This window comes from Rhineura floridana, chromosome 11 (genome assembly GCF_030035675.1).
Source record: "Rhineura floridana isolate rRhiFlo1 chromosome 11, rRhiFlo1.hap2, whole genome shotgun sequence".
In the NCBI taxonomy this organism is placed as follows: domain Eukaryota; kingdom Metazoa; phylum Chordata; class Lepidosauria; order Squamata; family Rhineuridae; genus Rhineura; species Rhineura floridana.
Genome location: NC_084490.1, coordinates 36,176,189 through 36,320,367, shown reverse-complemented (window position 1 = coordinate 36,320,367; position 144,179 = coordinate 36,176,189). Strand labels below are relative to the sequence as shown.

The 144,179-nt window shown below is 40.9% G+C and overlaps 10 protein-coding genes and 1 pseudogene across 13 annotated transcripts; 9 read left to right on the top strand and 2 right to left on the bottom strand.

Annotated features, from left to right (window-relative positions):
* The first annotated feature begins 4,406 nt into the window (after positions 1–4,406).
* On the top strand, positions 4,407–5,347 carry LOC133367971 (olfactory receptor 2AP1-like; annotated as a pseudogene).
* A 15,685-nt stretch (positions 5,348–21,032) lies between these two features.
* LOC133367970 (olfactory receptor 14A16-like) lies at positions 21,033–22,034 on the top strand. Its single transcript, XM_061592057.1, has one exon. It carries the CDS (start codon positions 21,033–21,035, stop codon positions 22,032–22,034), a length of 1,002 nt encoding a protein of 333 aa, XP_061448041.1.
* Positions 22,035–42,816: 20,782 nt separating this feature from the next.
* On the top strand, positions 42,817–96,888 carry LOC133365829 (olfactory receptor 6Y1-like). 4 transcript variants are annotated; one of them, XM_061588135.1, is made up of 4 exons: positions 42,817–42,874; positions 83,743–83,940; positions 89,940–90,004; positions 95,843–96,888. In XM_061588135.1, exons 3-4 carry the CDS (start codon positions 89,945–89,947, stop codon positions 96,806–96,808), a joined length of 1,026 nt encoding a protein of 341 aa, XP_061444119.1. In that variant the 5' UTR covers positions 42,817–42,874; positions 83,743–83,940; positions 89,940–89,944; the 3' UTR covers positions 96,809–96,888. The 4 variants fall into 4 exon arrangements, with proteins under 4 accessions (XP_061444119.1, XP_061444122.1, XP_061444120.1 ...); XM_061588138.1 differs by lacking the exon at positions 95,843–96,888 and adding an exon at positions 91,786–92,737; XM_061588136.1 differs by lacking the exon at positions 89,940–90,004.
* On the bottom strand, positions 47,809–48,786 carry LOC133367969 (olfactory receptor 6B1-like). Its single transcript, XM_061592056.1, has one exon. It carries the CDS (start codon positions 48,784–48,786, stop codon positions 47,809–47,811), a length of 978 nt encoding a protein of 325 aa, XP_061448040.1.
* On the bottom strand, positions 62,479–76,299 carry LOC133367968 (olfactory receptor 1L6-like). The gene is made up of 4 exons (XM_061592055.1): positions 75,386–76,299; positions 73,205–73,217; positions 63,615–63,673; positions 62,479–63,460 (listed from the first exon to the last, which is right to left on the bottom strand). The coding sequence occupies exons 1-4, from the start codon at positions 76,297–76,299 to the stop codon at positions 62,479–62,481; spliced, it is 1,968 nt and encodes a 655-aa protein (XP_061448039.1).
* LOC133367967 (olfactory receptor 10A2-like) lies at positions 85,099–86,058 on the top strand. The gene has a single exon (XM_061592054.1). It carries the CDS (start codon positions 85,099–85,101, stop codon positions 86,056–86,058), a length of 960 nt encoding a protein of 319 aa, XP_061448038.1.
* Positions 96,889–98,401: 1,513 nt separating the features above from the next.
* Positions 98,402–106,476, top strand: LOC133367966 (olfactory receptor 9S13-like). Its single transcript, XM_061592053.1, has 2 exons — positions 98,402–98,406; positions 105,537–106,476. The coding sequence occupies exons 1-2, from the start codon at positions 98,402–98,404 to the stop codon at positions 106,474–106,476; spliced, it is 945 nt and encodes a 314-aa protein (XP_061448037.1).
* Positions 106,477–109,525: 3,049 nt separating this feature from the next.
* LOC133367965 (olfactory receptor 9S13-like) lies at positions 109,526–110,458 on the top strand. Its single transcript, XM_061592051.1, has one exon. It carries the CDS (start codon positions 109,526–109,528, stop codon positions 110,456–110,458), a length of 933 nt encoding a protein of 310 aa, XP_061448035.1.
* Positions 110,459–120,231: 9,773 nt separating this feature from the next.
* On the top strand, positions 120,232–121,164 carry LOC133367964 (olfactory receptor 9S13-like). Its single transcript, XM_061592050.1, has one exon. The coding sequence runs from the start codon at positions 120,232–120,234 to the stop codon at positions 121,162–121,164; it is 933 nt and encodes a 310-aa protein (XP_061448034.1).
* An 11,347-nt stretch (positions 121,165–132,511) lies between these two features.
* LOC133367963 (olfactory receptor 9S13-like) lies at positions 132,512–133,459 on the top strand. The gene has a single exon (XM_061592049.1). The coding sequence runs from the start codon at positions 132,512–132,514 to the stop codon at positions 133,457–133,459; it is 948 nt and encodes a 315-aa protein (XP_061448033.1).
* Positions 133,460–142,588: 9,129 nt separating this feature from the next.
* Positions 142,589–143,555, top strand: LOC133367962 (olfactory receptor 226-like). The gene is given in 2 exon segments (XM_061592048.1): positions 142,589–143,505; positions 143,507–143,555. Coding segments are annotated over 2 exon segments (966 nt in total).
* Positions 143,556–144,179: the final 624 nt, after the last annotated feature.

The window sequence follows — 144,179 nt, the reverse complement described above, 5'->3', positions numbered from 1 at the left end:
CATTTATTCCTACTCTCTGCTTTCTGCTTCTTAACCAATTCCTTATCCACAAGAGGACCTCTCCTCTTATTCCATGACTGCTAAGCTTCCTCAGAAGCCTTTGGTGAGGTACCTTGTCAAACGCTTTTTGAAAGTCTAAGTACACTATGTCCACTGGATCACCTCTATCTATATGCTTGTTGACACTCTCAAAGAATTCTAATAGGTTACTGAGACAGGACTTTCCCTTGCAGAAGCCATGCTGGCTCTGCTTCAGCAAGGCTTGTTCTTCTATGTGCTTAGTTAATCTAGCTTTAATAATACTTTCTACCAGTTTTCCAGGGACAGAAGTTAAGCTAACTGGCCTGTAATTTCCGGGATCCCCTCTGGATCCCTTTTTGAAGATTGGCGTTACATTTGCCACTTTCCAGTCCTCAGGCACGGAGGAGGACCCAAGGGACAAGTTACATATTTTAGTTAGCAGATCAGCAATTTCACATTTGAGTTCTTTGAGAACTCTCGGGTGGATGCCATCCGGGCCCGGTGATTTGTCAGTTTTTATATTGTCCATTAAGCTTAGAACTTCCTCTCTCGTTACCACTAATTGTCTCAGTTCCTCAGAATCCCTTCCTGCAAATGTTAGTTCAGGTTCAGGGATCTGCCCTATATCTTCCACTGTGAAGACAGATGCAAAGAATTCATTTAGCTTCTCTGCAATCTCCTTATCGTTCTTTAGTACACGTTTGACTCCCTTATCATCCAAGGGTCCAATCGCCTCTCTAGATGGTCTCCTGCTTTGAATGTATTTATAGAAATTTTTGTTGTTGGTTTTTATGTTCTTAGCAATGTGCTCCTCAAATTCTTTTTTAGCATCCCTTATTGTCTTCTTGCATTTCTTTTGCCAAGTCCTAGTATGTTTCTGTATATCAGTTACTTGTAATCACAAAGTGGGAGTAGTGCTATTGTAATACTTCCCAAAGGCATGTGGTTGGCCATTGTGAGAATAGAATGCTGGACCAGATGGGCTTTTGGCTTGATTAAGCAGGGTTTTCTTATGTTTGTATGTACTGTAGCATAGTATGAAGGGGTACCACCTTCCACCTCCCACCAGCCATGAACCTGCTATTTACTTTTGAACTTTTGTGATTGGTGTCAAATCTAGTTTTTGGTCCTTGGATGAGTTGGGAAAGCAAGACATAATGGTTTGTATATTTGTTTAAAAACCTTTTCCTACAACTGATCTGAAAGGACAATAACTGAAGCACCCAGGGAGGTATTCTCCTCTGATTCTGAACAGGAGCAATAGTATCTAAAGAACAGGAGCAATAGTAACCTCTAGGGTGATTCATGCCCTGCAAAACATATAGGACAGAATGCCACATCTCAAATATCTTATCAGGAATACACAAACATCTACATTGCAGAAATAAAGGGGGGGAGATGTGTCTTAATAAAGTGAGAATAAGAAGAGAGAAAGTATGGCACATTAACTTTGAATAATAAAAAGGATTCTAGCTTTCATGCCATAGAGGTAAGCAACTTCCTCTCTCACAAATCCTTCCACACAGTTAAGGATAGAAGGATCTGACAATTTCAGTTCTCTCAATTTATTTTTTTTAAAAATCTTCAATTTAGTTCTCCATATTTTGGCACCCTGGGCTCCTACTGGGAGGAAGGGTGGAATATAAATTAAATAATAAATAAATAAATAAATAAATAGATAAATATATAGATAAATATTTTTTTAAAAGAAGCTTCATGAAAATTCTTCAGGATTTAATGTGAATTTATTCTAATAATTTTGCATGCATTTTTGATTAATATACACAATTTTGCAAGAAATTTCTCCTAATGTAATGCATTTTTGTATGTTTATTTTCACTGAACTAGCTGAGACAACTTCATGCATACACATCCCTTTTCTCCACCAAGCACTCTCTCTCTACTCTGTGAAAATATTGGAATTAATATTTAAATTATCATCATGTTAATACTGTTGGGTTAAAATGAATCTTGAAAGAAATAAAGTTGATTTTGGTTTATTTGCCCCTAACCTGACCCCCATCCCAGGAAGCTTTGCAGAAAGAACTTTAGTTCAGAATGCAAGCTGAATCCACCTTTCAATATTCTCAGTGTGCTTTAACAGATATGTGCCGAAGGACGAAAACCTTTGTCCCCTCAAGGATATGTTTTGCATTTGTTTTGTGGTATGTCTGTGTTTTAAAATCCTCTTCCTGGTTGTTTTGAGCTCTCTGGCTCCAGCCTTTATCTCAAGGCTGTAGCAGTCTGCAAAATCTGATTTACAAAGGGGCAATTTCTCCCATCTCCCCTTCCTCTCCTTCTCCCCCTTGTCATGACCTTTATGCCACCATGTAATTTCTTTATGCTTTATGGAGTTCATTCCCCTGACCTGTAGCCCCTCCTCGAGGGTATATAATCTGAACCCCTTTCAATAAACGGGGTTCCCATTTCTTGAAGGCACCTTGTTGTACAGGTTTGGGTCCCCTTTGTCAAAGGTTCTTTGCTGTCGTTATTTCCTGGGTCTCTAGCAGTGGGTTCAAGTGACTCAGCTCCGCACTCTTCCTGGGGTCAACGTGAGGTGAGTAAGGTTAAGAGGACAGCTCAGAATTTTAGTTTTGACCTAACAATACCAATGGGTAGCAAATCATCTTTTCATATACTTGTAGACATTTTACAGTACAATAAGTTATGATGTTAAGGTTGTATAGCAGTCATGAGGAAGCTTAGCAGTCATGGAATAAGAGGAGAGGTCCTCTTGTGGATAAGGAATTGGTTAAGAAGCAGAAAGCAGAGAGTAGGAATAAACGGACAGTTCTCCCAATGGAGGGCTGTAGAAAGTGGAGTCCCTCAAGGATCGGTATTGGGACCTGTACTTTTCAACTTATTCATTAATGACCTAGAATTAGGAGTGAGCAGTGAAGTGGCCAAGTTTGCTGATGACACTAAATTGTTCAGGGATGTTAAAACAAAAAGGGATTGCGAAGAGCTCCAAAAAGACCTCTCCAAACTGAGTGAATGGGCAGAAAAATGGCAAATGCAATTCAATATAAACAAGTGTAAAATTATGCATATTGGAGGAAAAAATCTTCATTTCACATATACGCTCATGGGGTCTGAACTGGCGGTGACCGACCAGGAGAGAGACCTCGGGGTTGTAGTGGACAGCACGATGAAAATGTCGACCCAGTGTGCGGCAGCTGTGAAAAAGGCAAATTCCATGCTAGCAATAATTAGGAAAGGTATTGAAAATAAAACAGCCAATATCATAATGCCATTGTATAAATCTATGGTGCGGCCGCATTTGGAATACTGTGTACAGTTCTGGTCGCCTCATCTCAAAAAGGATATTCTAGAGTTGGAAAAGGTTCAGAAGAGGGCAACCAGAATGATCAAGGGGATGGAGCGACTCCCTTACAAGGAAAGATTGCAGCATTTGGGGCTTTTTAGTTTAGAGAAAAGGCGGGTCAGAGGAGACATGATAGAAGTGTATAAAATTATGCATGGCATTGAGAGAGTGGATAGAGAAAAGTTCTTCTCCCTCTCTCATAATACTAGAACTCGTGGACATTCAAAGAAGCTGAATGTTGGAAGATTCAGGACAGACAAAAGGAAGTACTTCTTTACTCAGCGCATAGTTAAACTATGGAATTTGCTCCCACAAGATGCAGTAATGGCCACCAGCTTGGACGGCTTTAAAAGAAGATTAGACAAATTCATGGAGGGCAGGGCTATCAATGGCTACTAGCCATGATGGCTGTGCTGTGCCTCCCTAGTCAGAGGCAGCATGCTTCTGAAAACCAGTTGCCGGAAGCCTCAGGAGGGGAGAGTGTTCTTGCACTCGGGTCCTGCTTGCGGGCTTCCCCCAGGCACCTGGTTGGCCACTGTGAGAACAGGATGCTGGACTAGATGGGCCACTGGCCTGATCCAGCAGGCTCTTCTTATGTTCTTATGTTCTTATTAGTTCTGTTTGCATAAACTTTATTCTGTCAACTTTCCGTATGTTGTGAATGCAGCCTTATGCACTCAGCAATGAGAGAAACTGCTGTCTGGATGCAATCTTTCTAATTGTGTTCCATGCTGCTTTCTTGGGAGCCTAAGAAATATCTGACGAGAAGAGTAAATGTCATCTTCCTCTCTGGATTACCACAGGCAAAGAAGATGGCCAGGTGAACAGAGCGTAATACTTAATACTTGGTGGAGTTATGGTAGAAGATAGCCAGTTTGCAAAACCAACCTTGAAGCTCTTAAAATTACCAGATCCAGCCGAAGAAAACCTATTAGTATACATGCAATAATCTATTAACCTTCATGTTATCTCCCCCACCCCCTGGATGGTTTGAAAGACCTATTTGATCTCTGCTGAATGCATACCACAAACTACGAAACAGACTGGATGAGGAAAGCAGATGAATGTCACAGAATTTATCCTCTTGGGTTTTGGAAAATCCAGTGAATGGCAATATATTCTCTTTTTTGTTTTCCTAATGATCTATATTGTAGCCATGACTGGGAATGTTATCATTGTAATTTTAGTTATAGTTGATCAACATCTTCATACACCCATGTATTTTTTCCTGGGAAACTTGTCATGCCTAGAGACTTTCTATATCTCAAATATCATGCCTAAAATGATGGCAGGTTTGTTGACTAATGAAAAAGCAATCTCATTCACTGGCTGCTTTATACAATTCTTTTTCTTTGGCTATCTAATGGCAACAGAGTTTTATCTTCTCTCAGTTATGCCATATGATTAGTATTTAGCAATATGCAAACCACTGCATTATGCATCAAGCATGAACACACGGATGTGCATTCAGCTAGCAGCTTCCTCATGGGTAAATGGGCTTATAGCTACTTTAATCCTTTTAAGTTTCATGTTAGAGTTAACATACTGTGACCCCAAGGAAATTGATCATTATTTTTGTGATTCTGTTCCACTTATAAAACTTTCCTGTAGTGACACCAACCTGGTGGAACGTATGAGTTTTATCCTTGCATTCATATTTACCCTACCACCTTTTCTCCTTACCTAGACATCTTATATATACATCATAACTACTATCTTGAGAATTCCTTGTGCAACTGGAAGAAGGCCTTTTCCACTTGCTCCTCTCACCTTATTGTGGTTTCTACCTTCTATGGAGCCATCATGATAGTGTACATGTTACCAAAAACTGAAGCACTCAGTGATCTCAACAAAGTGTTCTCTCTCTTGTATACCATCTTGCCCCCTGTTGCAAATCCTCTTATATACAGCTTGAGAAACAAGGAGGTAAAGGATGCTGTAAGAAAAGTAGTGAGGAAGTTTCTTATCCCCCCAAGAAGTCAGAGAGACTTGTTGAAATGATTAATTAAATCAGGATGGTGAAGCAACTTCAGTATCAGAATTTCAGCTATGATTTCCTTGAACTGTTTTACCTTCTTTCTTTTTTAAATGAAAAAGATGTTTTTAAAGATGTCGTTTTAATGTTTTTAAAGATGTTTTGTTTTAATATATTTTAATGTCTGTTTTTATGTTTTATAGTGTTTTTAGTGTTTTTGGTTGCCGCCCTGGGTTTCTACCGGAAGGAAGGGCGCGATATAAATTTAATTAACAACAATAACAATAATAGGAAGCAATTGATGTTGATCTAAGAAGCATCCATGTCTTTGTTGGATGTACTTTCTGTGCTGTGGGAGTGGACTAGTTCATCATTAAGCCAATCTCACATTGTGATAAGAGCCACATATTAACTCCTTGATTTGCCTTGGTTTTACTTAGAAACGAGACGATTCCCCTGCTCCATTATTTCATCTGCCCTGTGTTCCACTACTTTTAAATCCTGGATTTACTCTGGTAATTTCTAAAATCAGTTCTAGAATAGGAGCATGTAGTTTGACTCAGATTTCAGCTCCTTGAATTAATTTACATCTCTCTTCCAATTTTCTCCATTACTCACACACTTTAAAAAGCCATCTTCTTATGTGTGTATATTTGAATTAACCAAGATTCTCTTTTTAAAATAATAATAATAATTTTAGTCTGTATATAACAATCAAAACACAACATCAAATAAAACAGTTCTAAACAGCAAAAAAGTTTGTGTTTTAAATATAATACACAAATAAGACCCAGAGATAAGTATAATTAGATAAATCAATACAAGGAGAAGATACAAAACACCTAGGCCAATAACAACATATACATCGGAAATGAGTCAGGCCAGAAGGATTTCTGGGAGGTTGGTGTAAGGTATTTCTTTTTAGTTTGATTATTCCCATCATGGTCAGCCCCAAGGGCTCTGGTGATGGTGGGCCTTTGCAGCCATGCCAGGGAAGACCTGGCATGGCTTCAAAAAAACCCCTTACATTCGGCATGACGTGGCTACACGTGCCTGTTGCGTAGTGGGCAGAGCAGGGTGGCTATTTAAGCCCTGCTCCATCTCCCCTTGGCCTCTTTTGGGCCTCATGCAACACCAGAGGAGCAGGTCCCCACTTACCTTTGGCTGGGGGCTTTTTGGTGTGTGTGGGGGCAGAAGGAGGCTGGGTGATCAGCTGTAGCATGCTATTTCTGTAGCACACAATCAGCTGTGGCATGGGGAGCAGAGGCTGATCAGCTGAGCGGCAGCACAACAGCAGGGGTGGCAATTGGAGGAGCATGGTGATCGGGGACTGAGGCTGCCATGTGGGGTGTGCATGTGGGCACCAGTGTGGCAGAGGCAGCGGCAGCAATGAATCCAGTTGGTGAAGGACTCCTTGTGGTTTGGAGTCAGTGGTTGGGCCGGCCCGGGGTAGCTGAAGGTGGTCAGGGCCTGGACGCATTTCTGAGGGGCTTAAGGGTAGCATTTTTCCCTTATTAAGTGGGTCTTTTGCTTGTCTTCTGTGGTTCAGGGGGGTAGCGGGTGGCTATTTAGGCCATTCAGCTATTTCCCACCAATTTTGTCCTTTCCTAGGGGGTGGCGGCCACTTTGGGGCACAATCTGTTCCTTTGTGTAGGCAGCCATTTTGAACACATTTTGTGTGGCCATTTTGGAGCACATTTTGCTTCTTCATGTGGGCAGCCATTTTGAACACATTTTATGTGGTGGCCATTTTGCGACACATTTTGCTCCTTTGTGCGGGCAGTGATTTTTGAGTACATTTTATGTGGTGGCCATTTTGCAGCACATTCTGTCTCCTTCGGGGGGCAGCATTTCAAATAATTGTTTGCCTTGTCTGAGGCAGCCATTTTGGGATGCATTTGTTTAACCATTATGCCTCCCAGGAAGGGTGCGAGGGGTTCAAAAGGGAAGGGGAAGGCCATGAAGCAGCCAGCTCTGAGGCTGCCCAAGCCACCTCAGGAATTGTCCCGTCCAGAGCTGAAAGAATGAGGCTGGAGTGTGTGTGCAAGTAAATATCATTTTATTAGAGTAATGGATACATCAAAGGCATTGCGCTTCATAGGAAACCCTACGCTAACTCACTAGAGTCCCTAAGTATACTCTAGACATGTTCTGCAGCGTGTGAAGGAAGTTGACTCAATGACCCCCCACTGGGAGTGGCAGGCTTATATAGGAAATGTTTTCGAATGTAATCTCTGACTCCATCGTAATTCCTGTTTTTGCCCTGTCCGTTTCTCGCGGCGACAGGAACGAGGAGACAGGGGACGCGCATCCAACAGCTCATCTGAAGACACCTGCTCCCGAGCAACAGGCTCGAGGTCAGGGGGCGGTGCCACACTGGAATCCTCCTGGGAACTGCTTGGTAAAGGAGGAGCTGGCACTGACTCTGAAGCTTCCCCCCACAAGTCCTCTGCATCAACTGGAGGCGGTGTGCTTGGCTCCTCGGAAAGGGCGTTACTCATGGGAACTGGCTGGAGAGCAGGCTGCCCCCCTCCCGCACGATCCTGCTCAGACACAACAATCCCCAACTCTGCTTCTTCTGGCTGCGGAGGTGCCTGAAACTCATGCCTCCCCCCTTCCTGTCCCTTCTGAGTTGGCTGCAGCGCAACATCATCCCCCCCTCCATGCTTTAACCCTTCCCACCCCTGAGGTCTAGGTTTCTCTGGATAAGCCTCATGGAATTCTCTCACCAAAGTTGGAGCGCGCACATTCTCCTCTGTTTCCCAGGAACGTTCAGTTGGATCATACCCCTTCCAATGAATCAGGTACTGAAGACGCCCTCGGCGTTTTCTCGAGTCCAAAATCTGTTCTACTTCGTATTCCTCCTCCTCCTCTACCAACAATGGCGGCGTGGGCTCCACTTGCGGACGATGAGGGTCGGGGGCAGTGTCCTTGGTCAACAATGCCCTGTGGAAGACTGGGTGCATCTTGAAGGTGGGTGGCAATTTTAGCCTGTAAGCCACGGGGTTAATGTGAGCCTCCACCTCAAAGGGCCCTACACGCTGATCCTGCAGTTTACGACACCGGCCAGGCATAGCTAGGAAACATGTAGAGATCCAGACCTGGTCTCCCACTCATATGAGGTCCCCCTCTCTCCAATGCTGGTCAGCTGTGCGTTTGTAATCCACTTTGGCCTGTTCTAGTTGCTCTTAGAGTAGCTGTTGCATAGTGTGAAGTTCCTGCAAGTAATCCTCAGCGGCTGGGACTGAGAGACTGTCTTTTGGGGCAGGGAAGGCTCGGGGGTGGTAGCCAAAATTGGCGAAGAAAGGAGTCTATTGCGTGTGTGAATGCACATCATTATTATAGGCAAATTCTGCTAAATGCAGGTAGGACATCCAGTTGTCCTGCTGATACCCCACAAAACAACGTAAATATTGTTGCAACACTGGGTTGACCCTCTCGGACTGCCCATCTGTTTGGGGATGATGGGCAGATGACAGTCTCAGCTCACTTTGCAGCAACTTCCACAATGCTTGCCAAAAACGCGAGGTGAATTGTGTGCCCCGATTGGAAACCAGGCTGTCTGGCAGACTGTGCAGCCGATACACATTTTGCATTTACAACTTGGCAGTGTCTTGAGCACTTGGGAGCCCTGCGCATGGAATGAAGTGAGCCATTTTCAAGAAGGCATCAACGACCACCAAAACTGTCGTTTTCCCCTGCAAAGGTGGAAGGTCTGTTATAAAATCCATAGTAATCATTCGCCAAGGTCCTCCTGGAGTAGGGAGGGGTTCCAGTAGCCCCGGTAGCTTCCCAGTGGCATGTTTAGCCCTCATGCAAGTGGGGCAAGAGTGAACGTAATGCTCTACATCCTTCTTCACCTTGGGCCACCAGAACTCCCGAGTGACAGCTTGAATGGTCTTAAAAACCCCAAAGTGGCCTGCCGTGGGGGCGTCATGGCACTGACGTAGTACCCTCACTCGCAGTTCTCCAGGGGGCACATAAACAGCTTCCTGATGGTGCAGTATGCCATCCTTCCATATAAGTTCCTTCTGTTCTGCCTGGGGTGATGCACCCTCTTCGACCAGCTGCTCCTACACAAAAGGGTCCTGTTGTTGTGCTTCATGCACTTCAGCTTCCCAAGAATCTTGGCAGGCCCCTACTACTCCCCACTCGGGAGGGATTATGTACTGTAATGGTCTTGGGGTGGGATCCCTCAGAAATTCTGGCTTCCTTGAGAGGGCATCAGCCTGCTTATTCTGTGCTTGGGAGATATAATGAATTTTGAAATTGAACCGTGCGAAGAACTGAGCCCAGCGTACTTGCCTCTGATTGAGTTTACGGGCAGTATGAAGACTCTCTAGATTACAATGGTCCGTGCACACCTCAATTTCATGCTGCACCCCTCCCAGATGGTGTCTCCAGGCTTCAAAGACATCTCTAATGGCTAATAGCTCCTTTTCCCACACAGTGTAGTTTTGTTCAGAGTCGGTTAACTTTCTGGAAAAGTAGGCACAAGGCATCAGTTCTCCCCCTTTCTGGGCCGGTTGCAAAAGAACCCCTCCAATCGTGACGTCTGACTCATCCATCTCTACCACAAAAGAGAGCACTGGGTCGGCATGCTGTAGTATGGGTTTGGTAGCAAACCTTCGCTTCAGGCTCTCGAAAGCCTCTTGTGCAGCTTCTGTCCATTGGAAAGGTCCTGAGCCCTTCAGGCAATCCGTGAGTGGTGCAGTCTGATGGGAGTAGTTGGCTATGAAACGATGGTAGTAATTCACAAAGCCCAAGAAGCATTGCAAATCCTTCTTGGTCTTGGGGGGTTGCCACGTGAGTACACAACGAACATTTTCTGGGTCCATTTCTACTCCTGCTGGAGAGATCCGATACCCCAGAAAGTCTAACGTGGTTAGGTCAAACCCACACTTTTCCAGCTTCGCGTAAAGACGGTGTTCCCGTAACTTCTGCAGCACTGCACGCACATGCGAGTCATGTTCCTCAGGAGTATTCGAATAAATCAGGATATCATCCAAATACACTATCATAAAGTGGTCCACAAAGTCCTGAAAGATGTCATTCATAAAATTTTGGAAGACTCCAGGTGCTCCCAACAACCTGTATGGCATCACCAAATACTCAAACTGACCGTAACGGGTCTTAAACGCAGTCTTCCATTCATGACCTGCCTTAATCCTCACCAAATTGTAAGCTCCTCTCAAGTCCAGTTTCATGAAAATTTTGGCGGAACGCAACCTCTCCAACGTTTCCCTAATGAACGGCAGTGGGTAACTATTGGGGATAGTGAGCTGGTTTAGGGCTCGATAATCATTACAGGGACAGAGCTCCCCCCCTTTTTTCTTCACAAACAGCAGGGGTGCACCAGCTGGGGACTGTGAAGGGCGAATGAAGCCTTTCTTCAAACTGGCGTCCAGAAACTCCCTTAATGCTGCCAACTCTGGTTCAGATAGAGAGTAGATCCGCCCAGCGGGGATGCGTGCTCCAGGCACCAAATCAACAGCACAATCATAGGGCCGGTGAGGAGGGAGTTGCTCCGCTTCCTTTTTATCGAAGATGTCCCGAAAACTCCCATACTTGGTGGGCAAAGTTATCTCCCTTGGGGGAGACACCCCTGCCAACACCTGTGGCTCCTCTTCAGGCTGGCAATGTTGATGGCAGTACTTGGAGGTAAAAACCACCACAGCTTCATCCCGAAAGATTGTGGGGTTGTGCATAACCAGCCAAGGCATACCCAACACCACCGGGAAACGCAGCAAGGATGCCACATAGAACGACAGGTCTTCCTGATGCCCAGGGACCTTCACTTCCATGGACTCAGTCACCCGAGTCACCCCCCCAGACTTCAGAGGCCGGCCATCTACAGTTTCCACTGCCAACGGCTGACTCAGTTCTCTTGTGGGAATAGCATGGTGTAGCGCCAACTCTCGGTCTATGAAACAAGAGGATGCTCCGCTGTCGATCATGGCCTTGACTGAGAAGCTCTTGCCTGAGGATAGGGTGATGCAAATGGGCAACAGAAGGGCCCCTTGGGAGGGAAGGGGTCATAATGGAGGCTCAGTGTCTGTAGCACCCCCAACTCTCTAGTCTCTATGAGAGCTGGGATGTGAAGTTTTCCGGCGGCTGGGATCTTCCAGTTTTGGCTGCACAATTTCTGGTGAGGTGTCCAGACTTTCCGCAATAGAGACACAGTCCTTCCCTCTGGCATCTTTCCCTCTCCTCCTCTGTCAATCACAGTCTAGCCCCCCCAATCTGCATGGGCTCCTCTCCCGAGACAGTAGGGATGCCAGGATTGGGCATGGGGCATGCACGGGGCAGCGGAGCAGCAACCTGACTCCATGAAGGCTACATTCTTCGCTCCAACTTTCTTCCTTCTAAGCGGCTGTCTATCTGCAAACTCAGTTGAATCAAACCCCTCAGTGAGTCGGGGTGTGTGGAGCGCGCCAGTTCATCCAACACTTTTGGACTCAGTCCATTTCTGTAGAAGTACATCAAGGCTGGGTCATTGTACTCCATCTCCTGAGACAAAACACGAAAAGCATTTGTGTATTGCCCTACAGACCCCCTTCCCTGTCTCAGGGTACCTAACTGGTGGGCAACCGTCTCCTTCCTCTGGGGGTCTCGGAACATGTCCCCCATCGCATTCTTGAAGGCGTCAAACTGGTGCAATATCTGGTCATTGCGAATCAAATACGGGGTGGCCCATTTTGCTGCGTCCCCTTCAAATAAACTGATGATGAACACCACCTTTGCATCATCAGTTGGGAACTCAGCTCTGCGCACTTGAATGTACAACTCACATTGGGCTAGAAATGTGGCAAACTGTTTACTCTGGCCCCCGTATCGCACAGGGAGCCCCACTGGAGACTTTACAGGGGCTGCCGCCCCAGGAGGCACAACCTGGACTTGGGCGACCAAGGCATGGAGATTCTGGTTATCCACTTGCAAGGCTTGCATTGCGGCTCTGAGGTTTTGGTTCTCGGCTTGTAGGGCTTTTGTAGTCACTTGGAGGTTCTGGATCTCGGCATACAAAGCTTCCATGGTGATAGGTACTTCCCCTCTTGCTCCGTTCTGGTCCATGTCATCCGGCATGGGAACAGGTTCGAGTAGGGATGGTGGCTGAGTCAATCTGTCCCATCCAGAGCCGAAAGAATGAGGCTGGAGTGTGTGTGCAAGTAAATCTCATTTTATTAGAGTAATGGATACATCAAAGGCATTGCGCTTCATAGGAAACTCTATGCTAACTCACTAGAGTCCCTAACTATACTCTAGACATGCTCTGCAGCGTGTGAAGGAAGTTGACTCAATGACCCCCCACTGGGAGCGGCAGGCTTATATAGGAAATGTTTTCAAACATAATCTCTGACTCGTTCGTAATTCCTGTCTTTGCCCTGTCCGTTTCTCGTGGCGACGGGAATGAGGAGAGAGGAGATGCGCATCCAACAGCTCATCTGAAGACACCTGCTCCCGAGCAACAGGCTCAAGGTCAGGGGGCAGTACCACACTGGAATCCTCCTGGGAACTGCTTGGTAAAGGAGGAGCTGGCACTGACTCTGAAGCTTCCCCCCACAAGTCCTCTGCATCAACTGGGGGCGGTGTGCTCGGCTCCTCAGAAAGGGTGTTACTCGTGGGAACTGGCTGGAGAGCAGGCTGCCCCCCTCCCGCACGATCCTGCTCAGACACAACAATCCCCAACTCTGCTTCTTCTGGCTGCGGAGGTGCCTGAAACTCATGCCTCCCCCCTTCCTGTCCCTTCTGAGTTGGCTGCAGCGCAACAGGAATCCTCATCCTCAGAGGATGAGGGCCCTGATATGGCTTCTGCATTGGCTCAGATTGAGACATTGGAGAGGTGGGATAGGTGGCTTCTGTAAGTTGGTGGGGCAAGTGTTAACACAGCTAAGGGGCCGCAGAATAAGAAAAGTCAGTATGGCACTGATTGGGATTCTGTTTTAGGCCAATTGGCGGCTTTGGAGGGCTCCTCAGGTCGGTTTGCACCTCCTTGTTCGATGCCTAAGATGAAGGCAGTGGCTCGTGAGAGTCCTGCGGTGGAGAAGGCTGCGGTTCATCCAGGTTATGGTGAGTCAACACTTGCAGGTAATGTGTGGCAAATGCCTGAGTGCCCTGGGATGGGGCCTGGGGGCATGCCTTGCGGATCACATCAGGGGTGGCCTTATTCTCCTTATGCAGGTGCAGTGCCTTCTGGGTATGGTACGGGGATGTCTCATCCAGTCCAACAGCAGCCTGTAAGTGAGGCTTGTAGGCAGGTCTAGACTTCTGTGGGCGGCCCTACCATGGGGCCGCCTCAGGTGACTGCTGATCCTTTGGCTTATGTTCAGGCTGGTGCTTTGCCACTTGGGGAGACATCCTCTTCCCTGGGGGCTCATTTGTTGCTTGCAACGAAGGAGCATATATGGGAAGGGGAATACGTACATGTGTTCTTATTGTACCGAGAGCCTGAACAGAAGAAGGATAGGCAGGAAGAGAAGGAAAATGAGAAATTTAAAAGGAAGAAGGTAGATAGGACCTGGGGCAATTGGTTGGCAGGGTTTTTTATCTATATGGGGGTAGTGATCCAGCGCCAGCCCATGGGAGCGGCGGTCTTGGTGAAGTACCTTGATACAGTTTTTAGAGCACATATGGAATTCATGGGGTCAGCGTAGCTGGCCTATGATGAATCGTTTAGGATGTGGGCAGCAGTGGATTGTTACCTGCATTGGGACAGGAAGGACCATGAGTTGTGGTTGCAGTTTATGACTGCAGCTTGACCCATGCAGGGTGACAGGGCAGATAGTGGGCATTTGCTTGGTAAGTCTGCCAGTGTGGATCCTACCTGTGGGTTCACGGGGCAGGGGGTTCAACCCCACCTGCTCTGTTGGGAGTTTAGCTCCAAGGGCTTTTGTAACAGGAATCTGTGTAAATTTAGGCATGAGTGTTCCATTTGTGCTGGCTCCCACCCTTTCACCACTTGCCCTAGGGCTCGAGGATTTAAGGATTTTCAAAGGGGGAAAAACCAGGGGCTGGAGGACAGCCTTCTGGAAAGGGGCCCCACGCCGATTAAAATTCCCCAGCTTATGTGTTTGTTGTGGTATTATCCGAGAAGGGCAGATGCAGCCTATTTGGGGGAAGGTTTTCATTGTGGTTTTAGAATTCCAGTTGTTGGAGAGCATAGGCCTTATATGTCAGGGAATCTTAGGTCTGTAGTGGGTATGGAGTTAGTGGTGCAGGAGAAAATTAATAAGGAAGTGTCTGAGGGACGGGTCTTAGGCCAATTTGATCATCCTCCCATGCCCACGCTAAGGGTTTCCCCCTTGGGCATCTTTCCTAAAAAAGATCCTGGACAGTTCAGGCTCATTCATCACCTGTCTTATGCGAGGAGGTAATCGGTGAATGATGCTATTCCCAAACATTTGTGTTTGGTGCGTTATGCTTCCTTTGACAGTGCAGTTTTGATGGTCCAGTGTTTTGGCCAGGGCGCTCTCATGGGTAAGTGTGATATTAAGTCAGTATTTCACCTCTTACCAGTCCACCCTTTGGACTTTGATCTGTTGGGATTTTCTTTTATGGGTTTGTTTTATGTGGATCAAGTTTTGCCCATGGGGTGTTCTATTTCATGTTCAGCTATTCAATGCTTTAGGACATTCCTTGAGTAGGCTCGCAGGAAGCGAGCTGGCAGTGATGTAGTAGTGCATTATTTAGATGATTTTCTCTTTGCTGGTCCTGCTGGTTCACAGCAGTGCAGCCAGCTGATGGGGACATTTGGGCAGTTGGCAGAGGAGTTAGGTGTGCCTTTGACCAAGGAGAAAACCGAGGGCCCATCTCCTGTGCTCACCTTTTTGGGTATTTAACTTGACTCGGTGGCACAGGTGTGTCGTTTACCAGCAGTCAAACTAGGGCTTTGAAGTGCAGGGTTGATAGCATGTGGGAAGCAAGGAAGGTTACATTCATGGAGCTTCAGGAGTTAGTAGGGCATTTGAACTTGCATGCAGAAGCATTGCACCTGGCAGAGCGATTCTGTGCAGGATTTGTGACCTGATGAAGGGCCTAAGCAGGCCTCATCATTGAGTTAGAGTTACTAGGGACATGAGGGTGGATTTGCTAGTTTGGTTGCATTTTTTGGAGCAGTTACTTTTGGCATAGGGATTTGCTTTGGAGGCAAGTTGCAAGTTCACTCGGACACCTCTGGGGCTTTAAACTTTGGGGTTGTTTTCTGGGATAGATGGTGTGCTGAGGCATGGCCTGTGGCATGGGCAGAAACTGGCATCACTAGGGATTTGACAGGGATGGCCATTTTCCAGACTGGTATCAGGAGTAGCAAACACGACTGAGAAGTACAACGGGTGGACTTCACACAAGGTGCCTTGTCTCCAAGACTGTGGTGGCCATGCTTTCTTAGTGATCATTTCATCATTTTAAGAAAGGCTTAATCCTGAAGGCACAGGGAGCCTATGATTTTCATGACATGGAATGCGTTACATTGCCATGGAATGCAAAATCTGGAAACTTTTCTCAACTTGTTGTCATGAGAAAGTGTTTGTGTGTGTGTGTGTAAAATTATGCATGGTGTGGAGAAACTCATACAACCAGAATTTGTCACACTCATATAGCTAGAATTTGGGGCCATCCAATGAAACTGAATGTTGGAAGATTTAGGACAGATAAAAGAAACTACTCTTTATACAGCACATAGTTAAAGTGAAGAATTTGCTTGCAGAAGATGTAGTGGCAGCCAGCAACTGGATGAGTTTAAGAAAGGATTGGACAAATTTATGGAGGATAAGGCTATCCATGGCTACTAGCCACAGTGGTTGTATTCCAGCTACATTGCCATAGGAAGCATGCCTTTAAAGACCAATTGCTGTGTATCACAAGTTGGGATCTGTTGCATTCAGATCGTCTTGTAGGCTTCCCATCTGGTTGGGCACTGTGGGAACAGGATGCTGGAACAGATGGGACTTAGGCCGTATGCAGCAAGGCTCTTATATCCTTTTGTTCTTATGAATATAGTAATATGTTTATTAATTACTTCAGTAAATTGTTTTCCATTCCCCGTCTCAACAGCCAACCAGAATCCCATGGCTACTGAGCATGCTCAGTCCTTATTGGTCAGGGGTTTTGTTTGTTTATTTGTTTCCCTTCTTTTATTTCTTAAGATTTTTTCCTTCTTTCGGGCCTGCCAATATCTCTGTCTTGCATGTGGATGGTGCCATGTCATCTGCATAGGGATCCATGCTCAGATAACTGAGATCACAAGCACTATGTATCTGGGATAGGGAACCTTTTCTGTGTTGAATAACATATTCCCTTGGGTGTGGTCTGTTGGCCAAATGCTGCCAGTCAAGTCATGAGGACATCGGTGATGGCAGAGTCAGAACTGAATGTGGCAGGGCCACTGAGAAGTTTTCTCTTTCTGTTCCTTTCCTCTCCCTCTTTCTGACATGCTCCCATTCTTTCTCTATTGGGCTTCATATGCACTATACATTTAAATCAATATTGGACCAAGTTTCAAGAGGTTGATGTCACTGCAAGAGAGTTTTACCACCATGGATACCACTCAATCTCAGAAGGACTTTAATATGGGCCACATCTGCACCATGCAATTAAAGAGCTATTATTCCACTTTAACATTCATGGCTTCACTCAGAGAATCCTGGGAACTGTAGTTTGTTAAGGGTGCTAAAGGTTGTTAGAAGACCCCTATTCCCTTCAGAGAGCTACAGTTCTCAGTATGGTTTAATGGTCAATCCCTCTTTTCAAGGAACTCTGAGAATTGTAGCTCAGTTAAAGGAATAGGGGTCTCCTAACAACTCTCAGGACCCTTAAAAAGTAAGTCTTCTCAGGATTTTTTTGTGGGGAACCACGGCTGCCTAAGTGGTATGATACTTCTTTAAATGGTGCTATATGTATTCAATGAGGATGGCAAAATGATAATAGAACACAAAGAAAAGGCAGCAGTGCTCAGTTCCTACTTTGGGTTAGTCTTCTCCCAAAAGAATGTCTATGGCCCTCCTGGCAAACATGAAGGGGCAGGATTGCAGTTTGAGAGTGATAGACAAATGGTCATGGAATACCTAACCACTTTAAACAAATTCACATCTCCAGGGCCTGATGAACTGCATCGTAGAGTATTAAAGGAAATGACGGAAGAACTCTCACAACCACTGTCTATTTTCTTTGTGAAACCATGGAGGATGGGTAAAATGCCAGATGACTTTAGGGGGGCAGTATTGTCCCTATCTTTAAAAAGGGCAAAATGGAGGAACCTGGGAACGACAGACCAGTCAGCCTGACATCAATCCCTGGGAAAATTCTGGAGCAGATTATAAAGCGGTCAGTCTCTAAGCACCGTGAAAACAATGCAGTGATTACTAGAAGCCAACATGGATTTATCAAGAACAAATCCTGCCAGATTAATCTTATCTCATTTTTTGATCTGGTAACCTTCCTGGGAGACTCTGGAAATGCTCTGGACATAATACATCTTGACTTCAACAAAGCTTTTGATAAGTTCTCCATGATATTCTTATTAGCAAGCTAGCTAAATGTGGGCTGGATGGAACAACTCTCAAACTGGAGGGAGGTAATGAGTGGGGTACTGCAGGGCTCGGTCCTGGGCCCTGTGCTCTTCAAATTTTTATTAATGACTTGAATGAGGAAGTGTAGGGAATGCTTATCAAATCTGCAGATTATACCAATTGGGTGGGATAGCTAATATCTTGGAACACAGAAACAAAATTCAAAGTGACCTTGATAGGTTGAATCATTGCACTAAAAAGAACAGAATGAAATTTAACAAGGATAAGTGCAAAGTTCTACACCTAGGAGAAAAACTAAGTGCACAGTTATAAGATGGGGAATACATGTGGTGTAGTGGTTATGGTGTTGGACTAAGACCTGGGAGACAAGGGTTCAAATCCCTACACAGCCATGAAGTTAATTGGGTGACTTTGGGACAGTCACTGCCTCTCAGCCTCAGAGGAAGGCAATGGTAAACCCCTTCTGAATACCGCTTACCATGAAAACCCTATTCATAGGGTTGCCATAAGTCAGAATTGACTTGAAGGCAGTCCATTTCCATTTTACTTGGCTCAGCAATGCTACATGTGAGAAGGATCTTGGAATTGTCATTGATCACTGAATATGAGCCAACAGTGTGATGTGGCTGCAAAAAAAGGCAAATTCTATTTCAGGATGCATTAACAGAAGTATAATTTCCAAATCATATCAAGTACTAGTTCCCCTCTATTTGGCACTGGTTAGGCCTCATCTTGAGTACTGCATCCACTTCTGTACACCACACTTTAAGAAGGATGCAAACAAAGTGGAACAGGTTCAGAGGATGGCGACAAGAATGATCAGGGGCCTGGAAACAAAGGAGGAAAGACTGAAAGAATTGGGCATGTTTAGCCTTGAGAAGAGAAGACTGAAGGGAGATAGCACTCTTCAAGTACTTGAAAGGTTGCCACTCAGAGGAGGGCCAAGATCTCTTCTTGATCATCCCAGAGTGTAGGACATAGAATAATGGGCTCAAGTTGCAGGAAGTCAGATTTTGGCTGAACATCAGGAAAAAAAATCTATTAGAGCAATACAATAATGGAACCAACTACCTAGAGAGGTAGAGATATTCAAGAGGCAGCTGGACAGTCTTTTGGGGTATGCTTTGAGTTGGATTCCTGCATTAAGCAGAGGGTTGGTCTTGATGACCTTAGACCCCTTCCAAATTTTCTATTCTATGATTTTCTGATTCTCTGAAATGTAGGGATGGGGGAGAAATTTGATTCTGTTTGCATAGCCTTCCTTTGAAATGTGCACTTATCCAAATTTTGCAAAGCAAAATATTTACGTAACTATATATTAGGGGGAAGTATGCATAAATATATTAATGAAAATAACATAAAAATGCATTGCATTGGGCGAAATTGCTTGCAAAAATGTACATTAGTCAAAATTGCATACAAAAATTATTAAGAGAAATTTGCACTAAAATGGTAAAGAATTTTCATGTGGATTTAAAAAAAATGCTGCAGAAATATGGAGAGCCAAATTTCAGTTTGGAGAAATGAGAAATGGAGAGAACCGAAATTTAAATGTGTAGTGCAAATGGGGCCTTTGCCCCCTGCAAAAAGCTAGAGGTTATAGGTTGCTCACTCCTGCTATATATGCTAAATATTCAAGATTCTAAAAGAGAAGAACATTAAACCTCAGGGATAAAGTGCCAGTGAGACATATGGGAATCTGGTTCATGTTAGCCTGGGAATTAGGCTTCCTATGGGGAAAACATAATTTCACTAGAGCCCAGTTAAGGACTCTGATTTTTATCATCACAATATTATGTGTTGTCCTTTTGGGGGCCAGTCTTTATTCTCGGCCTGCTTGAAGATCTTCAGCTCTGGCATAAAAGTGGGTAATTTTGTGCATTTTGTAGCTGATTGTTGGTGCATTATTTAGTATCTACATATCCATGCACATGAAAGGTAAAATTACATTACACATAAAATGGTTTTGCCTGTGTCTACATGCTGCTCTTTCTCCTATGGCATCATCATTTAAGACCTGGCTATACTCCCAGGCATTTTAATGTTCAATGTGTTTCATTTAATTTTTTTTTTCCGTTTAACTTGTTGCTGATTTTATTGTAATTTTATTGTAATATTGTATTTTAATCTTGTTTTGTTCACCACCCAGAGAGCTATTCGCTATGGGCGGTTTAAAAATGAAATAAATGAAAAATGAAATGAAATGAAATCATTTTAAATCATTTCAATTAATCTAGCACTACTTTTAAGGCAACCCAATGCAAGTTATACTTGTAAAAAATATTTAAATAGCTTGCATAGGTTTACTTTACAATACATTGCTGATATGGTGGGAGATGAACTGATGTAGGACCAGCAGCAATAAAGCTGCTACTCTATTATTAACACAAAGATATCTACAAGTTTGGGATCCACTGTGGTCAGAAAAGCTGGTAAGATCCTTGGGAACACTACTGCATATGGTATTTTAAGGAGAAGCTATTTTCAACCAGCTCTAAGGACCTTTATCCTCCTGGAGGAATCTAGCCAGTCTCATGAAGACTGTTTCTGTTTCAGTCAAAAGCTCAGACGTTTGCACAAGGGGAAACTTAGAAATGTCATTCCAAATTTTGCCCTAGATGAAATTCAGCAGCCACACTGATGTTTTCCATTATTTCTTTTGTGTATCTTCAAACATCATTATTATGTTACTTGAAGGAATGCTTCATCCCATATGTGCCCACTTGACTGCTTCGATCTGTGTAACTGGCACTTTACAAGTGCCATAGAATGTTTGTTCTGCCAGAAATCTTGCAAGAAATCATTCTTTTCATGTGGCAGCACCTAACACTTTGAACTCCCTGCCCATTGATGCTTTGATTGTCTTGATTTCAGTGCCTACGAAAACTTACCCAGGCATGTATTGTAATGTTAGCATGCAAATTTGACTTGTGACTTTAGTAAGTTGAAGTGCTTTAAAATTACTGGTTTATATATATATATATATATATATATATATATATATGAATATTTTAGGCTGTCATTCAGAGGTCTTTTGTTCTAGTAAGCAGAACATAAATGTTGTTAAATAAATAAATAAAATGTTACCATCCAGTTTTTACTTCAACAATAACCAACAATATCTAGTATTTTGTTTTGTTTGTTCGCTGTTTGTTTGCTTTAACAGGAGAGTGCATCTGCAGCAGCAATGCCCAATCAAACGTCTGTGACTGAATTCCTGCTTCTGGAATTTTCGAACACTCGGGAGCTGCAGCTCCTTCATTTTGCCACATTTCTTCTAATATACCTGACAGCTCTGGTAGGAAATATTCTCATCATTACAACTGTAGCCCTTGATCACCACCTTCACTCCCCTATGTACTTCTTCCTTGCAAACCTTTCCTTTCTTGACATTTCCTACATCTCTGTCACCATCCCCAAATCTATGGTGAATGCCTTGATCAACTCCAGACTGATCTCTTACTCAGGGTGCGTTGCCCAGGTCTACTTGGTCATCACTTTTGCAGATGCAGAATTGTTCTTACTCACAGCAATGGCTTATGATCGCTATGCTGCCATCTGCTACCCATTGCATTACAGGGTGGTCATGAACTGGAATGTGTGTGGCGAAATGGCAGCTGGTTGCTGGGTTGGTAGCATGCTCTATTCTGTTGTGCATACGACTAATACATTCAGGTTATCCTTCTGTCAGTCCAACATCATTGGCCAGTTTTTCTGTGATGTCCCACAACTATTGAAGATATCTTGTTCAGATACACGTGTCAATGATACCTTAATGTTTGTCCTGGGTTATTCATTGGCATCTATATGCTTTTCTATAATATTTGTTTCCTATGTGTACATCTTTTCCACTGTGCTAAAGATCCCTTCTTTCAAAGGAAGATACAAAGCCTTTTCTACCTGCCTTCCACACCTGGTGATTGTCTGTTTATTTCTGGGCACTGGAGCTTTTACTTATACAAGGCCAAGATCAGCATCCTCAGTTGGTCGAGATCTTGTAGCTGCTGTCATCTATTCTGTGGTGCCTCCATTGATAAATCCAATCATTTACAGTCTACGGAACAAAGAACTAAAAGGGGGCTTGAGAAAATTAATTAAAAACCTTAAAGTCCCTACATCAAAACTTATTTCTCACAGTGTGCTATCTGGTAGCTTAAAAAAAATATCTCTGCAATCTCCTGCCCAGTGAAATGGTCTGCATCATCTAGTATCTAAATAAATAAGAGGACATTAATATAACAGCAGGCATTTTTTTCTCACACATGCATACTATCCCACTGACCTTGCCCTTATAACATCCTATCTCTTGCCTGACAACAGGGCTTACACAGATGTTTTAGGTATTGAATTGAAGAAGTTCCTTAATCTCTCTCTGTGTGTGTGTGTGAGAGAGAGAGAGACAGAGAGAGAGGCAGAGGCAGAGACAGAGGACTACCAGTTTCTGCTTGCCTTCTTGCGGTAGTGCTTTATTTTCAGAGTTTCACAACTCATGATTTTCATACATATGTCTTCTGGCCCTAGGGGTCACACTTGTTTTACTTAGTTTTGCATTAAGGATTAACAGACGATAGAGGCAAATGTGTATATTTGTGGATATTTTAGATCTTATATGGCCAAAGATAGCTACTTCACTTTTCCTGACAAGAACTCCTACATGGTAAAAACTAAAAAATATCCAAGTGTCTACAGGGGAAAGATCAGATACATAGTAACATCCCGTCACAGGGGATCAGTATTTGAAGAAGATATCTAGATATTTAATCCAGATTTTTTTTCTTTTGATACCTATAATCCATCTATTTTCTTAAAGTTTAATTCCCTAAAAATTGATTGGTGCTATTTTAGGGCATGCACCTTTCCTACTACAAAGGGGATCATTATGCATTGTAAGAACTCTGCCTCCCACCCTCCAGTCCTGGTTTCCCTGCATAGATACACCACTGCTGAGTTACAACATACCTGGCAATTTACACCAAAGCAAGTCTTCCTTTGTTTATCTTGCTACAGCTAGCAAACTATGAGAGGCCAATTATAGTCCTCTTTGGAGTAACCTGTGTGCTAAAAACTTGGAGGTACATAGGAAGCAGTCAGATCTGAGTGGCAGTGGCTCTCCAGGATTCAGACAGGGGTTTGGAGATGCCAGGATTGAATTTGGGACATTCTACATGCAAAACAGATGCTCTACCACTTAGCTATGGGCAACCCCAACCAGAATATGCTGCTGGATGTGGAAAGATGAAGAATGGAAGGGCCTAAGGTTTGCAATGAATGGGCAGGGCTAGTGTAATAGCAGCAGCCTGCAGAGTGGGGCAAGGATTGCAACCCAATATTTTTAACATGGCAGGTACATTTTTTTAATTGTGCAAGAGATCAATTAAGTGGCACATTAAAGGAAATAAACATTTTTAGTGGGCTGAGAATCATGTAATAAATGGTTACCATAGCCTCTATAACTAGGATTGTATGTCTGCATAATTGCTTTGTAAGAAATCTGGTGCTTAATACGTAGCAAACACTTAGGTATCCTCAGAAATCCTATGGAGACCCCCACCCTCATCTTCAGCAGTGGGGAACCTGCTCTACATGGGTAGGCTCCCTATGAGATTAAGAACCCCTCTGATCATGGTCTTCCAATGGGTGGCAAAGCTGAGTGATGAGGATGTGACACAAGGGAGGGCTAGTGAAACCAGTCCTCTTCTCCCCCTCATGCAATTTTATGGGGGGGGTAACTACACACATAAGGCTACAGTTTTTAGTTTTATCTATACTAAAAACAAGCTTCAAGCATACTTTGAGCTGGATCATGATGAAGAAATTTAAAGCAGGGAACATCTAACACTGATCATGACAGGTCTACAGTGATTGCCTACTTTCTCATGCATTGAATTTAAGGTGCTGGTGTTGACCTATCTGTAAATAATTTGGAGCCCAGGTATCTGAAGGAGTGGCTCACTCTTTATCAGCATCCCTAGGTCTTTAGACAAAGGGGCGAGGCCCTTCTCATTGTCCCCAACAGGAGAAAAATACTAGGGCCTCTTTTTTTGGGGGGGGGATGCCGAAATCATGGAATGCCATCCACTTGAAAGTAAGGCTGGTGCCAATATTTTGATATGTCTTTCTCAGATAATAACCTGTTTTTGCCTATGCATTGATGGAATGTTACCTTCCCCTGCAATTGGAAGGCAAGGATGACTACATAGGTGTTTCTATGAGTAGAGTTTATTCTATTTGTGATTGTATTTGCTCTTATTTTTTTAATTGTTGTTTTCAGCTATGTTGTAACCCACCCTGGGATCATGTGATGAAGGAGGGGTAATATATATATATATATATATATATATATATATATAATAAAATAACATATCTTGCCATGGAGTAGCATGAGTTATATATTTCAATGGGCCATGGTTACATGGGGACAGATGATGGCTCCACAGCATGGATAAGAGCAATTAAGCATCAATGGTCAATTATGCTATCAAGTATTAATAACTGGCTGAAGAAAATGAACAGAACCCATTTTTCACTCCTCACAACCAAATCCATCATGTGCAGCAGGGAAGGAGCCAGAAACCATGAACTAAGTTAGCTATTCTTAGAGATAAATGTTATCTTTAAGTATTTCAATGTGTAACTGTTATTAGTCTTCAAGGTGCCACAAGATGCAAGAGACTAACATGGCTACATGTCATATGTTCTGTGTTGGGAAAGCCTGAATACTTACAAATCCCTAAATAAGGTTGCACTGAACTGATCTGAATTAATAATAGAACAGCTACTCTTCATAGCAGACACAAGAGGGTGGCAGAGGACAACAGATGACAGCATTCAAGATTGTGCTGCAAACAGACAGGATGGATGTTTCCTTATTCTTTATAATAGACACCAGGATGCAGAAAGCCATATACTGATGACGGTGTATGTTCTCCACTTCATGTATCTGATCATTTAGGTCCTGAAAAAAATATGCCTAAGCCATGCAGTTAAATGTTTGTTTGTGCGTGTGTGTGTTTCATATGCAACAACCATTGCTCTCAGAAGTTTGCTGGAGTGGTGGTCTGAGAGAGGGTGTTCTTTGTGATAGCTCCTAGGTTGTGGATATCCCTCCCCACAGAGGTATATCTGATATTCTCATTATATTGTTTCTGTCATATGCTGAATTTACACTTCTTTACCCTGGCTTTTGACACCTCAGATATATGTTTTCAGGGCCCACCCTATTACTGTGACTGTGTTTTGTTTTAAACACAAAATTTTACTATTTTACCACAGGTGGTAAAAGGCACTCTTAGCCACTGAGGCTGAGATTCCAGCAACAAAAAGTGATCCAGAGCACTCCCAAATTCTGAACCTGTTCTTTCAAAGGAAGTGCAACACTGTCCAGAACAGGTGACTGGCCAATCTCCAGGTTCCATGGGTACCACTCACCCACAGTGCCTCCATCGTCCTAAAGTTCACACTCAGTTTATTGGCCCTCATCCAGTCCAGTACAATGTCCAGACAATGGTCCAGATTATGCACTGCCTCTCCTAACGCAGACGTTATGGAGAAATAGAGCTGTATGTCATCAGCATACTGAAAATACTTTGCCATGAAAGTCCTAATGACTTCTCACAAACTGGCAACCAATGCAGCTGTTCTAAAACAGGGGTTCTATGAGATCTAAAAGGAGCTTCAGCCAGTAATCTGGCTGCTGCATTTTAGACCAGGTGAAGTTTCCAAGTGATCTTCAAGAGCAGTCCCACATAGATCACATTGAAATCATCCAATCTGGAAGTTACCAGAGAATGGAGTACTGTGGCCAAGTCATCTCTGACCCAAAGGGGCTAAAGTAGTGAACCAGCCAGAACTAGAATTTTAAAAAGGCGCTTCTAGACACTGAGGCCACCTGAGCCTCCAATGATAATGTTGAATCCAGGAATACTCCATAGCTGCAGATCTACTCCAAGGGGAGTCCAACCTCATCCAGAACAGGCTGTCTCCTCACCTCCTAAATATAAGAACTCTGGACACATAACACCTCTGTCTTTTTAGGATTTAACTTCAATGTATTGGCCCACATCCAGCCCATCACCACCTCCAAGCACCAGTCTAGCACCTCAACTGCATCTCCTGATTCAGACGGAACAGAGAGACAGGGTTGGGTGTTATCTGCATATTGATGACACCTCACTCCAAATCTCCTGATGACAGCTACCAGTGGCTTCATATAGATGTTAAATAGCATTGGGGGGGATGGAATCCTGTAGAACACCACAGGACAGCTCCTATGATGCCAAACAGTAGCCTCCCATGACTGCTTTTTTGAAGTGCCCCTGATGATATGATCAGAACCACTGAAGCACAGTATCCCAACCCCCACCTCCCAGAGACTCCCAAAAGGATACCATGTCAACAGTATCAAAAGCCAATGAGAGATCAAGGAGAATGAGCAGGGTCACACTCTCCCTATCTTTCTCCCAACATATGTCATCAGCCAAGGTGACCAAGGCAGTTTCAGTGCCATGGCCAGGCCTGAAGCCAGACAGGAATGTATCCTGACAAGATCAAGGGCCTTCTCAGTGGTGGCCCCCGAACTGTGGAATAGTCTCCCTGAGGAGGTCCGCCTGGCACCGACACTGTCATCCTTTCGGCGCCAGGTTAAAACCTTCCTTTATTCCCAGGCATTTTAATTTTAATTTTTGTTAATGTATTGTAATGTCTGAAACTTGATTCTGAGCCTTTGCTGTTTTAGACTGTGATATTTGATTTTAGACTGTGATTTTTTTTGTATTATATTGTATTTTATTGTATCTATGTTCACCGCCCAGAGAACTATTGCTAGTCTGGCGGTATATAAGTTTTAAAAATAAATAAATAAATAAATAAATCCAAGTAATCAGTTTCCTCCAAGCTTGCTTGAAGCTGGACTGCCACCACCTTCTCGAGAACCTTGCCCAAAAAGGAGATATTTGCCACTGGGGAATAGTTGTTTAACACTTCTGGGTCCAGGGAGGTTTTCTTAAGGAGGGTATGCACCACATCTTCAAGGGAGATGGTACCTCCCCTTCCTTCAGTGAAGCATCAGTCACTCCTTGGACCCACCCAGTCAACCCCCTACAGCCAGTTCTAAGAAGCTAAGATAGGCAAGGGTCATGGGGGCATGTGGTCAGCCTCACTTCTTCAAACAGCTTGTCCACATCCTCAGGCTGCAAACCTTCAAACTGATCCAGTACTGTTCTAATTGTGGTCCAAATCTGAGGGAATTTGTCTCTAAAGTGCCTTGTAAAGTTGTTACAGCAGGCCTCTGAGGGTGTGAGAGCAATGCTCTCTTGACCTGATGACAAAAGCCCATCCACCACTCGGAAAACCTCCAGCTACTTGTGGACACAGTGGTGGTGGAGAAGTTGGCTTTCTTTGCCACCACCACTGCCACATGGTAGGCACGACGGTGGAAACTTACCTAAGTTTGGTCAGGTTCAGACTGTGATTTATGCCACCTGAGCTGACCCTCCCATTTCATTGCACACAGGTCACTACGCATCTCACCATTCCACAATGAGACAAGAGTCTCAACAGGAGCACCAGCCATATTAGCAGGAAAATCTCCAAGAGTATTCAGGAATCCATCAGATTCCATAAGTTCCCTCAGAAGATGGACCATGTTAATGAGTCCCCCACCCTTGCAGATTGGAGTAGCTACATTCATTCCAAAACTTACCAGGGAATGATCCATTAATGAAAATGGATTCACAGAGAGTCCCCCAATCAATGTATTACCAATCTGCTCTGTGGAAAAGACCAGGTTGAGGGTATGCCCATCCACATGTGTTGGGCCATTGATGTATTGAGGCACCCCATGATTATCATAAAGGCCATGAAGTCCCGAGCTGGCCCATTTGAGGCAGCCTCAGCATGGATATTGCAGTCCCACAACACTACCATGAAAAGGTTCTCCATCACCACATCCAAGATTAACTTTGCCAACTCAGTTAGGGAGGTTGTAGAGCAGTGGGGTGGATGGGGTGGATGATATCCCCATTCTGTCTTTCTGGCCTAAGAACACAAACACTCCCTTGAACCCAGCCAGACACCTGAATGCATGTTCCCCATGTCATATAGAATACTGAGTGATTCTGCTGCGGAGGTGGAGCTAAATCTTTTGCAGTCCCTATCAGCACTCTGAACATCTTCACAAAAGCAGCATGTGAGAGGACTCTAAAATAACACCTCCAACACTCATATATGACAAGTAATAACAGCAAGAAAGCTATCTTCCCAAGAAATATCTTTTTTCACCATTACTGATTCCTTTAAGAGACCTAATGCAAGAGAAACACCAGAGGTCCCCATAACAAAATCAGAAAATCTCTAGTGTATAGCATCAGGCTATAGCAGAAATAGTTAACCTGGTGCCTTCCAAATGTTGTGGACTACACCTTCCATAAACCTCAGCCAACAAGGGCTGCTTTCACACATGGGGCTGATTGCGTTAGCTGAATGAATTTAAAAGGTAGAACTTCTGTCCCAATTTCTAAAATCTAACACTGCAGTACCTTTTGTGTTAAGGAGCAGCAGTTTTTTCAGCCAGTATACTGGCATTTCGCGCAACTGTCTTTCACACAGATTGTTTTCATCCCTCACCCATTATACACATGTGCACTGTCCCCTACTGTGTAGGAGATGTAAGACCTTGTCCTGTCACCACACAAGCCCTCTCCCTTTAGGATCTGACTTTTAAAATTATTTTAATTGCACTGACACGGGTGTGTGTAGGAAATGCTGCTGCTATCTACACTGATTTCAGAATACCAGTACAATTTTGTCAGACAACAATCCCCTGCATGACTAAAGGTCAGGAATGCACTGTATGCTGGGATGCCTGTCATGTGAGCGGCTGCAGCTAGCAAAAAACTCCTGCAATCTTCCAGTTTCCCAGCCTTGCTAACGGATTATTCCTGGTATCATTTATCACGGAAATTTGCTAAACGTGCACTACATTCCACTAGAATTCCAGAGCTAGTTTGTACATCATGTGAAAGATCAAATATAATGTGCAAATTACCAGGTAAGAAATTGTCAGAATAACAGAATAAAGTGCAGTGTGAAAGCCACCAAGGTCAATGGTCAGGGATGGTAGGGGTTATAATCCCCAACATCTGGAGGACACCAAGTTAGCTATCCTTGGTCTATAGTACAGTCTCTATTCCATTCACCATGTTACTGTTGCATGAAAGTCTTTCAAGGTTGAGCCAAACATCCTTTAGTTAAAGGGCTAACATGATGCCCTCGAGATGCTGGGCTAAAACACCTATTATCCTTTGACTATTGGCCATGCTGGCAGGGTTCAATGAGAGTTTCAGTCCAATAATTTCTGGAGGGCTACCCCTGCTCTAGTGAGAACTGTTAGATCAAAATGGGAGTTGGGTAAAGGGAAGTCACTGCAAATCTCCCTCAGAGATTTACTTCCCACCCCCAATTGCCACCATTGGAAATTGGGGGGGGTGCATACACACATTGCAGATAGGAACAGAGGCTAAGTGATTGTTGATTGCTATTTTAGCCAAAACTGTAGCTCTCATGCACATACATGGACTGTGGATGATGATAGTATGTATAAAAATGAAGAGACAGAACTGAAATTAGAGCACTGGAAGGCCATTGGAACTAAGGAATTTATTGACAGATGCTGGTGCCTGTGGCAACGTAGTACAAATAGAACTGTCTAGGCCTAGCAGGAAGTAGAGGGGATCTCATATTTAAGGCAAGTCTTGATAGCTTTTGATCCATAAATGCAGTCTATTATGTGGTCTGTCACATGCATGACTATCTGATTGTTTTTGTAGTCTTGGGCAGATGCTAAAATCAAAGGTTTTATTGAGCCCTGATGGATTGTCACCATACATATCTGACACATGTTGGTTGGCTTAAGTTGTATGGTTAACAAGGCCTAGGACATATTGGGATAAACACAGTAAAATGTCAGTAAGATGGGCTTAGCACGATTTGAAAAGGAAAACATAGCACCGTTAGGGTTGCCAGGTTCAGGGCCTGAGACTGATCCTGTATCTTTAGGAGAAGAGAAAGTCAGCCGAGTGCAGGTGTTCTTGCAACACTGTAATAGGAAAAACCACAAGGTGGAATTCTTCCTTCCCCCTGCACAACTTTTAAAGATACAGTAGACCTCTTGGTTGCCAGACCCGGCCTCCAAGAGGTCTTCTGTATTTTTAAAAGTTGTGCAGGGGAAGGGAGATTCCACCTTGTGGTTTTTCCCATTGCAGTGTTGCAAGAACACCTGCACTTTGTTGACTTTCTCTTCTCCTAAAGATACAGGATCAGTCTCAGGCCCTGAACCTGGCAACCCTACTCCAGACTAATTTAGTTGAACTGAGGTTCACCTGAAATCCATTGGACAAGTTAGTCAATACTTGTTTGCTGCCCTGGCTCCTTCTGGGAGGAAGGGTGAGATATAAATTCATTCATTAAATGAATAAATAATAGGCAGTGTCCTCTTTATTAGGCAGTGTCCTCTTTATTATAGAGCCTGATCACCCATGAAGCAGTTTAGTTATGTGGCAACACATATTTCTGATCCTTAGGCAGCTGTTCACAAAGTTGGCCATCACTGCTTTACAGTAAATTCCATGTCATAAGGTTAAGGCTATCAATGGTTACCAGCCACACTAGCTATGTAGTGTTCTGTAATCACTGTCAAGAACCAGTATGCCTCTAAAGAACAGTTACTGGGAATCACAAGTGGGGAGAGTGTGTTGTTACACCCAAGTTCTGCTTGTGGACTTCCCAGAGATCTCTTGTTGGCTACTGTGAGAAGAAGATGCTGAACTAGATGGACCTTTGGCCTAACCCAGAAGGGCCCTTATGTTCTTTGAACCATTGCTTGATCCCAGCTTGATAACAAGGCAAACAACAGCATTAGGCCTCAGGCTTTTGTTTTGTATGTTAAAAATCCTACAGCATAACCTTTGTCCCTCTCTCCTTCTCCCGCCTGTCTATCACACAACTCCTCATTACACGTCAGGGACTCCTATGCACAGTTCATTTCCAAAGTTTGGTGCCAGGTGGCTTTGTTCCCTCATCAACAAGGCCTCAGAGTTTTGCCAAGGTTTAATTAGGCCTTTTGTGCTTGCTCAAAGCCCTCACAGAAAGTGACAAACTCTCTTTCCCTGGGGGAGAAGGCTGAGAGATGTTCACTGCTATAATTACTTCACGTAAAACTTTTTAATTATTTGGGCTGCCGCTAATTACAATGTATGAAGCACCTTGTTAGCCAGGCTGCACACTAATGACATAAGGTTGCCAAGAGAAACAAGAGCAAAAGGTTAAAAAAAAGTTCCTTAACAGAAAATACCTGTGTCAAGCTCTGCTTTAGGAAACGGCCTAGTTGTTCCATTCTGAATGATATCTGAAAACAGATGTACAGTTTAACACTATTAATTCCAGTGCAACCATCCCTATCTGATTCCAAGATATCCAAGGAGACAGGCCTACTGAATTCAATTGTTAATCTCTTATTGCCTCACATACACCATCATTATTTGACAGGATCATTAAATATTTTCTGTTGCCTTCTACCTACACACACAAGCACACTCACTTTTGGAGAGAGATTGGGATGCCTGTAAAATTGTACTATGCACTAACAGTTTCCTTCTGATTTCTGTGTCCTACTTTGTATGCTCTACATTACATTTCTGGGCAGATGGGTGGATGTATTTTTTTATACAGTGAAAACTCAAGCACATTCAACAGTAGCCTTTGCTATCCAGATTATGAGTATGCGAGTAAGGTTGCCAGGTCTCCACTTTTCACCAGGATACTCTGGATTTTGGGGGTCTTCTCTGGGTCTCTGGGTGAGTCACCTTAATCTCCGGACTCTCAGCTTTCATTTTTTTAAAAAAGTTTCTAGGTGGTCTGGCTCACGAGATATACACCAAAACGTCACACACACCCCACAACTTCTGTGAAATGATCTCTTAGCTGTCTGCTCTAACCCCACCCTTTCAGGTTTGTAGCCAAAAAGTGAAGTCAGGGTTGTGATTGACAAGGGATTTCTTGGCCTCCAGGAAGTACCTTGATCCCGTTGCAAAGGTAGAAAACTGTTATTTTTCCTGTTTAATCCCATAAACTGAGTAAGTATACAGCTTTCAGAAGTACCAAAGTCTTTGTTTCTTTTGTGTGTAGGAGTCAAACAAATTTAGATTTTGCTCAGGCTGTTGAAGAGGGCACTGTTTTGAAAACTTTCCCAATATGAAGCTTTCATCTATTATTGCTTTTCTGGGAGTAAAGCTGCAATGCTAATCACACATACCCGGAGTAAACCTCATTACATTCAATAGGACTTACTTTTGAGTAGACATGGTTAGCATTGTACTGTAAATTAATGGGTCTTTTGAGTGAACATAGCCAGCAATTGTGTTTGTGTTGTAAATCTTTCTCTCCCAATCCTATTTTTGCAAGCAATTAGGCAGAGGTTAAATAGATATCACTGCTTTTATTATGTAGGAAACTAATACTGATATTATTTTTTTTAAAAAGTTCTGCAGTGACCAACTGGTTTTAAAATAAACTAATATATGGGGTCTATGCATTTTATATCTCCAGTGTGTGTATATATGGAGTCTCCCCAACAACCCTGTGAGGTAGGATTGCTGACTGGAAATCAAGGCAGCTCACAACAATAAATAAATCCCTTTAAAATCCAATAACCATAAAACAAGTATAAAACAGTTGCAAAACAGTTTAAAGTGGCATGATTCTGAATTTTGGATTGGGTGAGTGAAGTTCCTTATCACTTGAATCTGCAGTTCTGTGCACACTTCTCTGTTTGAGTAAGCCCCATTGAATACATTGGGACTTGCTTCTGAGTAAACAATCATAGGATTGCACTACAAATAGCTTCACAGGTTGTGTAAATAATAAATATATTTGACAATGATGCTTATATAAATATTTCTTCATACTATGTCCCGATAAGTATCTGATTTCACACTATGGTTGTACTTTATTATGTACTCCACATTTTAAGTGTGCCCATCTTCCATGGGGTGGTCATGGTTCCCCTCTGTTGTTTTCTTCCTGAGGAGCAGATTAGGCAGAGAGATGGTGAGTAGCCCATGGCCACCCAGGAAATATTATAGCTCATTTCCATTTTTAAAAAATGATTTTATTTATTTAGTTATTTAGACTATTTCTATACCACTTAATATATAAAAATATCTCTAAGCGGTGTACAAAAAAGGAAAAACCACAAGAAGTATTATAAAAAGTACACAATAAAGCCATAATACAAATAAATCATACATAATACAAATTATTAACAAATAAATATACCAACATAACATATTCCATCACACTTCCCCACTTATCCCTTGCCCCGCTCTGTTCCAACAACTTGAAAGAGAGTCCTGTTGTAAGCCATGGTGCATTCAGAAAGGTTGTCCTTCTGCTTCTATTGTTTCAGTCTGCAAGTCGGCTTTGCAGTACTCCACCTCCTTGAGAAAAAGGCCGTCTGGTGATGCAATGGTGTTCTGGGGGTAAGCCATCAGGTCTCTGGTCTCTAGGAGCTCCTCTACATGGTGAGGTTGCAGCCGGTTCTGGGCTTCTGGGCATTAAAATGATTTTCATGCAGTCAAAGTTTGGGTAGATCCACACAATACATTTAAAGCACATCCAACTCGCATTTAAAGTGCATGACTTCCCCTAAAGAATCTTGGGAAGTGTAGTTTCTGCCTCACGGTTACTGTTCCCACCACCCTTAAAAAACTACAATTCCCATGATTCTGTGGTGGGATTCTTCAAATGTGTGTTCAATGTGCTTTAAATGAATGATGTGGATTTGCCCTAGGTATGCTGTACATTCATTAGTGAATTGAAAACAACAGTTTTAAAAGATACTTTTTTAAACAGGGAAAGGGTTGTAGCTCAGTGGCAGAGCATATGCTTTGCATGCAAAGGTCCAAAATTAAATTTCTGGAAAATACTATTGCCTGGAATCCTGGAGAGCCAATGCTAGTCCATGTCATCAGTACTGAGCTACATGGTATCAAATACCCCAAGTCAGTATAAGGTAGATTCCTTTGTTCCTACAAGTGGAAAGAGACCCAAGTTTTGACTCCAAAATTTATTTATGTATTTTATTTACAACATTTATATACTGCTTTATGGTAAAAGAAAATCTCAAAGCAGTTTACAGAAGGATTTTAAACAATAAAATCATTGGCAAAAAGAGTTAGACAGGTATTTTTAAAAAATCAAAATAATAAAACCAACAATGGGTTAAAAACAGATAAAAACACAATAGCTTTTACTTGCCTGGGTAGGCTTGCCTAAAGAAAAATCTTTTTAGCAGGTGCTGAAATGAGTACAGTGAAGGTGTCTGTTGAATGTCTATAGACAGCAGGGTTGCCAGGTTCATGGCCTGAGACTGATCCTGTATCTTTAGGAGAAGAGAAAGTCAGCCAAGTGCAAGTATTCTTACAACACTGTAATGAAAAAAACCACAAGGTGGAATTCTCCCTTCCCCCTGCACAACTTTTAAAGATACAGAAGACTGCTTGGAGGCCGGGCCTGGTAACCCTAATAGACAGGAAGTTCCAAAGCGCAGGTGCTGCCACACTAAAAAATCGGTTTCTTACAAGAACAGAACAAGTACTATGTGGCACCCATAACATGGAAAGCACACCTTGAACTTGGCCTGGTAGCAAATGGGCAACCAGTGAAGATTTCAGAGCAGAGGTATTACATGCTGTTGGCGACTCGCTGTTGTCAGCAATCATGCCATAGCATTCTGTGCTAACTGCAGCCTCCAAGTCAGTTTGTGCTCCATGGGGATTTCTATGACCTTGGCTGACTGGCTGCCAAGATTTTTTTAGTTTTAGTTAGGAATCCTTCCTGGTTGTGGGGTGCTAAATTTTCTGCCTTACTCATAGGAATTTTGTTGTTGTTGGTATAGTATTGCATTTAGGAAAGCATCACTGTCTTTTCTTTTTCTGTTTGCATTTCAATTACCGTTTAACCTCACTCCCTTACATTCATAGAAGCAACATCAGTGGTTCCATGCGCTTAGCTCAATCCCTTAAACTCACTGATGATGCATCTTGTTGGTTGCATGATGGTTTGTTTCTTGCCCAATAGTGGTAAAAGAGAATTCACGTACTGGGAAATTGTTGTTGTTCCCAAGCTGCTGTCTGTGAAGATAGATCAAACCATGTGTGTTTTCTCTCTGTCAATTATTAATCACTGGAATTGGGTTGGCTGTCAAAGTGAGTTTATAGCAGCCCACAAGGTAGACAGAAAAGGGCAGAGAAACTTCTTACTCTTATTAATTTCTCAGACATCTTTCTGAAGAGAAGGATCAAATTTATAAAGATGTTCGGAGCAGCCATGTTAAAAGGTACAGGCAGGGCATTCCAGGCAGGGTGTTGCCAATACTGCTTGGATATGGATATCTTTGCAGAGGTTCCCTAGTCAAGCTTTACCAACAGCACAATCCAAACCATATCTACTCAGAAGTAAGTCCTATTAAGTTCTATGGGGTTAGTAAGTGTGTTTAGAATTGCAGCCTTCAGGGGCATCCATCTTTACTCCTGAGTACTCCTATCTAACATCTCCACAACACTAGGCTCCTTTCTTCCTATAATGACCTTCTGGTGACTGGGCTAGCCTGAGGGCACTTAAATCCTTCTTGTCAGAAGCAAGTAGCCTAGATTAAGTGTTCCCTACCCAAGTTCTATCTTTTAGCTAAGATTTCTATCTTAATTTCTATCTTAATTTCTAATCAGAGAAATGTTTTTGCAGGAGGGGAGGAAAATGGTATGGGGTATTAACTCCCCATATAACAAACTCTGGTGCACCAGCCCTGCCAAGGGTAAGGGGCAATGTTTTGTTTAACCCTTCCCTTAAGCCCTACCTTTTGAGATTATTAGAGAGGCCTCCAAGCTTCACCCCCAGGGTCCCACAACTCCAGGCAGGTGTTACAGGTTTACCCCAGAGCTTGGAAAAGTTACTTTTTTGAACTACAACTCCCATCAGTCCCAGCCAGCATGGCCACTGGACTGGGCTGATGGGAGTTGTAGTTTAAAAAAGTAACTTTTCCAAGCTCTGGTTTACCCCAGATGTGCTTCCTACCCTGCCAACAAGTCCCACAGTCCAGAAAGTTTCAGGAATTAAACCTTTCACCCTTAAAGGTACCTTAAAGGGTGCTCCCCAAATCTTAACTACCTGAAAACATCCTGCACCTCCTTCCCTATGTGGCTAGTTAGTCTATTTAATGTCAGCCCCTCAATCCAGCATATCTTGAAGGTGGAGTGCACCCCTAAATGGTTGTAATTTAACTTGGCTAAATAACAGAGAATCGTAGGGATAGAAGCAACTAACAACAAATAAATGTAACACAATTTCATTGGTTGGTAAGGATAGACATTAATAATTAGTTGAAAAAGAAATGAAAAAGGTGATAATTATTTCAATTTTAATTTTAAATCAATAACAAGCAATCCAAAATTGTAGTTACATAAAGAATATATCAATTTAATATAACTAACTCCTTTATCTTCCTTTTTTACAGATACTTTTTTCAGAGTTCCAGAAACAGCAATTCACAGGTCCTCCAGTTAATTATACCAAACCAAAGTATATAACTAATGGATCCTTGCTTCTGAATCATTTACATACTCAATAAATTTAAACCACTTGGGGAAAAATATGTCTCATTTCTTCTGTCCCCTCATCACTCTGACTTTATGGGTCAGTTTGCCAGGCCCTTTGCTACCATTGTGTCAGATCTGAAATTTTTTGCACGCCTAACAAGTAAAAAATAGGTTCCTTAAACTTCAGGTCGCCTCTGAATCCCACTTCTGTCTTTCTAGCTGGCTCAGTCAGGCAGAGAGATGGGTTAGATTGACCTAAACTATTGTTATTTAACTTGTGCTAAGATACAATGGAGGGTCCCTGAAACAGTGCCCTACAGGTTCTTCTGGCCTTTGCAGAATGTGATTTCTGCCAGAGCTCATTGAAAAACTACAATTTGGCTTAATTATAGGTTGTAATCCTCTACTATAATAGTCTATCCAGCATCAGGTTTTAAAGGTGATTTTGCCTTAGGGTGTTTTCACACTGTACTTTATTCCGTTATTCTGATGATTTCTTAGCTGGTCATTTGCACATTATATTTGAGCTTTCACACGACATACCGGGTAGCTCCGGAATTCTGGTGGAATGTAGTGTAAGTGTAGGGCTAATTTCCTCAATAAATGATACCAGAAGTAATCCATTAGCAAGGCTGGGAACCCAGAAGATCACGGGAGTGTTTCACTAGCTGCTGCCGCTCATATGATAGGCATCCCAGCATGCTGTGCGTCCCCGCCCTTTAGTTGCGCAAATTTTGGGGGGGTTTTGCCTGACAAATGTTATACCAGTATTCCGGCATCGGCGCAGATAGCAGCAGCATTTCACACACATACCCATCTTGATACAACTAAAACAATTTAAAAGGTCAGATCCTAAAGGGAGAGAGCTTGCATGGCAATGGGACAAGATCTTAGACCTCCTACACAGTGAGGAACAGTGTGCATGGGTGAGGGACAAAAAACAAGCTGTGTGAAAGGCAGTTGTGTGAAATGCCGCTATATAAGGCTGAAAAAGTACTGAAAAAGTCTTCTTTGGTGAGTGTGGGGGCAAAGGGGCTTTCCCTTTGCCCAGCGCCCACCCACCCAATCTCCTTCCTTCCCTCCCCTCCTCCTCACCCTCTCCCCTCCACCTTCCTCCATATTCCTCCCCTTCCCCCTCCTCCCCTCCCTGCCCCTTCCTCAGGTCAGTTTCACCTATCCTAAATATGATTGCACAGGAGTAAATCCCATTGAACTCAATGAGCATGAAAATGATCAAACCTTCCCTACTCTTCTCCTCCCTCCTATTCCCACCATCCTGCCCCTTCTCTCCCCCTTCCAATCCCCTTCCTCTCATCCCTCTCTCCCCTCTCATCCCTCTCTCCCCTCTCCTCCCCCTCCCCCTTCTCCTCCACATAGTCAGTTTCACTTATCCTAAGCATGACTGGATGGGAGTAAATCCCATAAGCATGCAAATGATCAGGCCTGCCTTTCCTCTCCTTCTCCTACTCCCCTGCCCCTTTCCTCTCCCCTCCTCCACTCACCATATTCTCAGAGGCACATGTTACTAAATTCTTCCAAGGTACACAGCAAGTGGATTGGACTGTGAAAGACCAACCCAAATTGTGTGTGCATTTTTACAAATTTGTTGGGCAGTATAATATCTCAGAGAGGAGGTCAGGTCCCCTGGTCTCCTGGTGCATTCACTATAGCTGCCCAATTTCCCTGCTTTTTAAAATTTGATAGAAATATATGTTGGCTATAGGTATATTCTTAAACCTCAGGGTTTTTTTTTTGTCTCTTAGTGAATTAATCTTATTATTGTTACAATTTTGAAGCCTGATACATGGCAACATGGTATATTTTAGGGAATGGATACCAATGGATAGAATTTACATTTTATTGGAATTCATTTAATGATCAGGATTTACATCCATTTTCTTTTCTGTTTATAAAATTTGAGATCCACATACCAGAGCTGTATTATTATTATTATTATTATTATTATTATTATTATTATTATTATTATTATTATTATTATTATTATTAAACTTCAATTGGAATATGTGTTTTTGTGTGCTGGGGAACCAGCTAGTTTGTAGGACATTTCTCTGATGTGCTGGACTTTATCAAGAGCATTGGTGGGGTCTCATTATCACCAAGAGGTTCCAGGAAATACACCTTTCTGAGTGGTACAAATCAGACTCTTCCTGATGCTCATGTCTAGGGCTGGGCTACTTTCATCCAGATTCAGGGTTCTCTTGAACTGGAGGCAGCTATTTCAGCACCTGAAGTGGAGAATGTGAGTTTGGGTTGAGCTCCAAAATATTTGGAGGGAGGGTAGAGAGAGATGGCACTGTGAGGTAAGTGGCAGCATTATTTCCCCCAAAATGTTCCCTGGGATGACACTAACTGTATTCAAGATTTAAGGAGCATTTAAGGGGGCAAGCTCTTCACTCAGCACCACCATATCTAGTGCATGTTTGTAAGGTTAAAAAGGAAAAGAAAAGGAAAAACCTGGTGGTAACAACAACACATATTAAATGGTAAAATGGGGGGGGGGGGAGGAAGCTGCCAGTCATGACAGTAAATATCCTTAAAACAATACAAAACATTTTGGTCCCCACATGAAAAACAATGAAATGGCCAATTCAATTTGTCACATGTGAATAGGAGTGGCAAACTGGGGAGGCCATTTTGGGTAAGCCCTATGGAGTCTGCTGTTGTATATTTCCGGATGACTCAGTAGCAATAGCCACAACTGTCTGTGGAGGTGGGCATGTGGTATTCCATCCAGCCCACTGATTGGGAGAGGCCGATAGTGTTGGTGTAAAAGGCCACATGTCTAGAAACAGAAGCTCTAGCAATGGGTTGTTGGTGCCTTACTTTCTGTACTGCCATATTATCTTGCCGGAAGAAATAGCAGATATCTAGCTAGCTCTCTGATGCTATTTAGCACTACCAGAAAGCAGAGGTTCAGCTACCAGCTCAGCAGGGTTGCAGAAGCATAAGTGGCCAACAGGATTCCACTTAACTCCATAAAACTGCTGACTTTGGTCTGGATCCTCATTGTGATCAAACTGTCATGCCGAACCAGTGCTTTGTGCCCCTACAGTGAAGTTACCAATCTATGTGTCTCCAGTTTTTCTAGTGTCCTGGATACTGCCTTAGCAGTGTCCTTTCTAGAGGATGAGAATAGGAAGAGAAGGATGAGTCACATGGGCACAGATGGAGCTTCTTCCAGATTGCCGTTCCCCATATCCTAGGTTCCTGGCTCAACCACCATCTCATTTCCAGACTGTCAGTTCAACAAAACTTCTTGATGATGGTAAAACTCATATGAACAGTGAAAAATTGCACCTGTAATTGACCTACCTGTTGCAGAAATAAAACTGTTAACAATTGTGCACACTGAAAAACTGCAAGCAAGAAATGTCCATGTGATTTAACAAAAAACACAAACCTGCTTTGCAGATATTCATGCCATCCTGATTTTTAGATGCTATAACCCTGAGACACTGTTTCTCTTAGGGCCCGTCCATACAACTGTATAATCTGCAATGTAATCGCTTTGTGTCCTGATTAATTCACCATTGTCCATATGACCATGCATAGGTCCATAAACTTGGAATTTACAGTTAGGTATGGATAGGCCCTCACACTACACAGTTTTAGGGAAGAGCTTTAAATGCAAACTCAACCCACTTGAGAAGTCTGGCCCCATCTTGATTCAGGTCTGGTCCCCTTTGAGCTAGGTCTGACACCAAGTTGGGCATACACACCTATTCTGACTTTCTGTCTTGCCTTTCTGCTAGTTGCCTCCTGGTTTTTTGTTTTTTTAAATAAGACTTTGGGGCACTGGTAAACAGAAGGCTCACTTCCACACAGCAGAGGCCCAACAAAGCCTCTCCTTAGCTGGAAATGGCACACGAAGAATAATTTCCTGACATGGATCATAGGGTTTGTAGTTTAGTCCTTATGGGCTCTCCCCTTTGTGGGAGTCTGCCCTCTTCAGAGATGTTGAAGAAATGCTCATATAATCAACCATAACACTGTAAAGGATAAAACAAACCCTGTTATCCCAAAAGCAGAAGCAATGCATTGAAATCATACATTAAAATCAAAATCAAATCAACGTTCAAATCAATTTCTGTCTGAATGCAACAATCTTTCCTACAAAGGCCCTTTGGTGGCCAAGTCAACATCTGCCTCAGAGAGCATTAGCTTCCAAGGTGTGCTTCTCTGCAAAGAGTTAGTAAATATTTAAAGGTCTTTTCCTACCAGTGGTGGGCAGCATCTGACTTCCCAGTAGGTGAGTTGCTGCTGCTTACCAGGAGAGGGAGCGCCTCACTCCTGAGTGGGGTTACGATCTGGTATACTTTACACCAGCCTAACTGGTACTAGTTTCCCATAGTTTAGGACTGGGGCTACTGCTGGCTGAGCCAGCCCAAGCCTGGCAGAGAGAAAACAAGCCTTTAAAATAGAGTTTGACTTACACCACCCTTTGTGCAGGTGTCAGTTCGACTGGGTTTCCAGGCCACGTGACTGACCTGAACAGAGTTAGGATCTAGCATAAATCCCCACCCCCACCCAGTCCTGCTCCCACTACATCCTGGAACACCATTTTTTTTTGGGGGGGGGAATTAGGCTGGCTTCAGCTGAGTTGGGATGATGGACTTACATTGGTGCATCTCTGATTGAACCTTGATTGGAGACTTACCCCGGTGTAGTTCTGGCTAAGCCAGGGTTCAGCCAGCTGAACTGGACATCTGCTAGATCCCAATTTGCTCATCCCAGTGGATTCTGAGTTCGGATTATCCCCTAAACCATCACATATGAAGCCCGCCAAAGACCTGTACAACTTCCCACTCAACCATTCTGTATGAAACCCACTAGATATGTATGGTAGTGCAATAAACCTCCAGCTTTCATGCCTGCTCAGGATTCCAGAAATGACAGGAATGCCAAAATTTTGCAGGCTGTCATAGAATAATCACTGGCTGCATTTGGCTGGTTGGGATCATAAATGGTGCAGGTTTGTGTAAAGGAAACTCACAAAGAATAACCAACTGATTGTGTGCATTTGTGAACCACCTATACAAGCAGGCACAAACTGGGTTTAAGTGCTTTGATAGTCTGTGAGGTGCATTTGGCTCTGAGCATGGATAGGGGCATAGCTCAGTGACACAGCACATGGTTTTCATGCAAAAAAAGGCCCAGGCTCAATCCCTGGTATCTCTAGGTAGGGCTGGAAAAATACCTCTTTCTGAAGCCCTGTTGGGCTGCTACTACTAGTTTATTGAGATAAATGTACCAGCAGTCTAACAGTGCAATCCAATACATGTCCACTCAGAAGAAAGCAGCCATAGACAGTATGGATGAATCTCTCCATTTCAGTTGCTACTTTTACATTAGGGCCTCTGCATTTCCACATCAATTTGTGATTTTTTGTAAGTCTTGAAAATTCAGCAGCATTTTATGTGTCAATTTCTTCCAATATACATATTTTTGTAAAGCATTTTCACCTTATACAATGCATTTTTGCATGCTATTTTGGCTAATAAACTATTTTTATGCACAGTTTGCCCTAGCATGTGCATATTGGTACACATTAATTGACTGACCCATATTTCAAAATTCTGAAAATCGTGAATTTCAGACAATGGATGTACATCAGTTCTCACATAGTTTTGGAAAGTGTACATTAGGTAGGTTTGCCTAAAAATGTGATCTAAAACAAAGGTGCTTGTGTAACCAAGTAACAGTCATTGTTAGATCCACTACAATATATGAACTATCAACCTGACCGCTGGATCACAGCTTCTTCTCACTGTATCCCTCCCTGCCCCTAAATAATGATTCAGCATACAACTTCTAAGTACTTGGCTGCAGATGCTGCCTATGAAACTTTCACATCCTTTTCCTTAAAAGAGCTTTTTCTGCAAACACACTTCTTCGATTATTTCTTATATTTTGCTGCCATCTAGTGGACATTTATAATAAAAATAATAATGTAAATGCTATCACAGAGAATAAGAATTAGGCACACTTAGGTTAGATGAAGTTTTGTTCACAACTCAGTATGGGGAAAATCCCCCCCAGCCCTCATGAATCTCAGCCCAGTGAACTCAAAAGCCATCCACCCGTAGTGTTGTTTTAATTCAGATTGACCATGGGTTACATTTGGGGAAAACAATATGCAGATTTAAATGCTGTACATGTTATCCTCTAGCTCTTGTGATTTAGAAGTTATCATCATGTTTGTTTCAAGCAACACCTCTGCCTAAGTAACCCGTATGGCTTAATCAGACCTGTTACTTTAAAGATTCAAGGTCTTGTGTGTAGACTTGGGCAATGAGGCACATGGGAGAAGAAGGCTCTTTGGAAGCTGTTTTGACTGAGAGCTGCAGGAGCGGAATTCAGGGTAGGCCCAGCTTATCCAGTTATTTTAAAGGGTGACCTAGTTGTTATTTTGGGGTCTCTGAAATCTATATGGAGGGAGGAGCATGCTTAAAAATATTGTGAGTCTCTTTAATTACTGCTGTTTCTAGAATATAATAGAACTGTGAGTCAGGCAGCCCTGCTAAAACTCTTCCCTTTTTGCAACAATCTTTCCACATATAATACAGAATATTTAGTTGTAAATGTTGTTGGCTGTTTTGCCAACTGGCAATACAGATTTGGAATTTCAGAAGGCAATGAATTACACTGGTGGAAGAAGATTGCCTGTTTTATTTGAGATAGTGGTTTAGCATTGAGTTGCAGGCAAAGCACTAAAACAATAAAACAGATCAAAGCAGCTAATGGGCTCCCCCTGGTCTTACATTCACCTTCAGTTGCTAGAAGCCCCAAAAGCAGCAACAGCGAGATCCTTGTTGCCAATCTGTTACAGACACACCACTGTGCACCCTCAGTCTGAGTCTGTGTTGAGGCTCCCTGATCAAGAGCTTGGGGGCTTTATTTATACCCAAATGATTGCCTGGACATGGGCACACATTTGCACCTGTGACTTTAACTAGCTATACCTTTGGAGATGTTGCTTTTAACCTGGGTATCGCAGTTCTGTGTTTTATTAATTCTGCTGGCCAGTGTCCTTGAGCTCTGTGGCAGCCTGTCTTATAACCTGGCTTTTAAGGCTGCGTTCTCAGCCCTTGGCAGCGTATGTGAAAACATCTTTCTCAATCAGCTCATTGGCATCCACTGTCTATTTTGGCTAATTAAAGGTCTTTTTCCAGCTTTTTGTACTGTTATATTCAACATAAACAGAGTAAGAAAGCCTGAAAGAGCTACTGGCCTAAGCAGAGCTTCTCAGACTACACAAGAAGACTGAGAAGGCAATCCACCTGTGTGAGAAGCAGGGGTGTGAGACAGGAGAATGGGACAGGGGAATGGAGCATGCCACACTACACCTCCTCAGCCCTTACATTGAGATGTCTTCTGGAAATATGTTCCAATACATTAGCTTGAAATGAGTTGAAAATCAGTTTCAGAACCCTAAGAACTCTTCAGTGATAACCTAATCTGGATGTAAATTAGGCATGAATTACAATGTCCTGGTCATTCCTATCCAGGAAATTGTGCTGTTGGCATACCACTTCAAAGGCCCAATCCAAACCTCAGTCATGCCAGCACCTGGTGGCTTCCACCAGTACAGAGCTTCCCATTCTGCCCATTGAATGAGTGGGCAGATGGAAGTGTCACTGGTGAGATCCCTGCTAGTGGCAGCCAGTGGAAGGCCCTCAAACAGGGCACTGCAGGGAGAAAGAAGGACTGAACCAGCTGTGATAGTACTGGGCCACTTGTTGTACCAGCTCCAGGTCTCCACCATTGCCACCATGCACACAGCAGGGATACAGATGCAGAGGTGGCCCCATTGCCCACCAGGCAGTGTCTAGGGTTTGAATTGCACCCTAAGCTAGTAGAAAGTGCTCTTGGCATCACCACCAATTGGCATCTAGGAGTACTAGAACACATAGGCTGCATACTTCAATATTCAGGTGGTGTCCAACCCTTTCTAAACCAATAATAAAATATTTAATAACATACTTAAATATTTATTTATTTAGCTTATACCCCACCCTTCCAAACATTTCTGTGTGCAAATATTTCCCATTAAATGTTTTTAAAAAATCCTAAAAGACTAACTGCTGCTGGTGTTAGTGTAAAGTTCAGGGCAACCTTTATGCCAGGGATGAGGAAACTGTGAACCTCCAGATGTTGTTGGATCAACTTTGTATGTAGGTTATCTTGGATAATTGGCAGCAAATAAGCAAAGAGGGAGGCACCCAATGACGTTCCAGCCAAAGAGGGAGACTATCAAGGTGCCAAAACAGCAAACTGTAGAGAGTGAAAAATGCGGAATTTTTACTGCAGCCCAACGCATTTCGGGTGTTGACACAACCCTTTGTCAAGGGCAATCTGCAAAAATATATATATGAAATGAAATGAATTTTTATTGCTCAGTGCCAATTAAACACATGTAAAAGGAAAATACAAAATACATATTAAAATAGAAGTCATATTTCAACAAAACACAGTTCAACAACATACAGTAAAAGGACAATACATTTTAAATAAAATTTCCTCTCCCGAGTGAAATATACCCTGACCCATCCCATGCCTTAGTGTATAAATACTACAGTCATAATAGCGCTGGGGCACATCCCACTCACCCCACAAGGTGTTTTTGGTATCTAACTCTTACTTTTCCCTCAGCTAGAGCAATTTTTTCCACCTGAGTAGTTATAAATATATTATTGCCTGCTAGCAGAATGCATAAGTATATATAAAAAATCATTAAAATCAATTACAGAGTAAATTCTAAAATATGGAAAGAACTACAAACATTTATCTACTCAAAATAAGCAAAACAACACACTGCATGATGCTGACAAATGCTAGAATATAAAGTAAAGAACAACCAAAATGAAACATAGTAAGAAATGGAAACTAAAAAGCCTTTAACAACTTGGATTGGTTACACATAAACTCCACAAGAAAAATATAAAAATGTAAACAAAGCTGTTCGCAAAGTAGGATTGACTATAACAGAGAATATGGAAGAAAGAATTAAAATAGAAAACTCAGAATACCTTGTGCAGATAGCAAGCTGGTATCTCATCAGTATAGCACATTAAATCCTTAAAAACAGCTGGCTCTTAAAGGAAAAAAAGATAAAGAGCACACCCACTCACAGAGCTTGGAAGATTACTTTTAAAAAGTAATAAATTACAATTACAGTTACATGCCCCCCAAAAGGGGTAATTACCATTACAATTACAATTGCTCTGAAAGTAACTGATTACGTTTATTCAAAAGTAATTGCTACAATTACATTTTAGTTACTTTAAAAAAATGCTTACAAGGTGCTGGCCTTGGCTGCTGCACATATAAGTAGCCTAAAACATTAAAAATAAGCACACACACAGAGAGAGTAGTAGAATAATTTTTTATCCATAAGATTAACAGAACAGCATAACAGAATCTCACATTCCCTCATCCCAACCCCAGCAATGATACTCCAACACACACATTTTTTGTATATATATATATTGCCTCCAGCTCTTTTCTCCTTCCACTCCTGTCAATTTTTAAACAATTGTTTTCTCCACCCCGTCTCACTCTCCACCTCCTCCCTTGTCACCTCCTAAGCACCCATAGAGCATGAAAAAAGAACAACGCTGCACAGAAGCCCAATTTGAAGCACATGATTTTTATTCACAAATCAGAGAAGCAGAAGACTTCCCTTGCTCCCCCCCAAGTAATGCACAAAAGTAATGCTGGAAACATTACAATTACTCCTCAAAAGTAATGAAGTTGCTACTCGTTCTATTACCAGCAAAATGTAATGAAGTTACCCACTCGTTACTCAAAAAAAGTAATAAATTACAAGTAATTCGTTACTTGTAACTAGTTACTTCCAAGCTCTGCCCACTCATGTGGGTAAAGCCACTTACTGCAAACAGGTGGTTTCTGAATTCTAAAAGGCATATGATGCTGATTTCATATAGGGCTGACTTTATATATGACAAACTAAAAGACCCCTTGAAATGCATTGGCGAGCATCTCAGTAATATTCACAACAGAGTGGGTTCTCCATTGGTAACCCATTTTCAGATGCAGAGACAGGCTCCTAGTGATTTGGTTTTTTTGGGTCATAGAAAAAGTACAGTGTGCCAATAATAATTGTATTTCATTGAAAAGGGAACTTTTTTTGGATCCTCCAGCTTAGGTGTGTATCCCCCACAGGTCTAAATGAAGATTTAGGAATAGCTTCCTTGCTATAGCCAGTCCTAATACATGTGTTTTAATTAGAGTTGCCAGGTTCTTGGCCTGAGACTGATCCTGTATCTTTAGGAGAAGAGAAAGTCAGCCAAATGCAGGTGTTCTTGTAACGCTGTAATGAAAAAAACCACAAGGTGGAATTCTCCCTTCCCCCTGCACAACTTTTAAAGATACAGACGATCTCTTGGAGGCCGAGCCTGGCAATTACAAGTTTGATGTAATTGGTTGTACCAATATTCTTTCTGTGCCAATGCACATAGTTACATATTTGCATCATTAAACACTGCATATTCAGATACATGTTCACACCAAAACCCCTCCCTCAGTGATGGCAGCAATGAAGTCATTTCTCCTTAGGGATGGACTGATCAAGCTATTTCTGTTCAATGTCATTTTCACATGTGCTCCCTCAGCCATAGGTCTGTCTGTCCCAGTTTTGTTGTTCAATGCATTTCACCCAAAATACGCATTTTTGTACGCTTAAAGAACACTCTTGAGACTATATTGCTAAATTCAGAATTCAGCAGGAGAGGAACACAGGGCAGAACATACCCATTAAAAAAAAGGACCTAAATGAAGGAGATATGCTCCCCTCTAAAATGCAGTAGAACCACACCAAATATAAAGTGAGTGAAGTTCCTGAACTGATGGGAGAGCTAGCTATAGGAATTGTATATTTTTTATACAAAAATAAAACAGCGACTGTCTGTGCTGAGTTACTCAAGACTGGTGGACTGACAAAAGGTTAATATTTGTCATTTTCACACCACTTGTGACATGAGCATGCAGTGTGAGTTCATTGTCATTAAATTTTGAATATTCATTAGCTTCTTATCCAAATGAAAATGACTGAATCTCTATTACAGGATCTCTCTCTCTCTCTCTCTCTCTCTCTCTCTCTCTCTCTCTCACACACACACACACACACACACACACACACACACACACACACACACACACACACACACACACACACACACACACACACACACACACACCTTGAATGAATGAAAATGAAAATGAAAGAAAAGTTGAAAAGGTCCAGGGATATTTCTCAGGAAAAACAAAAACAAACTATCTGACCCATTCAGCATTAGTGAGTGGCACTGAGATTTTGGGGAGGGCACTTCTGCTACAGAAAGCTTTCTTTAAAGCTCCCTTGACTTCTTGATTTCTCAGACAGTAGATGAAAGGGTTCAGCATTGGAGTGACAATGGTGTATATAACAGAAACCAATTTGTTGAGATTGTAAGGCTGGATCCTCTTTGGTCGTGCATACATGAAGAGAGTGGCTGAGAAGAAGATGGTGACCACAGTGAGGTGAGCAGCACAAGTAGAGAAGGCTTTCTTCCGGCCCTGGACAGTGGGAATACGCATAATGGTGCCTATGATACACACATAGGAAACTATAGTAACTGAGAGTGGGACCAACAGAATTATCAAGGCCAATACAAAGTCCACTATTTCAGCCACTGTCATATCCTCACAAGCCATGTTTAGCAAGGGTGAAATGTCACAGAAGAAGTGGTTGATGATGTTAGGGCCACAGAAAGGTAGGCGAGATATAAAGACAACCTTCAGCATTGAGGCCGAGAAGCCAATTAGCCATGAGCCTACTGCTAGCTGCATACAGAGGTGCTGGGTCATAATGGTCGGATAGCGCAGTGGATTACAGATGGCCACATATCTATCATATGCCATTACAGCCAGAAGAACACATTCTGTACATATGAGGGAGCTGAAAAAGTAGAGCTGTGTCATGCACCCTTCAAATGAGATGGTCTTCTTTTCCACCAGGAAGTTGACCAACAGCTTTGGGATGATAACACAGATGTACCATGTCTCCAGGAAGGAGAGGTTGCTGAGGAAGAAATACATGGGTTTGTTAAGCAGAGGGTTGATTTTGATCACAGTAATGATAATTGTGTTCTCCAGGAGTGTCAGGATGTAGGCTATAAGGAACACCACAAATAGAAGGACTTGTAGTTCCATGGTGGTTGGAAAGCCAAGTAAGATGAATTCCCGGACCTCACTCTTATTCTTATAGTCCATAGATCTACAGCAATAGGAAAAAAAAGAGGAGGGATAAGGATAGAAAAAAGAAAACGGGCATGTTGCAAACTGTGTGACGTACAACCTCAGCATCTTCCTCAGTTTGGCATTCACAGAGATCAGATGCTCCTTTTCACAATTTAATTATTATATATTTTACTCTGAAGCATTGTAGCTTAGTCTGAGGTGAATGTTTATGCAACAAAATTATGTTGGGCTTTAGAAAGGAAAAAAAAAGACTAGATTATTCTTCAGTTTCCTAGTATGCTTATTTTTAATTTCAGCACCATGTGATTTTCTAAGAGTTGGAAAATGTACATAAAATCTCTTACATCCCTTTCAATTATTTTGGACTAAATTTTAGTGCCAAAAATCCCTCACATGCTTTCTACTAAGTCACCAGCCCCTATGCTCATTTGGTGAAAATACATTTTATTGGTCAGACATTACTATTAGAATATAATTTATCAGTAGAGAAGGTGAGGGGATGGTATCAAAGAACTGATTCTGATCAAGATTAAAATTCCTGATACAGGAATCATTCGGAATGCTGGCTGCTTGTAATGGTCTTAATCTGAGATGGGCCATCAGCACAGATGTCATATGCCACACTTCAAGGACGGTTTTTACCACATTATATTTCACACAAACCCTAAGATGCTTTTGGAAAGCAAATACTGCAAAAAACAGTGATTTTAAAAGCATATGTCAATGTAAGAGTAACACCTCATGTAGTTCTTTGAGATGTGAATTCTACCTCTGCTTTCATTGCACTATATATGTGTCATGTGGAAAGCAGAGGAGAAATTGAACTTTAATGCCGCAACCCTACTGAAGGACCACACTTATCTGGAAGTCCCAGTGAATTCAAGAGGACTTATTTCTGTGTAGTCAGGATCCCTTATGCATGTTTGTTCTTATTATTCAGTCTTAGATGAGTCTTCTAAGTCTCTGATCATGGAAGTTTAAAATTACATTTGAATTGTATATCACATAAATTATTAGGTCACTAAAAACTGCAATGAAAAAATAAATCTGAAAGGAGGTTGTTCTCCAGAATTTTGATATGGATACCTTTAATGCCATGAGGGTAGTTTTCCAAGAAGAGAATATCAATAATAATAATAATAATAATAATAATAATAATAATAATAATAATAATAATAATAATAATAATAATAATAATAATAATAATAATGTTACCTCTGTCAATAAATTTGGATTAAATATTATGAGTACCAATTGATCATGTTTATTTTGCTGTAATCATCCAAATGCGATTTAAGTCCTATCCTATCATTTTGTCTCAGATTTGTGTGTATTCAAGTTTGAATCTCTGTCTTTCCCCATTGTAAAATGTGGGACAAATAATGATTTCTTGAAATCTAGGGGCATATCACAATTGTTGGGGAAAGTTTTTTTTAAAATCTTTCATATCTATAAAAGTTGGAACTAAGAAATGTAATGAAATTCAGTAGAACAGCTATTTTCTGAAATGTGAGGCTCCTTCCCCCACCTCACTGCATAACTTTTTCTGTGTTATTACTTGCAGTTACAGTATTTCTGCCACATTCCAGCAACATAACCATTTATCATCATACAAGAGTAGAAGAAGTTAGGTAGAGAACAAACCATTTTCATAAGTAGAGGGTAAGAAGGCCTTAATTTCTGCAGTGCCTTCCAGAGATGTGAGAAGTCACATTTGAAGACATACTGATAATGATTCAGACAGAGATAGATATTGACTCGAATCGAGAGTACTGAAGGATCAGCACACATTTTCCTCCAGACAGTAACCTTGCTTTGTATACTGCCTCACATTTGCAACTGTATTTACCACTGATTTTTTTAAAAGTAGGTTCTGATGACAAGGTGGAATCAGTGCTATTTGGGGGATGCTTTCAAAACCTTCACTCTGCATGCAAAAACACTTGCATGGAGATTAAGTACCTAACTGGATTGCATCTAATTTGTGAGTTTCCCATTTCATTGTTACTTCAATATGCCTTTATATCCTCCCCTCTTTCCCTCCAACATTTATTCTTAATCTTATCCTTATTGAATGTATATAAAGTGGTTTGCAAAATACAAAAAAACCCACACAAATTCCACAGACATTTATAAACTGCCATAATTAAAATGCATCTGTCCTTAATCATTTTTTTAACTGCCAGAACTGATGTAGGATAGTATTTTAAATTTTCTAAAGTAGAATAAACAAAATAAGACAAAGAAAAAACAAACAGCTATGCCCTTTACCTGATTTGCAGATGAACCCCAATGGATATTTCATTATCTGCTGGGATAGTAACTTTTTTGGGATAAACTTTGAACAAGTCTTGCATAAAAATGAAGTGAAGACAGTTCAGCTTGATTTCCCCCAACTTGGGAACTGCATCTGATAGAAAACTGGCAACTCCAATATGGAGTTGTGATGAGAAATCCGTATGACCTTACTACAACCAATAGCGTTCTCAGGAAGAGCAATGTGCCTGCTTGAACTGCCTAGCTGTATAAGTATGAGTTATCATGCCCACAAAATTATCAAGGGAGCTAAAAAAATTCTCTCTTATTCAGGGACTGCTTGGCAGAATGCCTCTGTAAATGCAACTGACAGGATCACAAAAGGGAGTTATGTTTTATTATTTGATCTTCTCAGATCATGGAATTTATAGACTATTGCAATTTAGATTCTTCTAAAGCATAATTTTACTTTCAGAAATTCAGGTCAGTGCCCATTTACATGGTCAACATCGTGTAAGTTAAGAATTCAAGATTCTTATCCCTGATCTACAGCTCTTTTTGCACTCAATGTGCATGTGGTAAGTGGCCAGGAGTTAATAACCCACTGGAGATAGATTTAGGAAAAACAAGGTCACAACTTTATTGTCTCTTGGTTACAGTCATATGCGGGGTTAGTATGGCATAGTGCATTGACCACGTGATCAACCAGCCCACCTGCTGGCTGATGTTCCCTCCCCAGTTCACCAGCTGGTAGAACCACAAGGGGTTCATCAGGGGCCCACACTGGCATGGGATGTTGTGGTTAGGCCCCAATTCAATCTGTGTGGGTGATGGCCAGCCTTGGTCCCCTGAGTTGGGGTTGTGGCCTTATGTGCGGTGCTCACCCCAAATCGCTTTTGGGAGTTCCACTAGATGACTATTAATCCTGCCCAATGCCCTTCACAGGAGGTTAAATGGAAGTAAAGCAGGGGTGGTGATTCTGTTACATCCAAGCTATTTTTGGACTCTAGCTCCCATCACCCCTGACCATTGGCCATGCTGGTTGAGGCTGATGGGAGCTGGAGTCCAGTAACATTTGGAGGGCCACAGGTTCCCCATCTCTGAAGTAAATAATTTTAATGATGCTCATTTGCTCTGTCATATTCAAATCCTTTCCACTGTCAGTTATATGGCAAGTTGGCGGAGTGATCCGAATGTTGACCTCAAGCCAGAGACATGGACTCAAATCCCTGCTCAGACATGAAACCCACTGGCGGACCTGTGCAGATAGTCACAAGCCTATATCTGTGCCAGCAGCTTGTCTACAGGGCTAGCAGGCACAATCCTGTCCAACCCTTCATTTAGATTGCATAGTCTATATACAACCAGATCTTGATCCAGTCACTATTTTTCAACCTGCCCTACATTATGAGGTTGTTGTGAGTCTGAAAGGTTGGGGGAGGGATAATCAAACCTAGAGCTCCTCTGTGGAAGTATAAGAAGCTGTGATTGCAGTCCAAAGCCAATAGCTATTCTGGGCTGAGTGGAGTCTCTGGCAGCTCCAGTCTGGCTTAAATGAGTGTAGCAGCATTGTCCTACATTGGATAACAATCCTGTGCCTTTCTCCTTCAGATTCATTTATTAATTTCATTTAATTACATCTGAAGGACCACAAGTTCCCCATACCTGAAGTAAATAATTTTAATGATGCTCATTTGCTCTGTCATATCCAAATTCTTTCCACTGCAAGTTATATGACAAGTTGGTGGAGTAGTCAGAGTGTATCCTATTTTCCTGGCTCAACCACCATCTCATTTTCAGGCTGTCAGTTCAACAAAACTTCTTGATGATTGTGAAACCCATATCAACAGTATGAAAAATTGCACCTGTAATTTACCTACTTGTTGCAGAAATAAAACTGTTAACAGTTGTGCACATTCAAAAACTGCAAGCAAGAAATCTCCATGTGATTTACAAAAACAAACTGTCTTGCAGATATGCCATCATGTGTTTTAGATGCTATAACTCTGAGACACTGTTTCTCTTAGGGCCTATCTATACAACTGTATAATCTGCAGTGTAATTGCTTTGTGTCCTTATTAGTTCACCATTGTCCATATGACGTCGCAAGCTAGTACGGATTTTTGTCTTAACAAATCTGCATTAGAAATACCCCTGAAAAACCAATATGCTTTCCTAAACTGATAATCAGTCTCATTAACCTCCATGGGCTTGGACACAATGCCATGGACTTTTCTGCAACAGGCAGTCCACGGGTGTTCCTCCGTCATATGCCAAGCCCCTTTTCTCTTTCCCACCCAATTGCACATCCACAAACCTGTGCATGTGTGAAATTTTTTTTAAAAGATATATGTTTCTGCGCTGTTCCATAAAAGCACCGTTATGGACCAAACACTGAAAAGAGATGGACTTAGGGGAGAGACCAATGGTAAAGCAAAAACAAGAAAGGCAACACGTATGGACACTTGATAAATGGGCTTTCACAATAATAGGGCCACAAACAACATGTATGGTTCTCAAGACCACCAAACCGAATATGGAAAACACAGAGTTTGCAGTTACGTATGGATGGGCCCTCACACTACACAGTTTTAGGGAAGAGCTTGAAACGCAAACCCACTTGAAAAAGTCTGGCCCCATCTTAATCAGGTCCAGTCCCCTTTGAGCTAGGCCTGAAACAAACTTGGGTATGCACACCACTTCTGACACTTTCAATCTTACATTTCTGCTAGTTGCCTCCTGTTCGTTTGTTTTTTAATAAGACTTTGGGGCACTGGTAAACAGAAGGCTCACTTCCACATAGCAGAGGCCCAACAAAGCCTCTCCTTAGCTGGAAATGGCACACGAAGAATAATTTCCTGACATGGATCATAGGGTTTGTAGTTTAGTCCTTATGGGCTCTCCCCTTTGTGGGAGTCTGCCCTCTTCAGAGATGTTGAAGAAATGCTCATATAATCAACCATAACACTGTAAAGGATAAAACAAACCCTGTTATCCCAAAAGCAGAAGCAATGCATTGAAATCATACATTAAAATCAAAATCAAATCAACGTTCAAATCCATTTCTGTCTGAATGCAATAATCTTTCCTACAAAGGCCCTTTGGTGGCCAAGTCAACATCTGCCTCAGAGAGCATTAGCTTCCAAGGTGTGCTTCTCTGCAAAGAGTTAGTAAATATTTAAAGGTCCTTTCCTACCAGTGGTGGGCAGCATCTGACTTCCCAGTAGGTGAGTTGCTGCTGCTTACCAGGAGAGGGAGTGCCTCACTCCTGAGTGGGGTTACGATCTGGTATACTTTACACCAGCCTAACTGGTACTAGTTTCCCATAGTTTAGGACTGGGGTTACTGCTGGCTGAGCCAGCCCAAGCCTGGCAGAGAGAAAACAAGCCTTTAAAATAGAGTTTGACTTACACCACCCTTTGTGCAGGTGTCAGTTCGACTGGGTTTCCAGGCCACGTGACTGACCTGAACAGAGTTAGGATCTAGCATAAATCCCCACCCCCACCCAGTCCTGCTCCCACTACATCCTGGAACACCATTTTTTGGGGGGGGGGGAATTAGGCTGGCTTCAGCTGAGTTGGGATGATGGACTTACATTGGTGCATCTCTGATTGAACCTTGATTGGAGACTTACCCCGGTGTAGTTCTGGCTAAGCCAGGGTTCAGCCAGCTGAACTGGACATCTGCTAGATCCCAATTTGCTCATCCCAGTGGATTCTGAGTTCGGATTATCCCCTAAACCATCATTTATGAAGCACACAGAAGACCTGTACAACTTCTCACTCAACCATTCCGTATGAAACCTACTAGATATGCATGGTAGTGCAATAAACCTCCGGCTTTTATGCCTGCCTAGGATTCCAGGAATGACAGGAATGTTAAACTTTTGCAGGCTGTCATAGAATAATCACTGGCTGCATTTGGCTGGTTGGGATCATAAATGGTGCAGGCCTGGTATAAAGGAATCTCACACAATAGCTAGCTGATTGTGTGCATTTGTGAACCACCTATACAAGCAGGCACGAACTGGGTTAAGTGCTTTGATAGTCTGTGGGGTGCATCTGGCTCTGAGCACAGCTCAGTGGCACAAAATATATTTTTCATGCATATTTTTCATGTTTTTGGCTGAAGTTAAGATAGTAGGCTTGCTTAAATGGCATGCTCCAACATTTGCTAACCAAATGAATGAGGAGCAGCATATTTTGTCTTCTAGCTGTAGTCCAATAGTACAGAATATTTTTTGCATGCAGACGTTTTCTGACATCATCAGGTACAGCTGGAAGAGATTTCTGCCTAGAACCCTGAAGAGCCACTACCAGTCAGTGTAGACAATACTGAACTGCAGTAGATGGACCAATGGTTGGACTTCATATAAGACAGCCTCCTAAGTTTCCCTCACCTGATGCTAACACATCCACTGGTCATGGCCCTGATGATGGATAGTAAAGTCCCCTAACCATTGAGAAACTGTCTGATTACAAAATTCTTCCAAGCTACACAGCAAGTGGATTTGATTGTGAAAGACCAATCCAAATTGTGTTTGCATTTTGACAAATTTGTAGGGCAGTACAATATCTCAGAGAGGAGGTCAGGTCTCCTGCTCCCTGGTGCATTTACTATAGCTGCCCAATTTCCCTGCTTTTTTCAAGTTTGATAGAAACATTTGTGGGCTATAGGTACGTTCTTAAACCGCAAGTTTTTTTTCCTATTAGTGAATCTGAATAGTATTGTTCTTTACTGAGTTGCATTTTTAGTGTTGTAAACCATTCTGGAATTCATATCAAGGGTGATATAAAAATATTTTACATAAATAAATGTGTGCATCTTGCCCTACATTCTGACACAGAATGTGCAGCCACGAATGCCATGGTGAACTTGAACATTAGCATGAAGTAGGGGTGGGTGGGAATTTTGATTCAGTTCGCATTTCAAGCCAAATTTGCCAAATTCACACTTTCTGGAACAATATGAGAACCAAAACAGAGCCATACTTTGAAATTCACATTTATTAGAATTTTGAGATGCGGATCGCCGACTAAACAATATTTATAAAAATGCATATATTAGGGGAAAGTGTGCATAAAAATGAATATATGAGTGAAAATAACATGCAAAAAGGCATGATATGATGAGAAATTGCTTTCATAAATGTGTACCTTTGTCAAAATTGCCTACAGAAATGAGTTTATTTGGAAAATTAGCTAAAATGGTGGGGAATTTCCTGAGGATTATTCTAAAAAACAAATTCACAGATTGCTGCAGAAATGTAGAGAACTGAATTTAACATTAGAAAAATGAGAAACTGAGAGAACTGAAATTGACAAATCTTTCCAACCCTAGCATGAAGGGGTTGAGTAGCTAGAGGATGTGATCCTGCTTCTTGTTACATGTGGGCTGGAAAGCATAGTTCTGTTGCTCCTTCCACAGGTAAAAGCAATGGGGAAGGGGCTCTAATGAACTACATTCTGGCATTACACAGGGTGATGGTTTTATATTTATTAGGGTTGTACAGAATGATCACATGTAAATGTTGGGTTGAAATGAGTTGAAAATGAGTTGCAGAACTCTTTAGTGATAACCTAATCTGGATGTAAACCAAGCATGAATTACAATGCCTTGGTCATTCCTATCCAGGATATGGCGCTAAGGGCACAATCCAAACCTGAGTCAAGCCAGCACCTGGTGGCTTCCACCAGTACAGAGCTTCCCATTCTGCCCATTGAATGTGTGGGCAGATGGAAGTGTCACTGGTGAGATCACTGCTAGTGGCAACCAGTGGAAGGCCCTCAAACAGGGCACTGCTGGGAGAAATGTGACATGCAGGGAAAAATGCAGAGCTTGGAAAAGTTACGTTTTTTTAACTACAACTCCCATCAGCCCCAGCCATCATGGCCACTGGATTGGGCTGATGGGAGCTGTAGTTCAAAAAAGTAACTTTTCCAAGCTCTGGAAAAATGTGATAGCACTGGGCCTGATGCAGGGCCAATTGTTGAACCAGCTACAGACTTCCACCATAGCCGCCACACACAAAGCAGGAGTGTAGTTGCATAGGTGGCTCCATTGCCCACCAGGCAGTGTCTAGGGCTTGAATTGCATCCTAAGGTGGTAGAAAGTGCTCTTGGCATCACCACCGACTGGGCATCTAGGAGCATTAGAACACACAGGGTGCATACTTGAATATTCAGGTGGTGTCCAACCCTTTCCAAACCAATAATAAAATATTTAATAACATACTTAAATATTTGTTTGTTTGTTACATTTTTACCGCACCCTTCCTCTCAAACATTTTTGTGTGCAAATATTTCCCATTAAAAGTTTAAAAAATTCTAAAAGACTAACTGCTGCTAGTGTTAGTATAAAGTTCAGGGCAACTTTTGTGCCAGGGATGCAGAAACTGTGGGCCTCCAGATATTGTTGGACCAACTCTGTAAGTAGATTATCTTTGATATTGGCCATGGTGGGGGTGATGAAAGTTGGAGTCCAGGAACATCTAGAGGAAAATAGCTTTCCACCACTGCTTTATACATTAATTGGGATCAGTAACCATGTTAGTCTGTTATATTGCATGTAACTTATAAAATTGATTCCAGTCCACAATACTCATTCCCCAATAAATCTGGTAGACCAGTGGTTCCCAACCTGGGGTCGTGACCTCCAAGGTGGCTGCGAAGTAATCCAAGGGGGCAGCAAACAGTAAAGAAATTATTTATTTATTTATTAAAAAAACCCCTTCATTTCCTGGATGCTGTCTGCTCGTCACTGTTGCTGCAGACAACACCTCCCCCTTGCTCCAAACAAGACAGAGGACTTTTGCTGAAGTGGCAGAGTGTCTTCCAGGCATGCTGAGGGCAGGTGTCTGCCTATAAAACACATGGCAATCACCAAAGTAGACTGAGGATGGAGCTACCAGGAAGAGAGAATTACTATCACCAGCTCCTGTCTCCTTGCACTACCACTGCTGATGACGCCCTCGCTCAGAATGAGAGGAGAGGCTTTTTGTGAAGCAAAAAGAAGCAAGGCTACAAGGAAAAGCTGCTTTCCCCCTTCCTTCTTGGCAACCAGCATGCCTGCCTTTCTTGGCTCCTGCTTCGCTGCCACCTCCTTTTAAAAAATAGTCTTATTTGCGAGGCCATCCAGATCTCACCTTCGGCACAGACGGAGCCAAGGAGTAATGAGAAAGCCCAGGACTTGCTTGCACCCCCATCTCTGAGGCTAAGTGCATGTGCTAGCATCCCCCCTTTCTTCCACCTACACACTCTACCCCCCAATCTCTCTCTCCAAGATGCAGTGGCAGTTGAGGGCTTCCCCCCCACATGCCCGAATGCATGTACGCCTGCAGTTGTTTGCAGGAGGGACAGATGTGTCTCTGTGCATGCCCTACTCTGTCTTCTGCTCCTCTCTCATCCCCCAAATGCATGCTAACCAAGTCATCAGTGCTGATGACCATTCCAAGGCTTAAAAGCAATAACCAACAACTTAATCCATCCACCCTGTTGTCTGCAATGCACAGTCTAACATCCCTATCTCCACCACATTGCTGTTTCTTTTTTTCTTTTTTCTTTTTTTAAGCTCAGCAGCTCAATACTGTCACCCCCTGGTGTTGGGAGACAGGACTGTACATCTTCAAACTGTGTGTGGCTGGGGAGGGAGATACCAGTTTGTTTGGACCCTTACATTAAAAAAAGAAAGCAACACCTCCCTGCAGATAGAATATTAGCACATCAGCGAGTTTCCAATACAATTCATGATTCTGGGTTTCTGTCTACAGGGAGCTTTTAAAGGAAAGGGACATTTGGAAATGTGATTTTGCCACACACCATCTGAAGGACTAAACTCCCATTTCTACCACTTCAGAACTGAACATAAAAACAAAATCAAAGTAGTAAACATAAGAAAGTCTAAAGAAGGAGGCTCAATGAATGTAGGATGAATCAGGAAAGGGCAAAACTGAAAATCAAAAGTGCTAGGAAGTCATAAAGAGGGAAGATAGTTTCAGAGGTGAAAGCACTGACTCCTCAATCTATCCACCCTTTTGTCTTCACATTCTAGCATCCCCACCACTATCAATGGCTACTAGCCATGATGGCTGTGCTCTGCCACCCTAGTCAGAGGCAGCATGCTTCTGAAAACCAGTTGCCGGAAGCCTCAGGAGAGGAGAGTGTTCTTGCACTCGGGTCCTGCTTGCGGGCTTCCCCCAGGCACCTGGTTGGCCACTGTGAGAACAGGATGCTGGACTAGATGGGCCACTGGCCTGATCCAGCAGGCTCTTCTTATGTTCTTATGTTCTTATCACATTGCTGCTTCTTGATAAATAATAATTTGTTTAAAGCCCAGCAGGTTGGCTGAGGCTGGGGTCCGCATACTGCAGCTGAAATGTTTTTATTTAATTAATTATTGTTGCATTTATATCTCACCTTTCATCCAAGTTTCTCGAGGTGGTGCATATGGTCCCCCCCATTTCCATTTTATCCTTACACCAACCCTGTGAGAAAGGTCAGGCTGAGAGACTGTGTCTTGTCCAAGGCCATCCAGTGGGCTTCATGGCTAGATGGGGATTTAAACCTGGATTTTAGTCCAACGCTGTCACCCAGTGGTGTTGGGAGACACGACTATACATCTTCAGACAGTGAGGGGGGAGGGGGATACCAATTTCATTGGACCTTTGCATTAAGAAAAGAAAGCAACACCTCCCTGTCTGCAGGGAGCTTTTAATGGAAAGGTTTATTTGGAGATGTGATTTTGCTGCACACTATTTTTTCAATTAACAGAGACTAAAATTACAATGGGGGTGTCACAATTTTTTTTGAGCTTACAAAGGGAGGTCCCATAATCATAAAGGTTGGGAAACACTGTGGTAGACTTTATGGTGACTCTCTTTTTTTAATCTTTAAACTATCTTTCCTCTGGAAGAAAGAGCAGTGGATAATTTTCCCCCCCTTTAAGTCCCGTAAAATAGGATGGGGAAAAATTTGATTCAATTCATTTTTAAAGGTGAACCGAGCCAAGTAACGTGTACAAAAATGCACATATTAGGGGAAATTCTTTTGCAAAAAAGGTGTATATTAGGAAAAATTGCATAAAAATATGTTTGTTAGGAGAAATGTGACAAAAATGCTGATAAATTTTCATGAGGATTTTTAAAAATAGAAATCACAAATTGCTGCACAAATGTGGAGAACTGAATTTAACATTAGCAAAATGAGAAAGTGAGACAAACCAAACTTGACAGATCCACCCATCTCTAATGTAAACAGCTATTTGTTTGCACATGTACAAATCAAATATGCATTTATATAACTTCAAACCTTCAGGTAGTACTAGTTCCAAAGCACTATCTGGGCATGCTCCAGAATTTTGCAATCCCATCTAGTCTTGTAGAGTTTCCTGCAATGTTTCTTCCAAAATTCTCCCCAGCTAAATTCCTCCCTAGATTTTGAAGTTCCGCATTACTGAATATTCTTTCTGCAGTGGAACTAATGCAACAGGAATCCTTCAATATTCCATTTTTATTTATTTCTAAGTTTATGCACACTTTGTTCCAGCTTTCCACTCTTTTGGTTCATTTGCGTTTCTCTCTTCACCCCAAAATTATGAAGTGCATCTGCATTGATAAAACACTACAAAAACAGTCTGGATTGCATCTAGATTTTCCCCCTCATGCTACAATGTTCTTATTGGAGATAAATTACAATGTACACATTAAGATCCAAGCATAAACACAGAATAACAAAACAATTGTAGAGCAAAAAGTTTTCCATCTCTCTAAGAGTGGGAATGGATTTCCTATTGTAGTATGTTGTCTGTAACCCAATATTTTGTAAAATAATCCCACTCCTGTTCCAAAAAGATTTTAATTGTGTACCTCCTGCTTCACCCCAGGACCCACATTACTTCACTAAGGATAGCAGTATCCTATAATTTTATGTGTCATTTAAAACAAAATAGGCATGTGATAGATTTCCTAGTATTTAGCATATATGTTTTTGGCTCCTACTATTAGGGCTGCGCACCAGCTCCCACCAAATTCCAGATCCCAAACTGAATCAGGCCAATTTGACTCAACCCAGGATTTGGCTGGAGTGAGCTGAGACAGCTCTGAGTCAGATTGGGTCCACCCACAGTTTGGGGCTGTCAAAAGTGGGGACGGTCTCGTGGTGAGAAGAAGGGGAAGAAGGCGATACACACAGGCAGCCTGCCTGTGTCTTCTTCTTCCCCCTTCCCAACTGCATGTTTAATTAGGGTTCAAAAGCTTAATTAAACACTATGCAAGGCCCCCAAGTTGGGGCCACTCTAAAGCACTGGATCAGGCCCTGAATCAGATCAGGGGAGTGGTGTGGACAGGCCTACAGTTTAGCACATAGAATAGTTTTATTTGGGCACTACTCCATTTCAGATGGGTAATAGAAATATTTATGGTCTGAATTCTAAAATGACATTAATAGCTGTCAATATTTTCTCCCAAGAAACTTTTAGCATTCTCATATGTCCATCAGCAATAGACAAAATCTCATTTTCCCCTTTTTCACTTCCATCATATATCAGATTATATATAAGGCAAGTTTGATGTGACTGGTTGTACTAATAATCTTTCTGTATCATGATGTAGCAATGTACAGTTACATATTTCCTAAAATACACATTTTCGTATGCTTTTTAAAACAAACAAACAAAAAACTTCTGAGACTGTATTGCTAAATTCAGACTGTATTGCTAAATTCAGAAAAGTGTCTAATTTATTTGATAATTGTGTTCTAACCTGCATAGAAGTCCAGGACCAGATAATTAGGTCTGTTTGCTTTAAAATGGTGACTATACAAATTTCTCCTCCATCCCTTTTCCTACTAGCTCTGTCCTCTACTGATGATACTGGCTCCATGTTCGGAAACCACAGAAAGAGGCTCCTACATAAACCAGAATTCATCAAGAGAGGAACACAGGGCAGAATATACTCATAAAAACATAAAGGATCTAAATGAAGGAGATCTACTTATCCCTAAAATGCAGTAGAACCTCACCACATATAAAGTGAGTGATCACACATGGAAGTTCCTGAACTGACAGGTGGGGAGAGCTAGCTCTGGGATACAAAAATAAAACAGTGACTGTCTGTGCTGAGCTATTCAAGTCTGGTGGACTGACAAAGGGTTACTATTTGCCATTTTCACACCACTTAAACATGGATATGAGCATATTCATTGTCATTAAAGTTTGAATATTCATTGGCTTCTTATCAAAATTGAAATGATTGAATCTCTATTACAGGAGGGAGAATATTCCGAAATTCTGCCTCAGACATCAAAATATATTGAAAATGCTATCAGAAAATGTTCTCACTCTCACACACTCTCTCTCTGTCTTACACACACACACACACACAAACATCTTCCAGCAAATGAATGAGAAACTTGAAAAGGTCCAGGGATATTTCTCAGGAAAAACAAAAACAAACTATCTGACCCATTCAGCATTAGTGAGTGGCACTGAGATTTTGGGGAGGGCACTTCTGCTACATAAAGCTTTCTTTAAAGCTCCCTTGACTTCTTGATTTCTCAGACAGTAGATGAAAGGGTTCAGCATTGGAGTGACAATGGTGTATATAACAGAAACCAATTTGTTGAGATTGTAAGGCTGGATCCTCTTTGGTCGTGCATACATGAAGAGAGTGGTTGAGAAATAGATGGTGACCACAGTGAGGTGAGAGGCACAAGTAGAGAAGGCCTTCTTCCGGCCCCGGACAGTGGGAATACGCAAAATGGTGCCTATGATAAACAAATAGGAAATTATAGTAACTGAGAGTGGGACAGACAGAACTATCAAGGCCACTACAAAGTCCACTATTTCAGCCACTGTCATATCCTCACAAGCCATGTTTAGCAAGGGTGAAATGTCACAGAAGAAGTGGTTGATGATGTTAGGGCCACAGAAAGGTAGGCGAGATATAAAGACAACCTTCAGCATTGAGGCCGAGAAGCCAATTAGCCATGAGCCTACTGCTAGCTGCATACAGAGGTGCTGGGTCATAACAGTAGGATAGCGCAGTGGGTTACAGATGGCCACATATCTATCATATGCCATTACAGCCAGAAGAACACATTCTGTACATAGGAGGGAGCTGAAAAAGTAGAGCTGTGTCATGCACCCTTCAAATGAGATGGTCTTCTTTTCCACCAGGAAGTTGACCAACAGCTTTGGGATGATAACACAGATGTACCATGTCTCCAGGAAGGAGAGGTTGCTGAGGAAGAAATACATGGGTTTGTTAAGCAGAGGGTTGATTTTTATCACAATAATGATAATTGTGTTCTCCAGCAGTGTCAGGATGTAGGCTATAAGGAACACCACAAATAGAAGGACTTGTAGTTCCATGGTGGTTGGAAAGCCAAGTAAGATGAATTCCCGGACCTCACTCTTATTCTTATAGTCCATAGATCTACAGCAATGGAAAAGAAAATAGAAAGGATGAAGGTAGAAAAAGGAAAACAGGCATGTTGCAAACTGTGTTAGGTACAAATTAGGCATCTTCCTTGCTTTGGCAGTCACAGAGATGAGATGCCCCTTTTCAGAATAATTGTTATATGTTTTACTCTGAAGCATTGTAGCTCAGCTTGAGGTGAATCTGATTAAGCAACAAAATTATGTTGGGCTTTAGAAAGGAAAAAAAGACCAGATTATTCCTTAGTTTTTAATTTCATGACGGTGTGATTTTCTAAGAGTTGGAAAATTTACAGAAAACCACTCTCATCTCTTTCAATTATTTTGGACTAAATTTTAGGGCCAAAAATCCCTCACATGTTTTCTGCTGAGTCACCAGCCCCTGTGCTCATTTGGTGAAAATACATTTAGTTGGTCAGATGTTACTATTAGAATATAATTTGTCAGTAGAGAAGGTGAGGGGATGGTATCAAAGAACTGATTCTGATCAAGATTAAAATTCAGAATGCTGGTTCCTTGTAATGGTCTTAATCTGAGATGGGCCATCAGCACAGATGTCATATGCCACTCTTTAAGGAAGGTTTTTACCACATTATATTTCACACAAAGCCTTGGATGCTTTTGGAGATACTGAAAAACCAGTTATTTTAAAAGCATATATCAATGTAAGAGTAACACCTCATGTAGTTCTTAGTAATATGTTTTACCTCTGCTTTCATCACACAATATATGTCCAGTAGTGTAGTGGCAAATTCAGAAGTGCAGGGTTCCTCCAGGACAGTCGTGGCCACAGCCCCTTACAGCTACACCCCTTTCCACTTTCTGTGTGTCCACACAGTATATCCAATTGTTTGGCAGCCTCATCTTCTACCAGCAAATGTAATGAAGACCTGGACAGGTTTAAAACATAGTTTGCAATTTGACCTGGTGAACTGGTGAACAGGAAGCACATGGTAAAGTCCAAATGTATAAATAACGGGCTGGATTCAAAGCTGCTTTTCTGTATGTAAAAGGCATCTTTCATTTGTTTTACACTTTGCAATATAACAATAGAATAGGGGGACTATATGCAAATAAAATTGTTTTAAATTTTTAAATTGTGTTTTAAATTGTTTTTTAAAAGATGTATTTTAAATTGTATTTGTTTTTAGTTACTGTAAACCACCCAGAGAGCTTCGGCTATGGGGCGGTATACAAGTATAATAAATAAATAAATGTGTTCTACTTGCAGAACAACACCAGAAACAACATAGACTCTTGGAGCACCTTAAAGATGCTTTAAAACAGAATTGCACAAATTCATGTTTGATGCTATCAATTTCTACGAACCCTGATGAATATGTTCCACCTCCACTGTTAGAGGCAGTATGCTTCTGAACATCAGTTGCTGGAAACTGGAGGAGGGTAGAGTTATCTTGCGCTCACGTCCTGCTTATGGGCTTTCCATAGGCATCTGGTTGACCACTGTAGAAACAGGATGCAGGACCACATAGGCCATTTTGACAAATTTGTAGGACAGTCCAATATCTCAGAGAGGAGGTCAGGTCTCCTGCTCCCCTGGTGCATTCACTATAGCTGTCCAATTTCCCTGCTTTTTAAAGTTTGATAGAAATATGTGTTGGCTATAGGTACGTTCTTAAACCGCAAGGTTTTCTGCCTATTAGCGAATAAACATTAAACTACCATAAGAAGAATGCTTGGGTGATTTCATTACAAATTTGTGGCATAGGAACACACAGAAAAATATTCAAATACATCTTTACTTCAATGGAGACTGGTGGCTCCAATGTCAGACATCAGAACCATCAGTCTCCACAGCTTTACTTCCACCTTTAGCTTGTAGGCTTAAGGTTACAGCTGAATATGGAAGGATATATTTGCAAGTATCAATACAGTTATTGGGACATAGTTTGTGTTTTTGTATCTAAGGTACTTAAACAGGTTTTATTATTGGCTTGTCAAAGCCCCCCCCCCCAAGTGTAAAGTGTGATTCTTCTTCCAGAAAAAAAAAGAATCACACAAATGATTGCATGAAAATTCAAAACATATGGCCCCAAATCAGTCTCCGTACATTTATGTGCTTATTTAACACTTATCCACACTGTGAAACTTCTTCATAATGCATTACACACAAAAAGTGGTAACTTTCATTAGCCCATCTGTACTATTGAAACTTCAAAGCCCCCCCCCCAAAAATGCCTACAAAATAATGTAGAGTTATTTAAAATCCATTAAGAAAGATTACAGACAAAAGACATGAAATTTTTTCTAGCCCAGTATTAGGTCAGTTTTACCTTTGTTCTGGTTACTTTTAATTCATTATAAGTGTATTTTTCTTGTGCACTGATAGAGAAATTTTGTTTTGTTTTTAAATTGCTCAAAAGTAAGTCCTACTATGTTCAATGGGGCTTATTTCCAGAAGAGTGTGCATAGTATTCCATACTGCATGTCTACTTAAAAAAAATTACCCTCAGTCCTAAATAAATTGATTTAAAGATGGCCTACCACTAAAGATAGAATTCTATCTTAAATTTTTAATATGACTTTTTTATATTTAAAGAACCCTCAACTCTAGACATTGTGAAATAAGGTTAAGAATTCATGCAAAGGTTCCTGGAACTGAACAGAACTTCCAGTGCTACAATCCTATAATCTCTTACTTGAGAGCAAGTCCTATTAAACTCACTGGGACTTACTTCTGAGTAGACATGCATGCTGACAAATGGCCTCCACATGGGTCATCGTGTCCCCTTCCCTTGCATGCCCCACCTGCTTGCCAGTGCTGCTCTTGCCACACTTGCTGGGCTGGAAGGAGGAATTGTGGGTGGCCGACAGGCCTCTGAGGGGGCAAGGAAGGAGTGGGAAGGAGATATGCTTTCACTTGCACTTTGCACCTTGGGAGAAGGAAAAGGCACCGGCATTGGTGGTGCTACTGCTTGGCAGGGCACATCTTGATTGACTGAGTTAGGCCATGAAGCTAATGGGGTGAGCGCTCACTCTTGCAGTAGCAGCTGTGCTTCTTCCTTCTCCTTAGGTGTGCAAGGAAAAGCCTTTCTCCTTCCTACCTGTCCTTTCCTGCCTTAGAGGCTTGCTGCACACTAGCAACTCCTGCAGCCCAGCAAGTGGGACGAACAGCAAGTGACAACCTCCACCAGACACTTCCTGCGCAGGCTGAAGGGAAGGGACCCCCCCTCCGAGATCCACCTCTCAAAAAACTATCAGGACGGAGACACCTGGGGCCAGTACACGACTAGATATGTGTCATGTGGAAAGCAGAGGAGAAATTGAACTTTAATGTTGCAGTCCTACTGAAGGTTGCAGTCCCATACACACTTATTTGGGAGTAACTCCCAGTGACTTCAGGTGGACTTATTTCTGAGTAGGCATTTCTGCAGTTTTGTTCTTGTAAACTTGTGTTGTTCAGTCATAGATGAGCCTTCCAAGTCTCTGGTCATGGAAATTTAAAATTATCTTTGAATTGTACATCACCCAAAGAACATAAATTATGAGGTGATTAACAACTGTAATGAATAAATAAATCTGAAAGGAGGTTGTTCTCCAGCATTTTGGCATGGATACCTTTAATGCCATGCCAATAGTTTTCTAAGAAAAAAACAATAATAATAATGATAAGAAGAATTCTTCTCACCTCTGCTAATTAATTTGGTTTAATTTTTATGAGTACCAGTTGTTCATGTGAAAGTTGCCAAATTTGATCATGTTTATTTTTCTGTATGAAAATTCATTATAGATGATAGATAGATAGATAGATAGATAGATAGATAGATAGATAGATAGATAGATAGATAGATAGATAGATAGATAGATAGATAGATAGATAGATAGATAGATAGATAAGCATCAAAATGCGATCAAGTCATAACATACATTTTGTCTCAGATTCAAGTGTATTCAAGTTTGAATCTCTAGACAGACAGACAGATCGTTCGATCGATCAGTCTAGGGGCATATCACAATTGTTGGGGAAATTAAAAAAATCTTTCAGAACTGTAAAAGTTGGAACTAAGAAATGTAATGAAATTCAGTAGAACAGCTATTTTCTGAAATGTGAGGCTCCTTCCCCCCACCTCACTGCATAACTTTTTCTGTGTTATTACTTGCAGTTACAGTATTTCTGCCACATTTCTGCAACATAACCATTTATCACTACACAAGAGTAGAAGAAGTTGGGTAGAGAACAAACCATTTTCATAAGTAGAGGGTAAGAAGGCCTTAATTTCTGCAGTGCCTTCCAGAGATGTGAGAAGTCACATTTGAAGACATACTGATAACGATTCAGACAGAGATAGGTATTGACTCGAATCGAGAGTACTGAAGGATCAGCACACATTTTCCTCCAGACAGTAACCTTGCTTTGTATACTGCCTCACATTTGCAACTGTATTTACCACTGATTTTTTAAAAAATAGGTTCTGATGACAAGGTGGAATCAGTGCTATTTGGGGGATGCTTTCAAAAGCGTCACTCTGCATGCAGAAACACTTGCATGAAGATTAAGTACCTAACTGGATTGGGGCTAATTTGTGAGTTTCCCATTTCATCGTTACTTCAATAAATCTTCATATCCTTCCATCTTTCCTTCCATCATTATTATTAATCATAAGATTAATAATAATGATGGAAGGAAAGTGGTTTAGAAAATACAAAAAAAAGACCACCCACAGACATTGAAATATAAACTGCCATAATTAAAATACATCTATCCTTAATCATCATTTTTTTAACTGCCAGAACTAATGTAAGATGATATTTTAAATTTTCTAAAGTGGAATAAACAAAATAAGACGAAAGAAAGAAAGAAAGAAAGAAAGAAAGAAAGAAAGAAAGAAAGAAAGAAAGAAAGAAAATAACAGATGCCCTTTACCTGATCTGCAGATGAACTCCAATGAATGTTGCCTTATATGCTGGAACAGTACTTTTATTTAATATATATTTTGAGCAAATCAAACTCCGATATAAAAAAGAAGTGAAGTCAATTTAGCTTAATTTCCCCCAACTTGGGAACTGCATCTGATAGAAAACTGGCTACTCCAGTAAGGAGTTGTGATGAGAAATCTGCACGACCTTACTAAAATCATCAGAGTTTTCAGGAAGAGCAATGTGCCTGCTTGAACTGCCTAGCTGTATAAGAATGAGTTATCATGCCCACAAAATTATCAAGGGAGCTAAAAGTTTGCTTTCTTTACTCAGAGACTGCTTGGCAGAATGCCTCTGTAAATGTAATTGACAGGATCACAGTATAGTGTTTTGCTTTATTATTACACCTGTTCAGAACATGGAATTTGCACACAAGGCACTACTGCAGTTTAGACTCTTCTAAAGCATGAATTTACTTTTAAGAAATTCAGATCATTGCCCACTTACATGGTCAACACCTTGTAAGTTCAGAATTCAAGATTCTTATCCCTGATCTACAGCTCTTTTTGCACTCAATGTGCATGTGGTGAGTGGCCAGGAGTCAATAACCCACTGGAGATAGGTTCAGGAAAAACAAGGTCACAACTTTATTGTCCTTTAGTTACAGTAATAAGTGGGGTTGGCATGGCATAGTGCAATGATCACATGATTGAGCAATCCACCTGTGTCTGATGGTCCCTCCTCATTCCTCCAGCTGGTAGAACCACTAGGGGTTCATCAGGGGCCCACCCTGTTATGGGATGTTGTGGTTAGGCCCCAATTCAATCTGTGTGGGTGATGGCCAGCCTTGGACCCCTGTGTGGGGCTGTGGCCTCCTGAGTGGCCCCCACCCCAAATCCCTTTTGGGAGTTCTTCTAGATGACTACTGAACTTGGCCAATGCCCTTCACATGAGGCAAAAAGAATGTAAAGCAAGGGTGGTGATTCTGTTACCTTTCAGATGTTGTTGGACTCTAGCTCCTATCACCCCTGACTATTGGTCACGCTGGCTGAGGCTGATGGGAGCTAGAGTCCCATAACATCTGGAGGGCCACAGGTTCCCCATCTCTGAAGTAAATAATTTTAATGATGCTCATTTGCTCTGTCATATTCAAATCCTTTCCACTGTCAGTTATATGGCAAGTTGGCGAAGTGATACGAATGTTGACCTCAAGCCAGAGAGACATGGACTCAAATCCCTGCTCAGACATGAAACCCACTGGCGGACCTGTGCAGGTAGTCACAAGCCTATATCTGTGCCAGCAGCTTGTCTACAGGGCTAGCAGGCACAATCCTGTCCAACCCTTCATTTAGATTGCATAGTCTATATACAACCAGATCTTGATCCAGTCACTATTTTTCAACCTGCCCTACATTATGAGGTTGTTGTGAGTCTGAAAGGTTGGGGGAGGGATAATCAAACCTAGAGCTCCTCTGTGGAAGTATAAGAAGCTGTGATTGCAGTCCAAAGCCAATAGCTATTCTGGGCTGAGTGGAGTTTCTGGCAGCTCCAGTCTGGCTTAAATGAGTGTAGCAGCATTGTCCTACATTGGATAACAATCCTGTGCTTTTCTCCTTCAGATTCATTTATTAATTACATTTGTCAGTCACCTGATCCTGAAACTTGGCCTATGATTGTGTGGCTGGCTAGCAGTATGCATGTTATGATATTGACACCATTGATTTGATGGGATACCACTGTGTTGTGCCTCATCTGTCATCACCACGTATGGATGTTTGCATTTCTACCCACTCTCTGGCCAAAGATGATTCACAACACATATTTGGCCCCACCTGTGGACACAGCTGCATAGCACTTTGCCAGCCATATTGTCAAGGGATTTATATAACCATCCCATATACTCTGCCAGTTTTCTAAGAGGCAGTTCAAATGATAGGTTTGGGCTGATCTGACATATCACATCTATTCATTTGAAAAGTACCACACTCCTGTTGCTCACAGGATCCGTTCTTTGCATTTCATCTATTACTATAAACATCAGATACAAAGTATATGAATGAGGCATTCAGTATTTCTTGCTGTTGTTGGATGGGTTCATGACTCCATCATGCCACCCTTCAGCCAATCCCCAGAGTGGTTTAACAATCAATCCCTCTTCTAGAGAACTCTGTGTGAGGGGAATATGGATCTGCTAACAACTCTCAGCAACCTTAACTACAGTTGGCAGGATTCTTTGGTGGAAGTCATGACTGGTTAAGGTGGTATGATACTGCTTTAAGTGAATAGTGCTGATGGAGCCTATTAGTGTGTCACAAGCATATTGCAGAATATGGCCACAATATACCTGTAGTCTGGTGTAGCCCTTAAGTTTAAAGAAAGGTGCAGAATCTCTATCCTACCAGTAACTGTGCTACATTGGGCAATGACTCGAGATAGGGCCTTTTCTGTCATGGCATCTCAGCTATGAAAACCCCTCCCATCAGAAATATGGCTACATTGCCTGTGTTTCATCACCATCTGAAGACATCTCTCTTCACTATGGTTTTGGGAACCAGTTCATTAGTGTTGCCTAATTAGGGACTGTTTTCTGCTGTTGGTTTGGTACACATGTCACGACTGATTTCAATTTGTTATATTGTGTTCTCTAGTTTTAATTATACATTTTATGTTCACCCTGAGGTTATATGTGATGAAGGGTGGCATAGAAATATACCAAATTAATAAATAAAATAGTACACCTTCCTTTTGAACCTGTGTGGAGCTGTTGCTATTCATCTAGTTGTCTATCTGTCTATCCATCCATTCATCCATGCAGTATTCTGAATCTCTTGATCATGGGACACTACTGTTCCTCCTACTAGGATACTTGCAATGTTACTAGTGCTTCTTTGCAACCACAAAGAGAAAAAAAAGAAAAACAAGGGGTGTGGCGGTAGCTATTTCCTGTCCCACAATGTACAATAAAGAACCATACTATTTTCAACATAACATTTATACATCAATATGTGTTAAAACAAAATGGCTACATTTAAACAAGACAATTACACCCATGTAAGGCCCATCACTTTGTTTGAGTGTCTTAGTATTTGTCATTGATTATACAGCCACAAGAGTGGCTGTATACTATAGCCAGCGTGGATGTTTCACATTCCGCAGTGTTAAATTGAAAATACCCCCTGTGCCATTCTGATGCTTCCCATAAGCTCATTTCAAAATAAAACCTTACAAGACCTATAGTACTGAACTCAGAAACGCTTGCTTAATAACTCTCTCAATTTTCATGGTGATACACAGAACAATCAGAGAGAATTGAGAATTCAAAGTCTAAAAAGAAAGAAAAAAAACCCAGGTCCCTTTTGGACTTTTTTCTGTCAGAGTTCTCATAATCTGTAGAAATTCATTAAAAATCAGCCATGTTCACAGGGTACCTGTAACCCTGATACTGACCTTGCCCCAAACTATGACCTTCATCTACTGCAGTTTAAAGGTTTAAAAAATGCCTGGCTGATTTCTAATTAATTTAAGAAAATTTGACTTGAACTCAGTGATAATGTTGGGCATGCTCAGTAAGAACCAACTGTCCGTGTTCTAAAAGCCAGATTGACAGCTCCTGGGTTTGCCATATCAGGGGGCCACACCCACACCAGACTTTGATTTCACTTGAGACAGTCGTGGCTTCCCACAGAGAATCCTGGGAAGTGTAATTTGTAAAGGGTGCTGAGAGAAGACTCCCATTCCACTGACAGAGCTCCAGTGACCAGAGTGGTTTAACAGTCAGCCACTCTGACAGACATTCTGTGAGGGAAACAGGGCACTTCCTAGCAATTCTCAGCACCTTTCACTAACTATTCCTCCCAAGATTCTTTGAGAGAAGCCATGACTGCCTCAAGTGAAATAGTCTCGTGTGAATGTGGCTAGGGACAGCTTTGGTTTAAATTTGTGTGGAAGGCTTCATGTGCCTGCTGTACAATAAAAAGGTGAGGGAAACGCTGAAAAGCAATGATACTGTTCACAATGTTTTCTTTTTGGAAAGGAAAGGGGCTTCCCCTCTGCCCAGTGCCCACCCACCCAATCTCCTCCCCCCTTTTCCCCTCACTCTCCCCCTCCTCCTCCTCATGGTCAGTTTTACCTATCTTAAGCATGATTGCACAGGAGTAAATACCACTGAATTCAATAAGCATGCATATAACCAGACTTCCCCTCCCCTCCCTTTCTCATTCCCGCTCCTCTCCCCTCCCCCCTCCTCTGCTCCCATGGTCACTTTTACCTATTTTTACCATGATTCCATAGGAAAAAATCCCATTGAACTTAATAAGCAGTCAAATGGTCAGACCTGCCTTTCCCCTCCTTCCCCTTTCCTCTCCTTCTTCCTCCCTTCCTCTCTTCCTTCTTCCTCCTTCCCTGCCCACTCCAGTTCTCCCTCCCTCCCCATAGTCAGTTTTACCTATCCTAAGCATGATTGCACAGGAGTAAATCCCACTGAATGCAATAAACATGCAAATGACCAAACCTACTCTTCTCCTCCCCTCCCTCTTCTGCCTGCTCCCCTCCCCTTCGTCCCCTCCCTCCTCCGCCTCCTCCCTTCTCCATGCCCTGTGGTCAGTTTCACCTATCCTAAGCATGATTGCAGGGGAGTAAATCCTACTGAATTCAATAAGCATGCAAATGATCAATGCATTCTCAGCAAACTTGCACAGGATCCCATTTCTTACCTTCAGGACTAAAAAGCAGGGAAATTCACTAACAGGCAAAAAAAAAAAACCTTGGAGTTTTAGAATGTACCTATAGCCCACAGATATTTCTATCAAACTTTAAAAAGCAGGGAAATTGGGCAGCTAGAGTGAATGTACCAGGAGAGCAGGACACCTGACCTCCTCTCTGAGGTATTGTACTGCCCTACAAAGTTGTCAAAAAGCAAACACAATTTGGATTGGTCTTTCACAGTCCAATACACTTCCTGTGTAGCTTGGAAGAATTTGGTAACGTGCTTCTGAGCATATGATGAGTGGTGGCAGCACCTGCACTCAGCCCAAATAATAGAAAGAAGACATGTGCTGTGCTTATATTATTTTAGCAGGGAGGAAGCAACATTATTAAGACAGTTGATATAGTTCAGTTAGTCACTTCAAATATGTCTGCTTTACTCTGCAATTTTAGTGAAGTTTCCTATAGGAAGTCATTTTCTTTTGTTTCTATTTCTGTGAATATGTGAAGTACAGCAACACTTCGTAAAATCTATACTAAAAAACCCCCAAAAATAATTGTGGAATAATGGCACTGACTATTCTGCAGAATAGTCTCCAGTGGACCTCAGTTTGCACAAGATAAAACAGTGGGAGGTGAAATATATTCCAGCAAAATTCTAGGTGTGCTCTATGTTTTTAATTGACTGTGCCCACCTTGCCTTAAATGAAGTGGTTTAAACATAGCAGGCTGAAAACATGCATCTTGGGCAGGCTAAGTCTGTTTTTTCCAACAGCTAAAGTCATTGCTGAAGGAGCAACATAATGTAATCAGTCTGATTTTACATCAAACTGCAGTTTCAGATTCAACTGTTAATGCACCCAAAATAGAGGTAGAACATAACCTCCAAGTTGAAACACAAAAAGCTGTCTTCATCATATGACATTGACCAATAAAAAGGTTTTGAAATTAATAAAAATAAATTTGACACACGTTTCTAGGATGAATAATGAGGGAAATAAAATTTTCTAGGTTCGATTCTCTGTAGAAACAATAATAACACAGGAAAGAAACAAAGTAAGAAGAACACCAACAAACATACAAAAAAGTATTTCTCCATCTTTGGAGATGGGAGATGTTGCCACCACTCACCATATGCTCAGAGGCACATCTTACCAAATTTTTCCAAGCTACACAGGAAGTAGATTGGACTATGAAAGATCAACCCAAACTGTGTTTGCATTTTGACAACATTGTAGGGCCGTCCAATATCACAGACAGGAGGTCAGGTCTCCTGTTCCCCTGGTGCATTCACTATAGCTGCCCAATTTCCCTGCTTTTTAAAGTTTGATAGAAATATCTGTTGGCAATAGGTACATTCTTAAATCACAAGGTTTTTTGCCTATTAGTGAATATCCATCTTATACATTGCGATTTCAGATTCAGTACATAACTGAAATCTAATGGACTCAATAGAGCATACTGCTACACCCAACATTTAAAAACAACACTTTAATTCCTCAAGGAAAACAAACAAATTATTATTTAGAAAATGAAATTTCTCATTTTTCTCCACTTGCTAATCTCAGAACTAAGAGGTGGTAACGTTTTTAAATGTTGCTATTTCAAATGTTGCTTGAAATTTTCATATACCCTGTTCTCAAAGGGCACCTAGGGTGGCTAACAATGACAAAAATACATAAAAACAAATTTAAAACATCACTCTACACAAAACTGACAGCAGTTAATACCAGCTGTGTAAAACATTTATATATATATTCTAAAATAAACAAAAAACCTTATCAAGCATGATATCCTAAGTTGAATTTGCTTTCTAATGTGAATTTTCAGCATTGGGGGAGAGAGAGAGAAAGAATGCCATAACAAAACTGAGTTAACTGTTCAGTGTTAACTGAGTGGTTAACTACTCAATTTGACATGATATGATATGACATAACATTAACATGGAGTCACAGTTGTAAGAACTGAATCAAATTTAAATGTTGTGTATAGTTACATTTTTGTTCATACCTAGGTGACAGTCTCTGTCTATACACATTTTCATCAATCCTCTGGAACCAATCCAGTTTTCCCAATATATAAACTGGATAACATATATATCAGTCCTGGGATAATCTTGAAACACTGTGAGCAAGTGTCCACATGAGAATCGCTCTCATAAAGATAATAAATAATAATAAACTCATAAAGATGATGAAAGGATTTGATCTGAGGTCTGATCTATATTTGTGAGTTGCTTCTTATACTTTATACTTGATAGGTAAATTCCAGGATTTTTATCTGTCCCATGTGAATCTAATGGTCACTAGAGGTAATCATGCTGTCAGCATTCAAGTTGCAAAAAAGCTTTTTCAAGGCTTCCTTGACATCTTGATTCCTTAGGCAGTAAATGCATGGATTCAGCATGGGAGTGACAATAGTGTATATAACGGACACAAGTTTATTGAGATTAAAAGAATGGATTCTCCTTGGCCGGGCATACATGAACAGTGTTGCTGAGTAGAAAATAACAACTACAGTGAGGTGTGAGGCACAGGTGGAAAAGGCTTTTCTTTTTCCCTGGGCTGTGGGGATACGCAAAATGGTCCCTATAATGCACACATAGGAGCCAATAGTGACAGACAGGGGGATTATGAGGATAATGAGGGCAAATACAAAATCTACCATCTCAGCCACAGTTTGGTCTGTGCAGGACAGGTTGAGCAAAGGTGAGATGTCACAGAAGAAATGGTTGATGATATTAGGTCCACATAAATTCAAGCGGGAAATGAAAAAGACCTTCAGCATCGAGATTAGGAAACCAATAAGCCATGATCCCACAGCTAGCTGCAGGCAGAGCCGGGCATTCATAATGATGGTGTAGCGCAGCGGGTTGCAGATGGCGACGTAGCGATCATAAGCCATGACAGCCAAGAGGACACACTCAGCACAGACTAGAGATATGAAGAAGTAGAGCTGGGCCATGCAGCCTTCAAAGGAAATGCTTTTGTTCTTTGCTAGGAAGTTAACCAGGAGTTTGGGAACAGTCACGGAAATGTACCAGGTCTCCAGGAAAGAGAGATGACTAAGGAAAAAGTACATAGGCTTTTGGAGATGGATGTTTGTCCTGATCAGAGTGATGATTACAATGTTCTCCAGGAGGGTCAGAATGTAGATGACAAGGAATATTACAAAGAGCAGTATCTGAAATTCCATGGCAGTGGGGAAACCGAGGAGAACAAACTCCTGGACTCTGGTGTAGTTTTCCAGTTCCATGCCTGATCCAATGACCTGCAGGACCAAGAGGAAGTAAAATCCTGCTAACATATTAATAATGTTTTTAATGATAAAAAATGCAATGCAGAGTAAATGAAAGAATAGGAATTACATTAGGAGGACATATGGCACAAGAAATTCAGAGGCTTGCCTCCAAAGATCTTGCTGCATAAATGAAAAGTACTTCTGTTCATTCTACCCCCATCTGCACCCCCTACCAAAATGTGGTTCCACAGGTTGAAAGATTTTTTTAAAAAAACCCCCCGCTTTTGGAGGTGGATGCAGGGAGTGGAAGATGGGGGCTGTCAATCTGTAGCACGCCATTGGATATAAGTCAAAATAATTTTTTAAATAAATTCAGATTTTTCTCCTATTTTATACCACTTCATGAGTTTCTTTTATAGAAAGCCAGTGTGGTGGCAAGACTAGAGAATTGGGCTTGGATGCAGAATGCCTAGGGTACAATCCCTGTTCATGGGTCAAATTGCATGTAGATGAGTGGGTTGCTCTTTGCCGACCACTGTCTCTTGGCCTAAATTACTTTGTAGGGTTGTTCTAATGTTCACATGCAATTCGGGGCTCATTGGAGGAAAGGAGGGAAACAGAGCCATAATACCTTAAGACCTGTATCTAATGATATGCCACTATGTAATTGCCAGACATATATAAGCTTCATTCCACTAACACTTTTTTAAAAAAATCATGGATTCCTATAACATCTGTAGGATGGTACACTCATGAGTGTTCATCATTTGAAGATTTCAACACTAGATGAACACTACTGGGAGGAAGGGCAGGATATAATAATAGTAGTACTAGTACTAGTAGTAGTAGTAGTATGTAAAATCCAGGATTGTGTAGAGCAGGGGTGAGGAACCTGTGGCTCTCCAGGTGTTGACTCCAACTTCCTTCAGCCCCAGCCAGAATGACCATTGGTGAGGAATAATGGGAATGTGAGTCTGATGATATTTGGAGGACCATGAGTTTCCCATCCATGGTATAGAGGTTAGAGTGTTGAACTAAGGTTGGTGAAAACCATCATTCAGTCATGAAGGTGAATATTCTCACAATCTAAGGTCACACCATTTATTTAAAGAACAGTTAACACACAATTAAAGCACATGCTTTCCCCCAAAGAATCTCATGCACTGTAATTTGTTCAGGGTGCTGGGAATTGTAATTATGTGAGGGGTAAACTACAGTTTCCAAGTTTCTCATGTGTCTGTGTGGATGTTCCTGTGGGGGGGGTGCTTTAAAGGTGCTTCAAATGTATGGTATGGATGTGCCATTTTCAGGACATAAAACATATCCTACTCCCAAATCATAACATTTGCTCCACAAATTGCAATGGGGGAATATTCAGAACAACTTTGGCATTCACACTTTTACAGAGGCACATGTTACCAAATTCTTCCAAGCTACACAGCAAATGGATTGGACTGTGAAAGACCAACCCAAATTGTGTTTGCATTTTGACAAATTTGAAGGGCAGTCCAATATCCCAGAGATGAGGTCAGGTCTCCTGCTCCCCTGGTGCATTCACTATAGCTGCACAATTTACCTGCTTTTTAAAGTTTGATAGAAATATCTGTGGGCTATAGGTACGTTCTTAAACTGCAAGGTTTTTTGCCTATTAGTGCAAGGTTTTTTGCCTATTAATCACCTTAATTAAAATGCATTTAAAGGAGTGGCTCACACATTCAGCTACTGATATCTAGTGTACTCATGTGAAAAGCCAATACTTTGATAGCTATCACTACTGGATTTATTCACACATAAGTGCTCAGCAAAGGGGCATCATGTGTTGATTTGCATGTGTGACCAAGTCATTTCAGATCAAACACCACAGCCAGAACTTTCCTTACATCACATTACCCCAAACACCATGATTTCCCATTGAGTCACGTCTCACATTCATCTCTTCAGCAATGGAAGAGGAATTAAGTATTTGCAAATGAGCCCTTTGGCAAATGTATGCAACCATGTAGCCATGCACAGTGAAACTTTTACAATACTCCTCCCAAGTTTATAAAGATTACATCTGCATATAGCCAACAGTATGGCATATACTGATCACCAATTCACCTGTATTACACTGAATATTTTTAAGCCTGCAGTTTTATGCATGCTTACCTGGAAGTAAGCTTTATATAGCACAGTGAGACTTTCTTCAGAGTAAACATGCATTGGATTTCACTGCAAGTAAAAAAATAAAATAACAGGAATACTTTTAAAAAAAAGGAAATACAAGAGAAATGTTCTACCAAGATGTACCTACTTTATTTTTAGTTTACACTACTCTTTTTGTTTACTGTTTGATCTCATTGAAGTCAAGGATCAATTCAAGTACTTATGTAAGGTAAGCAAGAAACAAGGTAACACGCTATTTGGGTGGCATTTTCATAGTTATGGACATGATCCAGTCAAATGGGCAACAGTTTTAAAAGTTCCCCTGCGTTCAGTGTGAAATATTTAAGCACATACTTAAATTTCTTGTGAAAAGTGTCTGTCCTTGGCTGGATTATGTCGCAATCTGCTTGTATAAGAGGTTGATAATAAGGTATGTTACACTTGATAAGTCATTTCCATATCACAAGTGGAAGTTCTTGCACTTATGGGATGACTTCATTTGATACAAGTGTAAGCTACTCTTCTGACAAGTAAAGGGTCATTTTTTTGGCTTGACTAAGATATGTACTACATACCCATTTTTGTTTTCTCAGAAATAGGTCTTACTCTGCTTAACAGGACTTAATTGTGGCTACGTTTGCATAGGTTTTGAAACCAATCGGACTTAAATTAGTCATGATTAACTTTTCACATTAATTTTTTCTGGACTTAAGTGTGACTAACTTAGACTGGATTCAGTTGTTGTGCAATCCTTTGAGCTCAGCTTTCTTATTGGAATAGCCATGTACAAATATTAAATGAGATCAAAATTTTGATTAAAATAATCAAAAGTCACAATAAATGCCAGAAAAACATGTATCCAAAACACAATGAAAGGACTTCAAATTGAACATAAAATGTTTTTACTTTGTTTTCTTTCATATGAATGAAATGCAAAAGCTTTTCCAATTTGCCAATATATACTGCTTTAAAGAAAATAAAATGAACATAAAGGGGGTGCCATTTCATGAGCTTGGGCACATAAAAACAGCTCCTGTAAACTAAGGGTAGGGAAACTCTGGCTCCCCTGATGTTGCTGGACTATAGATCCCACCACCCCTGTCCATTGGCCAAACTGGCTGGGGCTGTTGGAGTCCAATGGCATCTGGAAGGCCACAAGTTCCCCACCCCAATATAAATAAAGAAAAAGATGACTAAGCAGATATCAGACAGAACTTAGTATTTCTCTGGTCCTCATGAACAAAATACACCAACTTCATGAAATAAAAGTATATACTCACAATATGTAGTGCACAGTAATGTCTGGAAGTTCAAATGGAGTCTTTGAATGTAGCTTCCACAACAGTGCTTCCTTAAAAGTGCTAAGAGAGAGAAAAAATAAGATAGAAAGTAGACCAGACAAGTAGAACTTTGGAACATAAGATGCAAACTACAGGAGGAACATGAACAGAAAGGCTTCAGCAACAAACTATCAGACCTTCTGGAGTGTTGCTAGTCCTGCCCTTTATTCTTTCAGGAAGTTACTGTGTTTAACTCTGCTCAGTCCAGTAAGGGTGTAGCAGTTTTCACCAGCTTGGATTTGGCCCAGCCCAGTCATAGCTTAGTACAGTCAGGTAAACAACACCTGAAGTCTCATCAGAGGCTTGTCCCTCAGAGCTTCTTCACTGGGCCACACAACTGTCTATAAACGTTTCCTCCCTTCATAATCTAAATTACAGTAAAGCAGTGGAAAAAGAGGAAGGGAGAGAATAGAATTATATTGGGTGTTGCAATCAAAATCTCTGCAGCACTCTTTACAGAGAGACAAAGTAATATTTATTTGGAACTCACCTATTTGGGACTAACTACTTCTAAGGAACCAATTAGACGGAACTACAAATCATCTGAATTCATATCCATAGAATTATTTTTGAATGTTCCAATTAAAAATGAGAAACTCACTGGAAAAAAGAAACAAAGAAATATCCTTATTAATGAGATATCACACACTCATTAACAATGACAAGCACTTACATGTAACTTATGCCTATTAAGAGGCTAATTTATTGAGTGAATTAAGGTATAAAAAAGGTTTGTCCCTTCCCCCCCCCAAAAAAAATCCTAACCAGACTCCTCTGTCTTTATTGTGCCACTGCTGCTTTGGCTATAACAACTGGTTCATTGGGTGATATTATTTATTTATTTGTTAAATATCTACATTCCCCCTTCCTCCCAAAGGAGCCCAGGGCGGAAAACACCAAAGTGGTAAAACAATTCATCACCACCATCATCATCATCTTTTTGAATGGTTGGCACTGGAGTCTAGATATGTAAAAAAGAAAAGACTGTACCACTTTCAGTTTTAGTGACTAAACAGTTGTGGCTTATATTGGCTCAGGGATTACTATAAACTCATGCTGAATTAACTTTATGGGGTATCACAGATTCAAAAAGGCAACCCCATTTGTGTAAGAAATGGGTAGATTGTGGGATTTATATGCTAGACCAGCTGTTAGGAACAGATACAGAATTTTTGCAGTTTCCTATATTGCAGTTTAGATATCATTTGCCAGAGTACTTAATGGCAATATTTGTGATTATAACACCTGTTGGATAATCTGTGGCCCGATTTCTTTGAGCACCTGAGCATCTCCTAAATTACCAGAAGGAATAATTGGATCTTCACAGAAAATCAAGCCCCTAACTTTTGTTTATAAATATTTACTAGAAGCATGCAAAGTGGAAGCTCAACAACTTAGAGAAGAATGGAACAGGGTATTAGAATATCCTATACAACCTAAACAATGGAAAGTTGCTTTAGAATCGATATGAAATGTTTCTATAGATTTAAAATTTAGATTGATTCAGCAAAAATTGATATTGGGGGTATATTGGATTCTACAACATCTTTATAGGAAGGCACTGTCTTATTCTGATAGATGCTAGAGGTGCAATGCTGGAAATGCCGCATTGAGGCATACAATGTGGACTTATTTAATGACATTTCTTTTTGATCTGAATGCATTGTCTGTATTAACTTTGTATCAGTGGAATCCTTGAAATGTGGGGATATTCATGCACTTTTAAATTATGTTGTATGAGGATTAATATCAGGGAAATAATAATGGATTTTGTGTGCCCTAAGACAATAGTGCTGGGAAAAACAGAAAAAGAGGAAGGCCAAGCAAGAGATGAATTGATTCCATAAAGGAAGCCACAGACCTGAACTTACAGGATCTGAACAGGGTGGTTTGTAACAGATGCTATTGGAGGTCACTGATTCATAGGGTCACCATAAGTCAAAATCGACTTGAAGGCACATAACAATAAAATGGTCACTAAGAGACATAGAAGCCAGAAAGGCTTGAATACCCCCCAAATATTGTGCAATGGTTTGATGATATAAACACCCTTGTTACATTTGAACATACTTTCTATAAACACCAACTTCACCTGGATACATATTTGGACATTTGGATAACATATATTGACCTGTATGTATAAACTAAAATGGATGTATTGGTGTTTAAACGTACTGTTAATGTTTTTCCCTCACTTTCTTTTTTCTTTAATGAAACTGCATTTTTTAAAAAAAAGGTTTTGCAGAAGACAAATAGGATAAGGAGAGAGCCATACAGTTGCTCCTAAATCTCCCTCCCCCCTTTTTAAAGGTTTTCCAGTGCCTTCAAAAGCTGCTTATCCAAAATCCAGCCCATTGTGCACCTCAGATATATTTCCTCTTCCCCCTTACTCTCAAACAACTGTTATTCATCTTCTGTGACTTCTTATCCCCATTTTCTTTCAATCCTAATTTCGAACATCTTGGCCAACCTGTTCAAGGCTGAGACTTGGTTTGTGAATACTTCCATCCCTCTCTCATCTCCTTCCCTGCCCCCACTGTCCTTTTCTGACTTTCAGACAGCAACACTCTACTGTGTTCCCGAATGACCCCCTTTGCCTAGCACTCATTCTCACTCCATCTAATATTCCATTCAGTCCCTCCCCTCCACATATCCTTCCCTCACAAGTTTATACTGAGAATGAGCGGGGGATATCCTTATGAAATCCCATTGACCAACACTGACTACAAAAATGCCTTTTTTAAAATAAAAGCTACAAATTAGTCAGTTGATCCATTTTCTAAGTATAAACCATAGAACTTCCCCCTCCCATTTTCCATTATAATGATGGGATTCAATGCATCTTACTTACCCTTAACATAATTATATTATTATAAAACAGGCTGAGGGACTGATATCTAAACCAGATTTCATACTTCCATTAAGCAAATTGACCTCCAGTTCCTTGGTGAATCACAGTTTACTCATACCTCAAAGGGAGAGGGAATAGGACACCCCTGAGAAATGTTAGAGTGAGGAGCCAGCTCTCAAATACACCTAGAAAAACATCCATATTGCCATTGAGAAGCTCCAAAATGAACACCACAGAAAGGTGACTTCAAAAATTTAGCCAAAATCAACTATTTAGATGAGATATTTTGTCTCACTTTGAGCATCATCAAAGGTAACTATGACAGAACTGGAAGAGATATTTTACAGCAATCCTGGAAAATATATTTTAATTTTCTTAGTTTTCTTGTTAGGTGAAATTTAAATATTATTGAATACAGCAAACCAAAGACTCATGTTTTATAAGCAAACAGCCAGGTAAGTCAGGTGAATGGATTTGTTAGATGGGTTTGAGGGGGTCTATCTGCCCAAGTGTTCCTTGTCACATTTCTTTCTCATTTCTCACACATAAAGTTTCCTTCTGGACATTTCTTACCATGTCAGAATGATTCGCCAGCAGTTTACCATTGAATACACCACTACTAAGCAAATCCTCATTCTTACTTGAGAACTTTTGTTTCAAAAGTCAGGAGCAAGCTTAGGCAGAAAAAAATATATTTCAATGTTAATGGGAAGATACTGATTAATAATGGTGGCAGTGGCAAATCCCCCATTATTTATTTATTTATTGCTTCCAGAACTGGCATCTGCGTGTTTTTTTCCTTATTGTACCTGGAATGACTCTACATAATTTTGCCTTCTCCCAAAATACCACCCCATCTCCAACTTGGGGAGGCATCATTTCAACACACACACCCCAGATGTTTGCACTGGAAAAGGAGAAAAGAAGCATAATACATTATGACTGGGAAACATTCTTCAATACAGTAGTGTATCCACTGTAGGGATGTAGAATGTGAAAGTCTAGCTCTTTCAAGACCAGCATACCTAAGATACTATCCGTTTGTTGTTGTTGTTTGAGAAAAGGCCCCATTTTAAAGACAAAACCTTCTTATAATCTTTTTTTTTTCCTTTCTAATGCAAGGACACTTGCCTGCTTGCCTGCCTGCCTGCTGACTAAAAGGTTTTGCCATTCCTGGAGCCACAACCTCCCCACTTGTTGATGGGCTTGTTTTCTCTTTCTTGAAGATAAAGTCACATTGGCAGTGTCTAATGGGGAGGGGGAGTAAGAAGGACATGGAATAAAAGAAGAGAAGAAGGCGGCAATATTCAAATACTGGAGGTAACTAAAGATCAGTACTAGGTTTTGTTGTTAACAAAAAAAAAGAATGACATCTGTTCCTTTCCTCACTGATGCCCTGTACCATCTGGTTTATGATAAAGGTGACTTTCTTGATCAGGGGTTGCCAATTTGATGACCTTAGAATGTTTCTGGAGTATCATTCCCATCGGCCCTTGACCTTTAGCCATATTTGCTGGAGTATTGGGACTTAGTCCATCAACATCTGGTCAACACCATGTTGGCTACCCCTGTTATAGAGTGGAACACCTGACTGATGCGGTTTCTGTATTTCTCTCACAGGATTGCCATGGTTGGTGAGCTGTGAGCCAGTCAGAAATTTGGATGGGCTTACTTCCGACTCTGTGTGCTTAGAGTGTGCTGACTATTTGTTAGATGTCTTTTTCACATTTAGGGCACCATAGCTATTCTTCTCATCCAGCTCCAGAGAGCAAGCATTATCTAACTGAATGGCATCTCAAATATCACTACAGAAATTCAGTTAATTAGACATACTGTTCTGTAAGCCACAGTACAACCCCTGTAGTTTAATCACCCCTCTTCTGCAGTAGACCAGATTTGTATCACAGCTCTTTTATGCCACTGCTCAGTCTCCTTTCAAATCCCCCATTAAACCCCACAATTTTTATAAAGCCTTCGGCTTGACCTTGAGTGATCCTACTCAACAGAATGAGCAAGAGGGCATGCAAATGCAGCAGGGATGGTTTACCACATTTTAATGTTACTGAAGTAATATGCATTGCCATCTAAAGAGGGACACACCCATAAGACCATTAAGTCAGGAGTCTAACAGTGCCTAAGTGCACCACTGTTAACCCATGAGTTTTCATCCCACATGAATGTTAATGATTACATCAGATAAATCCCTCCTTACTCTGGTCTCTCTGTTCCCTTCTTGCCTGTTGTCTCCCAACAGACTGAAGGTTCCATGTGGTAGAGAACAGTCTTCTGCTACTCTGTACAGCTTGACACCAGACATCAGATTTCCCAATCTTTCACAGAAATTCATGGACAGATATAATCTAATTCCACAGTATTTTCTACTTGGTAGCCACCCTTTAAAAATACTAGATGTATCTTATCTTGAGTTGGTGTAAAGACATACTGACTAAATTCTCTGGGTTTTTTTCTCCCCACCAGATGAGAGGAAATAAAAGCACACTGAATAACTTCATTCTATTGGGATTCTCCAGTCTGCCAGGCCTAGAGGGCTTATTCTTCTCTGCTTTCTTAACTATCTATCTGTTGATCATGATTGGGAATGTCCTCATAATTATTGTCACACTGGCTGACCAGGAACTCCACAATCCCATGTGTTTCTTCCTTAGGAACTTGTCCTGCCTGGAGATCTGCTACACCTCAGTCATTATCCCCAAGATGCTTGAAAACCTCCTGTCAGATGATAAAACCATGTCTTTTATTAGTTGTGTCTTTCAAATGAGCATCTTCCTCGTCACAGGAGCAGCAGAATGCTTCCTCTTGGCTGCCATGGCATATGACCGCTATGTTGCCATTTGCCAGCCCTTGCATTACTCACTTGTTATGAGCAGCAGGGTATGCTATGGTCTAGTAGCAGCCTCCTGGCTTGCTGGAATCCCAGTGCAACTTGGCCAGACTTTCTTGATATTCACCTCCTATTTCTGCAATTCTAATGAAATCAACCACTTCTTCTGTGACATCCCTCCACTGCTCAGTCTGATCTGTGGAGACACATCTATAAATGAGCAGATAGCTCTGGTGGAGGTGATTTTGCTTGCACTAATTCCCTTTGCCTTGATCATCATGTCTTATATGTGCATTGCTACCACCATTCTGAAGATGTCATCTGTGGAGGGGAGGCGAAAGGCATTCTCAACATGTTCCTCACATCTCATGGTAGTTGTGGTGTTCTATGGCACTGGAATAACAGTGTATTTGACACCAAACTCAAGCCATTCTCTGGACACAGATAAATTCCTATCACTCTTCTACACTGTCCTGCCAGCACTATTAAATCCTCTTATTTATAGTTTGAGGAACAGGGAAGTCCGAGTTGCTCTTGGAAAACTATATCTCTGCATTCTTCATTCACATGAAACAAATGAACATAATAAGAATTAAAATGCTTGGTAGACTCTGAATCTCCCTAGTAGATTCTTATAAAATGAATGGTCAACTGTCTCTCTGTCTCTCTGTCTCTCTGTCTCTCTGTCTCTCTCTGTGTGTGTGTGTGTGTGTGTGTGTACACATGCGCATGTGTGTTTAAGGGTCTGAAACCCATTCTGATAATTTCTGCCTCTACATTTTTAAAAATTATATGTTTTCATTTGCATTATCAAACAGCAACTCAATTAAACAAACTAACACCAGTATTTGAATGCTCCCCCATATTAAAACAAAGAAAGTCCATTTTTGGAGTCCATTCGAATTGATGAGATTGTAATGTTTGAGTGTTCCAAACATTAAAATAAAACAAAACAAAACCATTTTATTCATGATGGACAAGTGCTGGGTGATTAGATAGACAGACAGTTAATTATATCCTCAGTATGTGCAGTATCTGACATCACTGGACCCTAAATAGTCAATTACGCAAAGGACAAGAGTGCGGCTTTCAACAGAGTTGGGAACTACTCCTGTGGGGCATTTTATTTGTGCATATGTTTATATTTGTCATTGGGTTCCTATTGACTGAACTGAGAAAACAGAGTATCACATGAAAAGGACAATTCGTGTGTGTGTGTGTCTATGTGTGATGGAATGGAAATTACTACACCACCCCAGGGCTGCTCTGTTTTTGGGCCTTTGTCACATTGCAGGGGACATGTCAGGAGAATGAGGGGTTTAGGGCCCTGCTAAACATTAGCCACCTTGACATGCGCCTGGAGTGTGACATTTCAGTCCCCACTGCCATTTGGATATTTCCATCTGTGTTCTGGGGGTACTGGGTATGTGTTGTCTTGCCATCAGACTGCAACATGCAGAGAAGCACTTGTGCTGCTTTCTCGCAGACCATTACCCTTTTAAAGCTGGTCAGTGAACAAACTAGAATGGGAAATGTTTTTAGCCTAAGGTCAATATTAAACTGAACAGTTCTGGAGTGGTTTAACAATCAATCCCTCTTTCCAAGGAACTCTGAGATGTATAGCTCTGTGAGTTGAATATGGGTCTCCAAACTACTCTCAGCACACCTTAACAAACTACAGTTCCCAGGATTCTTTGGGGGAAGCCATGACTGTTTAAAGTGGTATCATATGGCTTTAAATGTATAGTGTGGATGAGGCCTTAGTTGTAATAATCCAAATTCTGCAGACTGAAGCAAGCTATCATATCTTGCACAAAATAAGATGTTTTGCAATGCAGTTTTCTTCTTCTTCTTCAATAATAATTGCAGTGCATAACTGGGAAATGAAGAGGCAAGACAAGATGAATTGTGGGTAAATCAAGGGCCATGTATATTGGAATAAAGCCAATTACATGCTTGATTGCATAATAAAATGACCTGCAGAGACAAATGTGGAACCTATCTCATGCCCAATCGGGTGAGGACACCTTGACATGGGAAAGGGTGGTCCAAGTCCAATCCCCTTCTCCGGGCCCCATCCCTGCAGGGTGGTTAGGGAGGTCTTCCTGCTTCACCCCCCCCTCAGGGCTGCACAGCTCTGAGTGGGTGTTCCTGGTTAGCCCCAAAGGGGAGCCTTATCCTGCCAACAGGCCACACAACCTGGAAGGCAGGCCTCAGAACCCACCAATCACCTTAAAGTGTACCTAAGGGTGGTCACCAAACCCTACCTTGTGAAATTCCACACATATCTGCTTAAATAGCCACCCTGCTCCTCCCTCTACACTATAGGTACGTGTGGCCATGTCGCGCCTAAGGGAAGGGGCTTTTGAAGCCATGCCAGGTCTGACGATGGCGGGAATAATAATAATAGGGAACTGAAACTAAGTTCCATCTCCAAGGCAATTTTTATTGTTCATTGATGATCACTTTTATTTTTTATTTGTTTAAAATATTGAAATATCATAATTTTAAAATCTAAAATTTTAAAACTTGATTGTTACAATCGTTATGGAAGGCCCTGCTGGGGGTGCCCCCCCCCAAATTTGGAGAGAGTAGGTGACTAACAGGGATAGATCATTCTTTGTTATGCCACTGCATGTAATAAATTCTCTGCACATATCTATCACCGGTCTCATTTACATTTAGGTTCCAGGTAAAAACTGATGTTTTCTGGGTCTTAGTGGTGCTTGATTAATCTGACAGTTCTATAGATATTTATCTTAGGATGTGGCTAGTTTTTTTTCCCTTTGTGTATAATGTTTCAACATTGAATGAATTATTGTTTTATGTCATTGTTGTTATCCCTTGGCAGCTTAGAACCACTGTGCTTGGATATGGTCTGTTCAAATGTATTTTTAAGCATTTTAAAATGTTATGTTTTTAATTGTATGGGTACCCTTGGCTCTTTCAGGAGGAACAGCAGGATATAAATCGAATAAATATTAATAAAATAAATAAATGTATAACAAATGTGCAATGATGCTGTAAGCCACCTTGGGAGAATTTTAACTGAAACGTGGAACATATATATTTTAAATATTTATACTTATTTATTAAATTTATATCCACTCTTCCTTCCAAAGGAGGCCAGGATGGCAAATAGTGAACTGAAATATTATAGGGATAGTATGTGTGTGTGCATGTGTGTGTGCTTGTGCTTATGTATGCTGTGAAAATAAATCTTTTTCACATAATTTGCCTTTGCCTGAAAGGCCAATCATGCAAACAAACAAATAAACAAGTTAACATTATTTAAATAGAATAAGCATATGTGAATTCTGAGCATACACAGTGAATGCAAACCTGCAAAATATTTACAAAAGTGTAGAACCTCAGGTGGCAGTTGAAATATTTGTTGGGAGAGGTACACACATGAGAGGGAAACTGCTCCAAATCACAATTCTGCTAGAACAGGAGTGGGGGACCATTTTCAGCCTGAGGGCCTTGTTCCCTCACAGGCAAACCTTCAGGGGGGTGCATGCCCATGGTGAGGTAAACGTGGGTGTGACCAGACAGACACACCCCGCTCTCCATCCTCCATCCAGGAAAGCAAACAATAGTATCACAATTCAAGGACACATTCCAGCCTGGTAAAATCAGTAGTAGAGGGTGTAGAGAAGGGTCCATGAAGGGTGTAGCCTGAGGAGCTCCGTGGCCTGGGCAAAGTCCTGAGGGCTGAATAGGGAGGGCGTAAGAGCTGGATGTGGCCCATGGGCTTGAGTTTACCCACCTCATATGCTAGAAGAAATATGGGTGCCGTGTGGGAACCTGAAACCTATTGCTGGTATACAAGGTGAATACAAACGCTGGCAAACAGCTGGGCGTGACCCAATGGCTGATGAAGAGCAGGCTAAAGGTGAGGAGCACTGAATGCTGAAACAAAATGAACACGGAAGACTCTGCCGATTTCAAAAAGGACTATCAATAATTTGATGGTTGGAAGGCGATGGCTGATGCCCCCCTTTAGCAACCTAGTTTTATTTCTTGAATTTAAATCAATGGGGGTGTGATTGTTATTTTTTTTAATTCAGATGTGGAGAAAATGCAGCATTAAAATCCAGTTTTTTTCCAATTTTTTTCAAGTTGTCAATATTATAGTTTACGTTTATTTAGACCAATATGTATGTGTATGTGTATCCAAATAAATAAATAAAACATATATCCCATCCACCACCACCCATTTAAATCAGCGGTCTATTTCTATCATGTAGTTTCAACTTGCCTTTTCTCTCAGTAGCTTATTGCTGTGATTTCTAAGCTCACTTAGGAATTGCAAAGAATATAGGATATGATTGGACTGAGAAAGAAAGAAGATCTTCTGAGGCTAACACCCTTGGGAAGGAACTGCTAATTTTTGAGGCCTAGTCCCAAGGTGGGCTGATGAGAAGAAGATGGAGATATAGACATAAATGCAGTTTAATAAATCTATTTAACACAGGTTTTATGTCTGAAGCTGCATATGAAGACAAGGTCAAAAAATATTCTTACCTGGACCCTTGCAAGGTGAAAATTCTTCTTTTTCTACAAATTTGTGCATAAAATTTTGATTGGTTATGAAAGATAAGCATCTGGCAGTTTACATGTGTGCAGAAGAGGCACCTTATAAGATTGTTTGGGCACATATAGGTTGTGAACCCTAAACATATGTGAACTTGCTTATTATTTTAATTATTATTTTCATGTGAATGAAATCTATATGGCATCTATATGAAACCTGATGACATTTATATGTTCTAGTTGATATGATGTAGTGCAGGAATGGAAAGCCTATGATCTTCCAGATGCCAGATGTTGTTGGACTCCAAGTCTCATTAGCCCCAGCCAGCACGCCAGTGTTCAGAGATGATGGGGTTGTGGTCCAACAACAACTGGAAGTCCACAGGTTCCCTATCTCGGCTTTAATGTACATGATACAAGTCAATAGGCTTCCCATTTCTGGTCTAGTGCATAAAGTATTAGTTATGGATCTGGAAAACCTAGCTTCACATCAAATGTAAACTGCAGATTATTTGCATAACCTTGGGCAAATCGGTCAGATACATCTCCCTGTATGTAAAAATGTTAATTATAGGGCCAGTTCACATGTAAATATTTAACTTGATATATTGTTGCCAGCTGAAAGTGTGAACAGAAAGTGTAAAGAAAACATTATGCTTGAAGTGGTGTGAGACAATGAGAACATTTCATCTGATATGATCTACAATTCCCTACTGAAACATCCAAAACATTAATTGACATTGCAGTCATCAGGTGAACCAGCCCTTTTAGGAGAAATGGATACTGCAAACATTTGATATGTTAAAAGTACTATGTACTATAAAAGAATGATGTTGGTGGTGATCATAATAGTAGAAAACAGGAACTTGTTCTTTCTTTATGATCCTATAACTCAATAATAATAATAATAATAATAACAGTAGTAGTAGTAGTAGTAGTAGTAGTAGTAATAGTAGTAGTAGTAGTTAAAAGTAACAGGGTTGGGCCCAGTTAGTTGCACTTAGTGCCTTGTTGAAGTCAATGGAATATGACTAGCATGTCTCATTGATTTCAGTGGGACTTAAGTCTGTGTCAAACCCATACCATGATATATAAGTTAAAGAAGCATGGAATTATACTGCCTTAGGGAGTGAGACTTTGGATCTGCATTGGTTTATTTCTGAAACATATAAAGAAGATCAGAGGATTCCAGAGTTTTCAAATTCTCTTACATATTCTTAGGTTTGGTTCAGATTTTAATTTGCACTGTCTGAAACAATATCTGAGCTAAAACATAGCAAACCTTTGAAATTCACACTCTAATGAAATAATGTATAGAAAAAATGTGCACATTAGGTAAAATGTGCATAAAATGCACATAGTAGTGAACATAAAATGCATTATATCAGGGAAATTGCTTGCAGTATGTGTATATATGTATATCAAACAAAATTACACACAAATATTGGTATAATAGTAGGAGAAATTAGCACAAAAATGTTGATGAATTTACATGAGGACCTTTTTAAAATAATGAAAGCTGATACAGAAAGGTGGAGAACTGAAGACTGGAAAAATAGGAAACTGAGAGAAAAGTAAATTGACAGATTTGCCTATCCCTCTTATCAGTATAATTAATTTTTAAAATCTAAAGCAGAATGATTAACCAGTTTGTATTACTTTTCTGTTTTTAATAAAAATTAATTATAGACATGAAAGGGCTTACATACTGTTGTTTTGCATTTTAAAGATGTAAAAGAAACATAGGCCTACAGATGCTGTACTTAATCTCTTCTTGTCCTTGCAAGTCACAGATTGTAGTCTGCATTCAAAAACATGGAAGAAACCAACCAGACAAATGTCAGCTATTTCATCCTTCTGGGATTTTCCCTGACTCCAGACCTTCATATTCTCCTGTTTGTCCTGTTCACCTTCACCTACTTGCTGACCCTGATGGAAAATCTCATCATCATCATCGTCATTCGGGTGAACAATAGCCTTCACAAACCCATGTACTTCTTCCTATGCAACCTCTCCTTTCTTGAAGTCTGGTATGTCACAATCATTGTCCCTAAGATGCTGGGAGATTTCCTCACGCCAGACAAGCGTATCTCGTTTCAAGGCTGCCTGACACAGCTGTATTTCTTTGTCACTTTTGTATGCACTGAATATATTCTCCTGGCTGTTATGGCTTATGACAGGTATTTGGCCATATGCTACCCACTGCGTTATCCAGCCATCATGAGTAATACTTTCTGTGCTCAGCTGTCAGCAGGATGCTGGACATGTGGCTTAATTACGTCTGCAATTAAGCTCAGCTTCATCGGTCAGCTGAAATACTGTGGCACTGATAAGATCAACCACTATTTCTGTGACATTTCACCCCTCTTGAATGTCTCTTGCACTGATTCTTCTATGGCCGAACTGGCAGATTTTATCCTAGCTCTTATGGTTATCATGGTTCCACTATGCATTGTAGTTACATCCTACATCTATATCCTCTCAACGGTATTAAAGACTCCTTCAGCTCAAGGCAGAAAGAAAGCTTTCTCTACCTGCAGTTCCCATCTCACCGTTGTGGTGCTGTTCTACTCCACCACACTCTTCACCTATGCACGGCCCAAAGCCATGTATGCCTACAACTCCAACAAAGTGGTGTCAGTTCTGTACACTGTAGTAGTGCCCCTTCTGAACCCTCTAATATATTGCCTTAGAAATAAGGAAGTAAAAGATGCCTTGAGGAAGACACTGTCAGGTTAAGGAACTGATGAAGAGCGGCTCTTTCCCATCGTGATAGGCATAGCCAACATGGTGCCTTCTGGATGCTGTGAACGACAACTCTCATTATCTCTGACTATTGGCTATACCAGCTAGGGTTGTTGAGATCTGTAATTCATAACATATACAAGGAACCACATTGGCTGCTGCTGCATTATGAGAAACAGAAGAAAGCTGAAATCCTATACCAATTTAGGGGATTTGTGGTTTTTTTTAGTGCAGTGGTCCACAAGCTTAATTCAGGTGGTCTGTGACTTGTCTGTAAAAATACAATTTAAAATACAGCATCTAGCACAGAGCATTGCAATTGCTACAACAAGCAGAAAAATCATTTAAGTGGTCTTCAAGACTCTCAATAATTTTCAAGTGATAGATGGGGGAAAGGTTTGGGAACCACTGATCTACATGATTTGGGAAACTTTGTGATTTTAAGTTTTGATAATTTGAAGTTTCAAAGGCTCATATGTTTGACTTATTCTTGGATTGTTTTTTCTTTTGGGGGGAGGTGATTTTGTATTGTAATTGCCACTGGCTACAAACAATACAAATGTGACTAACTAAGCCACTTATCTGGCTGAGAATAAACCTCGCTGAACTCAATGGGACTTATTTCTGAGCAGAAATGTATGGATTGCTTTGTAAAGCTTGATGCATGAATTGAGCCCAATTATACAAGGGCTAAATGTGTGTAGGAGCCACAGGCATGCATGCTACCCTTTACCCCTGCACACTGCACTTTTGCACTGCTACAGTGAACAGACTCGAACAAGGAAGCAGCAATTCTAGTCATTACATCTCTGTCTGTCTCTCTGTCTCTGTCTCTCTCTCTCTCACACACACACACTGTAAACACTGGAATGCTTGTGCTCTCCCACAGTAAGACAGAATTAAAATACTATATACAGAGAAAGAAAATTTGCTTTGTTTTGTTTTTTGGGGAAGCATGGATGTTTTATTTTATTTTTAAATTCAAATCCCTTCTGGAGCACCTGCAAAATAAAGGAATAAATTTTCTTCTTCAAGAAGCCTTTTAATTTGTGAAGTACAATCTTATGCATGTTAATTTAGAAGTAAATCTTGCCATCTTCAGTACGGTTAACTTCCAAGTAAGGGTGAATAGGATTACAGACACAGTAATATTTAAGATTTTTCTTTCTCCGCAAAAGGCAAAGGATGCTCTTCAAGTATTTATTTCATTATTATGTGGGTTGTATTCAATTGTTGTACCTCCTCTGACTAGGGGTGGGAAGTTCTGTCAGTTTTGGTTCCCTCAGTTCCCCATTTTTCCAATCTTAAATTCAGTTCTCCACATTTCTATATCAACTTGTGATTTTAAAAAATCATGCTTTTTTCAACATTTTAGTGTGAATTTCTCATAATAGCCACATTTTGTTTTCAATTTTGACTGATGCACACATTTTTGCAAGCATTTATCCTCTACCTCTGACAAAAAGGCTCATTAATCCGGTGAAGGTGCCCTTAAGTGGAATGGGAAAGAGGCCAAGTTCACTGATTGTCCTTAGGAATGTAGGAAGCTGCCAGACCATTGATCCATCTAGCTCAGTGTTGTCTACACAAACTGGCAGCAGTTATCCAGCTTCTGCTTTGTATGAAGAAGGTTCCAGGTTCAGGGAGAGACTTCATGTCTAAGAAACACTGGAGAGCTGCTACCAGTCTGTGTAGAACCTGCTGTGGAGAAACAACCTGTTGAAGGCTACCATATAGTACAGAGAAAATCTTCACGGCCTGCCTACATATCAAAAGTGAAGGGGAAAGAAACAATCCACTGGAAATGAGTTCCATAATTTTCAGCCCATTACTGAGAAAGTCCTGTCTCTTGTGCATGTGCAACATGGGCACTTGAGAACAATCCCAGAAATTATACCGCCAGTACTTTACTGGGCCCAGTTGAACAGATCACATTTGCAAATAAATACAAATTTCATTGAATGATATATATAATCATGTGCAATACAGTGGAAACTATATTCATATATGCGTAGAAGTACATATTTTATTGGCTGCTGCATCAGGGAATTAGATATGAAGCCAACGCTGAAACATGTATGCATGTGCTTTGATTCTGCCCAGGAGGCAAGTAATGGCAGACCTGATAATTCAGTTGAGGAAAAATATGGAACACATGATCAAAGACTCATATCCTACTTGTTATACTGCCTACCAACCATGCATTGTGGATTGCAAGGATCTTGCCAGTGCAAATTATTTTTGAAGTCAACATTAGCCACAAAGCCAAAGCTTAGTTCACAGATGCATGCACAACACTTAATCTTAGCCACTGTGTAACACTGTAGTCATCAAGTGATGAACACTAAGGATAGTTGAGGAATTTGCTCTTTGTGGCGACTTTTGCAGACTGATCCAATCTGCATGTTCAGACTAATCTGCAGATTGGAACAAAGGCTTTTGCACTTCCCAAATGTTCCAACCCTGTTCTCAGCTAAAAAGTAAAATAAAATTATCACACCTTCAAACTCTGCTCCAGAAGATTAGGGAACCTTCCAGAATAGATTTCAAGGGTTCACACGGAGATGAAAGAGAAGTTTATCTCACTGTCAGAGGCAGTATGCTTCTGAATACCAGTTACTGGAAACTGCAGAACCTGGTAGGACCCCTCCTTAGGGTGGGAAGGTGGTGCTCCCATTCCATGATCTGTGGATTGCAGAGAAGGAATTCCCAGGCATGCACTCCCAATACAGAGAGAACAAGCCTCAGTAAGCCCACACGCATGCCCCACCTACCTCTTCTGTCAGTGTCACCCATGATGGTAGGGGGGCTTCCCTAAGGGGCTGATGCCCCCACTGCCATTTTGGTTGATAGCAGGCATGGGCGCTATGTGCACATGTCAGTCACACAACACGAGAGGTAGGTGGGGCATGCAAGCAGGCTTACTAGTGCCATGCCACCTGTATCGGGAGGGCATTGGGCTATGGCATCATGGGCCCGGGACAGGAGGGTGCCTAAGGGCCCAGTCATACTTGGCACCAGCCCTGTCTACAATAAACATAAAGGCACATCTGGGATATAGCTAATGTAATTCAAAGGAATTTACTTTTTCTCTTGCAGGGAAGAAACCACATAACCCAGGGTCCTGGAATGGGGAAAGGGAACCAAACCATCATCACCGAGTTCATCCTTTTAGGCTTCCCCACCTCATTAAATGTCCAACTGTTGCTCTTCTTCATTTTCTTACTGAACTATCTTTTGGTGCTGGCAGAAAACACAGTCATCATGCTGATGGTGTGGATGAACAGAAACCTGCACAAGCCCATGTACTACTTCCTCTGTAACTTGTCCTTCCTGGAGGTCTGGTACATTAGCATCACTATCCCCAAGATGCTTTTTGACTTCCTTACCCAGAGAAAGCTGATCACCTTTGCTGGATGCATGACTCAACTCTACTTCTTTGTCTCTCTAGCATGCACCGAGTGTGTCCTTCTGGCTGTCATGGCCTATGATTGCTATGTTGCCATTTGCTTCCCACTGTGCTATTCAGCCATCATGAGCACCAGGCTCTGCTTCCACTTGGCTGGTGGGTCATGGATTAGTGGTTTCACTATCTCTGTTTTCAAGGTCTCTTTCATCTCACAGTTGACTTTTTGTGGTTCCAACATCATCAATCACTTCTTCTGTGATATCTCACCTGTGCTTAATCTAGCCTGCACGGACATGTCACTAGCTGAACTGGTGGACTTTGTATTAGCCATTATCATACTGGTCCTTCCTTTATTTGTGACAGTCCTGTCCTACATCTATATCATTGCCACCATCCTACACATTCCTTCAGCCACTGGGCACAACAAGGCTTTCTCGGCCTGTGCCTCACACCTTACAGTTGTAATCATTTACTACACACCCATGATTTTCATGTATGTGAGGCCCAGGGCCATCACCTCCTATAACTCCAACAAGCTGATCTCAGCCATTTATGCAGTTTTAACACCCATGTTAAATCCCTTCATCTACTGCCTCAGGAATAATGAGGTCAAGAAGGCTATTTGGAGGACACTGCGTGGAAAGATTATCATTTGAAGGAGAGATGAATTGATATGTAGTATTGTTGGATTCAATGCAGCATGACGAAAACAGTGTTCTGTACTGCATGTTTAATAAAAAAAAGTGAGGAATGTCATAATACTTGACCAACCCTCTGCTCTACTCTGAGGCAACTTCATCTACATATAGGATTGAATACTATGTATAGGTTAATTTAAAGCTAATAGTTGTTTTGATGTTTACTGAGTTTTTATTTGTATGTATTGAGAATCAGCACACTATAGGGTATTCAGAATCACATGACTATAATCACATGAGGCACAAGAGGGGGGCTAGCATGCATGTTTGAACCTGCATGTTCCCCTGCATGACACGCCAGACCCTACCCACTGCTATCCATGTATTGGGCTTATGTCCATTGTGGGGCACCTTATTGACTCACTCTGTGAGTGGGAACTCAGAACACTCAGGGTTGCAGCTCAAAGGGATGAACAATACATGTGTTGGTCCCCACTCTCCTGTGCCATGTGATTATGCCCATGCGATTCTGAACATCTGCATAGGACTCATGTGTTAGTTTAGGCAATGAATGGATTAAATGACCATTATAGCTCATCTGTATAGCTTGATCCTCTTAATTTAACTATGCCAGGAGTTCTCAGACTTTCTACCCCCCAAGGCCCACTGAAGAACATTACTGGGCCCACAAGTAACAAAATCGTGGCAGATGGAGTCAGAGTTTGGCATAATGAGCTGGCAATTACTGACATCATTTTCTACTGATATCTAATTCATCTTTTTGTTCTGGTTTTATTGTGACTTGTCATTTTAGGTTGAATGAGATGATCCATCTAAGTGGTGCAGAAGTTTTCTTTAACTGTTTTCTATTCCTACACTTTTAAGCCTCTCATTTTTTTTAAAAAAAGATCTGTTATTTCTTTATCCATTATCCTTAACTGGTACCCTATGCCCACCCCCAAACAGTCACTTTTCCCCATATTTTCTCTCTGGTCCTATACATTCACTTTTTTCTCTTACAGCAGCTTTTATTCCCTTTTCTATTCCCAATTTATTTATATTATTAAAGTTTCATATAATAATTCCCTTTAACATCTCCTCTATCCCTTTCCTCTTAGAGGAGGGAGACCTTCTTTCCCTTGTCCCCTGTGAACTTCTCTGTTTCCCAACCACCATTAATCAGCATGCACAAAGTTACTTTTGCTGCTATCAGTCCAACCTGTCGAGGCTTATTTTGGCACCTGCCAAAGCGGTGCGATGCTCACCTCAATACCCAGGTGTAAGTGCGAGCTGAGGAGAGCCTGAGAGACTCTTGGGCTTTCGGCCAGGTACCAAGTAAACACAAATACACAACTTTTTGATCAAAAAGTGACCCCAATCTCACTTTGGCACATCAGCCAGGCAAGAATGAAGGCGCCCTTTATTAACTACTGTGTCAATATATAGGTTTCAGGAGTTTCAGGAGTGAAACAGCAATAAACAAAATGTAACATAACATCAGTGACAACGTCAGAGACAAATAACAGGCCCCTGCTACATTTCAAAAAGTCAGGACATTCCTCCCTTGAATCTTTGGGGCCCTGAGTAATACATTGTGAGATAAGGGTAGGGATGAGGTGAGTAACTGACACTTCTGGGGGTCATAAACATGGGAACATATACACAAGAAGATACATATGGCCCTGAGAGGCCCTCTTATCAATGAAACTGTGAGATTCTGTTAATAAGACTCTGAGGGAGTGCCCAGAAGGAATTTAGAGTGAAATACAAAGCCTTAATTATACATAGAAGATACATGGGTGTAAATACACATCGCGTACTGCAAGAAATAAAACAGTCAAGGGCAACTCAGTTTATTATCTTCTCAAAACATTATTGGCGACTTAAAGGCACCTCCGAGGTCAACTTCCCATGAAGAAATGTAACTGTCATTATGTGTGTGTGTCCCCTCCCACCTGTGTTCCATCGTGCTTTGCAACTTTGGTTCACTGGTGTATTTCCTAGGCTCAGGGTTTCCTTCCCAACAAACCAAAAGGCTATTGAATGGCAAGGAAGTGAGGCAGGCAAGTGAAGAGGTATTGGGTGGCTGTGACTCTGAAAGTGGTCCAAGGTCATCTGGCGGGTCCCAGCATTTTTCTATGCTAAATTTGCCGGCACAGATCTATCCTAAATTTTCAGTGCCAGCCCAAATCCACCCAACCAGCTTTATGGCTAAGCAAGATTTTTTATGGCTAAGTGAAGATCACCCTAACCACTATTCCATACTGCCTCTACTTTGTATTTGGGTAAACAATGCATACAAGGGTGATTGTCATAGGCAGAGGCTTTCTAGGCGTCTCTAAAAGTATAACTGAGCAAACAACCTTTATATGCCTACTCAAGTCCCCAAACCAGCCAACAGCTAGGACAGGAAACCAAGTAGAGTTGTCAGCTGATGAGGGGGAGAAAAGGCCTGACCATGTTGTTTGCTTTTGCTCTGATTTAGTAATCAGTAAAGAAAGTGACAAGACCATTTCCCCACCTGAAACATTGTTTTCTTCTCGAGAGCATTAAGCTTTGACTGTCCAGATGTTGTACTAGCTACAACTCTCATCATACCTGAATTTTTGCCATGCTGGCTGAGGACAACAGGAACGGAACAAGATCTGTAGAGCCACAGGATCCCCACCCCTGTTTTACCTATACATGCTAGATGAACATACAGCTTTTGCTGCAAGCTTTGCCCCACCAAAAAACTAATAATAATAATAATAATAATAATAATAATAAAATTTTATTTGTGCGTCGCCTATCTGGCCGAATCAATGGCCACTCTAGGCGACTTACATTTACAATAAAATACAATATAAAAACAACACCAACATACTCAACAATTAAAAATTAAAAGCCTCTTTCAAGTAATCAATAGCATTAAAAACTAACCCACCCCAGAAATCCCATAGGCCTGCCTGAACAGCCAGGTCTTTAAGGCTCGGCAAAAGCCTATCAAGGAGGGGGCATGGCGAAGATTGAAAGGAAGGGAATTCCAGAGGGTGGGGGCCCTCTCTCTGGTCCGCACCAGCCTAGCTGTTTTAGCTGGCGGAATCGAGAGAAGGTCTTGTGAGGCTGATCTTATTAGGCGGCCTAATTGGTGATGCTGGAGGAGCTCCTTAAGATAAACTGGGCCAAATCCTTATAGGGCTTTAAAGGTCAATACCAGCACCTTGAATTGGGCCCGGTAAACAACTGGTAGCCAGTGTAGATCTGATAACACTGGCGTGATGTGATCACGGCGACGGCAGTTCCTAATTAAACGTGCTGCCGCATTCTGTATCAGCTGTAATTTCCGGATCGTTTTCAAGGGCAGCCCCACGTAGAGCGCATTACAGTAGTCTAAGCGAGAGGAGACCAGGGTGTGTACCACCCGTGGGAGTAGATGGACAGGAAGGTAGGGTCGCAGCTTCCGTATCAGATGAAGTTGATACCAAGCTGCCCGACTCACTGCCAAAACCTGAGCCTCCATGGACAGTTGGGAGTCGAGAATGACCCTGAGGCTGCGTACCTGGTCTTTCACGGGCAATTTTACTCCATTAAGCACCAGGTCTATATCTCCCAACTTACTCTTGTCTCCCACGAGCAGCACCTCGGTCTTGTCAGGGTTTAGTTTCAGCCTATTCCTTCCCATCCATTCACTAACGGATTCCAGGCACTTGGACTATATGAATGACTCCTTCCCTGAACTCATCAGTAAATCACTAATAGGCAAAAACCCTTGCGGTTTAAGAACTTACCTATAGCCAACAGATATCTCTATCAAACTTTAAAAAGCAGATAAATTGGGCAGCTATAGTGAATACACCAGGGGAACAGGAGACCTGACCTCCTCTCTGAGACATTGTACTGCCTTACCAATTTGTCAAAATGCAAACACAGTTTGGGTTGGTCTTTCACAGTCCAATCCACTTCCTGCATAGGGGAGAGTAGAGTGACGGAGGAAAGGGGGAAAGGGGAGCAGAAGGAGGGGGAGGGGAAGGAGGGGATAGGAAGGGGAGGGGTGAAGAAAGGTGGGGAGAAGGAGCAAAAGGGAGGTGATGGGAGGTGGGAGGTGGGAAGGGCAGTTTTGATCATTTGCATGCTTATTGAGTTCAATAGGATTTACTCCCATGCAATCATAGCTACGATAGGTAAAACTGAGCATTGGGGAGGGGAGGGGGAGGGGGAAGGTGGGGATTGGAAGGGGATGGGAGAAGGGAAGGGAGGGGTGAAGAAAGGGGGAGTGAAGGAGCAAGAGGGTGGGGATAGGAGGGAGGATGTTTGATCATTTGCATGTTTTTTGAGTTCAGTGGGATTTACTCCTGTGCAAACATGCTTAGGATAGGTGAAACTGACCTGGGGGAGGGGCAGGGCGGGGAGGAGAAGGAGGGCAGGAATGGCAGGGGGAGAGAGTAAGGGGGAGGAGAGGTGATTGGATGGGTAGGCACTGGGTGGAGGGGAAGCCCCTTTCCTTTCCAAAAGGAAAACGGGAACAGTATCATTCTTTTTCAGAGTTTCCCCCACCTTTTTATTCTACAGCAGCCACATGTAGCCTTCCACTCAAATTTAAACCAAAGCTGTCCCTGGCCACATCCACACCAGACCTTTATTTCACTTTAGACAGTCATGGCTTCTCCCAAAGAATCCTGAGAATTATAGTTAGTGAAAGGTGCTGAATGTTGCTAGAAGACACCGTTCCCCTCACAGAGCTTCAATCAGAGTGGCTGTTAAACCGTTAAACCGTTGTAGCCACTGGAGCTCTGTCAGGGGAATAGAAGTCTCCTCTCAGCACCCTTCACAAACTACACTTCCCAGGATTCTTTGAGGGAAGCCATGACTGTCTAAAGTAAAATAAATGTCTGGAGTGGTTGTGGCGCTCTGATGAGGCAAGCCCAGCAGCTGTGGGTCTGGCTTTTAGAACATGGACAGTTGGTTCTTACTGAGCATGCCCAGACTTATCATTGAGTTCAATACTGAATTTCTTAAATTAATTAAAAATCAGCCAGGCATTTTTTTTAACTTTTAAACTGCAGAAGATGAAGGTCAGAGTATAGGGAAAGGCCAGTAATAGGATTACAGGTACTCTGTGAACATGGCTGATTGTTAATTAATTTCAACAAATTATGAGAACTCTAACAGAAAAAAGTCTAAAAGGGGTTCCCCCTCTCTTTTTTACACTTTGAACTCTCAATTCTCTTTGACAGTTTTGTATATATGTATACATATATATATATGTACTGTATATATATATGCACATATAGATAGACAGAGACAGACAGAGAGAGAGAGAGAGAGAGAGAGAGAGAGAGACCGACCCTTCTGTCTACTTTGCAATGATAAGGTAGGCTCAAATTCCATGGAGATCCACAAGGGCCCTGCAAATGAGGCAGAAAAAAAATTAAGCATCTTACACTGAAGGGGAAAAAATATTTTGAGAAGCTGGAGAACAGATTTAAGTATGGCACTTATTGTTACCCTGGTGTTTGAGCTCCCTTGAGATACAGGAACAGTTGACATATTTTTCACAAAATGCTTCCTTGCATTTCTGATAATAAGAGTTTAAAATCCAATTGACAAGGTATATATATTTTAAAGTGAGTGCTTTCCCAATCAGTATCTTAAAAGGTGCAACAAATTTAATGTACAAATACAAACGTTCTTGTGGTTCATTCTAACTTTATGACAAATATAAATCTGCTACACCCTGGGGTGAATGTGGGGGGGGACCACTGTTCTACAGATGTCTTATTTGCACTTAGGAAATGTTGCATGTTCTCTGGTTCAGATAATACTAGCTCTCTAGGGACTGGGTCTGAAGTGAGCACCATTTACTTTAAGAGACAGAAAACGATTGCAGGAAGCAAGAACACACTTCCACTTATTGCGATACATTGGCTTCCTCCCCACCCTTCCCACTTTGGATACATTCATGTATTTCAGTGGGAGAAAATAACATCCCTGAACATCTTCACTCAACTGTGGATGGAAGGTGATAATTGTTTTGAAGTTGTTAGGTTTCTGAGGCACATAAATATGCAGTGTGGAATCCAATCTTTGATTACTGAAATCAAGGTGAGAGATTATTCTTCATGTTATAACTGCCATACCTAATCATAGTAATGTTGTTGTAGGTGTTTGATTACATTTCCTAAAATTATTACATACAGTTCATAAAAAAGTAAAGGTACTGCCTTCAAGTCGATTCCAACTTATGGCGACCCTATGAATAGGGTTTTCATGAGGCTGAGAGGCATTGACTGGCCCAAGGTCATCCAGTGAGCTTCATGGCTATGTGGGGATTCAAACCCTGGTCTCCCAGGTCATAGTCCAATATCTTAACCACTACACCACACTGGCTGTCCCTCACATACAGTTCATACTGCAAGATAATTTTTGTCTGCTGTACAATTTTGGCATCTCTAATTTTCTCTGATCATAACTAATTGATAGTCAGACATTAGCCCTGATGAGGAACTGCAATTTTGTCTCTTTCATAATTAGATGAGGGCATTACTAGCAGGATGAAAGATCCCTTGTCCTGCTCCTAGTTAATGTCTTGTTTAAAAATGAATGAAAGGCATTGGGAATCACAGTGGATAGAAGAAAACTGGCTGTCACAAGAACTGTGTGTCTGTGCAACAACCATGAGTTGATGTTACTCAAGTTGATGTTACTCAAGTCATTACTGGCATGTATGAATCACTGTTAATACTTTAATATTACCTGATGTAAACTTTAAAACAATGCATTTCAGTGGGCACATCCCACATGATGACTAATATATTGAGATACCCCTTGAGTTATTCCTCCTCTGCCTTACAATTTTTATGAGTAAATAGAAATTAGCACCATGGATGAGTAGGTTTCATGACTTTTGAACTGTGTGTATGTACCTTAACTTAATGCTTTGTCTGCCACAGAGCCACCTCAATTTCCATAGTGACTCTGTGCTGACCTACCTGTTGAAGACACATTTTTTGAGATTGTGTATCTTTTCCTTATCACACAAAAAGGCTTATCCCATCAGTCTGGTAGCCCAACTACGCCCCTATCTGGACAGGGACGACCTCGCCTCCGTTGTCCACGCTCTGGTAACTTCAAGATTGGATTACTGTAATGCGCTCTACGTAGGGCTGCCCTTGAAGACAGTTCGGAAGCTTCTGCTGGTGCAGAACGCAGCTGCCAGATTATTGACGAGGACCAGTCGGTCTTCGCATATAACACCTGTCCTGGCGCGTCTGCACTGTCTTCCTATTTGCTTCCGGGCGAGATTCAAGGTGCTGGTTTTGACCTATAAAGCCTTACACGGCGTGGGACCTCAATACCTTGTGGAACGCCTCTCTCGCTATGAACCTACCCGCTCACTTCGTTCAGAATCTAAGGCCCTCCTCCGGGTACCAACCCATCGGGAAGCCCGGAGTGTGGTTACAAGATCTAGGGCCTTTTCTGTGGTGGCCCCTGAGTTGTGGAACAGCCTCCCCGAAGAGGTACGCCTGACGCCTACACTTCCATCTTTTCGGCGCCAGGTAAAGACCTTTTTAAGCTCCCAGGCATTTTAATCTTCTTAATCTTTTTTAATCTTTTAATCTGTATTTTTAATTTTTGTAGTATTTATTTTGTTTTTGCTGTGCTTTTTGTTGTTTGTTTGTATATGTTTTTGTATTTTATTATGATATATTGTATTTTATCTTGTTTGTTCACCGCCCTGAGAGCTATTTTGCTAAGGGCGGTATATAAATTGAAATAATAAATAAAATAAATAAATTGACACCTTTGAAATAGTAGAGCTGAAACACATATCCAAATGAGTCACATGTTGTATCTGTTGCTAAAATATACAACTTCTGACTACTCATGGGAGAGAGAATACTTTGAACAATGCCACTTGGTCCATCTAGTTCAGTATTGTTGACACTGAGGGGCAGCAGCTCTTCAGGATCTCAGACAGGAATCTTACCTTATCTCCTACCTGGAGATGCTGGGGATTGAACCTGGGACCTTCTGCAGGCAAAGCAGATGGTCAACCTCTGAGTTAGACCTATATATCAATCATAGGCAAGCCTTTTGGTTATATGGGAGGATATTCAAACATGCTACCCCCCAGCAAGCAGTTGAAATGATACAGCTCAGCATCAGGTGCATCACATTAATCTCATCACCTGGCAACCAGTTTCCTAAACATCACTGCATTGGCCACTGCTTTATTTTCTTTGTGTAAAGTAACAGCTCTGAGAATCTGAGTTAGGGAATTTAGATAGGAACCTATGCAGAATAATAGTATAATACACTGGAAAATTCCCAGTTTAGTGCATGATTGTATAACAGATGGCTGCACACTCATCAAAGAGCTGGGATTGGCTGACACTCAAGTGTACATTTAGAGGCAACCCTGTGTCTGTTGCCTTACAATAAATGAAACAGACCATTGTTACTTTCATATGGTTGAGTCAGAGAATATCATACCATGTGAAGCAGTCCGTAACATCATCTTTCACAATGATTCTGTTCACACTTCCATTTGTCTTTCAGAATCGGAACAATTTCAAATAAGGTGGCTCCTGTACTGTATTTGTCTGGTTTGCAAGAGAGACAAATGGGATACTGCTGGAAATGTATAATGTTGATGAAATCCAAGAATTTCTGATCATCAGACATAGACATCAATGACAACAGAAGGCACATTTCTGCTTTAAAACACTCATCATCTTCTTAAACTATGTTCTTTATGGTATAGAAAACAGTATGAAAACCACACCATGGTCACACAATTCATCTTGGAGGGTTTCCATGGTGATCTAGAGCTACAGCTGGCTCTGTCTGGCCTCTTCTTGCTGTTGTATGTCACCACCTTGATAGGGAATATTGGAATGATAGCTATCATCACTGTTGATGCCCAACTCCACAGTCCTATGTACTTCTTCTTGAAGAACTTATCCTTTTTGGATGTCTGCTACTCTTCTGTCATCACTCCCAAAGCCATGCTGAGCTTTGCAACTGGAAATAAGGCCATTTCCTACAACGGGTGTGCCATTCAAATGTTCTTCTTCGTTCTCTTTGGGACCACCGAATGCTTTTTCTTAGCTGTGATGGCATATGATCGGTTCATTGCCATCTGCAATCCACTGCTTTACAGTGTCACTACGTCCAAGATGACCTGTGTACTTCTGGTGGCTATTTCTTATTTCTTTGACTTCCTCAATTGTTGCACACAGACAGGCCTTACATTCAGTTTGTTCTATTGTGAGCCAGGGAAGATCAACCAGTTCTTTTGTGATGTCCCAGCTGTCATGAAGGCCTCTTGCTCAGACACATTTGCAAATGAAATTGTGCTCTTAGGGATGTGTGGGTTTATCATTGTTATAACCTCCACAATTGTCCTGATCTCCTACGGCTATATTGTGGCCACAATCCTGTGCATACCTTCTGTGGAAGGAAGACACAAAGCCTTCTCAACCTGTACTTCCCATATCACGGCTGTAATCTTGTTCTTTGGGACAGCTTTCTTTATGTATGGCCAGCCTGGGGCTCTCTCTAGTCCTAACCAAGGCAAAGTGGTATCTGTCTTCTACACCATTGTCACCCCAATGTTGAATCCATTAATCTACAGCCTAAGAAACAAGGAGGTCAAAGATGCCTTGAGGAGGCAGCTGGGAAGGATGGCTTTCATCAAATAAACCCCTAGCTATTTGACATTGTTTGCAGCACTTTTCAGGGTGAAAAGGTAGGCTTGCGGCACAGAGGTGTGCCCCTTTTGTGCCAGTGTGCTTGAGGGTGTATGACATATTCCAGCCACACTCTGTGAGTGTGGGCTAGTGAAATGTGTGGCCATGGAAGTGTGTTTATGCATAAACAAGGGGGTTTCCCCTGCTTGCTCTGCTTCTCCTCCCCCTCAGTTTCACCTTAAGCCTCCAAAACCACTTCAGCTCTCCAAAAAATCACCTGAACTCCATCTTCTCACCCTACATTTCTCTTTCTGCCCACAAACACCTCAACCCCATATTCTCCTCCTACTCCATTTTGCTTCACCCCCTTTATTCTCCCTTTTGAATCATGTCAATTAGATTGTTAGTCTGTGCATTGGGACTGTGTTCTTTACTTGAACTTTCTGTGTAGAAAATTGATGTCATTGCTACTGACTAGAACTCTCATTTCCAGGGCCACTGTTCAAAATCTTTAGGTATAAGATGATAAACAATCAAAACTACCCCACCAAACCATACAGATTATTGTAGTGTGCATATATCAATTGTCACCTTTTTAGAATTTCAAATAAACCAGGCAAGAACCTCTTCAGCTAAGCAGTAAACTGAGTAGTAACTGGGATCTGGTTATTATAACTGACTCTAGAAAAAATACTAAAAATTAAAGTTTTGTCCAATACCACTCTAACATCATCCTATTATCACCACCATCACCAGCACCTTCTTTATCCTGCTCTTGATCTCTTAGGATGGGCACCAGCTCCAGCCTCATCCACTTGGAACAATTCTGAGGGGTGATTGTTAGAAGTTCTCTTTATAAGAAAACAAAATCACACATAATTTCTGAGCTAGTCTTAAGTAGTCATAGTTCAGTAATAGAGCATCTATATTGCATACAGAAGGCCTCAAGTTCAATCCCCAGCATCTTCAGGACTGGGAATATCTCCTGTACGAAACACTCAAGAGCCACTGCTAGTCAGTGTGGGCAACCCTGAGCTAGATGAATCAATGATCAGACTCAGAAAGTTCCTGTGTTGTTTCCAACAGGACGAAAGGATATATATAAAAGTACAGAGGAAAATGGGAACATTTTTCTGCTGTCATAGGATGAAACAGTAGAAAAGCATTAATATTCCTAACCGCTTTAGTGTTACAGTCTTAGGTTGCAATCCAATAACACCTACCTGGGAGTAAGTCTCATTGAACCCAATGAAGCTTACTTTTGAGTAGATGTGTATTGGATTGTAGCCTTAATGCATTTTCATCAAACTAAAGATAATGGTTTCTATCTGCCTCCCTATTGATTCACCTAATCACCTATTAATGACACTTCCAGGCCATTTATCACTTAGAAATTCAGGATATCTCAGAACTGCTTCATTTGATATAAATTTTGGGAGAAGACTTTGACTTCTGCATAAGTAGAAGATATATCTCTTGAAACTGGGGATTTTTTTTAAAAAAATGTTTTCATTATGGGTGGCTAAAAGCAGATTAATCTGTTTCATTGAAATGTGAACTTACAAGAATATTTTTAGTGTAAAAACAACATGCACAATCCTGATTAAGCATCAGCAGTATCAAATCAAAAACCATCTTCTCTCAGGTCTCAGGCCAGGCCTGGCAACCAAGAGGTGTTCTGTATCTTTAAAAGTTGTGCAGGGGGAAGGGAGAATTCCACCTTGTGGTTTTTTCTCATTACAAGCATTGCAAGAACACCTGAACTTGGCTGACTTTCTCTTCTCCTAAAGATACAGGATCAGTCTCAGGCCAAGAACCTGGCAACCCTAGATGGCCACCAACTGAGATGGTCTTAAAAGGGGATCAGACAAATTCATGGAAGATAAGACTATGAATGACTACCAACCACAGAGCTATGTTCTACCTCCACTGTCAGAGGCACCACTGATTGTCCATGAAGATGCCAGAACAATATTATGTACGTACCATGCTCCTCTGTCACATTTTGTAAAGGATGCACACGAATTTTGATTGTTTGCATTTCATGCCAAATACACTTTCCAAAACAATAATAGAACCACAACACAGTCCCCCTTTGAAATTTCCACTTATTAGAATTTTGTGATGCGATTCATCAACCAATGTTTTAAAAAATACATATGTAAGGGAAAGTGTGCATAACAATAAATATATGAGTGAAAATAGCATGCAAAAATGACAAGAAATTGCTTGCAAAATGTGCACATTATTCAAAACTGCCTACAAAAATGTGTTTATTAGAAGAAATTCACACTAAAATGCTAGAAAATTTTCATAAGGATTTTTAAAAAAAATATTTTATGGAAATTGCTGCAGAAATGTGGAGAACTGAATTTAAGATGGGGAAAATGAGAAACCAAGAGAACCAACATTGACAGAACTTTCCATCCCTTTCTGTAAAAACAGATTGAAACAATCAAACCTGTCAGATTTGGTGGCAATACACAGTGGCCTCAACTTTGTGATTTATATGGTGGACCAAGCTCCCACATTACAAGCCCTAGCTGTAAATAAACATAGGGATCTGTATTATGAATGGTTTTTTAAAAAAATATCATGGGAGAATATAGAATCATACAATAGTAGAGTTGGAAGGGGCCTATAAGGCCATCAAGTCCAACCCCCTGTGCAATGCAGGAATCCAAATCAAAGCATTCCCCACAGATGGCTGTCCAGTTGACTCTTGAATGCCTCCAGTGTCGGAGAGCCCACTACCTCTCTAGGTAATTGGTTCCATTGTTGTATGGCTCTAACAGTTAGGAAGTTTTTTCTGACTTTCAGTCGAAATCTGGCTTCCAACAACTTGAGCCCATTATTCCGTGTCCTGCACTTTGGGACAATTGAGAAGAGATCCTGCTCCTCCTCTGTGTTAATGGAGAATTTTTATATATCCACACATATAAACATGGATATTAGAAGGTATATGTTTTAAAATCACAAAGAACTAAGCAAAAAAGGCCCACAGGTCTTTGGGCCTAAAATCCAGTCTCATAGTGACTTTGCACCTTATCATAAGTGAACCATGAAAAATCAAACTCAGATAACGGAATTCATCTTGGTGGGATTTAAGGGTGAGCCACAATCACAGATAGCTCTCTTAATTCTCTTCTTGATGATGTATGTGATCACCCTGGTGGGGAACATTGGCATGATTACAGTCACCAGTACTGACTCCAAACTCCACAGCCCTATCTACTTCTTCCTGAAGAACCTGTCCTTCATAGATATATTCTATTCTTCAGTCATTACTCTTAAAGCCATGTTGAGCTTTGCAACCGGGAACAAGACAATTTCCTACAATGGATGTGCAACCCAGATGTTTTTCTTTTCTCTTCTTGGAACTACTGAGGCTTTTTTGCTGGCTGGGATGGCATATGATCGGTTCATTGCTATTTGCAACCCATTGCTCTACCATGTCATGATGTCCAAGAAGACCTGTGCACATCTGGTGGCAGTTTCATACTTCTTTGGCTTCCTTAATTGTTCCACACAGACCGGACTCACATTTAGCTTGTCCTATTGTGAGCCAGGGGAGATCAACCAATGCTTTTGTGATGTCCCAGCAGTCATGAAGGCCTCTTGCTCAGACACATTTCTAAATGAAATTGTGCTCCCAGTTCTGTGTGGGTCAATTGTAATTATAACTTCCACTATTGTCCTGATCTCCTATGGCTACATTGTGGCTACAGTCCTGCGTATAGCTTCTCAAGAGGGAAGAAGCAAAGTCTTCTCAACCTGTACTTCCCATATCATAGCTGTAAGTTTGTTCTTTGGGACAGCTTTCTTTATGTATGGCCAGCCTGGGGCCATCTCTTCTCCTAACCAAGGCAAAGTGGTATATGTCTTCTACACCATTGTCATCCCAATGTTGAACTCATTAATCTACAGCCTAAGGAACAAGGAGGTCAAAGATGCCTTGAGGAGACAACTGAAAAGGATGACTTTCATCCACTGAACATCCAACTATATGACAATTAGCAATGTAAGCAATACAGTCAATAGCAAAGGGAATCCTAGTTATTGAATCTGAGGATTAAACCTTGTGGAAAACTAAAAAATAGTTATAATTGATAACTATTGAGGCTGTTGGCCTTTATTTTCTTACTGCTTTACTTTGAATAAATTTATTAATTTTATTAATATAACCATTTCTGCTAAATTTTTATTGCTAAATTACAGAGCTCTGATTTCCAACACCACTTTTCAAAATCATTAGAAAAGGCAAAGCTTTAATAGGTAAGTCTATCCAAACAAATTTTAATTCTTCTCGTCCAATAATATTGTACTGCTGTATGTTGTCTCATTTTTTAAATATTATTAGCCAGTCAGTCATCAACATTAATATTTTGCAATTACCTTCATATCAATCATTTACAGATTAGGAGAAATGAAAAATGCACAAACCAGTTTCCAAATATATATAGGAAGAAGGTATATTATCTTAATTTATTATTTAATTTTTCAAAACTAATTCATTCTATCCTTCTTTCGCAGATGCTAATTATACCAAACTGAAATATATCCTTTTGGAACTGGTATCACTGTGTCTGACCCATCCATATAATTAATAAACCTTCACCATGTTTTTTTTTTAAATATATTTTTTCCATTAGTCCTCTCATTAATCTAACATTTTTGTTAGTTTCTCCAATATGGCTATTTGCCCAACCCTCTGATACCATTGATTTAAATCTGAACTTTTAAGTCTTTGCAATGCTGTGCTATAACAGACCGTGCCACACATAACAGATGAGTAATAAGGATTGTAGATGTTAAGTCTGTCAGAGGGCCTGAGTAATATATTGAGAAAGGCTAGACCAAAATCCAGTTGTATCATCTGTTGGGAGATCCTAGAAATATCTTGAAAACCTATTTTCCAAAATTCTTGTACCTCTTTTAAGTCCCAACACATGTGCTGGTAGGTTTCTGCAATTCTATATCTCCTCCAGCATACGGGGGAATTTATGGACTCATAAATTATCTTAGATTTGAAGTTAAATACCACACATGTAATATTTTAAGTTACATTTCCCTTATACGGGCAGAGATTGATCTATGTGGTGTTCTATCCCATATCACCCTACATTCAGCCTCCTCAATTTGCAGTTAAGATTTCCTTTGCCGCCACACCAAAGAAGACTCAGGACACAAATATGGTACAATGTTATGTTTATTAAAATATAAAAAATATTCAGCCATAATCAATTCAAGCCAATTAATCGAATTATAACTCCTTCGGCCAGGTGAGGCACAAAGTAACTGGGAGGGAATACTCCCTCCAATCTTCAAGGCATGCCAGTCCCCTTGGACTGTAACTCCCAAACAAGGATGTGGGAAAACTTATCCCTCCTTGCTATTGGATTCAGGTATGTGGTTCCAACTTCCGCACCCTGGCCCCACCATACAGGCGTTCACCATGATGCACAAGCCGGTTGTGATGTTCCTATATTAATGTATATATGGTAAGTGTTGGTTGTTTAGAAGATACATGGTAAGTGGAGTGAAAGAGGAGGGGGAGTGAATGGGCAGTAGAATGCTAGATGATTGGCTGAATGTTTAAAATGGCTGAACGTATAAAAGGAAGAGAGATAGTGGAATCTGGGAGGTGGTGAACGTTGGAGTGGATGTTGATAGGTTGCTTGGTGGGGTTTAGAGAATTGTTTGCCAGGAGAGAGTGGAGAAGGAGGGGGGTGGAGTTTGGATTAGTATTGAGTAAAACCATATGCTTATGTGCCTTAAGAAGAAATCTTGTTAATCTTGTTAGCTTTGTTATCTTTAATAAATACTTAATTTGGTTTACCAAAGGCCTGATCCTTGGCTGGGGTTTCACAGACCAGAAGGGAGGGTAAGGTAATGACCAAGGCTGAAGGGAGACTGTAACAAATGGTGGCAGCGGTGAAGAGAATAACAATACCAGTATTCAGAGTCTTTGGGAATACTAGTATTAGGACGTGACTGGTGGTTGCCTAGCAGGGGGATCTGTTGAGATCTGTGCTAGAGCGGGGAGAGAAACAATAAAAAAGGACAGTCCGGACTGGTGGAGTCCCTGGTGGTGCCTAGTGACAGGCAGTAGCCACGCGCAGGTAGGAACCTGACAGGGAGAGCCAGGGAAGGGCATCACATGTGGTGTTAGCGGTGGGATACGAACAAAGGAGACTACGTCACAGGTGTTGGCTGTAGCGGTGGTACAGATACTAGAGAATCCAGAACAGTGGTGTGGCAAACAGAAATAACAAAACAAGATTTCTTGTGAGAGTGACTGGCAAAGAGTGTGTGGCAAAGAGTGAGTGAACTCAGACACCATGGCTGAATACATAAAAATGAAAAGAGAGGAGCTGGTGGAGAAGTGCATAACATTCAATTTACCTCACGAGGGTAAAGGGGTAGATGAATTGAGGGTAGCACTTATAGGATTTGCAACTGCCCAGCAAAAACAACCTGTCAGGGAAGAGACCCCAGAAGGATATTTAAGCAATCCCGCTTATATAGAGTACTTAAGAGAGAAGTTAAGATGGGAGGCTGAGGAAAAAGACAAGCAGAGGGAGTTGGAAGCTGAGAGATTGACGATGGAACCTGATGGGAAAGATAAACAGAGGGAGTTGGAAACTGAGAGATTGAGGATGGAAGGTGCAGAGAAGGAAAAACAGAGGGAGTTGGAATTTGAGAGAATGAGAGTGCATGCGGAATTACAGGCAGAAAAGTTAAAATTTGAAAGAGAGAAGTTTTATTCTGATGAGACAAGAAAGGACAGAGATGGAGCAAAAATAAAAATTACTCCAAAGGACTTTGCTGTCTATGAGCCTGGTCAAGATCCTCAAATTTACCTCAGCACCTTTGAAAAAGCAGCTCAGTTGTGGGGGCTACCTGAAGATAAATGCATGCAGTATTTATCAAACCTGATTAAAGGGGAATTGGCTGTGGTATACCAATATTTCCCCTCAGACAGGCCCGTCACCTATGCTGAATTCAAAGAAGCAGTGTTTAAAAGATTCAGACTGGGGCCTGATTATTTTAGAAAGCTTTTCAGAAACTGCCAGATACAGACAGGGAGGTCTTTCGTGGAGCTGGGGGCAAAACTGATGGACATATTTGGGAAATGGCTGACAAGTGCAAAAGCTCAGTCTGTGGAGGAGGTGAAAAACCTCATGATATTGGATCAATTATACCATCAGTTACCACCAGAAATAAGGCTCCTGGTCAAAGACCGTTCCCCTACATCTGTTCAAGAGGCTGCAGAGATGGCGGATCACTTCGCCTCCAATAGAACTGGCTGGGTGGGGAAAACATCCAGAGATTTTAAACCCAGACCATATAATGCTGGCAGAAGGGATGTGGTACCACAGCGAGTGAGTCCTCCAGTAAAATCTGAAGGGCACAGGACACCCCAGAGTGGATCTGTGTACCCTAAAAGTGAGGAGAAATTATGCTACAAATGTGGTAGACCGGGTCACCTACATTTTCAATGTGAGGTTGCCAACCCCATTAGTAATCCTGCTCAGACAAGGGCAGTGAAAACAGAGCCCAAGGCTTTAGAAACAGCGAAAAAGGTTCAGTTCTGCCAGATAAACTGGACAGAAGTAACAGACCTTGATTCAAGTCTGAGAGAGGAAGTGAGTGTACAAGGGGCAAATTATTGGGCATTGCTTGATACTGGTGCCGCTCAGACATTACTGAGGCCAGATTTAATAAAATCTGAGGTAATATTACCTCAGGAAACTGTGACTATCCAAGGAGTGAGGGATCAACCAGAAAGTTTGCCTGTGACCCTGGTGGAAATGACTTGGAGAGGCCGAGAGGGCCGATATAAAGTAGGCATTAATGCCCAGCAACAAGAACCAGTAATACTGGGAAGAGATGTAATGGGAGCCCAAGGAAAGATATATGTAGTGACCAGACAGCAACTTGGCAGAGAAAAAGAAGCCATATTAAGGGGGGCTGAAACAAACAGGGTGGAATCTGTTAACCAGCCTCAGGTCACCATAGCAACCACTAGCAGGCCTGCTGAAGGAGACAAAGTGTATCAAGTGGTCTCTGATAAGAAAGAAGCAGAGCAATTCAGGGAAGAGCTGCATAAAGATATAAGTTTGAAGCAGATAAAGGAACAAGCTCTGACCCAACAGATTCCTTTCACTGACAAACTGAGGAATCAAGTTGTGTGTGAGAATGGGATTTTATATAGACTGTGGATGCCCGCTGAGAGAAAGGATGAATGTGAACCAGTGAAGCAATTGATAGTACCTAGCAAATACAGAACCAGATTGCTAGAGGTAGCCCACGATGTCCCATGTGCAGAACATCTGGGAATAAAAAAGACCAAGAGGAGATTGGCGGCACACTATTATTGGCCAAACATCTCCAAAGATGTAAAACAACATTGTCTAACTTGTGGTATCTGCCAAAAGGTGGGAAAAAGTGGAGTAAAGACTAAGGCACCCTTAAAGCCCCTTCCTATAATTGGACAACCCTTTTATAGAGTGGGAATAGATTTGGTGGGCCCTTTTTCCAAACCCACAAGGCATGGCAAGAAATATCTAGTAGTGGTGGTGGATTTTGCCACCGGGTACCCAGACGCAGAAGCACTAAGATCTGTAGAAGCCCCTGTGGTGGCAGACCGGTCCCACTAGGACACTCACCAGATCCCCACCAGACATTAAGCACTGATGGTTCCCTTTACCAAAATGCCTCAGCCTCCTCAATTTCCCCCAATTACCTCACCTGCCCGAATTCCATGCCAGCCAAAGCAGAACAACCCAGACTTCTCCCTGAAGGCCAATCAAATCGACCCAAGCAGTATGGAGTAGGCAAAACCAAAGGGATTCTGAAATCAGGATCCCCCCCAAAAAAATCCTACTCAGCCCCTATTGGCGACTAGCAAAGCCCATACCGATAAGCGAGGGAGGGAGGGTGCCGCAAGGCAAAAAATGCACACTTTAAGGGAGGAGCGGTCTTTTATACCCACTAATCCCTATCCCCTCATTGGTCTAATGACCCCACCTTCCCGAGCCTTCTGTGTAAAATGGGTGGCGGCAAACACGCCATTCCTACCAGACCTGAAGAGAAATATTGTTTTCATAATCCACATCTAATAAATGTTGGTATAATAATGAAATTAATATTTTTGAGTCTGCACTCTCTTCCAATATCAAATTCTCAAATTTAGTACAGTCTCTATTAGCTTGTTCTTGTACCACAGGTCTAGCAAGAAATATTCTCAACTGGTGGCCAAATAACCACAGGTTGTCCTATTTTAGCTGCAATGTCTGCTATTGTTAACAGCTTGCCCATATTGTAAAAGTCTCTCATTCTACATAAATCTCTAAATCTCCAGTTGCTGGCATCATAATGCCTACCTATTGGGAGGAAAGGGGAAACTCTAAGAGAAAATAAATCAACTTCTCTTGCCCAAATTTTGAACACTGTTAAAGTAAATTCATTTTCAATCCAACCTAATGTTTATGTTTATAAAATAAATAATTATGCAACTGATTTTTGTACTTTCATCCTTTCTAATTCAACCTATTGATCCATAGGGTTCTCTTGGGTTAACAATATAATATGTTGAAATTTACATGCTTCAAAATATAGACGGAGTTTTGGTGTCCCCCATCCCGTTTTGAAATTCATTCAGACAAGAATTTGTGCTTAGATAAATGATATATAAGCAGTATACATCTTAACCACTACACCACACTGGCTCTCTCAGTATAACAGGAACTCTAGTTAAATTACAACAAAAGTTAGACCTATATGGAAAATGACCCTTCAATCCAGACTGAGATTTGAGCATTGGAGAAGTTCTTAAGAAAAAAATTAAGTGGGGTTATAAATTTCAAGTTCCCTCGAAAGAGAGGCTATTGTTAAACCACTCAGGGAATTGTAGGTCTGAATAGATGACTCCTAATAATTCTTCACAAACTACACTTCCCAGGATTCTTTGGAATAATAGTGGAATAAATGTGTGGTGTGAACATGGCCTCAGACATATGCAATTGATTCTACTGTTTGATAGGTTTGACAGATTAACACATTGACTTCATTCTCAAGCAAGTTAACTGCATTTAAGTCCCATTGAAAGTGTGACTAAGTTCATCACGAGTGACTAACTTGTCCTTCATCATGACCAACTTCATTTTAATGATTATCTAATCTTCCCTGGATTGGGGCCTTAAAATGTGATAGGAACAATAAAGATTGCTTATTGTAAGATTTGAAGCATCTAGGGACAAAATGTTCTTAAAATCTTGATGTTGAGCTTATCTACACAGATTGTTTTCTAATTCCCGTCTCCCATGCTTTTAAAAAAAAATCTTTTTATTATTTGATTTATATCGTGCCCTTCCTCCCAGCAGGAGCCCAGGGTGCCATTTTTCTGTCTATCCATTCCTTTTCTTTTTCTCAGTGACTCCTATCATCAACATGCCTGTCAAAATACACTTCCCAAATGTGATTCCCTGCTCATCCTCCTTCCTTCCCTTCCAGTTCCAGCCAAACTATCCCCTTTTTTGGATGGCATCCACAGCCTGGCTGGCCTTGATAAGATCCCCAAGACTCTGGAGTGGCAACTGATTTAATATCAATCCATGCCAAACTGGGATCACATGCAGAGGGACATTTGAAGGTCCAGGAAAGCTTTTGTTCTGATCAGAAAGTCACTGCCTGCCTGATTCTAACAGGGGTAAAATACTAAAAGCACTTTAAAACATCATGAAAACAAACTTTAAAATACATTAAAACAAAACTTGAAGAGATGAGTTTTTTTTACTGATTCTGTTAAAATATGAATAGTTCTGGTATATTGCATGTATTATTATATACATTATTATACATATAGCATTACATGCATATTATACACTTATACACCCTAGGTTTCCTAAAGTATCAGTACATAAGAATACATACAACAATTCATATAACTATATAGAAATACTTATGTATTAATACTTAAATTTTGCTGCAGAAATATAGTACTGCATCTTTTATATATATTATATTTGTAATAACATATATTATATAATACATACTTTATATGTATTATATTTGGATATAATTTCACATATAATTAGTCAGGCTTTTAAGAAAAACTTGACTTGGACATAAGAGGGTGCTCAATGCACAAGGTTTTCCAATGTGAGCAAATCTCAATTAGATTAGATCTGTCAAATGCCATGTATAAATCCATTTAAAATGGATTCCTCTTCCATCTTATGATGGAAAGAACTGAGAGGTTATGACATATTCTAATCTTGCAAAACAAAATATGTCTAGAAGCTAGTCCCACTAGGAGCCCTTGCATCTTGAAACGTAATGATACTCAAGAGACTGACCTTGATTTGTAGCTGTTTCTCAAGTGTTATAGGACTATTTACAGATGCATTAAAGATGAACACAGAAAGAACATTGCCATGACTCATTTGTCTCATAGGTAGGTGCGGAAATAATATGTTGATAGCATAAAAAAAGAATATTTCTGATTTGTTTCAGAGACAGAAGTATCTGTGAGGGGGATTATGAAGCATGGAATTGTTCCGATGGAAGAGACAGAATGACTCTAGATTCTTGAATGTTACATTAATTCAGGTTGAAATAAACAAATATATTTATGAATGAGGTTGTTGGAACACCATAAAATGTCATTGCCCTGCATGAAAGAATTTGAATGGTTGTCTCCTTATAAGGACCATAATACTTTCAGGCAGTAAGACACAAGAATGTTGCTTACCTCTGTAACTAAGGTCAATTTTTTTTTCATGCTTTAAAGGAAGTAATTGTAAATTAGACTCAGCTTGCAATATAATCAGCAACACTATACATTGTCTGAAATAACAGCTGACAAGGTAAGAATTGTATATATGGAAGAAGAGAAATTTATGAAAGATGGCAGAGATCCAGATTTATTTATGCATAGTATAATCTGTATTTATTCACTAATAATACATGCATGTTTTATTTCACATTTCTCACATATCTCATTCATACAACATTCTCTTATGTAGGGAGAGTGGCTCAGTGATAGAGCATCTGCTTTGCATGCAAAAGGTGCACAGTTTAATGTTCGAGATCTTCCTACAGGGCTAGGAGAGGCCTGAAACTCTGGAGAGCCACTGTCAGTCAGTGTAGACCAGCTTTCCCAGATGTTGTTGGACCACAATTCCCATCTTTCCTGAGCATTGGCAATGCTGGCTGAGGCTGATGGGAGTTGTGGTCCAACATCAGCTGGTGGCCCACTAGTTGGGAAAGGCTGGTGTAGACAATACTGAGCTAGATGGACCAATGGTCTGATTCAGTATAAAGAAGCTTCTTGGCAGCTGCAAGGACATTGATAGTGAAGCATCGGAAGGCATTCAGTTTCCATAGTTTAGATAGCTGGAATAAGAAAGTCTGGTAAACAGCCCTACTGGAGAAAATATATCATATGCTGAGGGTATCTTGGGGACAAACTACACAAGATCAATTTTTGGCAATGTGGCAGGACATTATATACAAATAATGATACATGCAGGTACCCAATACTCTGTTTATGTGGAAGCATGGCAAAGAAGAATAGAACTTTGTGAGGGGGAAAATGAGGTCAGTTAATCAATTATAAAGTCCGATTCCCTAGATACAGGGATCAAATTGCTGTGGTAATTTAGCACACCTGTACTCTTCTAAATGAATAAGGCAAAAATATCTTTTGATTATATACACGGAATTATGTTTTATCTGTTCCAGATTGTAATTTATAGGGAAAAGGGGGATTTTTTTCCCTTTTAAATTTTTTAATTTGTTTTAGTTGAATCTTAATGAATTGTAATGTTGCAATAATGAAATAAAATAAATTTTGAAATTCAGACAAGAAAAGAAAAAAAGCTTCGTATATTTCTACATAAGTGCCCAGACTACTGGTAATGTTGCCTTCCTCTTTCTCCACATCCCTTTCTATCATCATCTGCATCTGGTCTTAGAGTATGTCTGCTAAGCAGTTGTTCATAAAACAACACTTAACACCTCAGGAGCTGAGTGAACAGCTAAGGAGGGCTCATTACAATCACCTGAAACTAGGACTCCCAACCTCTAGCTGTAGTGGTTTTCAAATACGGTTGTCTGTGTTTATCAGTTTTCTTTTTCTTTTGTTGAACATGTATGTTTTTTTTACCAAACTGGCTTTAAAAAAAACCCTACCACTGCTTTGTAGCAAATCTACATGTTGTCTGCAGCAGCCTTCTGGAGATGTAATGGGTGATCTTGAATTTCTTTGCTTGTTTGCATTTCTTTGCATGTACTTATTTTTCAGTTAATTTGTCTGAATATATCAGACTATCCTTACCAACGGCTGAGTGACACTGATGGATACAACATAATGATAATGATATCTGGATGAGTGTGATTTGTTGGTTCTTCTAACTGCTTACATATGAAGTACTCTATGTTACAGAATCAATATGGATTTGAGGATCCCTTCCACCTTGTTGCTTCTGGGACTCTTAAGCACCTTAATGTCAGGACCTGGTAATATTTTCTTTTCTTTTTTGGCTTCTCTTTCAGGTTTTCATTACCATAATTTCACAAAGCAACTATATTTTTGATGCAAAGTAGCAGTAGAGTGTTGGCTCAAGGTTATGTCCTGTGCCCTTGGCATATGCCACTGTGGGGATTGTCTACCAAAGCACTTGTTTCTGATGTTTGCAAGCACACAAATAATGGAAGAAGACACTTCATACTGACTTCCCATCTTGTGATAATTAAGCCATGGAAAATCATACTGAGATCACTGAATTCATCCTGGTGGGCTTTAAGGGCCAGCCACAAATGCAAATAGTTCTCTTACTGCTCTTTTTGCTGATGTACATCATCACCCTGGTGGGGAACATTGGCATGATCATAATCACCAGTTCTGATTCCCAACTCCATACTCCTATGTACTATTTCCTAAAGAACCTGTCCTTCTTGGATATTTGCTACTCTTCTGTCATCACTCCCAAAGCCATGGTGAGTTTTGCAACGGGGAACAAAGCCATTTCCTACAATGGGTGTGCAAGTCAGATGTTCTTCTTCTCTCTTTTTGGAACCACAGAGGCTTTTTTCCTAGCTGTGATGGCATATGACCGGTTCATTGCCATCTGTAGCCCATTGCTCTATCATACCATTATGTCCAAAAAGAGATGTGTGGGCCTTATGTGTATCTCTTACGTCTTTGGTTGTGTCAACTGCTGCACCCAGACAGGGTTTACATTCAGTCTGTCATTTTGTGGCCCAACTGAAGTAAACCACTTCTTTTGTGATGTCCCAGCTGTCATGAAGGCCTCCTGCTCAGACACGTTTGTGAATGAAATTGTGCTCTTAGTGGTCTGCGGGCTCATCATAGTGACCACAGCGATAATTGTCCTCGTATCTTATGGTTACATTGTTACAACCATCTTACGCATACCATCTGTTAAAGGGAGACACAAAGCCTTCTCAACTTGCACGTCCCATTTAATGGCAGTAAGCTTATTCTTTGGGACGGTTTTCTTTATGTATGCCCAACCTGGGGCCATGTCCTCTCCTAATCGAGGGAAAGTGGTGTCAGTTTTCTACACTGTTGTCATCCCAATGTTGAATCCCATTATCTACAGTCTAAGAAACAAGGAGGTGAAAGAAGCTCTGAACAGACAATTTAGAAGGAGAGGCTTTTTCCATTGATATAGAGATTCTAACTCTGTCTACTGATACATGTCTGCTCAGAAGTAAATTGTATTGAGTTCAATGGGACTTACTCCTAGTTGAGTGTGTATAGGATTGCAGCTTTAATATACATATCATCAGTGGATAATGTCTACAGTCCTACTTATAACTGGCTGCTCCATCCTCCTGAAGCCAATTGGATTTAAGGAGCTTAAATGTATGCAAGATTGCCAACAATGTTAAATAGAAGAAAAGAAGAAAAGATTTCAATGTTTAAAATCTACTTTTCTGAATACTCGCAAGTTGTTCACAATAATGGGTTAATGTACTTCCAACTAAGCCATCTCATAGCATTTGAATGTTAGTTTCTAGTTTTCCTTTAGTTTCCTCAAGAAACATGTATTTCTAAAATTCATCCATGATGGACAAGTTTTCACATATTGTCCTTTGAATGAAAAGGAAATCATAACTAAAATTCCATCTGATGATCAAATTTAGCGTGGCTCGTTGTACATGTGTGCCTTTGGGTGTGTGGGGTAGGACATATGTTTATCTGAAAAATGTTGCTAAGGAGAGGTCTTTGTTAACAAAGAGAGATCAATATTTGTCCTAGTGTTGGCCTAGATCACATACATGGCCTCTAACTCTCCAGTTGGCTGCTGCTTGGCACCACTAGATGAAGGTGCCCTTGACGTATCAGAGCAAGAGCTGGTCAGGGTGATGTAGTAGGTCTGGCAGCAGCGGTGCGATTGCTTGGCTCAAGTAAGCAAAGGAAATCAATTAGATAGCCAAGCTAGCACATTGTGGCTACTCAATCCATAAGGGCTGTACATTCCCAGCCTATCTTTGAAAGTGATGTCATCTTAACTAGCAGTGGCTTATGAGAGTGTGCAGAGGCAGTGGTATTTTTCTGGTGGTAATGCTGCACTCTGATGAGAACAGCCATCCTGATGAGTGCAGTGCCACCACTATGGATACCACTATGGAGAGGATGCCCATACCTCCACTTCCCTAACAAGCCACCACTGATCATAATGATCCTCCACTCAACTGTAGTTGCTATTGAAAAGGTGAGGAAAGGACCTAGCTGTCATATACTAATAGGGGAATTTCTTAGTTTTGGTTTCTTTCTGTTTCTCATTTTTCCAATCTTAATTTCAATTCTCTACAATTTTGTTTTGTTTTTTTAAAAAAGATGAAAATTCATCAGCATTTTAATGTGAATTTCTCTTAGAATACACAGGTTTATTGGCAATGTTGCCTAATACACAATGTTTTGGAATACATTTTCCCTAACAGAATGCATTCTTATATTACTGATGCTAATATATGCATTTTAATGCACACTTTACCTAGTATATGCATTTTTAGATACTTTTCTTGGGTAGAGAATTGCATTGCAAAATTTGAAGAAGTATGACTTTCAAAGATTGACTGGGTTTTGGTTCACATATTATTTCAAGGAATTGAAATATGAATTAGGTAGACTTGCCTAATGTGAACTGAATTGAATTGATCCCCAGTTCTGGGGGAAGGAAGAAGTAAAGTGGCAGCAAGGTCTAAAACCAGCAACAATAGTCATTTGAGTACCTTCCAACTGTATACGTAGGACCTCTTCTGAGCCTATATGCCTCCCCCCCCCTAAAAATCCCCTATGCTTATGTGGAGTGCATGCACACACAAGTTTTAAAAGTGGTGGGCAAGGGAGGTTGAAATGAGGTTTTTTTTCTTTACTTCCTTTCCAATAATTGTTGGCAAAGAAAGAGTGCCTGAATGTATTTTTCCACAGCAGAGTTACAAGGCCAAGAAGCACAGAGTCCGTGCAGATCTCAAGGACAAGTATCCAAGGCAACCAGCTGGCCTTATCTATAAGACTTAGCAGATCTGGCCAGTCGGTGTGGGGGTCGAGGAGTTTGTACAGAGAGAGCTTGTGATATATTGTCAGTAAAGTGACTCTTAAAACTTATTGCTTGTCCGGCTCATTGCTTCAACTGGCATCCAGCCTGTCACTATACTGTTCTGCATCCTGGGCATCTGCTTGCGCCAGATACAACATCCAACAAGTGGTAGCAGAGGATGGTTACCTGGTGCTGATGGTTACCTGGTGCTGAGGATTGCACAAAAGCGGCAGAGAAAAGCCAGAACTGCAGACCAGCGAGTAAAACAGCAGAGAGACGGAGAAACCGAAAGCTGAGCTGAAAGCTGTGAGAGAGCCGTGGGGAAAAAAAACCTGACTGAAGGACAGAGGTGAGAAGCTCTAATTACAAAGGCGGTGAACTGTGAAAAGTGAAAGTATGTCTGTTACGTTATCGGCCGGGATTCCCTTGGAAAGGCTGACAGGGAAAAATTATGGCACTTGGAAACAGAGAATGCAGGCTTTTCTAGTGAAAGAAGGAGTTTGGAATGTAATCGCAGAAGACCCACCCGCCGTAGTGCCAATTCCAGCAGATTGGAGAAGGCTGGATGAGAGGGCAAAGGCGTTAATTGTTCTTGCTATTGATGATTCTCAATTACTGCACGTGCGTGACGCAGTAATAGCAAAGGAAACCTGGGAAACTTTGAAAAATATTCATGTGAAAAAGACTGCTAGTTCTAAAATATATCTTGCCAGAAGATTGTATCAGATGCGCTTATCTGGAGATACAACCATGTCAGAGCATTTGTTGGAAATAAACAGACTGTTTACTGAGTTGTCAGAACGTGAAATTGAACATTCTCAAACGCGAAAAGTGTATATCACACTATCTTCACTAGATTCAAGTTATGATAGTCTGGTGAGCTCTTTGGAAGCAATGGACGATGCCAATCTCAATATGGATTATATAGAAGGCAAACTTTTACAAGAATTTCAAAGAAGGCAAGAAATGACAAAGCAGGAAAAGACTGAGTCTAAACACAACGTGGAAAAACAGAACAACAAAGCTGCACAAGAGAGACTGTATGGACAAAAGGCATGTTATTTTTGTGGTTCCAAGCAACATCTTCAAAGGAATTGTGAAGCAAGAAGAAGAGAAAGAGGAAGAAAACCATGTGTACAGGTGATCTATGCTAGTAAGAATAAGCAATGTATTAACAATGAGCAGGGAAATAACTGTAAAGATTTATGGGCAATTGACAGTGGGGCAAGAAATAGTATAATCAAAGATAAATCCATGTTTCATACATTTTGTGACGTAGAGGATCATGTAATAATGGCTGATGGATCTAAGAAACTTATCAAAAGTAGAGGAACAGTGAAATTAGCAGGTTTTAATACAATAATGACAGATGTGCTGTTTATTCCTGACATTGAAAGCAACATTATGGCTGTGTCGAAACTCAATGAAATGGGGTTCATTGTAATGTTCAAAAGGGGTTCAGTGCATATTATGAGAGGAGAAAAAATATTCATGAAAGGGATAGTAAAGAAGTCACTGTTCTATATGCAGCTGAGAGTCCTCAGTAAAGACACAGACAGGACACATAGAGGTTCAATAGGGATTAACCTAATGCAGTCAGTGAAAGCACAGACACCAGTGATTGATGCTGATGTTGTGGCTAATAAAACAGAGCAGGACAAAGAGCCCTCAAGCCTCGGGGATATAAAACAATTACCCATAGCCGAACAGAATGAATGGCATGCAGCGATGAAAGAGGAGCTGGAAGCAATGTGAAAAAATGGCACATGGACGCTAGTACCTCTGCCCCCAGGGAAGAAAGCTATAGGGTGTAAATGGATATTTAAACGTAAGCAGTCGAGTACAGGACAGATACAAAGGTATAGGGCACGCCTAGTAGCTAAGGGCTTTACACAGCAATTCGGGACGGACTACGATGCAGTTTTCGCTCCCGTGGTGAAACATGAGTCAATCAGGGTTTTGCTAAAAATAGCTGCCATAGAAAACATGCATGTAAGCCACTATGACATCGGCACGGCGTTTTTACATGGGGAGTTAAAAGAAGAAATCTATATGGAACAGCCTCCCGGATGTGAAACACAGCCAGGTCTAGTTTGCAAGTTACAGAAATCCCTTTATGGTCTGCGCCAGAGTGCGCGCTGTTGGAACAAAAAATTAGATGATGTTCTGCAGTCAATGAATTTCAAGCGTTGTGTGGCAGACCCCTGTGTGTATGTGAAAGAAACAAAGGGGGGGCTCACATACTGCCTAGTTTATGTAGATGACATCCTGTACTTTTCCCATGGGGAGGAAGACGAAAGAGAGTTCCATAATAGTCTGAAACAACATGTGGTAACGAAATGTTTGGGACCTGTAAGTCATTATTTAGGTACAGAGGTCATACGGGGTTCAGACGGGAGTTTCGTGTTAAAACAGGAAGGAAAGATAAAACAAATACTAGCAGAATGTGGGATGTCTGAATGTAAGGCAGTAGGGACTCCCATGACAACATCATTTCAACAAGAAACCACAGAGACAGCTTGCGAAAACCCTGCTAGGTACAGACACATCATAGGACAGTTGCAATATCTTGTTAAGGTAACAAGACCTGACATTTGTAATTTGTAATTAAGTCGAAAAGTAGAACAGCCTACTGAGACAGATTGGCAAGGAATAAAATGAGTCCTGAGGTATTTGCAAGGTACTAGCAGTAAAGGTCTAGTGTTGTCCAGCAGTAAACACGGGAGTATGTGCTGCTATGTAGATGCGGATCATGCTGGCGATCCCAGTAGCCGCAAGTCTACTACTGGTGTTGTCATTCTATTATATGATTCAGTGATTGATTGGTGCAGTAAGAGGCAAACTATAGTGGCTACATCGAGTTCAGAAGCTGAATATATAGCGTTGTCTCTGGTTTGTAACGAACTTACCTGGTTCGACCATCTACTGTTTGAAATTGGAAAAGGCATAGACAAACCAATCAAAATATATGAGGACAATCAGACCTGCATTAAGCTAGCTCAGTCAGAAGCACACACCAAGAGAACCAAGCATATCAGCATCAAATATCACCATGTCAGAGAAATGATTAAACAAGGGTTTGTGGAATTAACTTATTGTAACACTGCTGATATGCTGGCTGACGTTATGACGAAACCACTAAGTGAAGACAAGTTCTTAAAACTGATAAATCAAGTAGGTATGACAGCGAAAGTGGGATGATGGGAATCATGAAAAATAATTGCTGAAATAAATGTAATAAAAATGATGCTGAGATTGCAATGGAGTAACTGTATTACAAATGATGCTGATGTAAACTGAAGAAAAGAAATGTATCATGTGGAGAAATGTAATTTAAGTGACTGCAAGAAATGTAACTGTAATTGTGATAACAAAAGTTAGAAGAAACATGAAAGATGTAATGTAAATGATAAAGGTTTATGCTATGGAAAAATAGGTGGGGGGTGTTGGCAAAGAAAGAGTGCCTGAATGTATTTTTCCACAGCAGAGTTACAAGGCCAAGAAGCACAGAGTCCGTGCAGATCTCAAGGACAAGTATCCAAGGCAACCAGCTGGCCTTATCTATAAGACTTAGCAGATCTGGCCAGTCAGTGTGGGGGTCGAGGAGTTTGTACAGAGAGAGCTTGTGATATATTGTCAGTAAAGTGACTCTTAAAACTTATTGCTTGTCCGGCTCATTGCTTCAACTGGCATCCAGCCTGTCACTATACTGTTCTGCATCCTGGGCATCTGCTTGTGCCAGATACAACATCCAACAATAATAAGTATAAGAAATAGCAGGGTTAGGGTGAGGTGGGATAGAACCTGGAAACTAACCAAGCTGCTGGACCTCCAACTGAAAAATCCAATTGAGAGGACTTTTCACATCTTCTTAGTTTATGGATCGATTTTAATAATCATCACTAATTTATAGGAACCTATAAATCTCCACCACTCACTAGGGATGTACTTTGCAGTTTGTTGCTGGCTTGGTTGTCATTTAATGAACTGGAAGCTGGTTATGGACCATTGGAATTAACACTTCATTAGCTTCTGATTTTCCTATTTTGACATTTTCTATTACCAAAAAATAATGTTATTCTTTTTGGGGGTTTTCTGATGATTGCCTGTGATTTTTTAAAGTTATTATTCAAAAGTAAATGAGCCAGGAATTTGCCAATCAAGTAAGTATCTTGCCTCAGGGCCAAGAAGAGGAAATGATTTTTTTCCCCACGCATAATTAAATGAGGCTTGTGCAGATGATTTCCCCCCTGAGATCAGCTATGTGATGCAATTTTGAAAGTTGACAACTGAACCCAATTTATCTCCAGGTCTCGAGTGCTGCTTTCTACTGAATTCTTGAATTTGCAGTTAGCCTGTCTGAATTCGACCAGCTTTGTTTCCTTCTCCCACCACAAACACACATTTTGATCAGTTTTTCAGCGTGCTGGTGGTGAGATACGCTTTGCCTGCCTGAGACAGCAGATTAGCTAAGCTCACAGTTCTTTTCTAAAGTCACAGAGATACTTTTTTTAAAAGCAACAACAACAGATTCAAGGGAGCCTTTCAAACAATGAATGTTAATGGCTACCATCATCACCTCAATGCCACAGAAGTTAAAGGCAATACACATTTCAGCAGTTCCAATTGAAACTGTCACCTATAATGTCATTATATTAGTTGTGTGTGTTTTTTCTTTTAAAAAGAAAAAAACTGGTATTGGGAAAAGCCACAGAAGCTCATGGCAAACAAAATCAGTCTGCAAATATAGTGTGTGCATAAACTGTTGGGTAGCCCGATGTACAGTTCACTTTTACCAAATTTCTTATCCCACACACATTGGCAACTCTCCACATGCAGCAGCAGATGTGGGAAGTTGATTAGCCACAAAGATGCCTGTGTAGGGACCAGAAAGGAAAATATGAGTTGAATTCCCAGAAAGACCACTGGCTTTTACCTTTATTGGAGGAGTGGCTAACTCCTGACCCTGGGACCAAGTTATTTTCTATGTTCCCCAAAAACCCTTAAGAATGTGGTAGCAACGATGGTGTAAAACATGTTTTCCCACCAACCATATTGAGGCTCTGCTGTCATATGATGGAGTACCTCACAATAGGTTTCTACTATGGAGGGGGCAGGGGAGATTTAGTGTGGAAAACTGTCTTCAGCCATAGAAAATTGTCCTGAGATTGCCATTGGGAGACATGGATACAAATCTCACCCCAGCAGTGTGTGTGTGTTCTGGTGTGTTTGCATGTGCGAGAGAGAAATATAGAGATATGGGGCTGCCAGTGTTTTGCCATACACACTTTTTGGGCCTCAGAGGGTCCCCAGAGGGCAATGTGGCCCTTCAGCAAAAAAAAAAAAAGTTTTCCTGGAGTAAGACCATTGAACGCCATGGGGCTTATTTCTGAGTAGACCATCATCAGATTGCATTGCCATTCAACAATTCTCTTTGTGATCTGGAACAGAAGACGGATCTAGGTAAACTAGGTAACTATGTATAATATTGTCCATTGAGGCTTAAACTTTAATGTGACACTTAAATTGAAAAAAATGTTTATGTAAAAGAGTATGAAGCAATTTGAAGTCAGTATTTTCTGAGTAATAAATTGTCTTTAGTTTGATAATGCAACGTACATTTTTTATAGCTGGCAGGCAGTGAATTTGCTGAAACCACAGGGAATAAATTAACCCACAGGTTTGTAAAGCTTCGTATACTATAAATTCTTGCAGAGGATATTGTTGAAGCTTTCTTGCAGAGTCCATTGATGGGGTTGGACTTTCTGCCTGCCCCACTGCTTCTTGGTGTAAGTTTTACCATTTCATATTTGTATAACTCAGCAAAAGCAGGTGGAACTGCTGCTGGTGGTGGTGTCAATACATTGTATCAGAATCCTATTTATTTCATGCAGACATTTGGGTTTTTGGAAATCTATTTCCTTAACCTTAGACTGCAGTCCTAGCCTCACTTGAATTCAATAAGTCTTTCTTCTGAGTAGACTTGGATAGGATTTCACTGTTCCTGATACGATGTCATTTGCATGATGCCCTCTCCTGCAGAGTGCAGTGACCAGTTGGGTATAAAAGGGTTGAGGCAATTTTGTAGGTATTCTGGTCCCAAGCTCTACAGGACTTTATACACCAGCACCAGCACCTTGCACTCAGTCTGGTATCTAACTGGCCCCTTGGAAGCCAGTGCAATTCTTTCAAAAGCAGCATAATATGATGGCAATTTTCCACAACTAGAATCTAATCTAGAAACTAAATCTAGAAGCTTGCCCACTAATATTGGATAAAGAAAAACACTGAGTAGCATACAACGTCTGCCATCTTCAGTAGTAGAGGAAGCATTTGGTTTGATTCTATATAAGTTCTGCTTCCTTTACTCCGATAAATGACATGACAATGGAACCAATTACCTAGGGGTGGGGTGGGCTCTCCAACACTGGAGGCCTTCAAGAGGCAGCTGGATAGCCACCTGTCAGTTATGCTTTAATTTGGATTCCTGCACTGATCAGAGGGGTTGACTCGATGGCCTTATAGGTCCATTCCAACTCTACGATTCTATGATAAAACTCAAATTGAGGATCTTTGCCACTATTCGTTGAGTTGCCTGCTTCCAAAGAGTGTGAGGAGGAAAAAAAAACTGTCCTGAGTGCACCAAAGAACTGTGAGACCTTGTCTACCTTCATTTCATTTTAAAAAAAGGTTAATTGGCAATTTTGTACCGACTTATGTAAAATCTTGAACTGAGTTTATTTAAATCGCCATTTTTTCATTCAAACTTTTAAGCCATTTGCTGTTTATTTATTTATTTTATATAAAAAAAGTATTTCCTAATCCTTATGTCTTCTCTTTCATCACAGTGGTCATGGCTATATACAAATTCCCTATCTCCTGTACCTCTTTACCCTGGCCTCTGACACCTGAGATGTATATTTTTTGGACCCACCTTATTTTCTACTATGTTGTTTAGGTTGTTTTGGTTTTTTTAACTGCTTTTAATTATGTGTTTTAAAACTGTTATAATCTGCCCTGGGACCTTTGGGTGAAGAGCGGGTAATAAATTATAATAATAGTAATAACAACAACTCTAAGGCTGCATACAGATGGCAGTTTATTGCATTTTCCTGTTTCCTTATCTGAGAATGTCCACATTTTATTTGGTATTTTACATTGGAATTCTAGCAGAATATAGTGGAAGTTTAGTGCTCATTTCTGTGTTAATTGCTTCCAGAAAAATTCTGTTTGCAACCGCATTAACATAAAATCGCAGAAATTGTTGGGATTGCAAAGAGCTCCAAAAAGACCTCTCCAAACTGAGTGAATGGGTGGAAAAATGGCAAATGCAATTCAATATAAACAAGTGTAAAATTATGCACATTGGAGCAAAAAATCTTCATTTCACAAATGCGCTCATGGGGTCTGAACTGGTGGTGACCAACCAGGAGAGAGACCTTGGGGTTGTAGTGGACAACACATTGAAAATGTCGACCCAGTTTGCGGCAGCTGTGAAAAGGCAAATTCCATGCTAGGGATAATTAGAAAAGGTATTGAAAATAAAACAGCCGATATCATAATGCCATTGTATAAATCTATGGTGTGGCCGCATTTGGAATACTGTGTACAGTTCTGGTTGTCTCATCTCAAAAAGGATATTATAGAGTTGGAAAAGGTTCAGAAAAGGGCAACCAGAATGATCAAGGGGATGGAGCGACTCCCTTATGAGGAAAGGTTGCAGCATTTGGGGTTTTTTAGTTTAGAGAAAAGGCGGGTCAGAGGAGACATGATAGAAGTGTATAAAATTATGCATGGCATTGAGAAAGTGGATAGAGAAAAGTTTTTCTCCCTCTCTCATAATACTAGAACTCGTGGACATTCAAAGAAGCTGAATGTTGGAAGATTCAGGACAGACAAAAGGAAGTACTTCGTTACTCAGCGCATAGTTAAACTATGGAATTTGCTCCCACAAGACGCCGTAATGGCCACCAGCTTGGATGGCTTTAAAAGAAGATTAGACAAATTCATGGAGGACAGGGCTATCAATGGCTACTAGCCATGATGGCTGTGCTCTGCCACCCTAGTCAGAGGCAGCATGCTTCTGAAAACCACTTGCTGGAAGCCTCAGAAGGTGAGAGTGTTCTTGCACTCGGGTCCTGTTTGCGGGCTTCCCCCAGGCACCTGGTTGGCCACTGTGAGAACAGGATGCTGGACTAGATGGGCCACTGGCCTGATCCAGCAGGCTCTTCTTATGTTCTTAAATAAAGTGATGAAATTTGTGGTGGTATACTAACACACAGTTCTTTCCTGCTGTTTTCATGAGAGAATTATGGGGGAACAGGATTGTGCATTGGCAGAAAATATGGCGGAGTACTGTTATGTCCAATGGCATTCATTGTTGTGTCATACCACACACACTGGCATGACCAAAAACTAGCATGACATGGTGATATGCCACAGTTCCATAAGGCAACAGGTACTGCAATGTGAAAGGAACATTAGAAATGAGGTGCTACCATTATAATCAGTAAAACTAGCACAATAAACCCCAAGTCTGAATGCATTTGGGCTGCAGAGATTAAACATGTTCTGGTTTTAAAGAAGTGATTGGCTGGTATGTTGCAAATACTTTGCGTTCAGGTTTATGTTATCCTAATGGTTAAAGCAATAAAACTGAACCAACCTAAGTAATTAACATGAAAATGAGTTAAATATGAGTGTAGTTTTTATATTTGGGTAGAACAGGACAGGGTGAAATAATTAGCTTTAAGATAGTGGAAGTTCAGGAACATAATATTTAGTTACTGCATTAAAGTACAATTTGTATGTGAGGCTGGCTACTGAGATGAAAGAGAAGATTTAAGGAATAGGAAAGTCATTTTCATAAAAACAAAACAGCACTTTTTATAGTAAATGGCAAAAAAGTTGAAAGAATAAATTTGAATTTGAATTGAAGAGGTAGTCAACATGGTGTCCTCCATCAACAAAACAGCACTTTTTATAGTAAATGGCAAAAAAGGTTGAAAGAATAAATCTGAATTTGAATTGAAGAGGTAGTCAACATGGTGTCCTCCATCACTCACTCACTCACACACACACACACCACCAGCCTGCATGGCCAATGGCCAAGGTTAATGGGAGCTGTAGTTCAATAACATGTGGAGATCACCATGCTGCAGTGAGAAATATATCTCTCTCTCCCTCTGTCTCTCTCTCTGTCTCTCTCTCTCTCTCTCTCTCTCTCTCTCTGTGTGTGTGTGTGTGTGTGTGTGAGAGAGAGAGAGAGAGAGAGAGAGAGAGAGAGAAAACCACACCAGAATGATCCATTGTTCAGATAGAATTTAAGAAAAGTTCAGCTACAGCTCCATCTAGTCCAGCATCCTCTTTTCAACAGCAGCTTGCCAAATGTTTGTTGGAAGGCCAACAAACAGGGCATTTGCTGTGTCTGAAATGTTTGTTGTTCTCATTTATTTCAGGCACCTACTATGGACAACTGCACCACAGCCACTGACTTCATCCTAGTGGGTTTCAGAGACCATCCAGAGCTGCAAATAACATTTTTCATCACTTTTCTCATGCTGTACATCACAACTGTGGCTGGGAACAGTGGTATGATTGCTATCATAAGTGCTGACTCTCAGCTCCAAACCCCTATGTACTACTTCCTTAAAAACCTGTCTTTTCTGGACCTCTGCTATTCCTCGGCCATTGCTCCTAAAGCTCTAGTGAACTTTTTTGAGAAGAACAATATCATTTCTTATGAGGGCTGCGTGGCCCAGTTGATGCTCTTCACCATCTTTGTTACCACAGAAGGGTTTCTTTTAGCAGTCATGGCATATGATCGTTTCATTGCCATTTGCTACCCACTCCTCTATCCAACTAAGATGTCAAAGAAATCTTGTCATCGCCTGGTGGCCACTTCCTATGCCTGTGGTTGTACAAACGGAGTGATTCAGACCAGTGTCTCTTTCCGTTTGAAATTCTGCAATCTCAGCAAAATCAACCACTTCTTCTGTGACGTCCCTGCAGTCATGAATGCTGCCACCATGCACACGTATCTCAACGAAGCTGTGATGTTCTCACTCTGCAACGTGATCATTGCCATCACTACGGTGGTGATATTCACCTCCTATGCATACATTCTCTCCACTATTCTCAAAATCCAATCTGCTGAGGGCAGGCGAAAAGCCTTTTCTACCTGTGCCTCTCACATAACAGCTGTGACCATCTTTTATGGGACAGTCTTCTTTATCTATGCTCAGCCTGCAGCAATCTCCTCCCCGGAGCACAGCAAAATTGTTTCTGTGTTCTACACTCTCGTCATCCCCATGCTCAACCCTCTCATATACAGCCTCAGAAACAAAGATGTCAAAGAAGCTCTGAGAAGGACTCTGGGCCAAAAAGGGCTCTTTTCCATGAGCGACAAAATCTGATAAGACTCACCAGCCTTCATATAGTATACTATGATAGCAGTTATTTTCAGAAGGGAAAAGTTAAGAGATTTGTCTTGTTTCAATTTAACTTCTGCACAATGTATAAAGCCAGCTTCTGAAAAGTCAATAGGGACTTTTTGTGGACACTTGATGTGGAGAAGATTTTTGAGATTGTAAACTGTATTTGGTTTATCTAAACAGTTTATATCATGTTTTCCCTATCTGAAAAAAAAACCAAGAATATTTTAAATCCACTTTTAATTTTGTTTTTCTTTTTTTGTGGTGGATTGTTCTGAAAAATAAAATAATTCTTTTTTTCCTTTTCTTTCTTACTTATTCTCCGTAAAGATACCTGGGAGAGATAGGTTTCCTATGTAATGAAAGAAGGATTTCCCTTGAAAATTAATTTGTGTGCACAGTCATAATTGTGTTCCATTCTGTTTCCTAATTAATATGTGATTTATTTATTTTTAAAAAGCAAGCATCCATCCATATGATAATTCATATTTAAGTATGTATTTAAATATGCATTGAATATGTATTTAAACACATATTTATGCAATTGTATTTAAATTGGTATTTTATCTCATTGTATGCACTGTGTATTTTATGTATTTTTGTAAAGAACTGTATTGCTAAAACTCAGAGAGGAGTTTTCCTTCGAACCTTACATCCCCACCCCCCACTGACTGTAATCACAATAATGATCAACCCCTCTTCACTTTAAGTCTATGCTCATCCACCCAAATGCATGAAATGGGCAACATCAAATTCTCAGACTCTCTATAGCAGGTTTCTAAAAAAAACCTTGCATCAGTTTCTCATATTGGTCCCAATGGGGGCATTTCGTTTACTTCTAGATGGGCTAGAACTTTAGGATTTCAGGCAGAAGCCTTGTTTCTGTGATAGTGTTCTCCAAAGAACCCCAGAATTTTCAAGACTTTTATTTAAGCAATCTCTTCCTTTATTTCCTGGGCTTAATAAAAGTGGGCAGTGGGGCAGGGTGGACTACTAAAATAATGAGTGTCAGCATCAGGGATTCTCGGGCATCTGCCAGGGCTCTATCACCCTGACAGAGTCCACTACCAATACCTGCTCAGGCCCAAACCCTTGAAACTGGCCAAACAGTTTGAGCAGTGCTGGACAGCTGGGTCTTGGAACCATTTCAGTTTCCCACAATGCTTCTGACATAAGGATTTTTTTTTTTTGCATGTTTCTTGGAACACAAGTACTGTCACGGAACACAAGCTGTCTCTGCACAACTACAAATGTTTTATTTGAACAGCACATATATTGCAGACAAAGGCACAGACTACAGCTGCTTTCACACTGCACTTTTTTCCATTATTCTGACTATTTCTTACCTGGTAATTTGTGCATTATTATTTGATCTTCCACATGACGTACAACCTAGTTCTGGAATTCTAGTGGCATATAATGCAATTTTAGCACTAATTGTCATGATAAATAATACCAGAAATAATCTGTTCGCAAACTTGGGAACCCAGAAAATTGCAGGAGTTTTTTGCTAGCTGCAGTGGCTGACGTGACAGGCATCCCAGCATTCAGTGCATTTCCACCCTTTAGGCACACACTTTTTTTTGACTGACAAAAATTATATCAGTATTCCAGAGTAGGCACAGGTAGCAGCAGCAAGAATCATGCAATCTGCAAGCAGAAGGCGTCTGGAAAAGGAAGGGAAAGTAAACAGGGCAAGAAAGGGGGATGGGAATCAAGAAAAGTTTTCCTGGTGTGAAAATTGCAAATTCCCTGGGTTGTGTCACATACTAGTCCTACTCAGAGTAAATACATTGAAATGAATAAACATGTCTCAGTTAGGTCCAACAACATTGGATCTGTTGTAGTTTTTAATCTTTGGCAGTTGACATGCAGTTACAGTTAATATTTAACAATGTCTAGCAGTTCACCATCTGCACTGATTTGCATTTCACAGCAAATGACAGTCAACATTAAATAGTATTTTACAAACTTCATCCATTAATTTTATATATATATATATATATACACAATCATCATTGAATGGAGACTGCCTGCAGTTTTTTTTAAATACATTTTATTTATTTCTGACCTCACTGATAACAACCCCTCCTCCCTATGTACCCATAAACAGGGATGGAAGGATCTTTCAATTTCATTTCTCTCAGTTTCACATTTTTGCAACCTTAAATTCAGTTCTCCACATTTCTGCAGCAATCTGCATTTTTTTTAAAAAAAATCCTCATGAATCCTCAGTATTTTAGTGGAATTTCTCCTAACATGTCCATTTTTGTATACAGTTTTAAAGTACACATTTTTTCAAACAATTTCTCCTAAAATAATGAAATTTATGTTATTTTCACCAACAGGTTTATTTTTATGCACACTTTCCCCAATAGACACATTTTTATAAGCATTCTTTGGTTGGAGAACTGCATCAGAAGATGTAGATACATGTGAACTTCAAAGAATGGTTGTGTTGCTGTTCTCATATTGTCGTGGAAAGAGCAGATTTGCCAGTAAAAGTTGTTTTGACCACAATTTTTAGAGACATAACTAAATGCAATTGTGGCAGGTTCTGGCTGGCCTCTGACAATTTTATGTTATGCTGTAAATTGGGGATTTAACATGAATGAGTGGATGGGAGGGGAAAACTTGATCTCCCCCTTCTGAAGACATTTGTGTTTTCTCTTGATAGGAGACTCCAGTGATAGAGTCTTATGGAGTGAGATGCAACGTCTAAAGAGGTGCTTATGATAGAATACATGGGAAAAGGGAAGGCTCACTCATTCATGATTGTGTACAGTGCAGATCCACTCAACCATATACTCACAGAAGCAAGTGCATGGGAAATAATATGCCAGCTGCGCTTGCATATGTGAACCATCCCTGATAATAATCTACCATATGTTGAGTAAATCCAGTGGTCCTTGTAATTCAGTACTGTGTACAGGAGTGGGGAACCTCAGGTCTTGGGGCTGAATGTGCCCCTCCAGGCCTGTCTGCCTGGCCCTTGGGAAGTTCCTTAGGCCACATGCCCTCTCTCCAGGCTGCATCCCTTATTGGCCCTGCTCTGCGCCCTCCTCAAGGGCACTTGTATTATGTGGATGGATTGTGGAGAAATTGGAATGTGTGTAGAAACCCCACTGGCATCCTAGGAACCAAGGGACATTGGGCAGTGCCATGACTGGCCATCATGACACTTGTTGAGGCTGGTCTTCATAAGTAAAGATTTTGGAGAAACAGTAATAGAAACAGGAGCAGAAACTGCCAAGCAGGGGAGAATGGAGAACACATGTCACAATCATAAATAATAATAATAATAATAATAATAATAATAATAATAATAATAATAATAATAATAATAATATCATCATCGTTACTGTTACATATATATCACATCTTTCCTTCAGGAAGATCAAGCTAGCGTACATAGTTTTTCCTCTCCCTATTTTAGTCTCACAACAATCCTATGAGGTAGGTTAGGCTGAGAGACTGTGACTGGGATTTTAACCTGGTTCTCTCTGGCCCTAGACCACCATTGTAACCACTACACCATACCACGTATCATTAGGAACCCAACAGGGTTTTATATGCCCTTTCTGATCCCTTGCCATACTAAAGACTGCCCTGCCATCCCTTCCTCCTTCACTTATTTGGCCTCTCAATGATGGTTAGAGCAGTGGCAGTGGCAGCAAAGAATGATATCTAAAGGCCTAGGAGGACTGAAAGCTCCTCCCTGGCTTCCTTCTTCCCTGGCCAGTGCCATTTTATAGAATAATAAATATCTCTCAGAGTCACTGGAACCTGGGATACTAGCATTCCAAGTGGCAAGAAGGGGTAGGGTGGCCTCTCAAACCTCATCTGGGTACCCCACCCATCTGAAGTGAGACAGCAGGTGGCAACATAGGGGAGGATCTTTATATTAAGTGATAAATACTTTAGCGATGAAGATATTATGAAAGGGCCATAGCTCAGTGGTAGAGCATCTGCAGATCCCAGGTTTAATCTCCGGGATAGCATATAGCCACAGAGGGCTTTTTCCAGTTGTGGTGCCCACTTTTTGTGAAATACTCTTCTCAGAGAGGTTTGGTTTAGGAGTTTGTTCCAAGGGCAGTGACCCAAGAAAGGGAGAAAGGAAAAGGAGACCAAAGCAAATTCATAGAAACTTTCCGATCATTGTGTGATGGGCACATCTATAAAAGAGTAATCAGAGGTGTGATTCTCAGCCCAGCCAGCTAATATCACTTTATACATAGATCTTCTCTGTTCTTCTGCCATCTACCATCAACCACTCAACTCATTCTGAGCAATTATACCTCTTTCTCGATGGCAAAAGAATTTCCATTTTTGATTATAATTTCTTTTTCTTTTATTTTTGCTTTACCCACTTCCACATATTTTTTGCCATTTGTTTTGGAAGCTAGAACTTCTTCAAACTTTTTCTTGACTGCTTCTGTGTAAGTATATCTCAAAATTAACATCCACAGGTATTTGTAATGCATGCATCCCTCCACATCTGCAGTTTTATGATTCCCCATCCCCCTTTGTAAATTGGATGAAAGAATCACTCCTTTGATGCTTGATAAACAATATTTGGTTTTGAAGCAGTGCATATTTTTATTTATTGCAATTCCATTCATGTTATGCATATTTTAAAATCAATTTTTTCTCTGCAAATGAAATTTATAGCAGCTTGCAGAAATCAGGGGTTTTCATAAAGGGAGCACAGTGAGGTGCATTGCATTAGTTCAATCACTAATGCAGAAAACCACTTATCAAGTGGTAAATTTACCAGTATAGATGGCAGGCTTACCAAGTGGTTATAGGCAGACTGTGATACGTTACTCCTTAGAAAATGTTGATCCATATTCATCTCATTGAGTATATAACTTTTTTGTCTGTAAAATAACATAAATTCAACCAAAATTCAGCATTCTTAAATTCATTTTATTTTAAAAATTAGCAGTCTAAAACCCACGGAACCCACTGATTAGGTCCCACTGAACTCAGGGAAGGGCTTACTTCTGGGTAGACATGTATAGGATCATACGATCAAGTAATAAATCACCAATTAGATTATAAATTATGTTACAAAGATTTTATAGATGAAGATGTTAGGGAAGGGTCATAGCTCTATAATAGAGGATCAGCTTTGTATGCAGAAAGTCGTGGGTTCAATCTCTGGCTATGTACTCACCATACCATTAAAACACATTCAAAACACATCTCTCTCCCCCCCCCCCCAAGAATCATGGTCATTCTAGCTTACTCTCTCAGAGCTACAATTACCAGCACCCTTAACAAACTACAGTTCCTAGAATTTGGGGGGGGTCTATGCTCTGAACGTGCTTTAAAGGTATAGTGCATACACTCTGAAATCCTGGAGAGCCACTGCTAGTCAATGCAGACAATACTAAGCTAGATGGTCTGACTTGGAGTAAGGCCTATTCGTTTCTAGCAGATTTTCCACATTTTTCATTGTACCATAATTCTTTGAGCATGATATTTTAGTGGTGTTTTACTTGCATTACTGTGCATTGGCAAAACACTACACCCACATTAAAAAAAGATGAATATACTGTACCAGTGATTATAACAAACAGAATGCATTGTGTTAGGAAAAATGCTTACAATAACATGTATATTAGAATCATAGAATAATAGAGTTGGAAGGGGCCTACAAAGCCATCGAGTCTAACCCCCTAGTGAAAGCAGGAATCCAACTCAGAGCATACCTGACATGTGGCTGTCCAGCTGCCTCTTGAATACCTCCACAGTTGGAGAGACTGCTTCCGTAGGTAACTAGTTCAACAGTTACAATTTTTTTCCTGATGTTCAGTCAAAATCTGGCTTCCTGTAGTTTGAGCCCCTTATTCTGTGTCCTCCACCCTGGGATGACTGAGAAGAGATCCTGGCCCTCCTCTGTGTTACAACCTTTCAAGTATTTGAAGAATACTAACATATCTCCCCTCAATCTTCTCTTCTCAAGGTATTAGCTGAAACTGCATACAAAAATGTGTGTAGTAGGAGATATTCACATTAAAATGCTGGAGAATTTTCATGAAGACTTTTTTTAAAAAAAATCACAAATTGCTGCAGAATTGTGGAGAACTGAATTAAGATTGGAAAAATGAGAAAACTAAAATTGACAGATCTTTCCATCCCTGTGCATCAGAATTTATTTTTGGTGCCAAACACTGTTTCATGTGGCTAGAAATGTACATCTGTTTCTGGCTCTCTTTAAAAGCTGATCATCTTTTTGGACTGTGAGCCTATTTCCTGTAGGTTTCCTTAGAGTAAGTTTCCTGAGTTCAGTAGAACTTACTCCCAATTACACTTGTACAGGATTTTCGTCTGACCACATAATCCTATACATGTCTACTTAGAAATTATTTTATATTTAATAAGTGTGTATATGATCATTACAAGTTAATATTTAGTTGCACCATTTTTATTGTTTTAATTATATAGTCAGTTTGTCTTGGATTATTATTTTTTAACTGAAGGGTAGGATATTCAATATTTTAAATAAATGCATGGTGTGTGTGTTATGTGCCTTCAAGTCAATTATGACTTATGGTGACCCTATGAATCAGTGACCTCCAAGAGCATCTGTCATGAACCACCCTGTTCAGATCTTGTAGGTTCAGGTCTGTAGCGTCCTTTATGGAATCAATCCATCCCTTTTTTGGTCTCCCTATTTTTCTACTCCCTTCTGTGTTTCCCAGCATTATGGTCTCTTCTAGTGAAGGTTGTCTTCTCATTATGTGTCCAAAGTATGATAACCTCAGTTTCATCATTTTAGCTTCTAGTGATAGTTCTGGTTTAATTTATTCTAACACCAAATTATTTGTCTTTTTCACAGTCCATGGTATGCACAAAGCTCTCCTCCAACACCACATTTCAAATGAGTTGTTTTTTCTCTTATCCGCTTTTTTCACTGTCCAACTTTCATATCCATACATAGAGATGGAGAATACCATGGTCTAAATGATCCTGACTTTGGTGTTCAGTGATACATCTTTGTATTTGAGGACCTTTTCTAGTACTCTCTTAGCTGCCCTCCCCAGTCCTAGCCTTCTTCTGATTTCTTGACTATTGTCTCCATTTTGGTTAATGACTGTGCCAAGGTACTGATAATCCTTGACAAGTTCAGTGTCCTCATTGTTGACTTTAAAGTTACGTAAGTCTTTTGTTATCATTACTTTAGTCTTTTTGACATTCAACTGTACTGCTTTTGTGCTTTCCTCTTTAACTTACATCAGCATTTGTTTCAAATCAATACTAGTTTCTGCTAGTAGCATGGTATTTTCTGCATATCTTAAATTACTGATATTTCTCCCTCCAATTTTCAAGCTGCCTTCATCTTGTTCCAATCCTGGTTTCCATATGGTATGTTCTGCATATAGATTAAATAAATAGGGAGATAAGATACACCCCTGTCTGACACCCTTTCCGATGGGGAACCAATCGGTTTCTCCATATTCTGTCCTTACAGTAGCCTCTTGTCCAGAGAATAGGTTGTGCATCAGAACAATCAGATGTTGTAGCACCCCCATTTCTTTTAAAGCATTCCATAGTTTTTCATGATCTACACAGTCAAAGGCTTTGCTGTAGTCTATAAAGCACACTGTGATTTTCTTCTGAAATTCTTTGCTCCGTTCCAATATCCAACGTTTGTTTGCAATATGATCTCTGGTGCCTCTTTCCTTTCTAAATCCAGCTTAGACATCTGGTATTTCTTTCTCCATATATGGTAAGAGCCTTTGTTGTAGAATCTTGAGCATTACTTTACTTGCATGGGATATTAAGGCAATAGTTTGATAATTAATGCATTCCCTGGGATCCCCTTTCTTTGGAATTGGGATATATATTGAAAGCTTCTGGTCTATGGGTAATATTTTTGTTTTCCGTATGTGTTGACAAATGTTTGTCAACATTTGGACAGATTCAGTCTCAATAACCTGTAGCAACTCTATTTGTATGTCATTTATTTCATCTAATGCATGGATGATGAAATCTAAAGGTAAACCATCAAGTATTGAACTAACAGCCACATTAAAATATGCTAATGAACCAATGTATAATTATTTATTGCAGGCTGTGTTCAACTAAGTCCTACACAGAGTAGACTCGTTGAAATTAATGAACTTACATTTGTCATGTCATATTTTTAGCCATATTTTTGTGATGTGATTTTAAGCTGATTTTAATTATTTTTTAATTATTTTTAATGCTGCATTTCAATCTGTTCAATCTGGAACCTCAAGGTGAAGGGCAGGCAATACATCATCATCATAATTGAATCATAGAATAGTAGAGTTGGAAGGGCCCTATAAGACATCGAGTCCAACTGCCTACTCAATGCAGGAATCCAATTTAAATCATTGACTTCAATGGGTCTACTTTGAGTAGCACTACATATAAATACCATCCTATAATTGGGCAGAATGACATTTGGGAGCATCCCAAAAGATGGCTAATTTTTTACATTGATTTCAGTGGGACTTAGAAAGCAATCCAAACCCAACATCTCGCAGGAAGAGCAGAGTTTGGGATATACAGATCTCCTGCTAAGCCTGTGTTCAGCCACACCTATACTGTCTGAAGTCCCCCATCCTGAGTAAGTCCCCAAAAAGTGGTGTTCTAGGAGAGTGGAAGGGGTGGGACAGGGCAGGGGGAGATTTACCCATATTTTAAACTCTGGTCAGCTCAGTCACATAACCTTGCAACTCAGCAGAAGTTACATTGCCACAAAGGGTGGTATAAATAACAGTCTATTTTAGAGGCTTGTTCCCTCTGCCAGGCTTGGTCTGGCTCAGCTGTCAGTAGCCCTGCTTCTGAATGGAGTCTGCAACAGAGATAAATTACACTAGCTTAAATAACCCGAGGATAAATTATGCTGGCTTCCTATGGTTTGGATTTCTCTGACCATCTGGATTTTAGCCTACGAAACAAGGTTTCTGAATAAGAAAGTCACAAAGTTCATTATCCCAAGTTATGTGACCTATATTTTGTATTTGGCACTCAAAATGTCATTTGATTTTGAACAAGCTGTGTGCATTAAAAGCAGCAACATCTTCATTCTGAATTTTTTTTCTGTTCTATGACATCAGCAAGTTATCTGAGATGCAATTGGCAAATTGGACACGAGTGCATGACTTCATCCTGATAGGTTTTCCTGGAGGTCTGAGACTACAGCTCTCACTATTCACAGTGTTTCTGGTTGCCTACACACTGACTATAATGGAGAATATGGTGATCATTGTACTAATCCAGGTGAACATCAAACTTCATAAGCCTATGTACCTCTTCCTGAGTAATCTTTCTTTCCTGGAGATCTGGTATGTCTCTGTCACTGTCCCCAAGATGCTTGCTGGCTTTGTGACAGAAAAGAGGACTATTTCCTTCACCGGTTGCATGACTCAGCTGTACTTCTTCCTGGCTTTGGCATGCACTGAGTGTGTCCTTCTAACTGTTATGGCCTATGACCGCTATGTTGCCATCTGCAACCCATTGCGCTACCCAGCCATTATGAGTCAAAACGTCTGCATCCGCCTAGCAGCTGGATCCTGGTTGAGTGGTTTTTTCATTGCCATGGGGAAGATATTCTTTATCTCACGCCTGAGATACTGTGGACCCAACATCATCAACCATTTTTTCTGTGATGTTTCCCCTCTTCTCAACTTGGCTTGCACTGATATGTCACTGGCTGAGCTCATTGATTTCCTACTTGCCATACTCATTCTCATTGGCCCACTCTTTGTGACTGTCACCTCTTACATCTGCATAATCTCTACAGTTCTCCGCATACCTTCAGCCAAAGGGAAGCACAAGGCCTTTTCTACCTGTGCTTCACACCTTCTGGTAGTCACCATTTTCTATTCTGCCACCATTTTTATCTATGTCCGGCCAAGGGCTCTCACCTCCTTTAACTCCAATAAACTTGTGTCTGTTGTCTACACAGTCCTAACACCACTTCTCAATCCAGTCATCTACTGCCTGAGGAATCGGGAATTTAAGCATGCCCTCAGAAAAACAGTACATGGACCTTCATCAAGAAGCATCGACTAATATTGTAGATTTAAATATATAAAGTCCAGAGTATCTGTAGGGCCGCATGTTCTCATATGAATCTGCCTGCTCTTGAAAGCTTGCAACAGACAGTATTCTGAGTGCTACCACCTTTAGAGGTAAGGTGGCTAGTGACCAGAAATACATGCTGTCATCACAGTTTTAGAATATTCTCCTCAGAGATACTCAACATTTAATGTAATGTGAATTGCTGATATTTTATGTATTTCTACCCACTTTGGAAGTTTTTTGTTCTTGAAAAGATGATGATCTATTTAGCAAAAGCATTGCATACATGCTGTATTTGCATATGTGGTGAATTGTGTTCTAATTTGTGTAAATCAATGTTGCTTTTAGGTTTGTTTTATATATTTGTAAGCCTCTTTGAGTAGCTCCTTTGTGGAGGGTAAAAATGGGGTAAAAATATTTCAGAGTTTTTAATATCCTTCTCTTCCTCCATATTGAAGCCCAGGGTAGTTTACCATACAACATACAGAGCAGTAAAATAGAATATAAAATAATATATAAACTAAAACAGAATAAAATCATTCCTCCATTATAAAAGCAGCAACACTAGGCCTAAACTCCACCTAGCATCAAGATACTCCATATTCATTTAATAAATAAATACTAAAACAGACAAACA

Coding starts and splice junctions, on each gene's coding strand:
- LOC133367969 (XM_061592056.1), bottom strand. CDS start 48,786: ATGGACTATAAGAATAAGAGTGAGGTCCGGGAATTCATCTTACTTGGC.
- LOC133367968 (XM_061592055.1), bottom strand. CDS start 76,299: ATGGAACTGGAAAACTACACCAGAGTCCAGGAGTTTGTTCTCCTCGGT. Junction 63,461..63,614: donor CTGAGCTACAATGCTTCAGA/GTAAAACATATA, acceptor CCATTGCTGTAG/ATCTATGGACTATAAGAATA.
- LOC133367965 (XM_061592051.1), top strand. CDS start 109,526: ATGAAAAATCAAACTCAGATAACGGAATTCATCTTGGTGGGATTTAAG.
- LOC133367967 (XM_061592054.1), top strand. CDS start 85,099: ATGAGAGGAAATAAAAGCACACTGAATAACTTCATTCTATTGGGATTC.
- LOC133365829 (XM_061588135.1), top strand. CDS start 89,945: ATGTCTGAAGCTGCATATGAAGACAAGGTCAAAAAATATTCTTACCTG. Junction 90,005..95,842: donor CTTACCTGGACCCTTGCAAG/GTGAAAATTCTT, acceptor TTTCTCTTGCAG/GGAAGAAACCACATAACCCA.
- LOC133367964 (XM_061592050.1), top strand. CDS start 120,232: ATGGAAAATCATACTGAGATCACTGAATTCATCCTGGTGGGCTTTAAG.
- LOC133367963 (XM_061592049.1), top strand. CDS start 132,512: ATGGACAACTGCACCACAGCCACTGACTTCATCCTAGTGGGTTTCAGA.
- LOC133367970 (XM_061592057.1), top strand. CDS start 21,033: ATGCCCAATCAAACGTCTGTGACTGAATTCCTGCTTCTGGAATTTTCG.